This window comes from Mandrillus leucophaeus, unplaced genomic scaffold (genome assembly GCF_000951045.1).
Source record: "Mandrillus leucophaeus isolate KB7577 unplaced genomic scaffold, Mleu.le_1.0 Scaffold188, whole genome shotgun sequence".
NCBI lineage: Eukaryota > Metazoa > Chordata > Mammalia > Primates > Cercopithecidae > Mandrillus > Mandrillus leucophaeus.
The window spans coordinates 2666016-2768874 of record NW_012101898.1 but is presented as its reverse complement, the minus strand read 5'-3'; the positions used below and the strand labels follow the sequence as shown (position 1 = coordinate 2768874).

At 40.4% G+C, this 102859-nt stretch overlaps 2 protein-coding genes and 1 long non-coding RNA gene across 4 annotated transcripts in view; 1 reads left to right on the top strand and 2 right to left on the bottom strand.

Moving 5' to 3' along the window:
- Positions 1-17566, bottom strand: part of ROPN1L (rhophilin associated tail protein 1-like) — a 24191-nt gene extending 6625 nt beyond the window's left edge. Inside the window, exons 1-4 of one of the 2 annotated variants that reach the window (XM_011978056.1) lie at positions 16782-17566; positions 16487-16658; positions 10653-10776; positions 8918-9079 (exon numbers count right to left, since the gene is read on the bottom strand). In XM_011978056.1, the coding sequence (XP_011833446.1) occupies positions 8918-9079; positions 10653-10776; positions 16487-16617 (417 nt within the window). In that variant the 5' untranslated portion in view covers positions 16618-16658; positions 16782-17566. Of the gene's footprint in view, positions 1-8917; positions 9080-10652; positions 10777-16486 lie in introns of both variants that reach the window. The other variant, XM_011978054.1, reaches the window with a different exon arrangement.
- Positions 16934-17786, top strand: LOC105538248. The gene is made up of 2 exons (XR_001005866.1): positions 16934-17085; positions 17390-17786. It is a non-coding gene; the product is annotated as an uncharacterized LOC105538248 (long non-coding RNA).
- Positions 17787-20847: 3061 nt separating this feature from the next.
- On the bottom strand, positions 20848-80779 carry MARCH6 (membrane-associated ring finger (C3HC4) 6, E3 ubiquitin protein ligase). The gene is made up of 26 exons (XM_011978053.1): positions 80669-80779; positions 79738-79811; positions 76962-77105; positions 71831-71903; positions 68390-68558; positions 67164-67353; positions 65069-65130; positions 64454-64486; positions 61899-61950; positions 58310-58368; positions 57009-57089; positions 56698-56766; positions 56543-56617; positions 55604-55738; positions 53434-53553; positions 51900-52000; positions 48064-48201; positions 46808-47012; positions 43878-43947; positions 42739-42920; positions 40996-41130; positions 34588-34677; positions 31919-32051; positions 28566-28701; positions 24421-25031; positions 20848-21911 (listed from the first exon to the last, which is right to left on the bottom strand). The coding sequence occupies exons 3-25, from the start codon at positions 77089-77091 to the stop codon at positions 24941-24943; spliced, it is 2529 nt and encodes an 842-aa protein (XP_011833443.1). The 5' UTR covers positions 77092-77105; positions 79738-79811; positions 80669-80779; the 3' UTR covers positions 20848-21911; positions 24421-24940.
- Positions 80780-102859: the final 22080 nt, after the last annotated feature.

Below are 102859 nucleotides of genomic sequence, written 5' to 3'. Positions count from 1 at the left end.
TGGTGTACATGGGGGATGGTGTACATGGGGGGATGGTGTACATGGGGGGGATGGTGTATACAAGGGAGATGGTGTATACAAGGGGGATAGTGTACATGGGGGGATGGTGTACATGAAGGGGAAGGTGTACATGGGCAGGGTGGTGTACATGGTGGATGGTGTACACGAGGAGGATGGTGTACACAGTGGGATGGTGTACACGGCAGGGGATGGTGTACATGGGGGATGGTGTACACAGGGATGATGGGTGTACATGGGCAGGGTGGTGTACATGGGGGAAGGTGTACACAAGGGGGATGGTGTACATGAGCAGGATGGTGTACACAAGCAGGATGGTATACACGGGGGGCATGGTATACACAGGGGGGTGGCATACACGGGGGGGATGGTGTGTACGAGCAGGATGCTATGTACAGCTGAGCCCCATGAGGTTGCTGAGGTGGGAGGACAGTGCATGGACACACCATACCACCAAGAGCTGGGGAGTGAGGGACCAGCAAGAGGACCTGGAAGGCACGGCCAGGAGGGAGGCTGCTTGTGAGTGAAGAAAAGCGTTTCCTGGTGGAGAGAGCAATCTCCTGTGTCAAAGCACACGGGACAGGCCAGGAAGGACAAAGACTGGTGGGTGGCACAGGATTTCCTCAGAGCCCAGTGCTGTGCTGGAGCCGGCTCATGAGCCAACTGCGAAGTTTCCAGCAGTTGTGTGAGCTGGAGGACTTCACCTTGGCAGCCTGAACTCAGCTGCAGTGGGAGTATTTACATCACATCACTTGGCAAACATGGCTGAGAACCAGGACCTTCCCGAGCAGGCTGGTACCCCGCAGGCTGCTGGGGTGGGGTGTGAGGGCAGACTGAGAGCTCCGGCTTGCAGCAGCCACGGAGGCGGCTGGCATCCCTGGGGAATCGCCTGCAGGGATGAATCCGGGGCTGTGCTTCTGAGGGAAGCGCAAGAAACAAACACAGTAGGGCCAGCGTCCCCACAGGAATGCTGCAGACGCAGGGAAAGGGCTGCCACGAGCCAGGCCAGGCCTGTCTGGCTCCACAGCGGCTGTGTCAGGAATAAACCCCACATCCTCAGGGACAGGAAAGGGCTCTGAGCCCGCTCCAGGCTATGGGACAAAATGAGCTCCCCTACAGAACACCGTGGTCAGAGCAAGGCTGATAACACACACAGCCCGCTGTCCTCCTCTGGCAGTGAAAATAATGACAGTCACCTCATGTGGTTACTGTGAGGAGCAGAGAGACACCTTGGCCAGGCCCAGACGGTCTCAGCAATCACCCAAGTCACCCAGCCAGGACTGGAGCGCAGCTGGTGGGCCTCTGAGCTCATCCCAGTGACTACTCCGTTTTTTTATGTCTAGCAGCTGCCAGGTGGGCTCCAGGAACAAGACCCGGGTCAGAGACGTCGCCTACTTGGGGACCCAGACATTTGGCTGCAGGAGATGGAGCCCTGAACAGAACTGAGCTCCCCGTCCCCAGCGGCCTGATGGAGCAGTTCCTCCCATTTCCACCCGCTTCCCACGCCAGCAGTGCCGGTGGGCTGGCGGCTGCACCTGGTGCTGCTGAGGTGGACGGCACGGTTAGCGGGTGAGTGCAGCCCCCAGGGCAACGTGATGCTCTCTCTAGGAAAAGTGCAGAACCCGTTCTGTGGAGCTGCGGGCACCGCTCCAGGACCGCTGCACACGTGGCTCCCCTAAAAGACTGTCCCCAAGAGAGGACTTGCTCAAAGTAGAGTCGTGTATTTCACAGTCCATGTTGCTTGCTTGAAACTTTCAAAGACATGTTGTTATGACGGGATTTGCTTTTACCCCGACACAAATGGAAGTCCGTCACCACCGTGTGCAGGATTGCGGGGCCTCAGGAAGGATGAGTCGGGAAGGAAGGAGTTGGCGTGGATGGAGCAGGCAGATGAGATCTGTGTAACGCGCTGTTCCAAGGCTTCAGAGGAAGTGGTATTTAAGGAAAAAGACATCAAAACACTCGAGCATCACTGCCTCTGCAAAGGCGTGATGACACTACCCACGTCAACGCTTCTGACAATAAGATCTGCAGCAATCTTTATATCCAGAAGGATTCATAAGGCAACTGGCTTGATCTTGTGCAGAGTTACATTCCTTCAAATTTATTTCTCAATTCCAAAGGCCTGGGGGTGGCACGGTCACTTGTACACCAGCCAAAAGACCCTCTCCTCGGCACGGCTGCCCTATGCTGCCCTCCGCCGTGCTGCTGATTTATTCTCCCGTGTGCGATACGTGCTGGGCAGAGGTGATTGGCAAGCTGCACTTAGTTGCTTTTTTTTTTTTTGAGATGGAGTTTTACTCTTTTCACCCAGGCTAGGGTGCTATGGTGTGATCTCAGCTCACTGCAACCTCCGCCTCCTGGGTTCAAGCGATTCTCCTGCCTCAGCCTCCTGAGTAGGTGGGATTACAGGTGCCCACCACCACGCCCAGCTAATTTTCATATTTTTAGTAGAGACGGGGGTTTCACCATGTTGGTCAGGCTGGTCCTGAACTCCTGACCTCAGGTGATTCACCCGCCTCGGCCTCCCAAAGCGCTGGGATTACAGGCGTGAGCCATTGTGCCCGGCCAAGCACTTAGTTTTTTTTAGTGATCCATAATCTGAAATTCAAATGGAGATGTGTGAAGAACACAGGCACGGGGGCACCCACTATTTTCTGGGCATTTTCGGCATGCCAACTTTGTGAGATTTTTCAGTTTCCAAATTATAGCTGCTCTCATGATGACACGGGGCCCCTCAACAGTCACCTCACACCTCCCCAAGGGCACCTCTCAGCTGGCATGGAAACGAAAATAGGCCCGTTTTACACAGAATCAGAACACAGGAAGTCCCCCCCCTCCCCGAGGCACTGCTGCCTGTGCTGGGGGTAGAGACTGAATTCCAGTGAAGCCGCGCCTCTAACCCAGCACTGCGTTTTTAAAAGCCTCTAACCCAGCACTGCATTTTCAAAAGCTTAAGGGCCTTTTCATCAAATTCTGTTATTCTCTAGAGTTTTCTAATTTAAAACCATTTCTGGGGCTGACAGTAGGTAAGGGTAGGAGGCCCTGAATGGGAAGCAGCAGTTCACCCCGTGGCTAGGGTGTGATACCCTGTCCAGGACAGGGAAGGGGAGGCCACAGCGGCCCACATCAGCGGCCCATGGGAACCTCCAGCGGAAGGGGCAAGGCTGGTCAGTGGAGCGTGGGCCCTGCCTCTTTCCCACAGAGGGAGGGACATGAGCAATCAGGGAAACTGGAGCTGGGGCCAGGGGAGTCAGGAGCCCAAGCAGATCCTTTGTTTCAGGGACAGCTTCCTAAACATGCCTATGGCCTCAGGCTCCCACTGAGCGGTGGGGGCATGGCTGTGTCTTCCCACCAGCTGCAGGGGCTACGAGGAATTCTGTTGGCCTTTCTTGGACATGTCCAAGTGGGCTTTCGAGCCCTAGCTGGGGAAACCTGGAAGGAAATGGCAGCAAGGAGTAAGCCAGGATGCAGCCTCTGTCACTGGCGCAGGTGGCCGTCACATCGGGTCAGCAGGGTACCGTGATAGGTCAGTCACTGAATCTGACATGCTGGAGCACAGCTGGATGGGGCGATGTTCCGAGAGCTCCAGAGTGTATGTTGTCAGAAGGCCGAGGTTGAATGCCTTCCAGGGGATGAATCACTTCAGGACACAAAATGATTTTGATGATTGTCCCGAGGAGTTGTTCTTCTCCAAGACAGGAAATCTCAGGCGAAAACTTGAATAAGGTGGTCCTAACCTGTGGGCTGCACACTCCTTGGGCTATGGAGCCATTAGGAGGAATCCTCTCCTCTCCCAACTTCCAAGTCACCTGTTGTGACTCAGCTTCTCTCTGCCTTGGGGCACCAGCCTGCAAACCTGACGGTGCCTTCCTCAAAGGGCTGTCGGGAGGATTCCAGAGAATACACATGCAGGGCTCTGTGCACTCCCGCACACGGTCAAACCCTAGAAATCATGGCCACTGCGTGCACCGTGTTCAGATGGAAAGCTGCGCTAGACACGTGTGCATCTGTGGTTGTAAACGAAGAGAGATGCTTCTGTGATTAAGAAAGTTCAAATGTGTTTAAAAGCCTGACTATCCAGGCGCAGTGTCTCACACCTGTAATCCCAGCACTTTGGGAGGCTGAGGCGGTGGATCACGAGGTCAGGAGATCAAGACTATCCTGGCTAACACAGTGAAACCCCATCTCTACCAAAAATACAAAAAATTAGCCGGACGTGGTGGTGGGCACCTGTAGTCCCAGCTACTCGGGAGGCTGAGGCAGGAGAATGGCGTGAACCCGGAGGCGGAGGTTGCAGTGAGCCGAGATCGCGCCATTGCACTCCAGCGTGGGCGATAGAGTGAGACTCTGTCTCCAAAAAAAAAAAAGCCTCACTGAAGTCTATGTTATTTGTTCTGATCATAACGGACTGACTCTGTCGGTGTGAGTATGGGGATGAAAGACTTGGTTCACAATTTTCTTATCTTAAAAAAAGATCTCCATGCTTAAAAGACAAAAGAAAACATTTTGATCCACAGCTTTAATGCTCAGGATCATTAATGGCATTGTAGAAATGGAAAAATAAAAGTCAGCCAGGCTCTGTGGCTTGCACCTATAAATCCCAGAACTTTGGGAGGCCAAGACGAGAGGATTGCTTGAGCTCAGGAACTGACACCAGCCTGGTCAACATGGCAAGATACTTGTCTCTACAAAAAATAAACAATTAGCTGGGTGTGGTGCCGCAGGCCTGTAATCCCAGTGACTTGGGAGGCTGAGGTGGGAAGATCGCTTGAGTACAGCTGCAGTGAGCTATGATCATGCCACTGCACTCCAGCCTGGGTGGCAGAACGAGACCCTGTCTCTTACAGAAAAAAGAAAAAAATTTTTAAATAAAAGCCACAACATAGAAATATAGTCATTTCACCATGCAAGCACATCAAAACATTGAAAAGGAGGACAGGAATCTCTTAACATCCAGATGGCAATTTAATGTCCTTGATCACCTGCCTGGGGCAGCTCACAGTGCCCCTTAACCTGAATTGATGGCTTTTGATGTAATAACTAGAGCAGTGTTCAGGGATTCAAGGATGTAACAGGACATCAGCTCCAATAACCTGGTGATGTTTGACCATTTTGTTCACTCCAGAACCTTCAGCACTTAGAACGGGGTCTGGCACAAAATAATGCACAGTAAACATTTGTGGAATGAATGATACGTATGACTCAGAAATTAAAACAGAGGTTTCCAGTCTTTTTGGAGATCTTCAACTCAACGAATTTGACGAGAGTGATTTCTAAGAGAAATAAATGTGACAGCACAGAGAGTACACCTGCCACAAGCCATGCCCCGCCATAGATGCAGGGAGCAGGAATGACATCTGTCCCACTCACGCAGGCAGCGGCTAGCCACCAATGACACAGCACCCTATGTGAATAAACATCCGCAGGCGGTAATCCACTACAAATTCTTCTCATCGCACTTCACTTCTTTATTTCCTCCTTTTTGAAGGTATTTTTTAAAGCATAAAAATGAACACTTATGATGCCAAGCAACATGATGAAACCCCTCCTTGAATTCACAGCTTTGTGTTCTTAGCACACCTCCAAGCCACCCAGGGCCAACAAGGTCAACAACACAAGTGTCCACACCAAGGCCTGGCGGGTCTGAGCCGCTCCTGTCTACCCGGCACACCCTGAAACAGGTGTTTGAGCTCAGCGCTCTGTGGGCCGCGGGAGCCAGGGCAGAGCAGGCATCCCTGGCAGCAGACAAGGACCCCAGACGAGCACACACTCCTCTGAGGGAGGAGAGGTCAGCTCTCACACCTGAACCTGACCCTGAGTCTACAGCCGCACTGGACCAGAGCAGAGGGTGACTGTGGCTTTCTACGCCCAGGAGGGGCCTCCAGCACCTATGGAAGGAGTCAAGGGCAAATCTGGAGTCCTGCTGGCAAAGGTGGCTCCAGTTAGGAGACAGGCAGGAACCCACAGTGACACACAGCATGCTTCCTGGTGTCAATTTATTCTCTGTGGGTCAAGCAGCATACGATAGGAAGAACACAAAGGAATGTGTGCTGCTTGTGATGTCTCTTCCCCGGGAATCAGTTTAGATGGCCAAGCTCTATCCTTAACACAATGTCTCCATCTAGCGTCACACTCGCTTGGAGATTTGGCCTCATTTTCCAAATCACATTCAATTGTGTGTTAAATCCATTGCTCAATTTTCACAATTAGGAAGGCGAAAACTATAGAGATGGATCCAAAAACATGAATTATTCTAGTTTCTCATCATTGTTAAAATCAAAATTTTACAGCTAAGCTTAGAGGCAGAAACCACCAACATTAATTCAGATATTGCATACAATTTTATATTGTTAACATATCGATTTCAGGGCTGGGAGAGGTGGCTCACACCTGTAATCCCAGCACTTTGGGAGGCTGAGGCGGGCAGATCACTTGAGGTCAGGAGTTCAAGACCAGCCAGGCCAACATGGCGAAACTCCGTCTCTACTAAAAATACAAAAAAATTAGCCAGGCATGGTGGTGCGCACCTGTAATCCCAGCTACTTGGGAGACTGAGGCAGGAGAATCACTTGAACCCGGGAGGCGGAGGTTGTAGTGAGCCCAGATCGCACCACTGCACTACAGCCTAGGCGACAGAGCAAGACTCTGAATCAAAAAAAATATATATATGTGTGTGTGTGTGTGTGTGTGTGTGTATATTTATTTATTTAGGCGGGGCACGGTGGCTCACACCTGTAATCTCTAATCCCAGAACTCGAGGCTGGTAGATCACCTGAGGTCAAGAGTTCAAAACCAGCCAGGCCAACACAGTGAAACCGCGTCTCTACTAAAAATACAAGAATTAGCTGAACATGGTGGTGCATGCCTGTAATCCCAGCTACTCGGGAGGCTGAGTCAGGAGAATCGCTTGAACCTGGGAGGTTGCAGTGAGCCAAGATCGCACCATTGCACTCCAGCCTGGGTGACACAGTGAGACTCCATCTCAAAAAATATATAGCTAGATACAGATATAGATAGATAGATCAGATAGACAGATAGATAGATAAGATAGATAGATAGATAGATAGATAGATAGATAGATAGATAGATAGATAGATTTCACAGAGTTCCAGATTAACAAAGTGACATAAAAATGTCTCCAGTAATTAAATGTATTTGCCTTTGTCTATCTTGATAATACCCCTGAGACACTCCCCTGATGCCATCTGCACCTGTCCTTGCTACTGGAGGGTACTGGGCCTGCCAACATCCAGGCCTTGGCACAAGTAGCCCAGGGCTGACAGGAAGCACCTCCATTGCCTTTGAGCAGTTACACAACAAAACTCTTGCTCATTCTACAGCCGCACCACACCCGCCTCCCTGAGCGCACGGAGCTTCCCACTGGGGCCATCCGCCGAGCTGGTGAGCTGTGCTGCACTCAGATGTGACATGGCAGAGGAAGGGAAAGAACAACATGGTCTGTGATATACAGATGAATACATCTAGTCATATAATTTAGAATGAAAATTTCAGAAAATTACTAACAACACAATTGTCTTTTCATCAAGTCAAAACCAACTACAATTCCGCAATGTATCTCTTGGGGGACACACAGAAGTATGCGTTTCACAGGCCAGGGAGCGAGAAGCAGGAGCTTCAGAAACGTCGTTGCTTCAGGCCACCAGGCAGGGGGACAGGACGCGGGAGGAGGACACGGGTGGTTGGAAGTGGGTCCGTTAGCGACCACGTTGGGTAGGTTTGCGGGTGTTTACCACCACCCATTTCAAGGAATTGGTTTTAATGAAAATGGAATGAAAGAGCTCTGGGCATGGACCAAAGCTGAGTGAGGGCTGTGAAGCAAGCACATGGACGTCCAGTTATACATGCTGGGCCACAGACTGAAGGGAGGGGGTAAAATCAAATTGTTAATCTATGTAGTCAAAGGAGCTGGTTCTCCTTGCTCTGCCTCCTTTCTTCGTAAGCTTCACATGGCTGATGCCCGGTTACTCTTCCTTCACCCAACCACCATGTCTCAAAGCAAGACTTTAGCTGAGAAGACTGACTCTGGGTTTGCAAAGGAAGTCCTGCCAACATCATCCCAGCTCCCTTCTCGCCCCGACCTCCCAGGCTCGCCTCATCACCTGGAGGATATGTCTTACTCCTAAGTCGCTTGGCTTATACTCGAACATCAGCAAAGTTGCACTGTATCTATTAGTTATTAATAATCGACTTCTAAGGCCGCCGTGGTGGCTCACACCTGTAATCCTAACACTTTGGGAGGCCGAGGTGGGCAGATCACTTGAGGTCGGGAGTTCGAGACCAGCCTGACCAACATGGAGAAACCCCGTCTCTACTGAAAATATAAAATTAGCCAGGCATGGTGGCATGCGTCTGTACTCCCAGCTATTTGGGAGGCTGAGGCAGGGGAATTGCTTGAACCTGGGAGGCGGAGGTTGTGGTGAGCTGAGATTGTGCCATTGCACTCCAGCCTGGGCAACAAGAGCAAAACTCCATCTCAAAATAATAATAATAATAATAATAATAATAGATTTCTACTAAAGTAGAAAATAATTATATGCCTCTTTCCACAGATGAGGAAAACAGTTATCAGTTTACAAAATGATTTGTAGTTTTAAAAAGTCATTGATACATTTTCTTCTAAAACCTAAATATAGTTTAATAGTATCCATATCTTTTATCTACTGTTAACCTTTAAATTGAGGCATTCATAAGTAATTTCTGTAAATTAAAATAACTATAAGCCCAAAAATATTAATATAATAGGCCTGGAGCAGGGGGAAATGCTTTTCTAAGACAAAGTTACTAAAGTGTTTCCTTTAGTTACTGAAACCGAAAGGATTTTTAAGCTGGGACCATGCCAACACAGAATGACTGACATGCGTTTATAGGTACATACCCCACCAAGCATGCTGCACCCAAGTGCTAAAAAGTTTATCCACTTGATTCTGTTTTCACAAGGATCCAGTTGTAAGAGCGCTTTGAATTTTTCCTTCGGCAGGCACAAGTTCTTCCACTTCTGCTCCAGATCTGTTAATTCCACATACTGCTTGTGGTGACACTGTTTAGAAAACACAGTATGACAATTTACGTACGTTTTAAAACCTGGGAAACACTAGAATGCTGTGAAAATTCAACATACACCGAGTAACCCGCCCCACGCAGGGGACAGATGAACTCCAAATGCATGACAGTGGGTTCTGTCAGCCCTGGGGAGGGGAGGCAGGGAAGCCAGTAAGCGGCAACCTTTTATTTCTTAAATGAAAAAAGGACTGTGAAGCGAATACAGCATCATGTTCTGACTTAATGAAACAGGCATACTGATATTGTGTATATGATACTCCACTCTCTGTCTGAAATGCTTCACAATAAAAAATAAACCTCAGTAAAAAACATTTTAAAAATCCAGCCCCTAAACACATTAACAGTTAGGAGAAATCTTAAAACTGAAAATAAATGTATTCCTTCCACTATATATTTATTTATTTATTTATTTTTGAGATAGTCTCATTCTGTTGCCCAGGCTGGAGTGCAGTAGCACAATCTTGGCTCACTGCAACCTCCACGTCCTAGGGTTAAGTAATTCTCCCGCCTCAGCCTCCCAAGTAGCTGGGATTACAGGTGCACAGCACCACACTCTGTTAAGTTTTGTATTTTTATTGGAGACAAAGTTTCACCTTGTTGGCCAGGCTGTTCTTAAACTCCTGACCTCAAGTGACCTGCCTGCCTCAGCCTCCCAAAGTACTGGGATTAAAGGCATGAGCCACCATGCCCGGCCTTCCTTCTACTATTTTAAACAATCTATCAAAACTGGTAACTTCTGCAATCTGCTAGCAGTATCTTGGATGAAAAGGCTTTGAGCAATTTCAACATGTCTTTTCCCAAGCTACACCATTCAAGAGTTCTTCATTTCCCTTAAGGTAGCCACGGAAAAGTCCTAGTTTCAGAATTCACTGTATCCTGCGCAGAAGTACAGCACTTCACAATGTAGAACGGGGTAAGTCAGTTTGAAAATCAAGGTTATGCCACTGGTGTCTCTTTTAGCAAAAGAACCGAGTCATGAGGAATGCCTAGCCTTGCTCCATTACCCACTTTCTAGTAACTCATGTCTCTAAAAACAGGATGGCGTGTGGGGCGAAGAAGTGCAAGGCAGGAAGGGGGCCCAGGCTCTCCACAGAACTGGACACCAGAGGCTGCTGCCCACCTTGGGCGCCAAAGTCCAGCCCCGCCTTCAGACAGAGAAGGCAGAGGCTTACTCAGGCCCGCACACAGCTTTCACAAATGCACACCTGGAGAACAGACTGGACACCCCCCAGGTTCTGGAATTTTGTATTTTTCGCCCAGCAGAATCTAGTGTCATGTAAATTTTGTATTTAAAAGAAATTATATTTCACTTTTCTAAAATCTACCCCGGATAGTTACTTGAGGCTGTTGAAGCTAGAAAAAGACCTCCCAAACACAACATATTTCTTCCTTGAATCAACCTTGACGATGCGTGGCAGGAAAAGCAGGACTTCAGGGACCTTGGGAGATTTGAAATACATCGCCGGGGTGGGCCTCGCTCTGTCATCAATGCACAGTGAATGGTAAGGAAAGCACAGGCCAGTTGCCTGAGGCCACAGAACCCCCCATACCTGCTTGTGCAAAATTTTCAGGAGTCCTTGAGTCAGGCCTGTGTCTGTTTTCTGGGTTGCCGTGGGCATTTCCATTCTGTCCTTTACAGGAAGTGGATCTCCTCTTGACAAAGCTGAAAAATATCTAATAAATAACAGACATCTCTGAAAGCTCATCAATACACAAAAAGCAGCTATGCGATGCAATTTCTTAAATAACCCCCCAAAACAATGGTGATTAGGAAGGACAGCTCTGAAGACCAACATCCCGGGCTTATGTCCTGGTTCCTTCACTTAGTTCTCTGACTTAACTTTCTCTGCATGCCTTAGTCTCTCTGTCGGCAGAGGGGATAATGAGAGTCCCTGTGGAGGGCCGGGGAGCACTGAGTGAGAAGGGCTTGGCGCAGTGGCTGGCACTCACAAAAGCTCCTTCAACGTGTGTTATTCTTCCCCTCCTCCCTGCCACTTCACAATCAGCTGGAGCTCCATGTATTTTTTTTTTTTTTCTAAATGTTTTGAGACAGGGTCTCACTCTGTCACCCAGGCTGGAGTGCAGTGGCATAATCATAGCTCACCGTAGCCTCGACCTCTCAAGCTCAAGGGATCCTCCCGCCTCAGCCTGCTAAGTAGCTGGGACTACAGGCACACACTACCACACCTGGCTAATCTTTTTGATGATTTCTTGTAGAGATGTGGTCTTGCTCCATTGCCCATGCTGGTCTGGAACTCCTGGCCTCAAGTGATCCTCCCAGCTTGGCCTCCCAAAGTGCTGGGATTATAGCTGTGAGCCACTGTGCCAGGCCACCTTCCCACTTTTGACAGGCGGGTTTGGTCTCGCTGCTTTTTGAGGTGATTGACTCTAAGCATCTGCATATTCAACCCTGAGGCAGCCCAGGAACACACAGGTCACCTGCCACCACACTGGGAATGGCAGGTGCTGGCCTGGCTCCCACCCGCCACCCCCCGCCCCCACTTTTCCTGCCTGGTATTTTTCCCCTTAATTGTTCCTTTCTGGGACACTGATATTGCTGCTTATGTTGGGGGCAAGAGTGGGAAACTGTTGGGGCAATAAGTCAAGAGGGAACCCACATCCAGCCTCTGGCTCGTGGTGGGAGGGGTGCCAGGCAAGACCTTCTGAGAAACTCATGCCCGTTGGTATCTTTGCCAGAGGTGGCGATGCTGAAGCCACATCATTTGGGGCCCTAAACTTTAGCATGATGAAAAGAGATAGCATATCCAGGAAAATGAACATTAAAGCATCCACCAGGGCCACAGATAACAATTTTAAAGCCATGAGTAGTTAGAAACATTGCTACAGATAAACACGGATAAGTAGATATCTGATAGACTAAAATAAACTTCATATCTCACTCTTTCTCTCTCTTTATACCCCTCAAATTTGACTTTGTTTTCTTGCTGTGTAAGACAACTTCAGCTCCGTTTTGTGGCTTTGTGAATGATTTGAAGAAAAGTTAAAATGAAGGCAGCAATGAGTTAGACAAATGTGAACCTTAAGACCTAAAGGGTACAGGTGAAGAATGGGTGCCTCGTTTTGCCACATTCCTACTAATCAACGTTTTCATCTATTTCATGGGGGTAATTCCTCATAACTCAGGCAAGGAATCCTGAGCTAGATACGGCCTCTGGAAGCCGAGTTCTCAGTGGGGGATAATGTTCCTCCTCCTTCCCCCCAGCCAAAAGGCATTTGGCAATTTCTGGAGACTCTTTTTGTTGTTGTTGTTTTTGTGGTTTTTTGTTTTTGTTTTTGTTTTTTGAGGCAGAGTCTCTCTCTGTGGCCCAGGCTGGAGTGCAGTAGCGCCATCTCAGCTCATTGCAACCTCCACCTTCCCGGTTCAAGCAATTCTCCAGCCTCAGCCTCCTGAGTAGTTGGGATTATACATGTGCACCACCAAGCCCAGCTAATTTTTTATATTGTAGTAGAGACGGGGTTTCACCATGTTGCCCCCAGGGTGGTCTCAAACTCCTTAGCTCAGTCAACCCGCCTCGGCCTCCCAAAGTGCTAGGATTACAGGTGTGAGCCACCGCGCCTGGCCTGGAGATATTTTTGATTGTCACAGCAGAGGGTGGATGGTACTCCAGGCATCCGGTGGGTGCAGGCCAGGAGGCTGCTAAGTCCCATCATGCACAGGACGCCCCTTCCTCCTGTGCCTTCCCCAACTGTCAGTAGGGCCGAGGCTGGGAGAGCCTGCTTTTGAGGCGAGACCAACTAATGTTAGCCTCTGCCAGTTCCCTTGAGGCCCACGCCAGCCAAAGCAGCCTCTGTTACTTGACTGATTCTTACGTTCATTGTCCTGTGTAAGGCACAACTGCACGATGGTATCATAAGGAACAGCCGACTCCCTCATGGTGGAGTCCACAGGCTTGGGGGAGGCTGGCTCAGCTTTGCTATCTGCCCACCTGAGAAGCTCCTTTGAAAAGAACCCTAACCTGAGGAAAGAGGAATAGCTACTTGCTTCATCTTTTTTGTTTGTTTTTTCTTTTTTAGACAGGCTCTTGCTCTGTCACCCAGGTTGGAGTAGAGTGTTGTGAACATGGCTCACCGAAGCCTCCAGCTCCTGGGCTCAAGCAATCCTCCTGCCTCAGTGTCCTGAATAGCTGGGACTACAGGCATGCACCACCACAGCCGGCTAATTTTATTTTTAGTACAGACAAGGTCTTCTCACGCTGTGCAGGCTGGTCTTGAGCTTCTGAGCTCAAGTAATCTGCCCATCTCGTCCTCCCAAAATGCAGGGATTACAGGTGTGAGCCACCATGCTCAGCCTGCTTACTTGTTCTATAGCAGTTATGTCCATGGGTATAGTGGTTTCCTGTTTTGGTTTTGATGGGTTTTCTTCTTCCTGTTTCTGCCCCCTTCTTCCTGTGCTGCTTCCTCTTCCTGGAATCCTCTCCTCCCCACCCAAGCCCCAATCTCCCTGCCTAAAAAATCTCTCAAGGACCAAGCCACTTTTTGCTTAACTTTCATGACCCTTCATTTTTGCACTTACCAAGTCCCGCCTTACTTGAGTTACTTTTGAATAGCTCTCCCTAACAGATTATGTCCTGTGACAGCTGAAACACATTTGAGCCTACAATTACATATACACTGCTGAATGAATAATGCCTGGGTTTTCTTCTAAACTCAAAAATTGTTCTTGGTCAGGTGTGGCGGCTCAAGCCTGTAATCCCACCACTATGGGAGGCCAGGAGGTCAGATCACTTGAGGTCAGGGGTTCGAGACCAGCCTGGCCAACATGGTGAAACCCCATCTCTACTAAAAATACAAAAATTAGCTGGGCGTGGTGGCACCCACCTGTAATCCCAGCTACTTGGGAGGCTAAGGCAGGAGAATTGCTTGAACCAGGAGGCAGAGGTTGCAGTGAGCTGAGATGGCAGCAGTGCACTCCAGCCTGGGCCACAGAACAAGACTGTATCTCAAAAATAAGTAAATAAATAAATGGCTCTTGAGAGAAATTAGTAGCATGGTACATTCGGAAAGTTCCTGATTCAGTCTTTATTTATTTATTTATTTATTTATTTATTTATTTATTTATTTTTATGATGGAGTCTTGCTCTATCACCCAGGCTGGAGTGCAGTGGCACGATCTTGGCTCACTGCAACCTCTGCTTCCCAGGTTCAAACAATTCTCCTGCCTCAGCCTCCCATGTAGATGGCATTACAGGTGCGTGCCAAAAGCCAAGCTAATTTTTGTATTTTCAGTAGAGACGGGGTTTCACCATGTTGGTCAGGCTGGTCTTGAACTCCTGACCTCAGGTGATTCATCAGCCTCAGCCTCCCAAACTACTGGGATTATAGGTGTGAGCCACTGTGCCCAGCCTGATTAAACCTTTTAAAGTGAAGTTTAGGCCCGGTGTAGTGGCTTATACCTATAATCCCAGCACTTTGAGAGGCCCAAGTGGGTAGATCACCCGAGGTCAGGAGTTCAAGACCAGCCTGGCCAACATGGTGAAACCCTATCTCTACTAAAAATACAAAAATTAGCTGGGTGTGGTGCCGGGTGCCTGTAATCCCAGTTACTTGGGAGGCTGAGGCAGGAGAATTGCTTGAACCCAGGAGTCAGAGGTTGCTGTGAGCCAAGATCTCACCATTGCACTCCAGCCTGGGCAACAAGAGTGAAACTCCATCTCAAAAATAAATAAACAAAGTGAAGCTTAAAATAACTACCTCTAAGGTATTACTAAATATAATTTAATGTTCCAAGAAAATGTTGCTAAATCTTGGAACTTTTTGTAGGGCACAAACTCTTATAAATCCTTTTATTTAAGCTTGAATAACGGTTAAAACCAGAGGCTATATTTCTTTAGCAAGAACTTTGAAAGAGTCTTTCAGAAACCATTGATAAAAGCGTTTCTCAGAGGGCAAGCACTGGATGGACAAGTAGCTCAGTTGGTGAGTAAAATAACAGCCCCAAAGATATCCAGGTCCAAGTCGCAGGAACCTGGGAATGTTACTTTACATGGTAACAGGGATTTTGTAGACTGATTAAGGATCTCGGGTGGGAAAATCGCCCTGGACTATCTGGATGGCCACTGAATGCAATCACCAGGGTCCTTGGAAGAGAGAGGCAGAGGGAGATTTGAAGATGCTGGCCTTGAAAATGGAGGAAGGGGAGATGAGCCAAGGAGTCTAAGGAATGCAGCTGTAGAAGCCGGAAAAGGAAAGGAAACGAGCTGGGTTTTCCTGAGAGCCACTGGAAAGAGTAAAGCCCTGCCAACACCTTGATTTTAGCCTAGTGGAACTGATTTTGGACTTCTGGCCTCCAGAACTGCAAGAATGTATGTCTGTGTTTTAAGCTGTCAAGTTTTGTGGTGATTTGTTACAGCAGCCAAAGGAAACTAATTCACCTTGGTTATAGAATTTAGAGAAAGCCAGCAAAATTTGGCTTTTTTTTTCTTTTTAAACTATTTTTCTTATAAAAAAATACAGATGGGGTCTTGCTATGTTACCCAGGCTGGTCTCAAACTCCATTGCTCAAGTGATCCTCCCAGCTTGGCCTCCCAAAGTGCTGGGATTACAGGCGTGAGCCACCAAGCCCAGTCAAAATTTGACATGTTGATGACTAAAATATTTAAATTAAATTTACACCTATGCTGACTCTTGTCATCATAAAAGTGAGTTTTTGTTTTACATCTGTTTATTGAAAAGGGGCAAAGAGTTCTCCTGTAAAACCAAGAGGATTTCTTTTAATGCCTCTAAGATCTGTTGACTTGTAACTTTGAGATTATGAATGTCTGTTCCTGGAAAGTGTTGTAATGTTTGTGGCAAAAAAAAAAAAAAAAAACAACAAAAAAAAAACTGTGAAGGTTCATTTGCTGGACAGTTTACCGGGAGCACTCTAGGGATGATGACCTCAGTATGACCACAGTCGTCCCTGTTCTAATAAATTTAACCAGCTCTGGGTACACATAGCTTTGAGAGGATTCTCTGCAGATGAGGAACTTAGCTAAAATATTCCTCTTTGTAAAATCATTTCACAAGTAAAGTGACCGCAACCATGTAAATTTTTTTAACATAATGTAGACAATTTTCTGCCCAATGCAATTGCTTTAAATTTTAGTCTATCTTCATCATAAACACTTTTAAACAACTGAGTTGCCATTACTTTGTAGGTAAGTGAGCATTTTGCAATAATTTCGGGTCTCATGGTCGATAAATCGAAATGGTTCCTAGATAGACACTCAAGTATAGATGTCACCAATGCTAAGGGGAAAGTTTTGCCTGATACTCTTATGGACGCTGAGCGCCGCGTCGGGCCCCTGGTCCGGGAGGAGGGCCCTCTGGGCTCGTCTGGCTTGGGCACGTAGACCGGACCGCTCCCCGGGCCGAGGGTGCTTACCCCGCGGACCACTGCAGCACGTCGGCCGGCTGGGTGCGGATGGCAGCCTTGGTGAACTGCTTCAGGATGTCCGGCAGCTCCGGGGGAATGTGGATCTGCTGAGCGCAGAACATGGTGTCGGGAAGCGGCATCGCTCTCCGCAGAAGGGACCAGGCTGGGGAATCGCGGCGCGCTGCGAGGAAGAAGGGCGGCTGTCGGCTAGGGCGCGGTGGAGCCGCTAGCAGCGCGGGGCTAGCGGCCAGGGTCGCCTCCCATCCCTTTCCCAAGGTTGGGGCCGGCTTCGCGGGGCTCTTACCCGCTCCTCCGCGGGCTTCGGGAGAAATGAGGACCAACTGCCCCTCCAATAACACCCCAGACCCTGCAGTTCGCCAGCGCCGGCGGCCACTACGGACGCTCTCGGTATCCAGGCAACCGAGACGCGAGCAGGCCCCGCCCCTGGCACCGCGCACGCGCAGGCGGCCCGAGCCGCCCCGGGGCGGGACGAGGAGGTGTGGCGCAGTCCGGCTCGCCGCCGCCGCTGCTCCCCAGTGGTTCAGAGCCGCGCGAGCTGAGCGTTTCACCTACAAAAGGGTCTTCGGATCGGTTTCCCACCGCCGAAAGTGAGCGGCGAACTCACGAAGGACTCCCTCTTCCCCTTGCTCTGGCTGCGTGAGGCTGAGGCGAGGGGACTCGGGCCTGCTAGGAGGGAAGCGAGTTAACTGAAGGGGCTGATCGCCTAGGCGGCACGGGCCCCACTGCGGGACGCGCCTGCGCCTGGGGCCGCTTCTCCAAACGTCTCAGGCCTCGAACTTCGCACATGCCCTTGCCTAAGCCGTGCCTTAGTGAACCTGAGTTCTTCATTTAAAAAGCCACTTAGGCAGTGGGCAGTTTCCAGCTAAAACAATATTTGTTTTCTTAAGATAGGGTGGCTGAGCCAATGTGACTGGCTCTAGGAGGAAATAAATCACATCTGTCAAAAGAGCCTTGAGTCGAAGGATAGGAGAATCCTCGAATTTGGTGGGTGCTGACCAAGGCACCATGCAAGGTGTTAACTTTGCTTTAGGGGGTGACCTGGCTGGCTGCTGCAGTTGCCGTTAACAAGCCACCGTATGGATGAGACCCCAGATCCATCTCCTCCTGCGCTCCTCAAAACAGGAAGATGGAGAACTACAGCGAGCTACTTCCAGGAGGCGCCAATGGCAAGTCCTCCCTTCAAGGAAACTGGGAAAGTTGCCCGATTTTGATCGTTTCCGTCCAAACACCCACCAGACAATATACACATACACATTTCTAAATTAACAGCATTGGCAAAAACTGAAAATATTTGTATTTAAAAGTTGATGACAGTATGAAAACACGGAATCGGCCCAGGAGCGGTGGCTCATGCCTGTAACCCCAGCACAAGATCAGGAGTTCGAGACTAGCCTGGCTAACATGGTGAAACCCCCATCTCTACAAAAATTAGCTGGGCGTGGTGGCACATGCCTGTAATCCCAGCTACTTGGGAGGCTGAGGCAGAATAGCTTGGGCCTGGGAGGCAGAGGTTGTCGTGAGCAAAGATGGCACCACTGCACTCCAGCCTGGACGACAGAGTGAGACTCTGCCCCCAATCCCCACCCCCGCCCCCAAAAAAGAAAACAATCTTATATGCTATTGAGAGGGATGTTAATTAGTACCTTTAGGGGCCAATAATTTAACACTAAAATTTTTCGATGATTGTGCAATATTTCTTCTGGGAACTTACCCTACAGAAATACTACAAAAATATAGACAAAAATATTTACCATATAAATTGGGTAACTGTCTTTTGGAAAACAAATCATGGCTTAGCTACACAATGGTATGAAAAGATGCCCGTGTAAAGTGAAAAAAAGCATCTTGTCGAACAGTCTGCATAGTATGACACGTTTATTGAGATAAATGATTCTGTGAAGGTATGTCTGGAAGCATATAACTAAAACTATTAACAGCAGTTACGTCTGGGAAATGAGACAGGGATTTCAGGTTTTATTTTGGCCATAGATACATTATTTTGATTCTAAATTCATCATTTATTTACTAACTTAGCATTACTATTGAGTACCAAATATTTGCCAGGGAATTATTCTGGGAATACAGTAATAATTCAGTTTAAAAAAATAGTATCTTTGGAGCTTACATTCAAGTGGGAAAAAACACACAAATATAAACAAGAAAGGTAAACGATATAGTATGTTTAAAAGTACAAAAGAGGGCAGGGAGTACAAAATACAGCAGGGAGATGAGACAGGAATGCCCCAGTAGCTGCAGCTTTAGATAAGCCTCAGTGAGAATGACACTTCAGGAAAGAAATGAGGAGGCTGAAGAGCCTGAATGAAGAACATTTGGGTAGGGCAAATAGTAAGTGCAAAAGCCCTACGGCCTGACCTGTTTTGGAGGCAGGCAGGACGGCAGGAGCGGGGTGAACACAAAGGAAAGGGATGCTCCATGTTTTGCCCAGCGTTGAAGGCTATTGTGGAATTCTGAGTGCCATGGTAATCTATTGGAGAGTTCTGAGGGTTGGTGTGATCTGACTTGGATCTCAAGGACATTTGGGATTCAATGTTGAAAACAAATGGAAAAAGGAAGAAAGAGCAGGGGCAGAGGCAGCAAGCTCAGGAGAAACAGCAATTAAGTAAACAATGGGTTTACTTGTTCAGTTTTGAGACTTCTTTATGTAATCTAGATGCAAGTCATTTATCAGAAATGTTTTGCAAATATTTTCTACCACTCTACAGCTTGTCTTCTTGTTCTCTTAATGGTACCTTTGAAAGAGAAGTTTTCAATTTTGATAAAGTACAATTTATTGATTTTTCCTTCATGGATTGTGCTTTTGATGTTGGATCTAAGAAATCTTTTTCTAACCCAAGGCTGAACACGTTTTCCTTGTTGTCTTCTAGAAATTATACAGTTTTGGGGAACTATAATCCATTTTGACTTTAATTTTTGCCAGTGTTAAGATATGGATCAATTTTTAATTTTGCATCTGATGCCCAATTATTCCAGCACCATTTTTTTAAGACCTTTGCACCTTTGTTAAAAATCAGTTGTCCACATACATGTTGGGTTATTTCTGGACTCTATTCTGTTCCATCAAACCAATGCACAGGAAGCAGAAGGGACCGATCCCAGAAACATATGAGTGAATGAATGGGAGTACGGGGTATGAAGCTTCTCATCTTTAGGTATGTCCTAAAGAGGAGTTACTGAACCACCAGAGAAGCAGAAAAACTCTGGCACTGTTACATATGTAAAGAAAAGTTTCAAAATGATAACTAAACAATGTAAAATGAGGCAAAAAGGGGCCTCTACGTAGTGTTTACGTATGGTTGGTTTTGGAGAAGTGTGTGACTCTGTAGAACTAGATTGCAGAAGGCTGAAAGAGTAATGGCAGGGGGACCTACACACACCAAACAGTCACTAAGGAAGTGGCTAGGCCATCTCTCCCGGGTGAACCTTTCTCCATGTTCCCCATGGCATTTTATTCACACCTCTGTAATACAATCTTTTGCTCATGTTTCTGTTCCATTCTGAGTTCCTTGAAGGGAGATGTCATACCCCATTCAACTATACTACTAAGTACAGTGCTAGAAACAAAACAGACATCAAAATAAAAACATTCAGGAGGAGGGGAACGTTACCTTCTCAGCCCCTTGATACATCAGTTCTCCTTATCACTGTATGTTTGCAACAAGAGTAGCTAAGAACTGTGGAGTGGAAGGGGGAAATTAGTGGTCAGTTTCTGAACTTCACCATGCAACTTCCTTTACTGAAAAATTTCAACTTCACAGATTAAAGATGTCTATGGTTCAAACAGCATTTCCTCTATCACCTCGGCATTTAAAGTAAAAATGCACTTGTTTGGGGGAAAACAATCATAGGAAAAATTCTGAACCTATAGACAAATAAAAATTAGAAACAGTCTGAAGCAAAAGGATCTCCTCAGGGCACTCAGAAGGAAAAAAACATCACGCAAGTCTTTCCTTTTTCTCTGGGACATATGGTCAAGCATGTACAATGGATTTGACTGGTTTTACTCGAAGCATTCAGCTAACAGAAAACCTATCTTGTAGCAGACATGCAGAAGTGGGCAGTAGCCTGCTATTGCACAAAATGTGGGGCCTTACTCTTCCCAGTGAGGATGGTCTACAATTCAAGTTAGGGAGACAGAAGGGGAGGGATGTATCCGCTGCAACTATGCGTTTAAATTTATACATAAAAGGGAGGGGCCACAGTCACATTTAACTGGAGTTATTTTTCCTTCCTATTATATTAAAACATCTGGATTATCTATACTGGCTAATAATGGATATTTCTGCAATCTTAAAGCAATCTTGCAATAATACAAAAACAAACAAAAAAACTAGACTACAACTAACATTCACTTTATTCAGTTTTGTTCTCTCAACTTAGAAGGCAACAAATGACCACATAAAAAAGGGAGCATTTCAGAATATATATACATAAAAATTGGGCTGGGTACCTAAGGTGTTTGCTTTAATAGAAAACTGACACCCCCAACTAAGTGTTCTATTTAGCTTCTACAATAGTTATTCCTAGACCTTAGTCATTACATTTTTATTTAAGGTACTATGTTACTTCCATGACTACAAAATGAGGCACTCGTACAAAACAGGAATGAAAACATACATATACTGTCTTATCTTTATGTCTTATTAATGCCAAAGATATTGTCAGGGATTATTTTAAAGAAGCCCTTACTCATGATGGCTATTTTTTAAAATGGTACAGGGCAGTAACAGGCTGAAAAGAAAACACCTGGTTGAGGGGACAAATTAAGTAAATACAAGACAGCTTAACCAAGGAAGTCAGCGAATCTCCACAAATGAGGCTTTTAATAATACTTTAGTGGTAACACATTTTAGTTGTTTTTTTTTTCTTTTTTTTTTGATGGCTGAATAATATCCTAAAGGAGTATTTTAAATGTAATCTTTTAATTTTACAATGTAGAAAACTTCTCACAGTAAGTAGAGAGCTTAGAGTACTCAACCCTGAAAATGAAAATAAGTAGCTAACTTGGAAAGTTTTAAAAAGTGCCAGTGTTCTTATGGCACTACATTCTCCTGCACATGTACGTGCGTTCACACACATTTGCAAATGCAATACAATGTAGAAATGTCCAGTGTTACTGTTTTGTTTTAAAAAGTCATCAATTCAACCTAAATTCAAGAATTACACTTTTAATAGTGGCATTTTGCCAATACAGAAATGACGTATCTTGGATCAAATCATTTGAAGGAAAGTTATTCTCTATTACTTGAATAAGGGAAAGAAAATACACAAAACAAGAATCCACAATAACAGTTACATTAAATGTTGAAATAAAAATTACTTTTTGTTTACATCTGGAATTGAAATGGCCCATCTTCATTGTTTCTCCAGAGAACTAAGAGGGGGGAAAAATCACCTAAAAACATGGGAAGTTTTTTAAGGCTAGCTATACACAAACATCACATTGGCATTTTTCTTCAGTTTTCATCTCAACTATTAGTACTAAATAGTTTAAAAATCAAACATAATTTACTAATAACGAACAACTGCACAATTCATACTATGACCATTTGATAACTGGTCATGTAAAACTAACCCCAAATGCTGATTTGTCTTCTATATATAAACAGTAAAAATAAAACGAAAAGGTATTCTTTCCTAGTTAACTTTCTTGAAGGCTGTTTTAACCCAATATAAAATGAAGCAAAATTATAGTATAATTCTTTTAAAAATTTATGTGAAGAAGGGCAGCAATACTAGCATTTTCTGAACTATGGGTTTTAAATATGTAAAAGGCTCTTGGTTAATATTAATGATAAAACCTGAATGCTACCCAAGCAAATATTATGCCGGAAAATGCTTTTTCTATGACAATACTTATCTCATTGAAAACAACAGGATAAAGTACAATAGAAAAACTAGGGGAGAATTCTTAACTAAGACAATATAAATTACCTGCCAGTGAAATGGAGGGCAATGTTTTGGCCATTCACATTGTTTGTTTACAAAACATTTGATAAGAATCATTTAAAATTCTGTAGGATTAAGAATTTTTAACCTTTTGAGGTATCTGCCTAGGATCTCTTTCGGTTAAAACAGGTATGTTCCAATGACTTTATACCAAGATCCACAAATTCTTCGAAAAACTAAAAACCAAAACAAAACAAAACCCAAAATTAATATAATCAAGTTGGCCAGGCGTGGTGGCTCACACCTGTAATCCCAGCACTTTGGGAGCCCAAGAAGGGCAGATCACTTGCAGTCAGGAGTTCCGAGACCAGCCTGGCCAACAAGGTGAAACCCCATCTCTACTAAAATAACTAAAATCAGCCAGGTGTGGTGGCGCGCACCTGTAGTACCAGCTACTTGGAAGGCTGAGGCAGGAGAATCACTTGAACCTGGGAGGCAGAGTTTGCAGTGAGCCAGGATCGTGCCACTTGCACTCCAGCCTGGGCAACAAAGTAAGACTACCTCTTGGGGGCAAAAAAAAAAAAAAAAAAAAGTTAAAAAAAAAAACTACAAATGTATCAAGTTATATGCTCAATTCAATAATAATATTTTTCTCCCAAAGAGAACAATTTAGAAATACACCATGACAGGCAGTATTATATTTTAAAATCCTCCTAATTTCTTATAGTAGGACTACATTTCTGAGTGAAGGTAGGGCTAACAAAGACCTTATTTCAAATGAGAGAACAGGCTACTCCAAAGTGCCAAAGAGTGTAACACTGAATCCTATGTCAAGCATTATTTCTAATACTGATTTTTTTATTTTCCAAATTTTGCCTAGGTAGGCCTTGAACGCACAGCCTCGCCTCCCTGTGTGCTAGGACAACCGGCCAGAGCCACCGCAGCTCCTGATACTGATGTTTTTAAAAATGTGTTTTAAAGTAACTGCTTACCACTTAGGGAAAAAATTGTTGAAGTATAAAACAGCCAGAACACATTGCTCTTTATTTTAGTAGCTTATGTTTGGCTGACTTGCATATGTTAAAAAATTCTCAGATTTTGGTCTCTGGATTTTAATACTATATGAAAATTCTTTTATAGTTCCTGAAGACCTATGCTATACACTTTCTATGAGACCTCCTAAAGTATCATTCAAAAACAAACACTACCCTTACAATATACCTTTAACATTAAACACTTAGATCATGTACCCAACCATTCTATTTTTCTAAACTTCTAATTTGAAGCTTTGGTTATGAGGGAAAACAAAGTTTGTAAGGGTTCAGTTCTCTGAGATTTTTCAGAATGTTTCCAATGAAATACATTCCTATGTTAAAAGGCCAGCTCAGCCAAGCTTCCTTCTGGAAAAATAATGAATTGGTTTTATTTGAAGTTTTATTCTGTAAACAAAAAGCTTTGGAAACTTTGGGATTTCCTGACGAAAAGCTAGGAGAAATGCACACCTAGTCCTCAGCCAATGAGGCGCACCAGCGAGACCAGATGTTCTAACCAGTCTTCTCTAATGCTGTCAATCTAAGACCACAACCACATCTACACTTCACAAGCATCTCAGAAGTCCTAAATCCAGTAAGATGCAGTACAGTTGGTGATGTCATTCTGAAAGATTTATGACCTTGCATGACTTCTGGCCACTGCTACAGAAAAGAAAGGATGTGGGGCAGGGGGGTGGGGGGTGGACTAATGAAAATCTTCATTTGGACTTTTTTTCTCTTTTCTAAGTATAGACATGCCCCTAACAAGAACTGAAACCCAACTCCCAATGCTGATCACATTAGGAATATTAAATTATCAAAATTAAAAATAATTTCCTCACCTAGCACAAGATACTATACAATATTACAAACACAGACACATGAAAAAAATCAGGCAGTAGAAAATGTACAACAGCTTTGGTGTTATACAAAATAACTTCCACAAACAACTAACAGTGAAGCATAAAGTTCATGTTTTCTTACCACAGACACTCCACTGCTGATTTCTACTTGTTTCCTTTAACGTTCTTGGTAAGGTCTGAATAGCCAAGAAAGAATGTACAGTTCCCTTAGTGAGAGCTGCTAGGACATCATGAACTGCGCTCCACAAGGCATCACTGAAAAGTCTTGCCTGTGCACTACTGCTCTGTGGCATGTTTCCTGTCGAGATCACAGCAGGTCCAAAATAAAGTGACAACTAGATTTAATAAATTAATATACATTTTGTTTAAAGATGTACAATGCACATTCTGTTTAATCCAAGGTTTTAGGGTATCAAGGAACTTGTATTTACACATATACAAATCTCAGACAGCAGTAAAGTCAGAAGATCCAGGGAAGAACAGCAGAACCTTACACCGCTGCTCTCTGAATGCTGAGAACACAAGTCAAATACATTTAACTTAAAAACAACGCTGAGAGATCACTGGGAAAAATCTCCAAAGAGAGAAGTCCACAAAAAAGGACATGTAAAGGGGAAGGTCAAGTTGTTGAGACAACTACTTTATTCTTGGGATGACTGTGGAGGTGCTGGAGATGAACCTTGTTTGCCAGATTTCCGCTCGTAGTTCACAAGTCGTTGACCCACAAGATACCTAGGTTGCAAAAACAAGGTGGTTACTCTCTTGTATGAACTTACAGAGTAAAACATTCATATGTCTTTTTAAATCTAACTCCTACTTAAAACCCGTCAATGGTTGGGCTAGTCAAAGGGAGTCCGGAGTGAACATCTGTAAAGGCCAGCACATCTAGCTAGGTACGGGTTTGTAGAGAGCTGCAGAAGCAGCAAAGGCTGGAAGGCCTCCAATGCTGTGCAGTGGAGGACATGCTTCAGTCAGTGGTTTAGGGGGTCTCAGACACTCAGACACGTGGAGGTCAGGAGGGATACAGTAAACTTATGCAGTGGATTTATCTGTTAAGGTTCAGATTTTATAAAACAACTTAGTGCACAAATCTAAGGAGACAGACTAAAAACATGACCATCAGTAAAGCTAGGAAGGGGCTGGGCGCGGTGGCTCACACCTGTAATCCCAGCACGTCGGGAGGCAGAGGTGGGTGGATCACCTGAGGTCAGGAGTTTGAGACCAGCCTGACCACCATGGTGAAACCCCATCTCTACTAAAAATACAAAATTAGCTGGGTATGGTGACACATGCCTGTAGTCCCAGCTACTAGAGAGGCTGAGACAGGAGAACTGCTTAAACCCGGGAGGTAGAGGTTGCAGTGAACTGAGATTGTGCCACTGCACTCCAGTCTGGGTGACAGAGTGTGACTCCATCTCAAAAAAAAAAAAAAAGGTAGGAAAGGACAAAAGTAAAACTAGAAGCTCTAGTTATAGAGAAGAAAGGAGAAATCAAAGGAGAGATTTCAGTGAAGTCAAAGGGAAGACAGCATGGCAGTGAGTGAGTGTAAGTGACAGGAATTGGGAGAACATGGTTCAACAACAGAATGGCAAATGTTCCTAACTTAAGTATGTGACGAAAGGAGAAGGCAATGGCAAAGGCCAACAGGGCTGCAGAAACAAGGCAGATGTCACTGTGGTTGGAGCGACAGGGCTGGAGATCCTACTCAAGGAGACAGACACCTCTAATGCCAGGGAAGGGCGACAGCTGCACTGACGCCTCACTGAAGGCCTGCCTCACTTAACGTGAGCAGATGGCTTGCAGGCTGACCCCAAGAGGACAGCAGCGACAAAGTTGGATGGCAACAAGCTGTAGGTGGCTGGGCACAAGTGTGAAGGGCACCCATTTGGAGGCAGAGATGCAGATCCAGTAAAAGCCCACAGAGTTGAGTTAAGGAGGCTGAGGGAGAGTGAAGCCTGCACATGACAGGCTGCCAGGGAGCTTTCCTTCATCCCTTTCCTCCGTTTATGGAGGAAATGAGACCAACAGTCCCATGCTGCAGCATTGTTTTAAGAAAGGGAAAGTGTATGAAGCCTGGTGACAAAGGCTCAGCATGTTTTAATAAGAGCTCACTGTTGGAACTCTTACTTTTCACCAATACCTTCTCCACCTTGACTTTCATCTATTACTTTTCTGTAAATGCGCACAAGCCTAAGGAAATATTTGGGTAGTTTATGTCCAGTAGCTTAATATGTCACTTTTTAAAAAGTATGCTAATCTTACTTACATCTTTATCCATAATGTCACTGTTTTATTCCTTTTCTTTTGTCTTACCTTCTTTTCTTGAAGTTAGCCCTTCCTTATCCCACCGTTTCCCAAACAACCAGTGTTTTTTAAAACTTTGAGGATTTTGTAAATATTTTAAACAGTGAAGGTTGAGTAATATCTACTAAAATATACATAGCACTACCCGGCACACAGTGATGACCAAATAGCAAGATGCACTAAGAATATGGGCAGCATTATAGCAATGACAAAGTAAGTAAATAAAAAGCATACAGATACCAAGTTAAATTGAACAAGTCCAAAGAGTAACTCAGTGGCAGAGAAAGGAGACTCTGAACCCAACTCCCTCTCTTCCACCACCACTCACTCCCTCATACTCAAGCCCACCACACACACACACACTCTCTCTCACATACACACTCACTCATAGCACCTCCTACAGACCAAACACTGTGCTAAAGAGTACATATACAACAGCTGACAAGACATGCCCTCACTTAAGTCTACAGTTTTCTGCATGAAGGAATAGATGGGAAAAGAGGAAAGAGGACACTGGGTTACAGGAAAAAGCAGAAGAAGATAAAGCATGAGAAATAAGAGGTCAATGGGAATAGACCCCTGGCAAAGGCTGAGAAGGGCAGAGTGCAGAAAGGCAGGCGCCCAGCATACAGAAAGAAGCAGGCAGGAAGTTCCTTCAGGGCATGTCTTGCTTGTCATTCTGTTTGCAGTATTTACTCCTCTGCCAAAAAGTTAAGTGCTAAAAAGTTGATTTTCATCATTGAAAATACCCCTTCCTCTTCTTTCAGTTGACAGTCCTTTGTACTCTGACTGGCTAAGTATACTTGTATTTTTTACTGTCAGTAAATGCTTTGGAGAAGTCTTGAACGCTATAAATTTCATTCTCAAAAATCTTACTCCTCAGAACAAATAAGGTAACTGTATAATTTGTTGTGCAAGGGGGGACAAGCACAACTAAAAGGGAGTAGTGTTAATAATGACACAAAGGCAGCAGGTATAAACTGGGACTCTCTTGGCCGACTGAGATGGATAAACAACAAACTCATTTTCTCTGCTAGAACCCAGTGAAGTAGATGATTCAGCCTACAGTTAGGACATGAAAGGTCAAATATTATCCCAGGAAGGTGTCTTCCTTGGCTTTCCTCAATCTCTCACTGAGATCAAGTGACAGAGTTTTCAATGGTTTCCTCAAAACAGAGAGTCCCACAACATTTTTGCAGTAACCCTCAAGCCTCTCTGTGCAACCTGAGAGTAACCTAGTGGCCCTGCATAAGCAAGAGGAGCTTATGCAGGGCACTGCTGGTTTCTAATGTAGGCTTCTTATTTTTATCTAAAACTATTTAATATACTGTCAGACCAAAACATTTCAAAACAGACTGAAAAACTATTTGGAATGGGTATTAAAAAATCTCTTGGCTGGGTGCAGTGGCTCACGCCTGTAATCCCAACACTTTGGGAGGTCAAGGCAGGTGCATTACGAGGTTAGGAGATCGAGACAATCCTAGCCAACATGGTGAAACCCTGTCTCTACTAAAAATACAAAAATTAGCTGAGCGTGGTGGTGCACACCTGTAATTCCAGCTCCTTGGGAGGCCGAGGCAGGAGAATTGCTTGAACCTGGGAGGCAGAGGTTGCAGTGAGCCAAGATCGCACCACTGCACTCCAGCCTGGCAACAGAGCGAGACTCGGTCTCAGAAAAAAAACCATCACCACCAAAAAAAAACCTCCCTCTCCAAAACAGTTTCTCCCAGTCTTTTCCAGCTCCGTAAGTGACAACTCCATATTCCCTGTTGTTTGGGCCAACTGAGTCCTTGATTCCACTCTCCTTCACATGTCACACTATCTGTCAGCAAACCTTGCTAATCCCACCTCCAAGTATATCCAGAATCTGAGCATGTTTCCCTCCTATGATCTGTCACATCAGACACATAAATTAAGAAGTGAAAACACCTAAACAAGAGGTGAAAAGAACACCAGACTTACTTGTCATTTTTAATATGTTCATAAAGGCGCTTAAACTGGCGGACCTGGAAGGACAAAATTGCCATCAATACCACCACCATCAGTAAAAATGGATAAATCCGCCGATGGACTAAGTTTTGCATTTCCGCAGTAACACCTAGAAAACAAAAAAGAAAAACTTTAAGTGTATGTGAAATAACAGTGACATGAAACATAAACATGTCCTTCCCCTAGGAAGAATGGACTGGGGCAGACAAGCTTTCTAAGCCCCAGGTCTGTTAACTTTCTACAATCTGTGTGGGTCATGAGCCCTTTCTGACCCCCACTTTTCTCATTTGTGAAACAAGGAGGCCAGACATGGTAGCTCACGCCTGTAATTCCAGCACTTTCAGAAGCCAAGGCGGGCGGATTGCTTGAGGTCAGGAGTTCTAGACCAGCCTGGCCAATGTGGTAAAACCCTGTCTCTACCAAAAAACACAAAAATTAGCCAGGTGTGGTGGCGTTGCACCTGTAGTCCCAGCTACTCAGGAGGCTGGGGTGGGAGAATCGCTTGAACCTGGGAGGTGGAGGTTGCAAGGAGCTGAGATCACGCCACTGCACTCCAACCTGGACAACAGAGTGAGAACTGGATGAGATGACTTCTCATGTTCCACAAGCAGTGGTGTTATTTATACATTTCAACTGCGCCACAGTTTAAAGAGGCAAAACCAAAACTGTGCTTATATAATAAAAAATATCCTCGAACTTTTAGAACACACATGTATTTATTTTTCTATATTTAACTCATGAGTTTTAATACTTCCTTAGCAGAGGGGACGGGGGGGGGCTTTAAAATCAGAGCAAGTATTTCCGAGGAAATCAGAAAATTAATACCCTCAGGTGGATTATTCCAAACACAATAGTGTGCTGTGCATAAGACTAACGTATAAGAATTACATAAAGCGTCTAAACAGGGCAAAACAGGTACTAACATTTTTCATTTGCCACTCTTTTTCCCTTCCAAAGTCTTTCCAGAAAAGCTCACAATAAAATTTTTAAAAATGAAAATACGAATGACTGGTTTGGAAATCCAAATTCTTAAGTCTATATACTATTAATGGGCAGAAAATAATATATGATAATTAGAATAAAAAAGAAAATAGGGCATTCCTAGTCTAGACAAAACCAGTAAATAGATTGTTCTAAAGAGTCAAAATAATTTAATTTTAATGACATATTCAACTAATAAGCAATGGGCTGGGCGTGGTGGCTCACGCCTGTAATCCCAGCACTTTGGGAGGCCGAGGCGGGTGGATCATCTGAGGTCAGAAGTTCAAGACCAGCCTGGCCAACATAGTGAAACCCTGTCTCTACCAAAAGACAAAAATTAGCCGGGCATGGTGGTGCATGCCTGTAGTCCCACCTACTCAAGAGACTGAGGCAGGAAAATTGCTTGAACCCAGGAGGTGGAGGTTGCAGCAAGCCGGGATTATATCACTGTACTCCAGCCTGGGCAAAAGAACGAGACTCTGTCTCTCAAAAAAACCAAAACAAACAAAAACTAATAAGCAATCGACTTTGAAATATATTTTGCATGAAATATATATTTGCATTTTAATATGGTATTTATGATACTTGGCATAGTCACAATTCAAACCAAATAAAAGCCTTGACGTTTCTACTTAGAAGGAACCAGGAAACGATGCAGTTTGCACACTGTGGGTCCTCAGCTTAACTGCTCCCTGTTTCCCATGCCACCCTGCAGATTGAGGGATACATTGCTTAGCCTCTCTTTGTATAGACAAACCTGTGTTTAGCAATTTTTTTTTTTTTTTAAGAGACAGGGTCTTGCCCTGTTGCCTGGGCTAGATTGGAGTGTCACAACCTGAGGTTAGCCCTGAACTCCTGGGTTCAAGCAATCCTCCTGCCTCAGCCTCCAGAGCAGCTGAGATTACAGGCGCGTGCCACCACTCCCAGGTAATTTATTTATTTGTTTTTTTAGAGGTTGGGTCTCGCCATGTTGCTCAGGCTGGTTTTGAATTCCTGGCCTCAAGCAACCTCCCACCTCGGCCTCCCAAGCAGCTACTGCACATGGGTAATATCTTTACTGGCTAAGAAGCAATGAGACTATAAGAAGTCAAACCAGTGGCAAAAGGTAAAGAAGGGCACACACACAAAGGGCTTCCAAGGGGCTGGAAAAGTTCTATTTCTTGACCTAGTAAGGTAACATACAAGTATACATGTTACACTGCAAGTTTGGTTGTGTGTTTTTTTAAGCTCTTCTCTCATGGTTAAAGGGAGGAGGGCGGCATTTCTGGCAGATGCATAAGACAAATGATAATGTGGAGACAGCCATGGAGATAAGAGGACATGCTGTGTTTGATAAGAGGCCATTCCATGGTTGTTTAATCAAAACTCAGAGTATATGACATGGAGTAAGGCAAGGAGTGAGGTCAAACTGAAGTCCACATCAAAGCAAAAGGAGGAGCCTTGTAAACTATGCCAAAAGGTTGGACTGTATTAAAGGCCACAGAGGAACCAATGAAAAAATGTTCACCAAAGAGGCACAGTGAGATTCATTCTTTTGAAAGGTCATTGTGCCCAATGTGGAGAAGGAATTAGTGGTGGCAGGTTTAAGGCTGGGAAACCAGATAGGAAGGTGCCAAAGTTAGGGTAGGAGAACGAATGACTCAACAGAAGTCAGAAGCAAAGGCTCCAGAGACGAGACCAGATTCTTCAGGGAAGAATGGGACACTTGGAGACCAGAGGGACATGGAGGACCGAATAAGGTGACATGGATAGCCTTCAAGGTTTCTGACTTATGCAATTTGTTGGATGATAATGTTTGTTGCTGAGAGATGGAATTCTGGAGAAGAAAAAGATTTGGAAAGGAAAAGTCTCTGCTTATAATTTTGAAAATATGCTGGGTTTAAGGAGCTATGAGGATTCTTCAGTACACAATCAATAAGACAGTGTATTTCCAAGTATAAACATGTTGCACATTAGCATCTCCTCTTTGGGTCTCCTTTTATGCCAAAGAGTATTTCTTTAAAAATTAAATATAACAACACTGTTACTTAATTTTACATGATCACAGCACTTCTAGTCAGAAGCAGACAACTTGAAGGAAATCTGATCCTGCCTATTTTGTACAGCACGTAAATTTCAAATTTTATCTTCTGGTAGAGAAACTGTATCAAAGAGCTTTATGGCCCTCTAATCTCACCCAGAGTAGTCAAATCTAAGAAAAGTAGTATTTTGAAATCATTGTTTTAGCTGGATTCATGTTTACAAATAAAGCATATGGAGTGAGCCATCCTTTTTACTAGGGGTGAAAAGAATGTCCAATGTTAGTAAAAGTGCTCCTTCAAAGTTCCACAACCAGCATTACGTACCTAGTAAAGGAACAACACCAGAAGCTATGACATAAGGTACACACAGGGAAAGCAACAGCACAGAGATCACTGGAGCTGCCAGTCTACGAACAATATAGTGAAGGTCAATGTTCCGGATGCCATTTGCATAAACCTGAAACATTATTAAAAAACAATTAGAATAAAGATACAAGACAAATTCCTCCAAGTTAATAGAGCAATCTCCACACAACTGAATCTGCCAACCCAAAAATAGTCAAACTGGTTACTTTTAAGTCAAGGCAAATTCTGGTATACCAACACAAGCACAGTGCCCAAGAGTTTCTGAGGAAATGTATTTACCCACTAACACTCTGCAATTAGCTCTGGTAAGTGATGAAATAAGACACTAATCTAGAATAATTTATACTCTACTTGCACTATACAATACCAGATGACATTCAGTGGTATTCATTCAAGACCACACTACCTGAAGTAACTTCATACACCTTATGTAAGACACATGTAATATGTAATATTGTGTTATTATACAATATTACATTCATTTTATCTGAGTATGATGAGAAAATACTGAAGCAGGAAACATTTCTGAAAAGCTTGCATAAATCAAATTTTAACAAATCAAAAGGTATTTAAAAATTTAGTATGAAAGAATTATATAGTGAATATAAAAAAAGGAAGTCCAAGAATTGCTAGAACATTTCCATCATCTTATCCAGAAAACTCTACAGGAGTATTGCAGAGGAAAGAATGGATGGAAATGGGAAAACCTTGGGAACAGAAAATTTAGATGGCGTGCAGACAGAAACAAGGCAGAAGGCTGTTATTTTCTTCTCCTCTTGCCTCCTCAGCAGCACTTAAACCTCTCTTAGCTGTGACTGAATGTAGCATAACTCAAACCCATCACCTCAGAATTTGAATGGCAAACATGCTTAACCTTTTAAAGGCATGCTTCCATTCCCAAAGACACCTAGTTAACCCAAATGCATTTTAATCAATGAAGCAAAGCATCCCAGTGTTTCTCAACCATTCCCAACCATTTTACTTAAATTTATACAGACACACACACACACGCAAGAGAAAACAATAACAGAACAAATTATTTAGAGGATCAATGATGTTCCACAGCCTCCAGTATGAATAAACCTTATCTCCACACTCCTTTTTCAAGGGCCAGAGTCTAACCTGGCCACTCTAGAGTGTACTGGCCTGCACTCTGATCCTGAAGGGATATGAAGCCAGAAGCCCCCAATCCATCACACTGCTGGTGGACTTCAGAATTAGCCCATACTTTAGACACACACACAAACACACTGCAATTTGCTGGCTCCCCAACCCCCCACTCCTAAGAATCAAAATCTTGAAATATAGGTACTTTTTGAACAGATTTTCTTGAGCATGCTTGGCTAACTACTGTCTATACTTCTCATACATCAAAAAGAGGTGTACTTTACTGTTACAGAACTGTCATGTCTTATTTATGTGGCACTGGCCTAAGGATAAGAGGGGTCCCAACAAGTACATCTGCTAGATAACTAAAGCGTAAAGAAGTAGCAAAATCTGTTATGTTGGCCATTTTGGATAGAAATTTTCCTTAAAAGAAGTACCATACTCCTAGTCTTATTATCGGAGTGCTAAAGCACAGTCTATCTTTTCCAAAGTATTGCCACAACAATCAAATTATCTGGCAGTTCTGTAACACAATAACAGTCTTAGGCACTATGTAGCTAGATCAAGCCAAAACAGCTCTCCTTTTGTAATCTGTTTTTTCCTCTGCCTTTACCACCTCGAGCAATAACCTTTTCCCCACTCCAAAATCTACTATAGGCTTAGATACATTCATATCAAACTTCACCAGAAAAAAAGCACGTATTTTCATTCTGTCTCCACTACGAACAGGGTTCTAGATACTGTAAGCTACTGGTTAACCTTCAGATAAAGGATGTTTCTTAAACGTGGTTGATGAAAATTCATGGGAATATAGAAGACCACAATATGTCACCCTAAAAATATGTCTCTTTGGCATAGGGATTGTTTTGAGCTGAATGCAACTGAGAAAGGTAGATGTAGGAAAACTTTCTGTCCTCCCTCTATTGCCTAGAAGCAGAATATAAACGTATAAAGACAAAAGGTAGCCCACCCTACCTGCCTCCACCAGGGAGGACAAAGATTGCCCACTGAAGAGAGTTTTGGGCCTCTCTGGGCCTCTAGATGGCACCAGAGGAATCTACACTGCCAAGCTTTACTAAGGAGCAGCATCTAGCCACCCCTAGAAAGTCAAAGTTCTTTTCATCTTGTCACTTCTCTAAAAATTTATTATTCTTTGTTGAAGATCAGCTGGAATTCAAAGCCACCTCTTTGAAATTACTCATTCCCTGGGTATCTCCATGTATATATGAAATACGTACTTTAATAAACTTTTGTTTTTCTGTTCTTAGTCTTTTATTAAAGGGTTCCATTTTAACTTAAAAAAAAAAAAAAAGGTTGAGAAAAAAATTATTTTTCCTCCCCTACAGTGGTAAAACTAAACTGCCGTCTTAAAAAAAAAAAAAAAAAAAAAAAAAATTATATATGCCCATCAAACAAAATGTAGAAAACTCATCAAGTAAGAAAGATAAAAGAGTTATAGCCGCCAAACATAAACACAACCAATTCCAGAATGTCTTTCTCTGAAAACTGATCTTGCTTACCTGTTCAATTACAGTTTTCAGCCACCACTGAGGACCCATCAATGTTATAGCTGCAATGATTTTGGCATGCAGGACTCCAAGTGCCCAGTCCTAGGGAATTAAAAACCATTTAACAGATTTCTGTTGTTTTTTAACAATAAACACAGCAGAAAGGCTGTATAATTTTCTTACATTATTTCACATCAAAATAGAAGTTCTACAGGACTGGCAACAGTTTTACAAAAGACTAACATGTACTGAAAACCCAGAGAATTCTTTTTCTTCAACAGCTCAAATTCAGTGTTTCCACCAAAAATCATTCTTCTATCTTTTAAAAATCTATATTGTTTTCCCAAAAGTTAGAAATTCTAAGTCTGGACACTAATGGAGATCTCAAAAGCAAATAAAATAAATGCCAAGATTTTATTTCAAACCATCTTTAGGCTATTTCATTGGTTTCAACTGAGCTTATTTATGTCAAATCAAGACTGTGGAGCCAAGTTTGGCCTAAGAAACCATTTTGAAGGCTCACAGATAGCTTCTAGTTTGAAGCATTTGTGGTTCTACCGGGGAACTGTTACTAGGTTACTCCTCATGGTGCAATGGACTCTTGGCCTGCCTACCCTTCAACTCTCCACCGGCAGTCAGAGTGATGACTACCTCCTCCCTCCCCACAGCCCCCATCACCACCACCACCAAGTATCTCTTTAAATGCAAATCAGATCATGAATGTAACTTCCCTGCTTAACAACCCTAAAGTCCTTAGCAAGACACACAAAACCCTTTACAACCTGGTCTCTATCTAACTTAAATATATATATGTATATCTATCTATATATATATATTTTAAAAGAAACCCCATGTAACATTTAGACTGATTCTTACATAAAACCAAAATCTTTACAGAGAAGACTGGAGTATTCTGTGACCACTACCTTAAATCCTGATCCCTCCCCAGCAATAACTACTATTAGCTTTTGGTACATACCATCCACATTTTTTCCCATGCATTCAGCTGCACCTATACATCTATATCCCATAGAAAATATGTAGTATCATTTTTTATATGGACTTTGCTCAGATTGTTAATTCTCCTCTTCACTATCTACCATCTTGAGGCCAATGTTCCCATTTCTTTACTGGTTTGATTGGTTAGTCTTCTAAGGATCTTCTTCAAATGGGGTGAGAGGTTGATACACACACTGAATTCTTGAATACCCTCAAATATCAATCTTCATCCTGATAGCTGAACAGTTATATTATTTTTTGTCTGGGTAGAGGAAGCTTGGGTTTTGTCCCTTTTATCTCAGTCATCTATAAATTCTCTGATAACTTACGGTTTTCAGTACTATAGAAAAGAAGTCCAATGAAGTACAGTTTTTTTGAAGCTTGTATATGATTTCCCCGTGTCTAACAAGATATACCTAAATATGTGTTTTTATCTTGGATCTCAATCTTACCAAATCTGATGAGCCCTTTCAACCTACAGAATCAGATCTTTCTACAATTCAGTTAAATTTTCTCCTATTTTTGTATCAATGCTGCGTCACATTTCCTCCTTCTGGAACCCCCATTATCACTACACTAAGTCTCCTAGATATTTCCTCCAAAACACTCCTCTTTCTCAATTTCCTCTTCCATTTTGCTCAGTGCTTTGCATTCATCTTCCATGCCTCCAAGCCAAGCCCAGTGGTGACTGTCTGCATCTTTTTTCACTACTAGATTTGTCTGAAATCTATGCCATACAGCTCCACAACAACTGCATTCTGCTTTAGAGCTGCTGTTTGTGTGTGCGTGTGAACATACTGCACTCAGCGTCCTGTGTGTTTGCTCTTCTCTCTGGAAGCTCATGGCTCTGCCAGCAGTTCTCTGTCAAACTGGCATGCGTTCTGACTGCTCTGCCTTAACTGCCTTTCTGTGGCTGCTGAACCTCCTGCATATAAAGCACTTGTTACAATTTCCTTTGCAGCTTCAAGGAGGCTTGGGCCTGGTTCAGAATATCCTAAAGGGCTTCAAAAGGATCTTTTACCTCTTCAGACCTTTGGGATAGCGTCCAACAATCTCCTCCTGAGGAACATGAAGAAAGCCTCCCTGCTTTTTCTCACAGGCAGGGAAGATGCAACAACCCACCAATTCAGCTTTCTGTTGGCCTTTTGGGAGTCCAGCAGACACCCAAATGAGATTAATGTTTACCCGAGGAGGTCCAAGATCACTGTGATTCATGTTCTCTAAAAACCCACTGCTTTGCCGTCCCTTCCTGTCAGACAGGACACGACACACTAGCTGCTCTGCTAGAATTCCAAGTGGCCCACTATCCCACAGGGCTGCAGCCACTTGCTGCAGGAAAGGCAAGTAGCTTAAAGTCATGAATGAAGAAAAAGCAAGCTGTTCCTTCAAAAACTTGGGGGTTTAATGCAAAACATTAAGGATAGCACGCTGCACATTATCTGTCTACAGCTTGTGCTTTCCCCCAACCCAGAAACATGTCTGGGAGCTATCGATGTCAAAACAAGTATCTCCACTTCATTTTTTCAATTGCTGCACTGATAGTCCACATTTTATTTGGGCATTCTCTATTGGTGGACATCTGGATCATTTCTCATTTTTTGCTATAAAAAATGATGTATTTGCAGAAACAGCCTTGCTCACGCCTCCTGTATACATGCAGTAGATTCTGAAAAGCCAAATTGCTGAGTCATAATATATAAGCATTTTTAAACTTTGATAGTACCAAAGAATTCTCTAAGGTGATGATGATTTCACAGGTAATGCTGAGTACCGTAAAGACCACCAAAAATACAAGCATTACTACAACAACTTGCATGTATTACTCATTGCAGCAAGGGAGTAACACAGCATGGAGAACTTGGGGCCCCTCAGTAACAGTGCTAGAAAGGGGTTATTATAGGATTTCAGCTTGTGTTAGCGATTTGGGGGAGGATTTAAGGAAGAAGGAATTTGGTATCGGATGCTATTAGAAAGCAGAGTAATCTGTGAATGGTTATCTTAATAAATCTTATCTAGAAAAAGTGGCAGAAGCTAAAACTGTAATTGGTAATGAAGCAGTAACCAATCATGTTAGCCAGTAAAGGGGAATGTTTGGTCATTTCTGTGGCTTGAATAATGCTCACGTTCTGTCTGTGTTCAGACATGACCGCAGAGGGCCTTGCTTTTGTCTTCCTCTATCTTGATCATAGAGTGATGGTGTATGACGTTGATGTTCTGTCAAATTGTTTATGTCCAACAGGAGAACACCAAGGCCTGGCTAACAATGCCAAGATGGCTCCTTGATGTCACAGGATGCTTTGGCCTTTTTCAGGGCTCATGCCGTGTAACATTAAAAGGCAGATAGTATCTGTTTGTCTCACTTGCAGCAGCACTGTGCTTGATCATTGACTGGGTTAGGGTATTGTCAGCCTGACCCCTCCACTAGTTGTTTCCCTTTGAGCCATCAAGTAATCCATAAGGTGACACTTTGCCACTATGCAAATAACCACTTTCACACTACAATATAACATACCTGCAAATTCTTTTCCCATCATGTGGTAGGGGGTCTATGTCCTCTTCCCTTGAATCTTAGCCAACATTTGTTACTTGTTTATACCCAGTAAAATTTACTGAAAAGTGATGATGTAGACCTTCTGACAGGGGGTCATAAAAGATGATGCAGCTTCTTGTTTGTGGGGACACTCATTTCCCTGAACTACAACATAAGAAGCCCAAATACCTTGAGGTTACATAGCTATGAAGAAGCCCAGGCACATACAGGAGCTCCAGTCAACAGCCCCAGATGGGTAGCAACTAACAACAAGCATCAACTCTCGTATTGTTCAGTGATCACTGACTGGGTTAGGGTATTGTCAACCTGATCCCTCCACTAGTTGTGTTTCCAGCCAAATGATTCCAGCTATAACAGTCAAATCATTCCCGGCCATTGAATCTTCCCAGTTAAGGCTCCAGATAGCACAGAGCAGAGACAAACTGATATGCTCTGTCTTAATATCTGACCCATAAACTCTATGGACAAAATTAAAATGGTTGTTTTAAGCCACAAAGTTGTGGAATAACTTGTTACACAGCAATAGCAATTGAAGACCGATCAACCTTTCATCTGTTGGATTCAACATCCACTAACAATCCTTGCTATTATCAATTATCTTGTTTGGTATTGCAAAATAGTATTTTTCTAATCACGTTAATCTACCTTTATTTGCTGGCATTTTTCTGTTAAAAAAAAAAAAAAAGGTAGCTCTTTCCTTCAATTACAGATACTATTTGACTACTCTGGAATACAGCTCTTACAGAAAGGCATAACATATGCTTAATTAGAGCCTCCTCAACTTACAATGATGTTAGGTCCAGACAAACCCATCTTAAATTGAAAACACCTAAGTCAAAAATGCATTTAATACATCTAACCTACCGAACATCATAGCTTAGCCCAGCCTATCATAATGCGCTCGGAACATTTACATTAGCCTGCATTTGGGCAAAAGCTTCTAACACAAAACCTATTTTATTTTTTGCCTTGTAGTAAAACTGAGGCCTAACAAAGCCTATTTTATAATTATGTAGTGAATATCTCATGCAATTTACTGAATACTGTACTGAAAGTGAAAAACAGGATAGCTGTAGGAGTACTCAAAGTACAGTTTCTACTGAATGTGTATCGCTTTCAACGATCAAAAAGTTAAAAAGTCATAAATCAAAACACAAGTCAATTCTGTACTTCTTTGTATTACTTATTTCTTGTCTATTCTAGTCTATGAGACAGACTAGAAAGGAGGCAGTTCCCCACATATGCATGCTTTGTCTCACACCAGGTCTGCCCAGCATCTCCCTCCTGGAATATACTTCTTCCTTTCTTACCCACTTCTCTGTTCTCTACTAGTCAGGTTGGCTTAGATACTATCTCTTACAGAAAACCATACCTGAAACTCCCAAAGTCAGGTTAAATGCCTCTCCTACACAATGCCACAGTTCCTTGTGCTTTCCCTAATCACACCACACAACACCTGTGTACCTGTCTGGCTTTCCCATCAGAGTGTAAATTCCTCAGGAAAATTCCTGCACTAGCCTCATTTTCACCTGGGTGATACAATCCAGGGTGTAGGTACACATTAAAAGCACTTAAATAAAAATTTTCTGGTAAATGAAGTTTGTGGAGCTTCTCCATCTGGAAAGCAGAGAAAGGGAAATATGGCCCAAATAATTTTCATTTTCTGAAAAATCCATTGCAATACACTAAGAGATAAAAACAAAGCTAAAAAGCCTTTGAATGACTGAAGTCAATACCTAGCTCTCTTCCCCCAATACCTACTAAGAACTTGAGATCTTAATTCAATGATGTTAAAAACCTCAGGCTCTAAATACAATAGAAAAGTTCCATTTCTTTTTCCATGAGCTTTAAGACCTTTGCTGTGACTTACATGGGTTCCCTCAGGATGCTTTTTTTTTTTTTTTAGAGACAGGGTCTCACTCTGTCACCCAGGCTGGAGTGCAGTAGCATGATCTCAGCTCACCGCAACCGTGGCCTCCCAAGCTCAAGCGATCCTCCCACCTCAGCCTCTCGAGTAGCTGGGACCACATGCCCACACCACCACGCTTGGCTAATTTTTTGTATTTTTGGTAAAGATGGGATTTCACCATGTTGTCCAGGCTAGTTTTGAACTCCTGAGCTCAGGTGATCCACCTGCCTTGGCCTCCCAAAGTGCTGGGATTATAGGCATAAGCCACAGCACTCAGCCAGGATACTCTTTTTAATGAATCTGTGACTTTGTGGGAAAACATGCTACAATAATTCAAAAGTATTAAAGCCTCCAAGTCAAAAGGAATAAGACAATTTAACCTATCTCAAAGGTGAACAAAAATCAATGACTATTAGTTTGTATTTTCAAATATTAGAGAAAACTAAATGGTTAGTAACATTTTAACCTATAAGGTAAGCACTTTTAAAGGAGTTATAAGAACTGCACATTCTGAAACAAAAGATCGATTAAAGAGCATTACTTAAACAATTTTATAAGAGTTCTTAGAATTAAATATCATAATTAAATATTTAAAAAATTAAATAATTAAAAAAATTTTGGTTTCCTTTTTTTTTATTTTGAGACGGACGCTCACTCTGTTGCCCAGGCTACAGTGCAGTGGCATGAGCACAGCTCACTTCAGCCTCAACCTCCCAGGCTCAAGCAATCCTCCCACCTTTGCCTCCCAAGAAGCTGGGACAAGACGCATGAGCCAATTTTTTATAGAGACTAGGTCTGGCCATCCTGCCCAGGCTAGTCTCGAACTCCTGGGTGCATGCAGTCCTCCCACCTTGGCCTCCCAAAGTGCTAGGATTACAGGCGTGAGCCACATGCCTGGCTTGGATTATTTTCTGATCCCAAATCCTTAATGAAATAACATGAACAAAAGACATACATTTACCTGCCATGGATAAAAAAGAGGAGTCTGATCCAAGGGAACCCTCAGGGGAGCAACAATGACCAGCTCAAACAGGAGCCCCAGAAGGAGAGGGACAACTCCAGCCAACAGCACCGCAACTATCAAAGTCTTCATGATCTATCAGGAAACAGGAGACCATATCATTGAAGAGGATCTTTCTGACTGAGCCAAACTCTATTTCCATTTTGAGGTTTGAGACTGATGCCTAGCAGAGCAACCACAGTCATCTCTCAGTATCCACAGGGACTGGTTTTAGGACCCAGAAAATCTGCAGGTGCTCAAGTCTCTTACATAGAAAGCACACAGGTGGCTGGGCTGTTTTTTCTCACAATCCAATTCTCAGGACTAGGTTTCCGTTTGCTCAAGAAAAGCCACCGACTGGCCAGGGCCCCTGCTCCAACAGTGGCCCACCCATACACAGGCTGATCTGTGAACCTTGAGGTGGACTGGTATACAGGAAGGGCTCTGCACAATCCTAAGTTAATGAATGAAGCTGATCAAACTGGCTCCCTCAAAGGACAACATGGTCCAGTGGAACTTACCATACTGATAGAAATGTCCTGTATCTGCCAAATATGGTAGCCATTTAGCCACATGACTAATACACCAGACAGTGCAGCTCTAGCAACTGGACTAAATGGCAAAATGAAAACAAAGCTGACACAGACAGGAGACATTACAAAAGAGTAATGATGAAATTTTGACCAAATAAAATGATTTAAAGTGGCCTTGGATCCTGATGACCTCTCTTTTACTTCAGGTGGCCTCAGAAAATACACCTGTTTCAACAAGAGACTAAATATAATGTGTGTGGAAGACAAAGTACTTGTTTCTCTACACGGCACTTTCTAATAATATGGAAGACTATCAAATGAAAACTGGAATTAGTTGGATTCTGTATTTTAAATACGGTTAAGTGTCTAATTATCTTATGGATTAAATAGCAATTAAACCCCTCCATAATATATAATGAATCTCTCACTATAAAAATGGATTTTATATTTTTCTTCAACATTAATATTAAATGGATATTAAACTTCTAATGAAATCAAAATCAAAATATAAATTGATACAAAATTAGAGTTGATTACACAAATGAAAAGGTGTAAGCAGTAACCTAAAGATAATTACCAGCTGCAGCCAACATTACACAGGTACAGACATACATCACCGCACTCAGATAATCATCTTAGTTATTTTTTTTTAATCCTACATTTGTGGCAGTCAAATGTGTTACTGAGAGCAATAATGTTACGAAGTGTCCAGTAAGGCCCTTAAGTAAGTAATATAAGCCTGTGTGGGTGTGTGCATGTCCGAGTATAAAGAAAAACATGCTACTAAGTGATCCAGTAAAAATATGTTATATACATATACTTTTTAAAATATAGATGGGGTCTTGCTTTGTTGCCCAGGCTGGTCTCAAACTCCTGGGCTCAAGCAATCCTCCCGCCTTAGCTTCCCAAAGTACTGGGATTACAGGCACAAGCCACTGTGCCCGGTCTGTTTTTCTTTTAAACCTCAAATACATCTGAATGTAGGACTCTGAACAGGAATGAACCAGAAAGCCACTATCTTAAAAGAATATTCCTTCTAATTCAAAAAATAACTCTCTTGAAACAATATAGTAAGGAAATAAATGTGCCCCCAAAAAAAAAATTTAAGATGACTGGAAAAATATTCACTATTCCTAACAGACAAGATCAGTCTTTTATTACAAACACATACCATGAGAGACCACTCTTTAACCTTCTGGAAGATCACTCTGCGTCCCTGAGGCATCCATGCCACCATCACCGTCACAGCCCTTATGGTTAGCCAGCAAACATAGAGACCACAAGCAGCTGTGTAGAGCTCATGGATTTTGGCAGTCCCCGTCCAAAATGACATTAACCAACGGCCAGCAAATACTGAAAATAGAAAAGCTGATAAATGAGACATGTGGCTAGGTAAAGAGAATTGTAATCTTCATGTTGTTCTGTTAGTATTTTCACATTAGGAAAAAGATATCACATTCGATATATCAATGTCTTCATCAAAAAACAAAAGACAAAAACCACAATGTCTAAAGAATGCACGATTTCATGAAATCACAACCAAAACTAGGTTAAGTTCAATGGAGGTGAGCTCTACTGGGGCACACTCTGCTTTGTCATGCCAATTACTTGTTCTTTTAGGTATAAAAAAGCTTTTGAGGGAATTAATGTTTTCATTGTTTTTATCACCAAATGAAACTGTTACGCAGATAATAGGACAAAAGTGGGGAATTACTTTCAATATTTAGAAACATTACAAATAATTTAGAGTAACTTTCTTCCAATTGGCTCATTCATCAAGACAGAAAACTAAGCTTATTTTAATGAGTGGGCACAATAACATTTTAAAGCACAATAATCAAAGAATACCGTATTAATTTTCTTAGAAAAAGTTAAGACTATCTGAATATACTGGAATATGAAAAATGGATTTGAGAGTAGTCTAAGGGAGCACCTCATACAAAAAGTTGTTCGGAATAAACTCTACAGCGTCCCACAACGATCACTTGGGTAAGATCATTTACATAATTCAGTAACTTACTTTACGTGATTACTTCTCAATAGGCTAGAGAGAACAGCAAGACCCAAATTTCCAGTGTATTTTTTCCTACAGATTGTCTTCCTAATATGGTACTCTAATTTTTGAATTCCTAAATGGAGCTATAGACCTAGCTGAGGCGGAAGGATTGCTTGAGCCCAGTAGTTCAAGGTTGCCATAAGCTATGATCACACTACTACCCTCCAGACTGGGGAACAGAGCAAGACTCTGTCAAATAGCTAAATAAATAACCTTAATGATGCTATTAGCTGAAGGCTAGCACAAGCTCATACCTGGTAAAGTAAGGCAGATGAGGCTGGCAATCAGTAATGTTATACACATAAAGACAATCAACAGAAATATCTGCAAGGTAAAACAAAAAGAGTGCATAAATAGGGAACATGAGTTCAATGTATTTTATCAAAGAATCAACACAATCTTCCCATTAAAAAGAAAATGTCTATATTTGTGTTGCCAGGTTTCCTGCAATTTCACATAAAATTTGTATTTTCAGTAAAATTACCTATGATTTACGCCTAAATGAAAATAAGTATCCATTCTCACATAATCAGATACATCCCACAAGTAAATGGCAAATATATGTTTTAATCAGAGAACATTTTAATTCAGCTTAAATTTTCCCATTATTAAAATAAAACATTACAAATTAAAAACATTCACCTTTTAATCAAATAACAGTGCTATCCAATTAGAACATTCTATGATGACAGAAATGTCTAGATCTGCACTGCTCAATGCAGTAGCCACTAGGCCACATGTGGCTACTGAGCATTTGATATAGTGTAAATGAGTAATGAAATGTTTAACTTTATTTAATTTTAATTAAATCAAAATGTAAATAGCCATATAAACCGGTGCTTCTGTACTGAGAAGTTGATACGGTGTGACTGTGTCCCCACTCAAATCTCACCCTGAACTGTAATAAGGTGTCAAGGGAAGGGCCAGATGGAGATAACGGAATCATGGGGCAGTTTCCCCCATACTGTTCCCATGGTAGTGAATAAGTCTCACCAGATCTGATGGTTTTATAAATGGGAGTCCCACTGCACAAGCTCTCTTGCCTGCTGCCATGTAAGACATGACTTTGCTCATCATTCACCTTCCGCCATGATTGTGAGGCCTCCCCAGCCATGTGAACGCTATGAGTCAATTAAACCTCATTCCTTTATAAATTACCTAGTCTCAGGTATTTATTAGCAGTGTGAAAACAGACTAAGACAGAAGTGCAGATAAAAAGTGATCACACAGAGAGGAGGAAACCAGCTTCCCTGAGCAGAAAGGCAGCAACTGTGGTTTGCCTGCTAGCTTACCAGGTTCATCTCCACAAGACCAGAGGGCAGAGCTCTGATGGGAAGCCTGAAAAGGACAGATGACAAAACCCACGAGACTCCGAGGCTTTGCCTGAAAAGTCATTTATTGATACTGTCTCTGATCTGGCCAGAAAGTAACTGTTGCTCAGAAGGCCTTTTTTTTTTTGTCTCTGGAGAGGCGAGAGAGCTGAGTAAAGACCAAGGGGAAAAAAAAGGGAGCTGACTATGAGGTCTGCTATTAAGAGATAAAGGAAAAGATGACCTTCATGCTTTCCTCAGGGTTATGCAGCAAAGTCCTCTAGAATAAGCCACAGAATCAGGAAGAGATACACCCCTCAAGGGGACAAAGGAGTAGAACAACAATTCAGTGAGTGTGGACTCGTGCAGAGGGTGCTCAAGGTGCTCCATTATCTGGTTCCTCCCACCACTCCTCTTGTCCCTCACCTCTTCCCGACCTTATCCCTCACCATTCCCGTGGCCCCTCATCTCTCCCCTTGTTCCTCACCTTTCCTGGACATACACCTCACCCTCTAAATATATTCAATTAGGCCAGGTGCAGTGGCTTACACCTGTAATACAGCACTTTGGGAGGCCAAGGCAGGCAGACTGCTTTAACTAGGAGTTTGAGAACAGCCTGGGCTACAGAGCAAAACCCTGTTTCAATAAAAAATATAAAAATTAGCCAGGTGTAGTGGCATGTACCTGTGGTCCCAGCTAACTGGACAGTTGAGTAGGTAGGAGGATCACTTGAACCCAGGAGGCTAAGGCTACAGTGAGCTGTGATCGCAACACTGCACCCCAGCCTGGGCAACAGAGCAAGACCCTGTCTCAAAAACAAAACAACACAACTCCCTTATCTGCAATTCCAAGCGCACCATGCCTAATGTGCCCTAGTCCTGACATATTTCTGGAATGTCCTTCCCACTTCCTTTTTTTCACTCTCTGCCAGGTCTCTCAATGTTTAAGACAGTTCAGGCACCACCTATTCTAGGAAGATTCCTTTGGGCCCATATTAAGAACAAGTGGTTCTTGATTGAAGGAGTCACAGCACCCACTGTAAACATCCAGCATGAGAACCCAAATCTGCCACTGCCTTTCTCATCTCTGAGTAGACTGTAAGCTCTTTCTGAGCAAAGACCACGTATGCTCTCTATATCCTCACAGACACTGAAAATATCAATCATAGACACTTAAGACATGTTTGCTGAATGACTGAACACATGACCTACAGTAATATACAAAGGTATAATAATGACTATTTTTAGAAAAAAAGAAATGTGAGGCTGAGAGGTTAAATAACCTGCCCACGTTTTAAAATGATCAGACTCACAAGTCCATCTCATTATTAAAGGGCATTTTAAAATAACAGACTTGATATAAATGAAGGATGACTTCACTGTAATCATAGAGCAGTCATCAGCTTACATTTCTGACAACATTCTGAGTTGCACAAAGATTGATCACTTGCTAGTTTAAAGAACATGGAATAGGCACATTCTTAACCAATACTGCCTTCAGTTTCCTCAGCTATAAACATGAAATTATCGCCTATACTTTACAGTATTTGAGTGGAGATTAAATGAGAGAACATCAAAATGCCCATTCTAGTTCCTGACACATTGTTGAAATGTATCAATAACATTAGTTTCTTAATTACTGTAGAGTCTTTTCCTCTTAAATAGGGAGCAAGAGCCGAGGGAATCCCAACTCTGTGACTCATCTCTGAAATTTGATAAACTTACCTGACCATTTACGTTAGATAATGAGGGTAATAAAATGTGGAACATGTCTATACAGAGGACTGCATGCTAACAGCACCAATTCTCAACAGCAATTTGAAAAACAAAAAAACAAAAAACCTCTATATGTGATTAAGTCTGTACAGTACCTACCCTGAGTGGAAAATTTAAAGGTCGGCGGTAAGGCTGAAAACCAACTGGCCCTCCCTGCTGGAGTATGGCTTGGTGGGCTGCATGAAGGCCTTCCCCCACCACAGGAATAGCATTGTTATTTCGAGCATGCTGATTATTGTTGACTTGTTGATTTGCACTGTTTTCATTTTCTTCCTGGTCTCCCAATAAATAAGAATGAAGATCCCTGTGCAAAAATTACATCAGTAACAAGTCTCACTTCAGGTCACAATAAAATGGCAGACATGACACTCATTTTCTTCATATATACTACTAAGGGCAGAAAATGTACAATACAGAATTTATACACATTATTACCTCATTTTGGTCTAAATGTTCGTACCTGCTTTAAATTAAACCTTTCTAAATTTAATGTTAATTAACTTGTAGAATACCCCATAAGTTCAACCTATTTTATGTTTTCTTCAGCCAGTATCTGAGAAGAAATCAACAACTGAAAGAAAAAAGTACAATGTACAAGATACTTACAAGTACACTTGTAAGTACAAAATGTAAGTACTTACAAGCACAAGGTGTAAGTACATACTTACAATGTACAATATATTGTTAAGGATCTACAGGAGGAAAAGAAAAACTTCTTATCTTCTCTACCGATGACTACTGCAACATGTAGCTACAAGCTATAAATTTGTAAAACCTCCAAGCTATACATCAGCTAAGTCAAAACTGAGACTAGGGGAGGAACCAGTTAGAGAAGGACAGATGTTCAAGCAAATATAACCAGATCTGTACTTCATCTTTAAGATACCTACAAGATGCCAAACTGAAAAATTTTTAAAGATTCAACTTTTAAATAAATATAGAGTATATAAAGCTTGAAAAAAGAAAACAATGCAATATGTTCACTAAAAGATTGAGAAATCAAATCTGAGAAGAACCCATTTACCAGGTTATGAGCACTAAACAAAGGTAAGTTAGTTGGTCTAAATAAAGGTAAACTGGTTTGTTTTTAATGCACTTAAAAAAAAGACATTTACTCCATGAAAGCTGGACCAGCAGCAAACTTCTATAAGAGGGCAAAAATAATGCATATATTCTCCATGAAAAGATGGACAATGATAAAAAAAATTTTTTTTATTTAGAAGTATCATATGCACTTGCAAGTATTACTAAATTGTCTTTTATTAAAACTAATTTTTCTACATACTTTTTCCAGAAAGGTTATTCAATAGTCACAAATGACATGCACGTCCAAGAAGTCAACTGCTCATACTCACAGCAAGTATCCGGCGGTCACAGTCCACGCTCGCACCAGCCCCTTCAGCCACTGCCTCGTGTGTCCCTGTTCAAGTAATGCTGGTAAGACAACCTGAAGCAGAAGCAGCTCGAGGGACAGTTCACTCACTGGAGCATCACTGAAAGAGCCAGGATTGATAATGTGAATTGTATTTTGCATATGACTACTATTTAACGGGATTACAACAAAACTTCTTAAGAGTCTAATAAACTTACTATCTTTATTACCCCTCCTTTCATTCTCTCTCCAACTCAGTGAGGCTTTCCCCACAAATTCCACCAAATTGTTTCTGATAAGGGTCACCAACGACTTTCATTTTGCTAAACTGATAGGTAGGTCTTGGTTCTCTCCTCACTTGCTACATTAGTAGCATGTTACACAAAAGGTCACTCCTTCCTTTTATACCTCACATCCAAACAGCTAGAGAATCCTTTTGACTGTACCTTAACAATAACCTAAAAATTTCTCATGGCCTCCACTGCTACCTCCCCTTCATCTCTGCCACCCTCACCTCTCACCAGGATCACCGTATTATCCTCCCAGCTGGCTTCCTGTTTCTGACCCAGCCACTCCAACCCAGTTTCCTCTCACCACAGCAGTCAGAATGATCCTCTTTAAACTAAGTTAGATCACTCCTTTGCTCAAATCTTTCCAAGAGCTCCTCAATTCACTCAAGTAAAAGCCAAAGTGCTTATGTCCTACAAGACTCTTTCTCCATGACCTCTGACTTCAGGGCCAATTCTTTGCCTTTCTCCTTCTACTGCAGACAAACTTGCCTCCTGCAGGTCCTCAAACAGACCTGGGTGCCACTGCACCTACTTTCTGCAAGAATATTCTGCCTTCAGGGATACACGTGGCTCACTCTCTCAACTCCTTCAGGACTTTCCTCAACTGTCACCCCCTCAGGTCTTTACCAGTCACGCCTCCTAAATTGTCACCCTATCCTGCCCACTCTCTATCCCCTTTCCCAACTTGAATTTTCCCCCATAGCACTTATGACCACTGGCATCACTGTATATTTCATCTATCTTAATGTCTATCTCCACCATTAAAATGTAAGCTCTACTGGAGCAGGATGTTTTCTTGATTCTGTTTTTTTTCACTGTTATGTCCCTAGCACACTGAAAAGTACCCGGCATATAAGGGCTCTCAATTTTGTTTAATGGATGAATGAACTAAACACTGCTATAGCACAAAAACTCTAACCTTCTATGTATAACTGATCACCGCAATGGGTTTATCCCAACAACATATAAAGCTGAACCTGTGTGTGTTTCCTGGTTCTCTTATGACTGGAATCATACATACTATACATGAACTAAAAGGTAAGAAATCCTCCAAATCTATAAAAGTTCTAAGTGTAGAAAAATAAAGTTTTATCACAAAAGAGTAACGATTTTAAAAGTCATAAACTGATGCTGCATTTTAAACTACATACTGGTATTTTTTCTGCCACTTTAAAGAATCAGGATATAAGTATTTTCCAATTCTAATTTAATAAAATACAAATTTGAGATTTTACTCTGTGTACAATAAAGCTTTTATCTTTGAATAATCATGTTCCTATGCAAAGCATTAAGATCCAAATAAGAGGCTAGGCGCAGTGGCTCACACCTATAATCCCAGCACTTTGGGCGACCAAAGTGGAAGGATTGCTTGAGGCCAGGAATTCAAGACCAGCCGGGCAACATAGTCAGACCCTGTCTCCACAAAATATTTTTTTTAATTAAAAAAAAAGAGAGAGAAAAACACCTAAATAAGACATGATTTCAGCCATCTTGGATAAAACAATACGTATTTGTAAAGTAATTTAACAAATGCTATAAAAAGAAATACAACGATGAAGACGATTTTAAAGAATGAAATGATGGCCAGGCACAGTGGCTCATGCCTGTAATCCTAACGCTCTGGGGGGCTGAGGCAGGCAGATGACTTGAGCTCAGGAGTTCAAGACCAGCCCAGGCAACACGGTGAAACCTGGTCTCCACAAAAAATACAAAAATTAGCCAGGTGTGGTGGCTTGCACCTGTACTCTCAGCTACTCAGGACGCGGAAGTGGGAAGATCACCTGAGCCCAGGAGGTTGAGGCTGCAGTAAGCCATGATCATACCACTGCACTCCAGCCTGGATGACACAGCAAGACTCTTTCTCATAAAAAATAAAATTTAAAAACCTTAATCTGGATTTTAAAAAGAAGATCAAATGCTTGCCACTCAAACATGGACAAGAAAATTATTGTAAACACAGAGGAAAAAGACAAACAGCTAAGTAAATCAGGGGAGCCTCAATGGCAGTGTAGCACAATTTAAAAAATTCAAGTCAGTCAATGCTGACACAAGATGTTGAAAAAGCAACATGAGATTATGCCAAACCTTGCATCTCATTCTAAATGGTGTAGATATCACATAGATTACAGAGGAAATGCTGACAACTTTTAAACACAGGGGTAAAATAATCAAAGTTCTAGAGAATCTAGAGGCAGAAGTGTTGCAGATGAATGGAGAGCAAGAGGAAGGCCTAAATTAGTTACTAAATGGCAAATCAAGTTACATTAGTAAGAGATTTTAAGAAATTAGAATTGACAATACTTTAAAGACTTATTAGAAGTAAACTTAAGGAAATAATCCAATTTGCCTGCAATTAGGATAATGACTATGGGGATAATGCAAATCCCTAAAGAAAGAGCATATAGGATGAGTGGTAGAGACTACCGGTAGTGGCAGGTTTCCGGATGGCTTAAGTTTTTTTTTGAGATGGAGTTTCACTCTTGTTGCCCAGGCGGGAGTGCAATAGCATGATCCTCGGCTCACCGCAACCTTTGCCCCCTGGGTTCAAGTGATTCTCCTGCCTTGGCCTCCCAAGTAGGTGAGATTACAGGCATGTGCCACCATGCGCAGCTGATTTTCTTGTATTTTTAGTAGAGACAGGGTTTCTCCATGTTGGTCAGGCTGGTCTCAAACTCCCAATCTCAGGTGATCCGCCCACCTTGGCCTCCTAAAGTGATGGGATTACAGGCATGGACCACCATGCCCAGCCGACCTAAATTTTTTTTTTTTTTTTTTTTAAAGAGACGGAGTCTCACTCTGTCACCCAGGCTGGAGTGCACAATCTTGGCTCACTGCAAGCTCCACCTCCTGGGATCAGGCCGTTCTCCTGCCTCAGCCTCCCAAGTAGCTGGGACTACAGGCGCCCGCCCCCACACCTGGATAATTTTGTTTTTGTATTTTTAGTAGAGATGGGGTTTCACCGTGTTAGCCAGGATGGTCTCCATCTCCTGACCCCGTGATCCACCCGCCTTGGCCTCCCAAAGTGCTGGGATTACAGGCTTGAGCCACTGCGCCCAGCCTTAGCCCACGTAAGATTTTAAAGCAAAAAAGAGTTTCTATCTACAAGCTTTGTACCCTATTTTTAATAATTAAATGTGCAACTCTGGCTTTATTCTTCATAATGTGCTTTTCAAAATAAAGATGATGCTAATACACTCTCCTTGGGTATGGTAAAACATTTCAATGCTGTGTAAATGCATACTTTATGTGCAGAAAAAATAAACATCTTCCTTTAGAAAATGCAACTACTAATGCTTATCTGATCTAGAATAAGGCAAAATTTATGCAAAGTGGAAAAAGTCCAGAAAATTTTTTAAACATTAAGCTTAATTTTAAAAATAATAAAAATAAAGGTAGAATAAGGCAACATTTAGCTGTCAGATGATTTCTAGTTATCTGTAAGAAATGTTTTTAACGTTTAATGTAATCTGAATATCAAATCTCTAACAGAGATAAATTAGTAAAGCTATTCTGAATTTTTAAAACTTACCTGTAGAGCATGACATTGTATGGAAGAAAATGAGGCAGCACACTCTTAATTATACGTATAGGAAGCCAAAGCATCAGGAGGACAATGGAGCCAAAGACAATCTGCAGAACGAAACAGGGTATGACACCACTATAAGAGTCAATCACTCCTGTGCAAGACAGGCAGACTTCTGAACACAGTCAAGCAACATGCAGTCCAGGCCTGTATCTACTCAAAACCCAAGTGGTTCCCACTCTACACATTACCCCTGAGTCATTTTGTATAAAAATGTTTTCCTAAGATGCCTGCCCTTCTTCCTGTAAGGACCTCCCATCTAGGACACAAATGCTAAAACGGAAGCCACAAAAGATAATCACCGCTTGCTACCTAAGAAATGAGATAGAAACTTAAAATGAAGCAGCAGAAATGCCTGCAACTTAATAAATCACTTGTAACCAGCTAAGACTTGACCTCATGTAAATGGCTACAAAAGCTTTCAAAGCACATAATGTTACTTTAAGAATTTTATTTTAGAAAAACTTAGATTTACGGCTGGGTGTAATCCCAGCACTGTGGGAGGCCGAGGCGGGTGAATCACTAGGTCAGGAGTTCGAGACCAGCCTGGCCAACATAGCGAAACCCCGTCTCTACTAAAACTACAAAAAATTAGCTGAGCGTGGTGGTGGGCGCCTGTAATCCCAGCTACTTGGGAGGTGGAGGCATGAGAATCACTTGAAACCGGAGGTGAAGGTTGCAGTGAGCCGAGATCGTACCACACTGCATTCCAGCCTGGGTGACAGACCAAAACTCCATCTCAAAAAAAAAAACGAAAGGAAGAAAGAAAGAAATTAGATTTAACTATGTAATTTCTTCTTCCAGGTGGGGAAACTTTAACATGCTTCTGTTAAGAGTTTAATTTACAAGCCAGTAATAAGTCTCCATTGCTTCAATGCAAATTAAACATAATTCAGACAACCGTAATTCAGCAATCAATCATACCAGTGGTACCCAACCATTTTGGCACCAGGGACCAGTTTCATGGAAGACAGTTTTCCAAGGGGTTTCAGGATGAAACTGTTCTGCTTCAGATCATCAGACATTAGATTCTTATAATGAGCACACAACCTGGATCCCCCACACTCACAGTTCCCAATAGGGTTCATGCTCCCATGAGAATCTAATGCCAAGGCTGATCTGACAGGAGGTGGAGCTCAGGTGGTAATGCTTGCTTGCCCGCTGCCCATCTCCTGCTGTGCAGCCATTTCCTAACAGGACATGGACCAGTACCCAGCCAAAACATGGGGGCTAGGGACCCCTGAATTATACTATGATAGAACAAGAAAGCATCTTCCTTTTAGTAAATATCTTTTTACAAATGCATTTTAACCAAGTAACCAATAAAACAGCTACTGGACAATTGAATACCACAGGCTTAGATGACTATATTATTCAATATACTCTTATCAGCCCGCTTGAGAACTGGAAAAAAAAAAACCTAAACAAAACTATAGGTTAGCATACTTTATTCAGAAAAACAAAGGAAACATCTTCTTACCACTGACAAAATAAATCTTCGGAGATGCCTATATATTGGCAAATGGATCATTTCCTGTACTGGATTGAAATCTGGATCATTCAAATTCCTTAGAAACCATAGGACACCAGGTCGAAGTACCTGCAAATACATTTTAAATACTATAAATATTCACCAGTGTCTTCAAATTCTATATATGAGCTAAAACATTAACAGAAAAATAAGCACTTAAAATTATTCTGGCAACTAAAGTGGGCCCCAGAAAATGTATATGGTATTCCTAGGAAAGTAAGTTCCTAAACCAGAATCTTTATGAAAAGTACCCTGTGTCTGATGATGTCCTTTGACATCAGCATTCACTGGAAACAAAACAAAACAAACAAAACAAAACAAAAAAACTACTCATTGGGTCAAATGTGTCAAGAAATCTAGACCTCTGAGATGAAAAATAAATACAACCATTACTATAGTAAAAGGGTTATGTTGCAATTTATAAATGTCCTAAATAGAAGGTCTGAATTTCAGTCTTACACTTACACAGAGTTATCTTAATTAAGAAACCCTACAGCCTCAGTGTCTTCATTTTACTATCTATGCCTTCCCCCTGTGAATGAAAATCATCACCCAAGAGGCTGTAGGTGATGGGGTAAAGGAGGAGTCTGGGTAATAGTCCTATGTGGTCCAAACTCACTGAGTTACCCTCTGTAATGCATCTAATCTGCCCAAACTTCTATTCTCCATCTCCTAAACAACGGGGTTACAGTGTGTGATTTCTAAGGTTCTATCTAAGTTCCAAATACTAAAATTTTATATCAACAAAAACCACCACACTGATAAAATGAAAAAAATCATTATAAAGCATTTTATTCACTTAATGAAGTAATCTGGAGTTCACATACAATTACATTTTTAAGAAACACATTTCTGTACTTGCTTCAGTTCTCAATCATTTGTTTCAAAGAAAGAATGAAAGCTTTAGTTACCAAGAGAATTTACTGAAATTATACTATATGATTCAGAAGAATGCTTTGGCCCCTGACCCCTCCTCCTCTTCCTGCAATCTTTCAAAGAACAAAGTACACCAAGAGCAGCATTCAGCCTTTGTGCTTTTGTGTTCCATTCCCACTGGAATTGTCAACCTGCTCCTCCACACCCTGCACATCTCCATCACCAGTCTCCGTGTAAGCTGACATTTTCAATGCTGTATTCATTTTCAGGCTATAAAATTGAGGAGAACAGGAATTGTGCCTTTGTTTCTCACTGATACCCCACAATACAGGATAGTGTCTGGCACACAGTGAGCATTCACTATTTGGGGAACGACTGAGCTTAACATGTACACTAATGAAATACTCATCTGCTTTCATCATCTTCAAATCACTTGGAACCAGATTCCAAAAATAATATTAATAAAGGTATCAGGCCAGGCACAGTGAATCACACCTGTAATTCGAGCACTTTGGGAGGCCAAGGTGGGCAGATCATTTGAGGTCAGGAGTTCAAGAACAGCCTGGCCAACATGGTAAAACCCTGTCTCTACTAAAAATACAAAAATTAGCCGGGAATGATCCCAGCTACTTGGGAGGTTCAAGCAGGAGAATCACTTGAACTCAGGAGGCGGAGGTTCCGAGATCATGGCACTACGTTCTAGCATGGGCAACAGAGCAAGACTCAGTATCAAAAAATAAATAAATAAATAAAGGTAACCCATCAGGCCAGTGAACTGGAATCATAAAGGACTCTCATTGTAATTCTATACTTAAGATGCCTAAATCAAAGTGACTTTAAATATCCGATCCTGCAAAACCACATCCTTTTGGTTATTTCCATCATTACAGTTCCTTGAGGTCTGAGATACACTCACATCATACAAAATTCCAACAATCTGTATTAGAGGATGGCTAAAGTATATACAAAGTATGATAAAGTGAGTACTCTTATTTTGTTCCTCAGTTGAATCGTCTTTCAAACTTAGACAGAAATATTAAAACTTGCCAATTATGGAGACAAACAACTGAAAAAGTTAAAAGCAATTAAGTCAAAGTCCCCTATAAATTATTCCCTCTTAGAATAAAATAGTAGAGAATATGATTTAGGTAGGAAATCATCATAGCCGTTGAGACATGACTGGTGGTGAAAGCAAAAGTCCTTTTTACAAATGTATAGCATCAGCATTTCCCTGTGGACTTACCTCTCTCAGTAACAGAATGAAGGAGGCAAAGTAGAAGACATACACCATTCCCACTAGCCAATGCAGAAACATGGTAGTACCTGGAGCCGACTGAAAGCTCAGTTCTCGATCTTTCAGAGTAGCATCAAACATTTCCTGAGCCAAAAGAGGACAGGTAAGAGAGATCTGTGCCCCCTACATTTGCCAAATTAACATTTTCATCTTCTAGGAAATAAATAATCAATACACATGCAAGGAACAATTTCTACAACTGCAGTCCACTTAACGTCATTCCACGGTGACATAGAACTACAAACAAGATTGGCTACTGCTTCAAATATAAAGAATGATAAACCAATTGGTAAAAGCTTTATTAATATTGATTCTATTAAAGAACTATCTTTGATGAATATAAAACCTTCTTTTCTTGGTTATAGGTCTGCATTCTTGAGAAGTTTTAAAAATAAGGTATGGGAGGGTAAATGTTATCTCAGAACCAAAGACACCTTTTCCATACATAAAACATTTTTGAAAAAATCAAAAACTGATTATTACTAACAGCAATTAAAGATTATAATCAAGACTGAGCATCTTAGTTAAATCAAATGATTAGGGTTAAATTTATTACTACAAAGACAGTTTCCTTATCAAATCACTCTATGTATATAATGTCTTGGCATTATCTATAAAAATTTAAGAGAGCAAAATGGGCAATACAATTCTCCACTAGTTAATAGAAAGATTCCATCCAAAATGTCCTGACACAAAAAATTTGCACAAAGCCTCAAAAACTCAGGTACTCAAGAAAAATTAACATTAAGACTCTATACAGATACACTTGCCAAAAGAATAAGCAAATTATCAAATATTTACTTTCCTTTAAAAAGAACCCATGCTGAAAACTTCCTTTTTTGAAGCCTTGAAATTATGCTATCATACAATAATTAATACTCAACTTACCAAGGAACAGATATCCAGCCACCAACCACAAATGAGAGGGAATACTCCAATTTCTACCACCACTAACAAAGAGACCTTAAGTGAAAATAAAGGTCATCAGTATCACCCAAATGTAGGAGAAATCATTTCCAATTTTAAGTTATAACAGGAATTACCTTAACAACAATATAGCAGACTCCCAGTAAGCGACGAGATCTATGAAATTTCACAAGAGTTGCCAAGCCCTACAGCATCAGGTCAAGGAAAAACTGAGTATTTAAAGGTACAATGAAACAGGTAACTACTTAGCCAACATTTAGTATTTTTTGACAGAATTAATTTATTTCACATTTTGTCCACTGACCCTTACTGCAAATACCAACAACTTTTACTAAGGGGACGAGGAGAGACAAGTTTTACCATTAATGAAGAGTTCTTTGGTATGAATAACATTAGTGAACACCCAAGTTGGTTCATTAAAGGATACATGACAAATTATCAATGTTATTGCTAAAAGTATATACCCAACTATGGTTGTGATTAGGCCTTCAAAATGAGATGCTTGGACCTGGAAATAAGAAAAAAGTAAATAAAATTTAATTTTACGACATGTCCTACACCCCAGTTTTCCCATATTGAACAATCAAAATGACTGAAGAGAATTGTCGAGACAATTTATAACCAGAAAACAACTGTAAAATCTCCTTTGGATGACATCTCTGAAAACCAAATTCTCTCACTGACTGTTACAAACTACTAAAAAATGAAGAAAAATTAAATAACACTTTACCCAAGGAGACAAAATAACAGTAGAGTGAATTACATTTTACAAAAACAAGAGCCCTGTAATACAACAGCCTGCCCTCTACTCTCACTGGAAAGCAGATCTGCTAAAAGCTAACCACTGAAAGCAGAACACACTGCCCAAGTCACGCACCAGCCGGGTAATATCCCAGCCACCTCATTTCTTACCACTAGAAGTAACTGTGTTCAAGTTTCCCTTGCTCTGCAAATCTGTACCATTCTCAACTTACAGAAAGAATTTTGAAAGTAACAAACAATGCCTATCAGTATTTTTTGATTTCTGAGTTTCAGATAGCAAGTGGCAATAGTTTGGAAAGTCAAAAATTTTCAAAACACTTATCTGAACCTTTCAAGTTCTTGCATTCAACTAGTGAGAATCAGATGTGTACTAAATATTAGAACACTTCAGAATGTGATCTCTCAGATCTTATATATACAAACTGAGCATATGATCCCAGATAGTCAGCTCTTCCTTAAAAGACTAAATTCTTCTAGGGACCCAACAGAGAAATAATAATCCTTCCAAAATTTATTTAACTCTGGAGAATACTGATAATATGTCAAAACTAAAGCACTCTAGAAAACACTACAACCCATCATTCCAAAATAGTCTATCCTTTTTTAATTGATTGATATATTGTTACTTTTCTAAATTCAGCAGGGGGCACCTGCGGAAAGGGAAAGAAGTGAACATACAAGTTCTTGAGATGGATGGAAAATCAGCCTGTGGGAAACTTTCCCCCAGGATGCCTCAGGCCCACCCAGCTGAATGGATTTCAGAGCACATTTTCATTAGTTGGCAACAAGACCACTAACTCTTGAGCCACTGTTATTTAAAAAAAAAAAAAGAAAGACGGTATTGCCTAACTATTCCCTTGCATAATGCCAATTAAGAAATGATGTAACTCTTTAGAATGCTATTTGATTAATAATCACATTTGGGAGTAATGAATGAAAATAATTTTGTAAAAGTATTATACTCACGTGTTCTTCAAATCCCAAACCAACAAGGGAGAAATGACCAATATGGTAAGGACAAAATGCTAAAAGGGGGGAAAAAACTCAATGAAAACTTCAACATCAAAACAATGTACACTCCCACTACAATCCGCCACTAAAAGGAACCAGGGCTTCTTGGAGAAATGAAAGATTCCAGAACTAGGCTAAAAATACACTGCCTAGGACATTCTCTGTAACTAGAGAACAACCAAGTTATTAAGGTCTAATAAGGCCATGCCAAATCAACAGAGAAACCATTGTGAAAACAGGCCAAAGAGAGAATATGAGCATCAAAAAGAATAATGACCAAAACTGATGGAAAAACACTGAACATATACAAATCCATGAGCTTATGATGCTCAAAAAAGGAAAAGCCCAAAATAATAATCATGAAAAGAGAAAAAGCAACATCAAATAAAACACTTTCATGTTTTGGAAGCAGTTAGCACACCAACTAGAATAGTTAATGTGCCAATTCCTTATTCTGAAAACTAAAATTAATGGGAAAAAAATAAGCATCTGTCCTACTTGTCCTGGACAAACAGGTTCAGGTTGACTGAATAGTCCCAAATTGATAAGAATTTCTTCTTCTTTACAGAAAAGTCAGCCAATAAATGTAAAAAATGACAATTTAAAAATCACCATTTTGCCGCCCCTAACACAGTAAGTGATTATGGCAAGGACCATTAAGAGCTAACAAAAATCATTAAGTGGAAGGTTGATGGAACACTGTAAGACACTAAAATATCACTCCCAACAGATTATCTTCTAATGGTAAAGGGAAAAGTAAAACCTAAGATTAGAGGCCCAGGTTGATATAACCTGAATCCAGTGATAAAAGTGGATAATCCAACATAAGTATCTCAGCTCCTCACATACACTATTAATAGGCACAGAGTGACCAGTGATGGATTTGTCCCAGATGTATTGAACCTGAATCTAATTAAGGTCCTTAGATCTGACTTCTAGTTTAAGAGAAATATGGGAGACAAAGGATAAAGGCAGAGAACATCTGGGAAGCAGATGGACAGATGTAAAACACGACATGCTGCAAGAACAGTTAACCTAATCCCAGCAACAAATCAATGGCCAAATAGGGTGAGTTGGGGGAACCAAAGAGAAGAGTACTCTAGATTAAAAGACTAATAACTTATGACTTAACAACTAAAAGTAATATGTGGACCTTATTTGGATCTTCATTCAAAGAAATCAACTGCAAAATGGTATCCAAGGGACAACCCAGAAAGTTTGAATATGATGGATTATTGGAAAATATTAAATTCTAATAATTTTGTAAGGTGAGATAATGGCATTATAGCTAAGTATGAAAATCTTTTTAAAATCTTTATAGTAAGAATTTTTATAGTCTTCTTTTTCCTCAAGTCTTTCTGGCTAAATTTTACTTCATTCTTAATAATAAAATGCAGTTATCTTTTCTTTATGGTAGAAATAAATTGACAGCACAGATTACCAGGGAAGTGAGAAACTCAATCACAGAAGTCAGAGTGAACCTACTAGGGATCTGGCCTCTAACCCTTTCTCACTATTTCATGGGTAGGAATCTTTTTGAACATGTATTCCCAATATATTTAAATTTATTTATAAATTATATATATATATGTATTAGTTTACTAACATATTGTGTGTAATATAAAGCAGAAGAAATTTTAAAAGGTAAGAAAAAAAGCTGTATGTTGAATTTTGCCTATTTTGCTCTCATATCCCAGTCTGAAGACGACTCAACTAGGCCCCTGGGAAGGGTAAGTTTTAACTCTATTTGCAGAGGTATTAAATAATTATTAACCTTAAACACCAGTTGCGACAACAGTTTTCTATCCCATTACACACAAACTAATGGAAAAAGGACAATTTCTCAGGATTGTCACCTTCTACTGGAAGACCACAGCTTTGTCAAATTATATTTCTGCAAAGCGTATGACCACAAGAGTCAAAACACTGCCTATAGAAAACTTCCAACAGAGCAACCCATGCAGGAAAAAAACAGGAGGGTGTTTAATCCCAATGATTAAAAGAAAAAGTATGTTTCTAATGGAAGAAAACTTGTTTCATTTCCAAAAGATCCTAACTATATAAAAAAACATAAGTTTACGAAGAAAATTCTTTTCGCAGTATAAGCTCAGGTTGGATTAGAAAAAGCTTTACTTAGATTTCTATAATTTCTATTTACTTAGATTTCTATAAATGAGAGTTCTTATTTGTATAATTCATGTTTTAAATGTGACCTGTTTCTACAAACATTAATTTAGCATTAAGCTTTTCTGCAAGAGTAAAGACCTAAATCTATAGATCATTTTTTTCTCTCAAAAACAAATACAGTCAAGATCAAAACAGTTTCAGTCTATATATGAATTATTTCACATAATGAAAAATAAATGCAGAATAACATACAGACACCCCCACATGCAAGGCGAACAAAGAATGAGCTTCCTATTAAATCTGCAATTTTGTGAGTATCTACTAAAAATTAAGAAATCAATGGAAGTATCCGAAATACTGTTAATAAAATACAAGTAAATTTCTCTTCCTCTTTTACACATAATATACAGAAATCAATTTTTGGCCTCATCCTCAGTCCAAATATTCAAAGCCCCTTACACCACATGGCTTCTTATTAAAGACATCTGCTTTACACGTCACAATGTAGTCCCCAACAGAGCAAATAACTTGCAATTTGGTGGAAGAAGCCGGGAAATCGCTACTCATCCTCTTCAGCAGAACTAAGGGGTAAATCCTATGTACTAAGGAAGGAATTTCTCATAGATTATCCCTATATAGGGATATGTTGCCTGAGGTCTCTGAGACACAAACCATAGGACACCTAACAGTAACCCCATTCTATCAGACTCTACCTCCTCAACCCTCAGAGATACAGAAACTGAATTCTAAGGCCTTGGTTTACTCAACGTAGTTTTCCTTACCTCTTCTGGTAAGGAGAAAAACCTCTGTCCACAGTGTCTCCTCAACCTTGCCTTTCTTTCTCTAATTACTCCCAATGGGAAGGACCACCGTGTGTTGTCAAAGAATCCTCACAGCTGCCCCCACAGAAGTGCTTGGAAGTCATTTTGCATGTCCTGGAATCTGGTTCTAAGGGGGGCTCACATTTGGGGAAGGCTTACTGTCTTCCCACAAGCCTACACCCAGCTCTGGTAACAGCTCCCAAGTCAAGATCTCTAGAAGGCAATGGTCAGGATTTTGACAGATGAAAACAAGATCTTCCACCATAGGGAAGAGCACACAGACAATCAGCATAAAAGTAATTCCAGAAGTGGGAAACTGTGTATTCTCAAGTCAGTCTAAAACCAGCTTCTACCAAAAAAAAAAAAAAAAAAAAAAAACAGAAGGAGAGACAAGTAGGTAACTGCAGTCACTGCTGCTTAGGAAAGTATCTGTCTGTCTGGGGCCTATCTATACAGGTATTTGTATCTGAAACTATTTTCATATACCACTTAGTATTTATTCTTATGTTAAAAAAAATAAATCTATAACAAAGCTCCTACAAAACTAAATTCCTACCATAATACTATAAAAAAATAAAAGCACAAACACAACTTACCAAAAACAAGAATGAACAGTGTATTTAAAGATACCACCCAGAAGACATGTTCCTAAAGGAAAAAAGTATCAACAAAGCATATTCAATTCATATTTAATATATGTTTAATTGGACTATTCCACTTATTTAGCTAGAACCAAATACTAAAAACAGCTAAGATTGAAATTTTCCCTCTATTGTTTTGGGATTTCAATCTAGACATAATATGTAACTTTCATTTTTCATTAGCTAGCTCATACAACTAAGCCTAATACAACTCAAAAATGTTACATGTAGAAAAAACAAATTCATTTATAAATACTTCCTTTTTAGAAATAATCTAACACAAATTACATAGATTTTCATAAATACCAGATTTCATTTAAATCAAATGACACCAAAAATTTCAAATGGAGAAAAATTTGAAAGCCAAATTAATTGTAAACATCACGTTAATGTCAACTGCAGTGTTTCTTTCAACATCTACTCTGCTTTCTTGACACCTACAAGGCCACTACTGCCTGGCTACCTCTCCTTTGGAAAACTCTAGCTTGATCTCCCTCTGGTCCCCCCACTCCCTGTGGTGCACTAATTTTCTTTGTCCTGTCTCACCTGACCATCTGGTCACCTCCCACAGTTACATACTGTCGCCTCTAAGGTGACAGCTGTCTACCTATTCCTTCAGCCGTGTTGCACACACTTTAGCTATGCCCCATGCTGACACTGACCAGACTGCCCAAGTCCATTCATTTATGCCCACGACCTTCCCTAACCATCAGGTTAAATGATCCTTCGAAAGATCTTTTGTCTAAAAAAAGGATTTCTCTGTTCAGGTCCCCTAATCTTCCACAAATCCAACCAGCAAGAAGGGTAATTAGTTTGTAAATGACTACTACATTTCTTCTCACCATGCTGGCTCAATTTTTTCAACCTCTCTGCCTTAAGGGCTCCTAAATTTTCCCTATCCCCAACATATTTTATGCTTCAACCTCTAAGTTATCTTCACTGAAAATCTCCTGCTGACAAACTCCATTCCACTAAGACAGACCTAATCAAACTCCCTTTTGTGCCCCTTGTGTCCTGTGCACACTTTTTGTCACTGAGTCTCCAAAACGTTCCTTGTTTACATGTGCATTTCTCTCTACCTCAATATAGTGCATCTTTGAGAATAGGGACCCTGTCTCATTCATCACTGAACTCCCCAGTGCCTATCACAATAGCTGGCACACATCTTCACATTAAATATTTTTTACTAAAATAATGAATTCATCCTGTCAAAAGTTTTTTCAATAATTCAAATGGGTTTCAGTCAACACCACTACCTTAACGACTTCTGTCCGTCATTTATGAGGAACTGGCAGGGTAATAAATATAAATCAGTATGTGGCCAAATAATGCTTTCTATACTGACTGTGATCAAACCATGACTAGAAGCTCATTAATACCACATTCCCACTAAACTGTGGAATTATACCAGATATGTTCCTAAAAATCTACACACTGCTAAATTCAACATCCTCTTCTGGTTAACATCTGGAGCCAGCCTGAGGAGAAGGCCAACACTGAGGACAGCAAAGGAGATAGATGGAGATATCTGGGTCTCTGAGGACATTGTTGGGCTTACGGATCAAGCAACCTGAAGCTCATTCTTCCTCCGGACTTCCTGTTTTATTAATGTTCCAACCAGTAGGGTTCTGCTACCTGCAGCCAAAGTCATCTTAAGCTATTTAAAAATCTCAAATGGCAAATAACTTCATATTACAGGACCTGAAAACAGCATCATTTCTTCTTTAAAGAACAACTTCTTTAAAGAATTGCTCTCACCTTAGAGTTGCAACCTTTACTAATAAGGCAGAGTTCCTAGGTAAAGATAGGTGGGGTTCAGCAAACAGGAAAACCTAACATCAGCCTGGGGTGTCTAACTGTGTAAATATGCAAAACCACTTTGCTTCCACCAGTAGAGGCAATAAACACTGCAAGATGGAACTTTAAAAGAAGACCAAGTTCTTTTTACCTACCATTAACTTTGAAGTTTATTTTCTTTACTAAAAATCAAATATTTAATAATTTTTTAAAAATAGTTATTACCTTTATGCTTTTTTAATATTTTCAGCACACTAAACATACAATCTTCAACATATAAAGTAATCAAAAGCCAAAAGGCATCTTGACCTTTACTACATACTATAAATGTGAAGTTTCTGAATCACTAAGACAACTCCAATTCTGTTATTAAAAAGAATTCGCTTTCGCTTAGGCGGGGTGCGGTGGCTCACGCCTGTAATCCCAGCACTCTGGGAAACCGAGGTGGGTGGATCACGAGGTCAGGAGATTGAGACCATCCTGACTAATACGGTGAAACTTCATCTCTACTGAAAATACAAAAAATTAGCTGGGCGTGGTGGCCGGCTCCTATAGTCCCAGCTACTCGAGAGGCTAAAGCAGGAGAATGGTGTGAACCCAGGAAGCAGAGGATACAGTGAGCCGAGATCTCGCCACTGCACTCCAGCCTGAGTGACAGAGCGAGACTCCATTATAAAAATACATACATAAATAAATAAATTAGTTTCACTTACCAGAAAAACTAGTGATCCATCAAGTCCTAGCATCTAAAAATAAAAACGATAAGCATTAAGATTCAACAGAACTTTCTATCCTAATTTATGAAAAGCCTCATTTTCTTTTCAATATCTTTAAATATAGTCCTCCATCCACAACTTTCCATTACTTCCTATCATTTTCAGAAAATAAAAAAATTTCTGTTTCTGAATGACAGTTTTATATTTTGAGTCTCCTTTTACTCAAAATTACATGATTTATAAAGTCTAAAAAAATTCCATCTTGGATTCGTTACTGAAGATATAGAGCTAATTAAGACTACTTCATAATACAACTGTATTATTTTGTCAACTGAAGCATGAAAATACTATTTAAATTTAAATTGTTATTTTGTTTTTCAAAAGTCCACAATTTCAGGTAAAACATTTCCTAAATGGAACAAGGTTTCGTAAGAGAGAAAAAAAAGCCACCAACATCACAATATTTTCACCACAGTGTATCACTTAACTTTCACTAGGAATGAAAATTCCAGTAACTTTTCATCAACTGTAACCATAACATCTAAATATAACAAAGTTTAAAATATATTTTAGGATTAAAACACCAGGATACTTGACAGAAAAAGGTCTTACTCTTTCCCATGTAAGCTCTTCAGCAGCTCGGTCCCATTCTAAAGCATTCCAATTCATGTCATCTGAAAATATAATTGCAATTTAAAGATTACTAATGGAATTTGAACTAAAAATAATAAATAATAATAAAATGCACTAAAAATAGTAAAACTTAGTACTTTGTAAGCTGTTGTTGAGAAGCTAAGCCACATTTCCATACCGAGTATCTGCTTGTCAGGGAACAAATAAGAATAAAAACATACATATAAATAAATACTACATATAAAGTAATGTAATCCTAGATTGAGATAAATGCCAGAAAGGGAACAAACAGGGTTATGTGAAAGAGAGGAATTCAATAGCTCTAAGCCAGGAAAGAATCTGGCAGATTTGAGAAAAGGAAACCAGGGGACTAGGACATTCTGAGTAATGATATGGGTAGTAGAAGACAGAAATCAGATCATACAAGAGAAATGTGGAGTCTGGATTTTATTCTTTAGTAATGGAAAAACTACTAAAAGATTTAAAGGCAGCAGAGTAATATGAATTATGTGGAGCAAGAATGGAAGGAGAAAGAATAGTTAGGAGCTATTGTATTAGATCAAGGGAGAGAAATAATAGCCAGACCCAAAGGTAGCAGCAAGCTGTATTCTCAGAGCCTCTGACCTCTCCCTGCAAAGGTTCCCTATTACCATTACACAAGCCACTTTTCATCATCCTTCAGAGGTCTCAGCTCAAATACCAGGTACTCTGAGCTACCTGGGAAACCTTATTTAGGACAGGTCTCGGCTGGGCAAAATGGCTCATGCCTGTAATCTTAGCACTTTGGGAGGCTGAGGCAGGAGGATCACTTGCGCCCAGGAGTTCAAGACCAGCCAGGACAACAGGGAGAACCCATCTTTACCAAGGAAAACAAAAACAAAAACAAAATTAGCTGGGCATGGTGGCACACACCTGTGGTCCCAGCTACTTGGGGAGTTCAGGTAGGAGGATCACTTGAGCCCAAAAGGTCAAGGCTGCAGTGAGCTGTGTTCCTGCCACTATACTCCAGCCCGGGTGACAGGGCAAAACCTTGTCTCAAAAAAAAGTAAATTAATTAAATAGGTCTCTCCCCAACAGCATCCTCAGAGCAACCTGCACAACACTTATCACACGACACGTCTTTCCTACTTTTTCACTAAACCAGAAACTCCAGGAATGCAGCAGTCTAATGTTTTGGTCGCAGTTACATGCTCAGTGTCTAACAGAGTGCCTGACACAAAGAGACAATCAAGTATCAGGCATGCCAAGTAGACCTAGAGACAGTGCAAAGCTTGACAGAAAAACTGTGGTGGGAGGGAGGACGGGAAGTGAGTGACCGACAGCTGACTGGCAGACTCTGTCTTGGATCTTTTTTTTTTTTTGAGACGGAATCTTGCTCTGTCACCCAGGCTGGAGTGCAGTGACATGATCTCAGCTCCCTGCAACCTCTGCCTCCTGGGTTCAAGTGATTCTCCTATCTCAGCCTCCCAAGTAGCTGGGATTACAGGTGTGCGCCACCACGCCCAGCTAATTTTTGTATTTTTAGTAGAGATGGGGTTTCACCATGTTGGCCAAGCTGGTCTCAAACTCCTGACGACCTCAAGTGATCTACCCACCTCCTGTCTTGGATCTTATTTTATATGCTAGAGTTTACACTGCTAGAAAATGAGATATTGATTTATTTGGATGGCACCTTGTCTACAGTATACACTTCAAGATTCTTTTTCAATTTTAAAAATTGCACTGACTCAAGGGACATGGAAAGACAGAAGCAAATGAATGTGGTAAATCTGTACCAAAGTCCTTTATTTTAAAAAAAGTAGTACCTAATCCAACTTAAAAAATAATTTCTTCCTATCTATCCTATAAAAAAAGTCCCTGTGTAAAAAGGATTTTAAAACATAAAACATGCTGTTTCATAGAAAAAAACGTATTTATGTACATCCATAAATGCCAGTTTGCCAAAATAAAGTAAAAATAAGTTAGAAATAGAACTTCACAACATTAAAATTTGAAAATGCCAGCCCTTTTCCTCAATGCAAGTTGAGAACAGATTTGCAGTGCTGAAGACTGAGGACACACAAGCAGCCATTACCCTGGGCTCCGTTATTAGCATCTGCCGCATCTTCCACACCAGCGTCATCTTCCTCCTCGTTGTCCTCCTCCTCCTCCTCTGCCTGGTCATCCTGGGCATCAGGGTTTTCCCCCACCACTGCATTCTCAGCTGGTGGGTTAGCAGGCTGATCAGCAGCAACATTTTCTGCACCATTTCCTCCTGCTGGAGCCTAAACTCACAGAAAAGCCCAGAAATTTAGATCCACTTGTCTGTTTTGCTCTGTTTCCAAATCACATTATTCTTGCTAAAACAAACAAACAAACTAGGCCAGGTGTAGTGGCTCATGCCTGTAATCCTAGCACTTTGGGAGGCGAAGGCAGGCAGATTGCTTGAGCCCAAGAGTTCAAGACCAGCCTGGCCAGCACAGCAAGACCCTGTCTCTACATAAAATTAAGAAGTTAGCCAGGCATGGTGGTTTGCGCCTGTAGTCCCAGCTACTCAGGAGGCTGAGGTAGGAGGATCTCTTGAGCCCGGAGGTTGTAAGGCTGCAGTTAGGTGGGATCATGCCACTGCACGCCAGCCTGAGTGACAGAGCAAGACCCAATCTCAAACAAAACAAAACAAACAAAAAACTAGAAAACAAATATAAACTCTACCAAACTCTTTTTAAAAAGAAAACCTTTCAAAGACATCTTTTTTAAATGTATCCGATGTGGGATCAATTTTAGTATATAGGAACATAACCTCACTTCATAGTGCACATATTCGTTCAGTATAATTTAGCGGATTAACAGTTCACAAACCATTACAGAAAATGGTTAACAAACCTGACTCTCTTAAAAACATCATTCTGTAGTTCTCCTTATAGGACAGCCTTTTTTTTTATTGACAGCATCAGAGATGAAAATACATTTTTTTTAAAATGCACATACATATATACATATACGCAACTTAATTCTGTTAACAAACACTTGAGGAAATGTTTTCAAATTTCTGCTCAGTGGGTAAGATTGTGCACACAGACCTTAGTATACCTCCAATGCTGTCCCTACTCTAGCTAGAAAATTAAGAGGCAAAGTTATAACAACATTTTCTTGATTTTTCACATCTCTCTTCATCTTCACCCAAACCTTTCCACTGCCCTCCTTTGTAATAACAAAAGAACATTTATGAGGGACATGGAAGTCAAGAGTTTGAGTCTTAGAGAGAGACAATAATTCTCATGACCTACCTAAGTAAAATCAATTTTGGAGAAGGGGAGTTACCTCATTTTGGTGATGTCCCGCAGCATTGAAGGGTGGGGCAGCGTGCTCCAACCAAATTGGTGCTCCCCCGTGGACTATCTGCTCTCTCAACCACACCAGGCTGATGAATGCACACAGTGTGCATGTCACCACAAAACAACCCTGCAAACAATCTGCCAACAAATTTTCCCTATTAAAAAAAAAAAAAGTACATATAATTACTCCAAAGAACACTTAAAATTAGGAAAATAAAGGTAAAATGTTTTATTTTACACTAAGTCTCAGGAAAAAAACAGCCAGAAAAATAAACAATAATTTTTTGGATGAAAATCTCAAGTTTCTCCAACAGAACTATTTGTGATTATGGTGAAATTCTATTTATAAGAGAACCTATACATATTTATATACTTGTATTATATATCTTATTTAGGCATCAAATACCATCAAAACTATATGGAAATTACCTATCCATAGCCTATCTTTTGAAAATGGCCTAGAAACAGAAAGGCAGAAAGCAAAAAAGACAAAAGCAGTCTAATACTTGACAAAGGCCATGCATTAAACTTATGTAATTTACCAAAGGTTAAAAACTCTGTCCAACTCTAAGAATTTCTGTATCCTTATTTTACACACGTTTAAAAATGTGATTAGCTGACACCTGAACTCACACAAATTAATAGAATCATCGAATCAGAAAAGAGGAGAAGCTCCTCCAGACAAGTCTAATGACAACATAAAGAAATGAAGGTTAAGAGATATTCAGGATGCCATATGTAAGACAAAGAGGTCTATTACAAATTTTATAGAAGTTTGTCACTTGGCCAGGCGTGGTAGCTCATGCCTGTAATCCCAGCACTTTGGGAGGCCAAGGCAGGCGGATCACTTGAGGTCAGGAGTTTGAGACCAGCCTGGCCAACACGGTGAAACCCCATCTGTACTAAAAATACAAAAATTAGCCAGGCATGATGGTGTGCGCCTATAATTCCAGCTACTCGGGAGGCTGAAGTAGGAGAATGGCTTGAACCCAGGAGGTGGGGGTTGCAGTGAGCCGAGATTGAGCCACCGCACTCCAGCATGGGTACAGAGTGAGACTCTATCTCAAAAAAAAAAGTTCTTCATTCAGAAAGCAAATCAAGTTTTGATGCTAACTGCAAATATGCCAAAAGTGTATTCGTTTCTCAACAAATCCAGAAAGGTGAAGTATGGTTCCTTTAGTAATCATACAAGAAAATGCATCAAATGTTGTGATACCAAGGACCATTTTCTCCTTTTCCTCTCTTAAGAGGCTTATCTTTCCTTCCCTAGTCCATGTTTATGATTTCAGAATTATTCACAGATAACTCAAACACCTCTGAACTCTTAGCCACTGGAAAATCCATTATTTTAATGGAATCACTTTTTTCCTCCATAGAAAACTTGAGAAGGGTCAATCTGGTAGACCTTGACCCAGCAGCGCCAAACTTAAACTAAACTGGCATGGCCCCTAGAAAATATAGTCTGCAGTATGTCCTGAATCAAAAGAGGAATCCTAACTACCACCTTACTAAGGAACTCTCCAGGCTATTACATTCTGAAAGGTTTGGACCAAAATATCCCCTTTATATCTTCCTTGCCATCAGCAATAATCCTAACTGTTTGTTACAGATATTAAACATTTGGTGACAAACTCTAGTCCTTTTCGCTTATTCCTTTAATCTGGGCTGGTTTTGTGAATCCTGGAGAGAGGTGATGCTGCCTAAGTTCCAGAGCCCAGAGGAGGGCTTGCAAGCTTCCTCTCTTGCCCTTTTAGAATGCTGCCCTGAGACTACCATGTAAAGAAGCACCACTAGCATTCCAGAAGATAAGAGGCCATAAGGAGGAGAACCAAGGCATCTCAGATAAACCATCTTAGATCATTAAGTCTCAGTAAAACAGCTGAGTGACCTAAGCAAGCCCAATAGTTGACAAGTTCAGCTGAGCCCAGCCCAAACTGCTGACCCCAGAATTATAAGCAAATAAAATGGTAGTTGTTTTAAACCACTAAGGTTTGGGACAGTTTGTTTTGCAGCAATAGATAACTGATACAGTGCACCTAGAGATGACCTCAATTACTGAGCTACAGAATATATAGAAACTGATAAGACATCAAGGAAATTTAAAGTAAAATTTCACAGAAAAAAAAAATTCTATAGAGTACAAAATATTACTCAAAAAAAAAAGTAGCATGGCCACAACTGCTATCAGAAAAACTGGCTCAATTTTTCAAACTGTAAAAGGCAGCTTAGGACTATAAAACCAAGCCATGTTTGTAATTTAGTTTGACTAGCCCCACTAGGCTTCCAGTGGTCCTCTGTAGTCAATGAATAGTCTATTGAAAGCAATTCAGGTGACCCTCAAACCAATCAGGTCAGAGGAAAAAAGAAGTCTGCCAATATAAGGCAAGCAACAATGCTTAATGTCAAGATATAGTAAAGTAACTACAGGCAAGTTTTTAGCATTTATATTCTAATAATCATGGAAAACATTTAAAAAATAAATCTGAGTTCAAATGTGCATGTTAAAAACATATTAAAATGAACTCTTGGCCAAGCACAGTGACTCATGCCTGTAATCTCAGCACTTTGAGACACTGAGGTGGGCAGATTACTTGAGGTTAGGAGTTTGAGACGAGCCTGGCTATCATGGTGAAACTCCATCTTTACTAAAAATTTTTTAAAAATTAGCCTGGCTTGGGACCACACGCCTGTAATCCCAGCTACTCAGGAAGCTGAAGCAGGAGAATCATTTGAACCCACGAGGAAGAAGCTGCAGTGAGCAGAGATCACACCACTGCACGCTACCATAGGTAACAGAGTGAGGCTCCATTTAAAAAAAAAAAAAAACTCTTATGAACATAAGACAGTAGCATATATCTCAAACTGCATGACAGCCTATTTAGAAAGTCATCCCAGCTGTGCGTGGTGGCTCATGCCCGTAATCCACGTATTTTGGGAGCCCGAAGCGGGTGGATCACCTGAGGTCAGGAGTTTGAGACCAGTGTGGCCAACATGGTGAAACCCTGTCTCTACTAAAAATACAAAAATTAGCCAGGCATGGTGGCGGGCGCCTGTAATCCCAGCTACCAGGGAGGCTGAGGCAGAAGAATCACTTGAACCCAGGAGGCAGAGGTTGCAGTGAGCCGAGATAGCAACACTGCACTCCAGCCTGGACAACAGAACAAGACTCCATCTCAAAAAAAAAAAAAAGAAAGAAAAGTCATCCCATCATTACAAAACAGTCCCATGAAACAGGTATGTTTTAAAAGAAATGTCATTTACATTTATCAGCTACTTCTACTGCAGCTAAAACTGTTAGCGTAATAGACATAAATTATTTTTTCTCAAAACAGAAGAATTTACAAATTATAATAAAAACAAATATGCAAGGAAAAAAGCAAGCATCATCTACATCATGCAACATTCATCACACAGGTTCAATACTCACGTCGACAGCATATCTAATGGCAGTGTCAGTAGTGAGCTCACAGAGCCAGTAAACAAGCACTTGTAGATGCGGCCTACCAAAAAAGAGCATGATGGCATACAGTCACAACTCGCATCATGAACTCATATAGCTGCTCAAGAAAGCAGAAGTAAAGTGGAACACCACAAATGCCACTGAAATAAACATTTAGTCTTTACAAACCTAAGTCTCAAAATATTAAATTTTTAAAAACATGATCAGGCACAAATAGAGTGACAATCAAGAGTAAATGTTACACAATCATGTTTAGTGCTTAGATTCTCTCTAGGTTTACTTTTTTTTTTTAATTGAATGAGCTTAGATATTTGAAAAGCAAAATCTAAAGTAAAGATCTCCAAAATTATAATATAAAGAATTTTTTAAATTCTAGAATTCCAAAATTCATTAAGTCTGCTCATGACAATAAAATGTTTCAGTTTTGGAAATATAAGTCTTTGAAATTAAGAGAATTTTTCAGTACAGTATGTACTGCAATGCCATAAATGGCAACCTGACAATCAGTATTCTAAAAGCACAGATTCAGAGGTTCTCTAAAATACAGAATATATTACTCTAAATTCTGGCCATTTAGAGAAAGACAAAGTTTGGGTGAATGTACTGCTATCAAGGCAGAAAGTCTTTTAGTTAGGAAGGCAGAATTCTAGACAGAATGAGATAACAGACCACAGATTTGAAAATGGGGCACAAGAATAAAAACCTGAGGCTTTCTTTCAAACCAGTATTTGTGTATTAGCTTAAGCATTCCCTATATAGCCTTGTATCAGAGACTTCAGTTCAGATTTTCAGTGACTTCAATGGCTGTTTTCAAAACCAAGTCAAAATGGAAAGGTAGGAAAAGAATTTCTGTAATAGAAATTACTTACATGTGTTTATAAAATACTCACGCAAGTATGCTTGTAACAATGTAAAACTGACAAACCAAATGTTTAGACAGGTAAATGAATTCATATGCAATAGGCCTTCTTACTACAGAGTGCTGTGCACCGTTTAAAAAAAAAAAAAAAGGCAGCAGAACACTCACTTACATGGAAAGACCACCAGAATACGATGCTAAGCTAAAGAGAAAAGTTACAGAATATGTATCGTGTGATGTAATTTAAATTGTGCATATCTGTATACAAACAAGTCAGAACAGAAAACAAGCTTGTGATTAATAACTGTTAAATCTTATAAGTCCTTACTTTTGCCTATTTCATCTACTGATTTCAGAGAGGCATGTAAGTCTTCCACTATGACTGTGACTGTTTTTATGTATTTCAAGGCCCAGTTTTCTGGTGTATAAATGTTCTTTAATTCTATTTTCTTAGTGGATTATGCCTTTTATTGATAGGAAATATAATGCTTTGTCCCATTTAGTGCATTTGAATGATATCTGGCTGATTAATATTGCTCTGGCTTTTTGTTAGCCATTTGCTAACAAAACTATTTTTGTATCTCTTTAGCATTAACCTGTGCTGCTTTGTATTTATCTCTTGTAGTAATGCAAGTTTTATACCTACACATCTATGAAGCTCTCTCGTAACAGAGAAATCTAATCCCTGATGATTACAGACGTATTTAATTTTATTTCCCTACTTACTTCCTCCGCCTTCCCTTCCTTTCCTGCCTTTGTTTGAAATTTCCAAATTTTATTTGCTGTTTCCTACTCATCCTATTTCTAGTCTTCTAGCTGTTGCCCTTGAGTTTTGTTATGTCTTTATTAAAGTACATTTTACATAAATCTTAAGCGTACAGATGGGTGAATTCTTAAAATATACATGTCTTGGGTAATCACCACCCAAACCAAGATGTTCAACACTTCCAGCTCCCCAGAAGGCTCCTTCAAGCTTCTTCCGAGGCAAAAGCCCCTGCAAAAGGTAACCATTATTCAGATCTCTATCACTATAGATGAATTTAACCTGTTTTAAAATTTCACACACATGCAATCACACAATTTTGTGCCTGGCTTGTTTTTTGTCAAAGAAGTAAAATTCATCCATGTTATTCCATGTCACAATAGTCAGCTCTTTTTCCCTGCTATGTAGTATTCCATTGCATGAATAAACCACAACGTATCCATTCTACTATTAACAGGCATTTGACTGATTTCAGTTTTTAAGTACTATTAATAAAAATGCTGTGGTCATTCTTATACATATGTTCTTTAGTGAACAGAAACTTCTCGTTCTGTTAGTTAATTCCCAAGAATGGAACTGCTAGATCATAAGGTATTTGTATACAATATTTAGCATCAGCAGATACTGCCAGTTTTCCAAAGTGGTTATAACATATGCACTCCTCCTCGATCACTGTACACGTGTTCTAGATGCTCTACATCCTAAGCAACATTTGGCACTGTCTACTCTTTTTATTTTTAGTCACCCTCCTTCTGCATTTCTCTAATGATGCTGAACACTTTTTCATGTGTTTATTGGCTACTGTCATCCTTTGGTATCTATGGGGAATGGGTTTCAGGAATCTCCTCAATAATAAACAGATGCTCAAATTCCACAGTTAGCATTGCAGAACCCACAGACATGGAGAGCTTAGTATATTTAGCTGTTTTTCCAGAAATACCTGTTTAGACCTTCTGTCCACTGCTTAACTGAGATGTGTTTGCCTTTCTGTTATTGATTTATATACTCTAGATACAAGTCCTTTGTTGGATATGTGTACTGCAAATATCTTCGCTCATTCTATGGCTTGGTTTGCCTTTCAATTTTTTATTTTTTATTTTTATTTTTATTTTTTTTTGCATGCCAGAATTAAATTGCCTTTTATTCTTAAAAGTGTCTAAGGATGAACATAAGTTCTTAACTTTAATTATGTTCAACTTACTAATATTTTCTTTTATGCTTATTCTCCTATATTTTACTTTAGAAGTTTCTTTTTAACTTTCACATTCAGGCTTTTATCTCAAATTAATTTCTGGGTTAGGTTGAGGTAATGGTATGATTCATTTTTTTCTGTATGGCCATCTGGTTGTTGCAATACCATTTACCGAAAAAACCATCTTTTTTCCACTGATCTGTGGTGGCACTTTTGTCATTAATAATGAAACAATGTAGTTGTGAGTCTAATTCTGGGTAGTTGTGAGTCTAGTCTACATTTTTAATGCACAGTTATGCTCTATTTTTCTACCTACATCTAGAACATCTATAATCTCCCCACAAATGAGATAAGCAATTTTGAAAGCTTGAATTTCTATGTTCCTGTCACAATTTCTCCCACATTAAGATCATCTGGAATTTCAGTTCCAGGCTGTTACCCAAAAACTATTAATTATTGTAGATTAACAATCGAGACTTAGCTATATGAAACACTTCTTTGAATCTCACATCTTTCTCTCTTTGATTCCTTGCTCATTTAGTAGAGTATATCCTCAGTTTTTTCAAAAAGGTTTAAGGTGGTAAATTTTCCAATCTCTCACATCTATTGAAACATCTGTAGTTTGTCCTTCCATCTGAGAGTAATTTGCAGGAAGGGAATTTTACGTTCAAAAACATGAAATTTTGAGTTTCCACTGTCTTCGAGCATTCAACATTGCTAATTTTAAGTCTGATGCCACTTTGATTTTCTTTACTTTGTAGGATAATCTGGAAGCACACAATCTCTATACCTCTATCACCATCGCCACATTACCCAGCTCTGGAAAACTTGAGACTATGTCTAGGTTCATGAGACTTTTCCTTTACCATGGTCAGCTTTCTCTTTCAATCTAAAAGACACCAATTGTTTCCTCATCTCCACATCTCCACAGATACTGAAACAACTAGATTAGCCTCCATTTCTCTATATTTATTTCTCATAACTACTTTGTCCCTCTGAGTTTCATCCTGGGAGAATTCCTTCATACAATTTTCTAGCTAACTCACTCTTCAACAGTACCTATATTCTGCTAGTTGGTGTATCTTCCAAGAATTTCATTTCCATAGGTAATCAACATTATTTTACCATATTTTAAGGAGACATGAAGATATTAATTATGCTAATTTAAAATTTTGTTTAATGAATCTTATCTATATACTCTGCCACCCATATACTACATACTTCTCTCCATGTCTATAAGAACAACAAAGAATCCAAGAGGATTCTTTGGATTGATTAGGGGGGTTGATTAGCATATCAACCTCCCAAAGAGCCTCCTATATCTGAAAGATAAGCCTCCCAATTATTTAGGACCATTACATGTATGAGTATTTTTTAATTTTATTTTAATTTTATTTGTATTTTATTGAGGTGACATCTCACTCTGTTGCCCAAGCTGGAGTGCAGTAGCGTGATCTCAGCTCACTGAAACCTCTGCCTCCCGGGTTCAAGTGATTCTCCTGTCTTAGCCTCCCGAGTAGCTGGGATTATAGGCGCACACTACCACACCCGGCTAATTTTTGTATTTTTAGTAGAGCCGGGGTTTCACCATGTTGGTCAGGCTGGACTCGAACTCCTGACCTCAAGTGAGCCTCCCACCTCGGCCTCCCAAAGTGCTGGGATTACAGACGTGAGCAACCACACCCGGCCATGTGAGTATTTTTTTAAAGGAGGGTTGTGGAATCCCAAAAGAATTCATTTTTTGCAGTCCTTTTTTTCCCCCCCCCCTCCGAGACAGAGTCTTGCTCTGTTGCCCAAGCTGGAGTGCAGTGGTGCTATCTCAGTTCACTGCAACCTCCGCCTCCTGGGTTCAAGCAATTCTCCTGCCTCAGCCTCCATGTTGGCCAGGCTAGTCTCAAACTCCTGACCTCGTGATCTGCCTACCTCGGCCTCCCAAAGTGCTGAGATTACAGGAATGAGCCACCATGCCCGGCCATCTTTTGCAGTCCTTGAAAGCTCCAGTATACTTCAAATCCAGTTATGATTTGATTTTTTCAATGCATTCATGAACTTTCATGGTTAGCCATTCTGTATGCTGTGTCCTTTCCCATATTCATTCAAGAAACTGACCTGTTAAACTCATTCTTAGTTCAGATGAACATCTTCTAAATAAGGCTTTCCTAATACGTGACATTCTGACATCAAATAACTAAACATCAAATAATAATATGATGCAATATTGCTTTATAATATCAAGTAGTTATGCAATGTTTAAATAACTCCAATAAGAGGCATGAATACTCACATGCTGTAAGAGGAACAACTCCCAACCATGCAAAGGCCACAAGTGTATAATGAAACCAATATCGTATTGCAGTACCAATACTTGTAACCAGTCCAGCAAATATGTCTTGAATTGGAAGCCGTGAAGGCATATCTGGAGAATAAACTATAAGCAGAAAAAAGGTACTTAAAATTTCATGAAGATTTGAAAATAGCTTAATTCATAAATATAAAATACATTAATTAAACTTTCAATATTTGCCTTGTGCTTAATTTTTTTCTTATTAAAAGAAATAAAACAAATAGTTACAATATCACATTTACCCAAGAAGTCATTTATGAGGTAAATCACGTGTGAAACGTGGAAATCAACAAAGGCCTCTGAGCAGGAAAAAAAATTCAACAGATGTTCACATCCCTTGCAAATAGCCATAAACTTCATACAAGGCCCATTTACACATATTTTAACATTCAACCAATATAATCATCTGGTTTCCCAAATTATAAGAGATATGATAAAGCAAACAGGAGCAAAAGATGAAACTGAAAACATGCCATCAACACTCCCCCAAATATAAGCATTAAATAGCACTCAAAAAGCACAACAGTCTGCGGCAGATCATTTCACGTGGGAGCAAACATCCCACTGACATTTGTTAGCCACTTTCCCAATGTTAGCATAATACTTAAAATTTCAAACGATAAATTCAGATCTTCCCACTACTCTGCGAAATGTGGCTCAACACATTCAGAAAAAGAAAGGTTCTGCCACATTTTAGGATTCCCTTTTAAAATGGCTCCAATAAAAAAACCACTGCTTATTATTAAAAAGCTCTACCACAGGTAGCTAGGAAAGAACATAAAGGAAAAACACACACTTCTTTCTCCACTAAGGCCAAAACAAGAACTTATGATATATCAGGGTTTAAAAGCAATGACCTAAAATTTTTAAGAGCACTATCACAAAACGGTTCACACCCATAAACATTGAGAAATAAACAATTAACAAATAGCAACTTTTTTTTTTTTTTTGAGACAGAGTCTCACTCTGTTGCCCAGGCTGGAGTGTGGTGGCATAATCTTGGCTCACTGCAAACTCCGCCTCCCAGGTTCAAGTGATTCTCCTGCCTCAGGCTCCCAAGTAGCTGGGATTACAGGCGCCTGCCACCACACCTGGCTGATTTTTGCATTTTTAGTAGAGACAGGGTTTCCACCACGTTGGCCAGGCTAGCCTCAAACTTCTGACCTCAGGTGATCTGCCTGCCTCAGCCTTTCAAAGTGCTGGAATTACAGGCGTGAGCCACAGCGCCTGGCCACAAATAGCAACTTTTAATGACACATGCCCACAGATCATAGACTTCCATAGGATATCTGGCATACAAGAGTAAGTCATTAAAACCAGTAATAATAGAGGTTTTTTTGGAAAACATAAAAGAAATAGAGAATATAACTACCAAATGAAAATTAAAATGTACAAAAAAAGCTGCTTCTGGCCTCAAAGTAAAAGGCCACGTATTTCCTATCAACTGAATTTCATGAAGATACTTAACTATTTAGTCTTAGTTTCCTATGAATCTTGACAAGCTGTACAGCTTTTATGTACTACAGAAAATTAATTACTACAAAATAACAGAATTGAGTTTTTTAGATGAATATACAGCTCCAAAAGTGAAAGTGTAATAACTTTAATCATTTATACTCATCAAATAAAAACAAAGTAAAACACTAATTTACAGCATTTATATTGAGAAGCTCAAGATGCTTTAAAGGAAACCACACACACACAACTAAAACACAAAAATCCTTTGTAAGGGAAGGCAATGTAGGGCATCCCAGAATGAAAAATTATGCTTCAAATACTTAATAATCTGCCAGCACAGTCCTCTACTTATTTAAGATGAAGCATATTAAGTATTAATAGGCACAGGAATTATAGTTAAAACCTTAAAGGTTGCAAAATATTTTATAAAGGCTTATGAAATACTGACCTTAAAAGTTAGTCTCATGAAAAAAACGGTAATTTAAAACTTTATTTGGCCAGGCAATGTGGCTCAAGCCTGTAATCCCAACACTTTGGGAGGCTGTGGCAGGAGAACTGCTTGAGGCCAGGAGTTCAAGACCAACCTGGGCAATATAGTGAGACCCCCCCCCCAACTCTATTTATTTATTTTTTTTAAGTTTTATGGCTATTATTCTAACCTACACAACTTTAACTCAAAATATAGTCCAAATTTGAAGAGTAGTGAGTATCTGATGAAATCAAGGCATCATTAATTTTTCTAGGTGGATAACGATATTATAGTTACGTTTTTGAAAAAGAACCCTTACCTTTTAGAGATACATACTGAAATATGTACAGATGAAATTATAAATGGTAGAATTATTTTTTAAATAATGGAGAAAAAATAAAAGGATAAAGAGGCAGGCAACAAGAGCATGTGTAAAACAAGACTGGCTATGAGTTGAAACTAAGTGATGGGTACACGTGGACTTGTTAGATTTCTGCATGTGTTTGAACTTTTCTATAATTAAAAGTAAAAAAATGTTTAAAGACAAAAAAAAACCCCACAAATTAAATCTCAAACATGTGTGTGATAAAAGAGAGCATACAGTTTTTAAAAATATTTTCCTAAATAAAATATCAATACTTCCTATCACTATCAAAGACAATCAAGCTGAAAACAGTTGTTTTAAAGTACTTAAACACTTTTTCCCTCTTCCTCTGTCAACTGATCTAAACACCTTTATGCCATGAGTGATAACCAAACAAATGCAGTGAAAAGGTCTAAAGAACTTACTTGGTGTAAAAGCAAATCTGTGCTTGCATAATTCACAGTATTCTTTTCGACTGTGTTTCAGCCACTGAACTAAGCTGTAATTATAAACAGATTCATAAGTACAGAGTTTACAACAAAGAAACCTACAGTTTTGTTGAAAACATTGTTTTTATTAAAAATGTACATATCACAGAGCTTTTAGTTTCAAAATTTTCAAATTTAAAATACTCAACTTTTTGTAACCGCCTTCTAAAAATAAAAAACTACAACAGCTAGACATAAAAACAACACATTTTTCTACCATTAAAAAAGGTTTAATTAATCAAAATTGTGATTTCCTCAAAGCAAAATGAATATGAAAGAATCTCCAAGCATCAACATCAGTTTTAATCCTGGTCTGATAATACTGGTACCTGGTAGCTAGGTCTGCATTCTGGTTCTGCCACTAACTGGCTGGCTATGTGGCCTAGGACAAGTTATCTAACCTTCCTATGCTTCAGTTTCCTCATCTGCATAATAATAACACTCTACCTCATCACAGTTTTCTTATAAGAATTAAGTGAGTTGAGATGTACAAAACACTAAGAATAGTTCTTGGCAAAAAGTTATTCATAAATGTAAGCTACTATTATGCCAAGCAAAACTAGAAAATCGTAACACTTTCGGAGAACAAAATAAGCTCTCCATGGTAGAAATAACAATGGGTAATCACGTGTACCTGGAAGGGGATACACCAAAATAACAGCCATGGTATTAAGAATTAATGGAAAATTTCTTTTCCAAATTTTTGAAATTTTACAATAAAAGGGCTTTTTTAGTTTCCTGTGCTCGGGACAATACAATAAAATTTTAAAAATAATTACAGAGAAAGTACATTGAAATGATCCTTGTTACTGTATACATGACAAAACTGAAGCTCCGACTTACACAACTTTCTAAAAGTATGACTTACCATTCCTGATGGATAAACTTAATACTGCCAGTACATACACAAGGATGATAAAGTGGTTTCTCAGGTGTTCCTTCCGACCGACACACTCTACATATGTCTGTCAATGAAAAAGGAAAATTGAATTTCCTTTGCTTATTAACTTTTTTAAAAAAACAAGAGACAAGCATAAACCAAAATATTGGACATTAAAGCAAGAATCTATCACTTGACAAAACATTAATAGCATGGAGAACTGAAACTTGCGATTAAGTTGCGATTCAAGTGTATATTTAAAACGAAAAAACTTCCTAAATAATGTATTAAAAGTTGTTCCTTTGTATAACAGCTTTTAAATAAACCAAAGTTGAAAATAACAGGAACAGATGATTTTATTTAAAACTGCACTCTCCACAACAGATAATAGAAATATGTAAAATCAGGTCACCATTGGCATCCTAACAGTTTTAAACTCCAGTCCTTTTTTTTTTTTTTTTGAGACAGAGTCTCGCTGTCACCCAGGCTGGAGCGCAATGGCACGATCTCAATGGAGTGCAATGGAGCTCAGTGCAAGCTCCACCTCCCGGGTTCACGCCATTCTCCTGCCTCGGAGTAGCTGGGATTATAGGCGCTCACGATTGCACCCAGCTAGTTTTTTGTATTTTTTAGTAGAGACGGGGTTTCGTCGTGTTAGCCAGGATGGTCTCGATCTCCTGACCTCATGATCCACCCGCCTCGGCCTCCCAAAGTGCTGGGATTACAGGCGTGAGCCACGGCGCGTGGCCTCCAGTCTTAACAATTTAATGGTTTAAAGTCCTAACAGCCTAAACTCCACAAAACACATCTGAGGACTCACCACAGTAACAGCAGTTAGAAGACATGCTTTTCATGTCGTCCCACCCCACAAGAGTGTGAAGTAGACAGACACAGAAACACACACACACACTTCAAGGACTGGTTGGGGGAGGGGATACCCCAAAGCCACAAAGGCACCAGGCCACAGAGAGATGAGCCGGAAGCCACCTTAAGCAGAAGGGACAGGAGTCCAGTGCTAAGGGGTCCTTGGACCGCAGCCCACCCCTCATGCCCAGCATTACGAGGCTCTAGGGGCACATTTGCCTGTCCTCCTGCCTGGAGTGGACCCGAAGCAGCACGACGGTGGAGGAACCACTACTGATCCTTCGCACTCTCGCTTTAAAGCTCCTACCTGGGTCCACTTAGGGAACCCTGGCTATAACTTTTATTTTCGACCGTTCTCAGCTATGCGTCAGGGCCAAGAGCCAATCCCTAGTGGCCTATCGAGGGAGAATCAGCAGAAACTTAATGCATACTTTCGGCCTGCTCTCTCACGGGGAATTCTTCCTTAACAAGGAATTACTACAATCCCGATCCGCATCACTAATGGATTTAATGGGTCTCTGGCACCCATCGGATTCAAATAAGCACATGCTGAGAGCAGTGTGGTGCGTGGTTCCAGGCATTTAAGAGCATCACAGACCTGTGGCTACTCTTCTGTGGGTGGGGGTGCATGCCTTTTCTAGGCTGGTGGAGAGATCCGTCTGGTGACTAGATAACCAAGGAGACTAGTGTGCTAACCAGTTGGGCGATCCAGAGTTTAATTGCTCAATCTCAGATGGCTGAATGTCATTTGTCTGAATTGGGGGATGCTGAATGCTCGCCTAACTGGTTAGCATGCTAGTCTTCCTGGTTATCGATTAACTACCAGTCAAATCTCTTCATCGAGTAGAAAAGCCATGCACCCCCATCCACAGAACAACTATCAATGGGACAATCCTGTCTGTGCTGGAAGCAGGTAAGGTTGCTCATGTTGAGTAGAATTATGCCATCCCTACTGCTGCTGCCTTTCAGATTCAGCTTTGAACACAGACCTTCCTCCTACCACAACCCAAAGGGTTTCCTGGAAGCTGCTAGTGGGTCATGGGCATTAATGCAGTGGTCAACATCACATTTATGTTCGTAACTACACAGGACCTGAACTTCTTTAAACTTCCTACTTTCACCTTCATCCTTGGTTAATGAAAACATCCTTGGCAAAAGCTTTCACTCTGATCAGTCTTACTACCGGCCCAGAATTTGAGTCCTAGCGGTGCAATACTAATGCCCCAACTGCCCTGCTTAATCAGCTTCCTCAAAGTTTTGACACAAACAAAATAGAACCACACTCCCATTCCATGATTCCCACCAGCAGTATCCAGGCAGCCCACACTACTTTGAACACTAATTTTCTTCAAGTGCACACTTCAGCTCCAGGGAAACTCAGGGAAGAGCCCGGAAGGTACCAAAAGGCAAGAGGCATGGACTTTCTTGCAATGGACCCCGGCAGCACCTAAGATCCAAGAACAAGCATTTTAATGGCCACAAATTCAGCACACCACACTGAAAGTGGGATTACCGTGGCTGCCAGCACCACGCTTGCCCTGCAATAGATTCTCTTTAAAGGATTTAAAGTGGACTCTTTCCAACTACAGGGCCTTGAAAGAGTTCCATGTTGTTTTAATCATTATCTTCCAGGGTTGGGAGTGGGTAATTTGTGCGCCTGCTGCGTTCCTTAGATAGGATATTAATTTATCAGGCTCTCTCTGCAAAACCAAATTGAGATTCCCTATTACTAAGATTCTTGGTCACAGTGGTCGCCTCAGCAGGCACTATAACAGCCACCTAAGAGTGACAGGGCCATGGCAGGGGTGGGGGGAAAATGTGATTGATCTAGGTTACCTAGAATCACCAGAGTCACAGCAGCTGCAGGTGTAGATCAGTTCTACAATAACCAGTTATCTATGTAGAAGCTGAACCCACATTCAGCCATTCACACCCCCACTGTGGATTAACCTTTGAGACTGGCATGTGCTACTCCTGTAGGATCTACCAGGGAGGGTGGGTGCAAGTGTGGATATACAGGTCCCAGGCATAGGATCTGGGCTCCCTAGCCCACACTCGGATGGCTGTGCAAGTAGGAAGTAGGGTATAGCAGCCACAGCATGGCAAAGGGTGTCCCACCCATGGGATGCTGCCCTCCAGGAACATCGTGACTGGTAGGCCATTGACTACGGCCTGGGGTATGGTAAAGATAGTCCTGTTGGCACGCTGCTGCCTGTGAGATGCAAGGACAACAGGTGGAGTGATATCCACATGGGTACAGTACTGGTCACATGGTGAGCTCATTTCATGATACAAAACACTGCCACCTAGGCAACTTAGCCCTGCGTGGCCTGAGAAAGCTGTGGTCGGGACCAAAGCAATGGCAAACTCCAGGGTACACTCACCCACAGGAAGCACTGCTCACTCCAAGTGGATGGCCAGCTAGCAAATTGTGGAACAGGACAGGTGGAGTAGGGAGAGAGACACGGATCTCCACTCAGAAGTATGCAGACATACACATGAATTAGAGCACTGATTTTTCAGAAGACCCCTGTCCTTCTGAATGACAAACCAAGAAACAACATACTAAGCAAACCCAACAACTCTAAAATCAAGCCCCAGGGCTCCGCTTGGCCTAGAGGAGAGAACTGGGATCCCAAGTTTCTCACTCAGAGAATGCAAAGACACAACTACTATCCTAGTAACACTTAAGTTTTTTTTTTTTAAGAGACAGGGTCTTGCTGTGTCACCCAGGCTGGAGTGCAGTGACACCACCATAGCTCACTGTAACCTCCAACTCCTGGCCTCAAGCAATCCTCCCATCTCAGCTCCCAAAGCACTAGGATTGCAGGCATGAGCCACCATGCCCAGCTCCTAAGACTTCTTTTTCACTTACTGTCTTGCCAGTTTGCAGTGGTATTTTCTAGAGGCTATATGAGACAACAGAATGAATGCACTAGAGATGAAAAGACCCAGCTGCTTCTCATTAAACTAGGTATTAAAGAGATTGGCAAATATAAAACAAATCCACTTTCCTCATCAATTTTGGGGGTCTGGAATAGTTATTTTCATGAAAAATAGTATTTATATTAACACATAATGAGTGCTGTTATTTTAAAGCAAATTAATAAATACTTCCAAAATTGTTCTTCAAGGAGTTTGTCAAGAAGAAGAACAAGTGCATTAATCCATGTGTTACTTTAATTTGATTATATGAAAACAATGACAGGTTAGGTCTCAAGTAGGGAAAAAAAATCCTGAAGGGAATTCTAACATATCATTATTTCCAAGCAGTATTAATAACTCTTTAAAATCTCCCGAGTATCTATTTTCGCATAGAGTCAATTGTATAATGAAGTACAAAAAATTCTAATGAATGGATTAACGATCACTATTGCTACATGCTTTTAAGTCAAAACATATTTTACAAAACTACTGACATGATCACATTTCATAAAGCATTATATCCACTAACAATAGTACACAGACATGATAAAAGAATAAAGATCTTTAAGATGCTGTGGGTTTTCTCCCCCCTCAATTGGGTCTTAGGAGAAAAAGGAATATAAGGAAAAGGAAAATTAACTTTCTGCTCCATTATGGAACAGAAAACATCAAAATCCAAAATGATGTTTTCATATTCTCAAAATTAATTTTAAGTAATTAACTGGCATTTGATCTTCCATGTCTCTATGTCTCTCTCTTTTTTTTTTTTTTTGGCCTACTCACATTGGCAGCAATAAAAATTGCTATTTTAAAATCTCTGTGGGGAGTGGACATTACGGGAGCACACCACCACATTTGGCTAATTTTTTTAGGAGATGGAGTCTCACTATGTTGCCCAGGATGGTCTCAAACTCCTGGCCTAAAGTAATCATCTTGTCTCAGCCTCCTGAATAGCTGTGACTATAGATGCCAGCCAGCAGCTACTTGCATGTCTTTTAACTTCTATTTGGTATAATGTACTAGAAACTTTAATGAAGGCGTTTTAAAAGACTAACCACTGCCTCGAAAAAAAAAAAGTATAAAAAAGCACAACATTCATTTGTTACTTTGACATCAGTTAGGAACTACCCTTTATTTCATTACCTACCGATATGGTTTGGCTGTGTCCCCACTCAAATCTCATCTTGAATTCCCACGTGTTGTAGGAGAGACCTGGTGGGAGGTAATTGAATCATGGGGGCAAGTCTTTGCAGTGCTGTTCTCGTGATAGTGAGTAAGTCTCACGAGATCTGATGGTTTGAAAACCAGGAGTTCCCCCGCACAAGTTCTCTCTCTCTTTTTGCCAGCTACCATCCCTATTAAGTGACTTGCTCCTCCTTGCCTTCCACCATGATTGTGAAGCTTCCCCAGCCATATGGAACTGTAGGTACATTATAAATCTGTTTCTTTTGTAAATTGCCCAGTCCCAGGTATGTCTTTATCAGCAGCATGAAAACAGACTAATACACCTACCATCTCTACACACAGTTCTAAGTGCTCTGAATGTATTCCATCATTTACTCCTCACAATACCAATCCCAGTTTGGGAAACTGAGGTTGAAAGGGGCAGGGTAATATAACACACCTAAGGCCACACAAGACTAAGGAGAAGGCAGTATGCAAGAGATCTAGGATATTACTGCATTGTCACACTTCCAGAAAACTGGCTGGAAATCTAAGAATAGCTAATTCTATTTCGGTTACTGAGAACCAAGTAATTATCAAGCAAGCACCAAATGAGGATTAAAAACTAGCTCCCAATTCCAAAAGTACTCTCCTTTTGACCGTATCATGCTTCTTCCCAACTACTTTCATCAAGCAATCAGGTTATCTTGAATGTTTTTTTCTCATAATGTCAATACTCTATTTATCTGCTCCTCCAACTTTATCATATTCTCCCACTCGCACAGTAGACTGCTCCCTCCAGTAAAACATATATTACTGAATTATAAAGATAAAACATAAACGGTAGTACACCTAATTAAAAAGTAGTTTTATTACTGCCAACCTGAACATTTCCACAGTTTACCAAGTTCTCTCTCCGTGAATTATCTGTTCAAGTTCTTTGTTCAGTTTGCTAATCAAGGTCTCAACAATAAGAAAACTAAAAAAAAAAAAAAAAAAAATCATCTTCGTGCTGGGCTAGGTAAAAAAGAAAGAAAGAAAATGGTTTAAAAAAAAAAATCAGCAAAAGATCTGAACACACTCACCAAAAGAGGAATAAAAAATTTTTAATGTTAAAGTCATTCAAGAAATGCAAATTTAAATCACAAGAAGATGGTGATGGCTGCACAACAAGGTGTATTTAATGCCACTGAAGTATATATTCAAAAGTAGTTAAAATAGTATATTTTATTACATATACTTTACCACAATCAAATTTTTAAATAAAAATCACAGTAATGCCAGGTATGGTAGCTCACGCTTGTAATCCCAGCACTTTGGGAGGCTGAGGCAAGAGGATCATCTGAGCCCAGGAGTTCAAGACCAGCCTGGGAAACATAGGGTGACCCAGATATCTACAATAAAATTTTAAAATTAGCAGGGTATGATGGCGCCTGCTTGTAGTCCTAGCTACTCAGGAGGCTAAGGCAGGAGCTGGAGGCTGTAGTGAGCTATGACTGCACCACTGCACTCCAGCCTGGGTGATAAGCAAGATCCTGTCTCAAAAAAAAAAAAAAAAAAAAAAAAATTCACAGTAAGATACCCCCATACCTATTGAAAGGGCAAAGAAATGAAAATAAAAATACCCTTACCATACAATCCAGAAATCCTACTTACACTTAACCTGACAAAATGAAAACTTATGTTCACACAAAAACCTATGTGAGTATGTATAATGGTTTCATCCTTAATTGCCCAAAACTAGAAACAATCAACTCAAGAATTCCACAACTGGGTAACAGATAAACTGTGGTACATCCCTACAGTAAAACATTAAGCAATACAAAGAAATGAACTAGTGATACAAGCAACAATGTTGTGGATAACCCTCAAACATTATATTAAGTTAAAGAAATCGGACTCAAAAGACTATGTACTATATGGTTCTATTTATGACATTCTGGAAAAGGCAAAACAATAGGGACAGAAACAGACCAGTAGTTGCCAGGGGCTGGAAATGGGGACAAATTTGACCATAAAAGGGTAAAGGATATTTGCGAGGAGGGGGGTAATGGAACTATTCTGTATCTTGACTGTGCTGGCTATATGACTGCATGTATTTGTCAAAATAGGTATTAAATAAGGTAAATTTTACTGTAAATTATACTTTAACTTGAAAAATGAAACAGAAAGGCCTTCTACAGTAGTGTCCACACAAACATGTGGGAAGAAAGAACAAATAAGAAAGAATGATGACATAAAAAAAATACTTGTTCCCTCTCTAAAATGTCATCTAATGAAACTGTAGATTGAAGTGTATACCCAATAAGCACGTTTTTCATCCAACCGGGCAAAAACTGATGTTGTTAGGGACTGGAAATCATCAGCATTGGTCACCAAATATTTCTCACTTTCCACTTTCTGGGCATATGCTGGAACTGCACTTCCCTGCCACCTCTGAAATTAGACATGGACATGTAACTTAATTTGGTCAATGAAATATGAGGTACAATGACAAGTATCCCTTCTTGGTAGAAGTGTTTGAGAGCCAATAAACACAATTCATCACGCTGCATTTTCCCTGCCTCAACGGGCATGGAAGCATGCAGTAAGGGATGGAGCTTCCATCAAGCTGGGTTCCTCAGTGACTACAGTTAGCAAAAGCACTTCCCCCTCCACCCACACTGGAAAATTAATCTTTTTTTTTCTTTTTAATTAAGAAACAGAGACTTGCTTTGTCATCCAGGCCATTCAGGCTGGAGTGCAATGGCACAACCATAGTTCACTGCAGCCTCAAACTCCTGGCTGGGCACGGTGGCTCACACCTGTAATCCCAACACTTTGGGAGGCCATAGTGGGCAGATTGCTTGTGATCAGGGGCTTGACATTAGTCTGGCCAACATGGTGAAACCCCATCTCTGCTAAAGAACATGGTGGTGCACACCTGTAGTACCAGCTACTCGCAAGGCAGAGGCAGGAAAATCGCTTGAACCTGGGAGGCGGAGGTTGCAGCAAACCGAGATGACACCACTGCACTCAAGACTGGCCAATGGAGCAAGACTCCATCTCGAAAAGAAACAAACAAAAAGCACTCCTGGGTTCAAGTGATCCTCCTGCCTCAGCCTCCCAGCTGGGACTGCACACGCACACCACCACGCCCAGCTAAATTTTTCTTTATTTTTTGTAGAGACAGGGTCTCACTATCACTACGTTGCCCAGGCTGGTCTTGAACTCCAGGGCTCAAGCAATCCTCTGGCTTTGGCCTCCCAAACTGCCAGTATTATAGGTGTGAGCCAATGTGCCTGGCCAAGAAGTGATTAACCTTTTGATGCTTTAAGCTCCTGAGGTTTAGGGTAGTTTGTGACTACGACGTAACTTAGCTGATCCTATTTTATACAGAATCCTAGCAGCTTTGCAAAAACATGAAGCAAGTACGACTATTAGAAACATACAAAGTCAAAAAAAGAACAGCCTGTTTTGTATACTAGTTCCAATCCCACCACCCAAAATATCAACAGAGCAACAAGGTCAAGGCTACAAAAAGAGAGTGAAGTCTACACAGGGCTCAGCTTAAAGTCCTTTACTAAAACTTAAACCACGAAGTAGGTTCTGTGGCAGACTGAGGCTCCCTCTCATCAGACTCATATGCAGTAAAATTATGAATCTTGCTCATGCCAAAGTAAAATCAATGCATCTTGCTTGTTATGAATGCAAACCAACTTAGAAACAAAATGGAAAAGCTCTTCCTGGTTTTGAAAGGGATATTTCTATTTAATCCTGTAGCAATTTTTGTTGCTGTGTTTGATACCTAATGTCTTTACACACATACCTTTTAAAGATTCCACCATAGAGCTTGGCTCAATAAACAAGTGTTTTTTTTTTTTTTTTTTAATTAAAAAAAACTTCAAATCCTTAGTAATCTTTCAAATTCTTATGGAGATTGCCCAGGAGATGAGAAAGAAAGAAAGAAAGAAAACAATAACCAATGAGAGGAGGTTATCAAATTGGAGCCTACTGTGGAAGTCAGCCCATTCCATCGAAGTTTTTCTAGCCAACAGTACAGTTCAATAATTTATCCTAAGTGCCTAGTACGAAGAAAAAAAATAAATTAAGTTTTGGGGTACATGTTATAACTCTTAAGCAATTATCTATCTTGAAAATTCTTTGATGTAAGACTTCAAAATCTCTCCACTTCCCTTCTGGTGATAAATTAGTGATAATTTAATATACAAAGGATTATTTTTTATTACTAGTAGACTTCACTTTTTAGAACAGTCTTAGATTTACAGAAAATATGAACAGAGTACAGAGTTCCCATATACCCAGCACACAATACCCATACTATTAAGGTCTTAGTAGTAGGATTTGTTACACTTCTGTTACACTTAACCAATACTGATACATTGTCATTAACTCAAATCCACGGTTTATTCTGATTTCCTTAGTCTTTACCTAATGTCCCTTTTCTGTTCTAGGATCCACATATATTTAGTTGTCATGTCTCCCTGGGCTCCTCTGGACTCAGGCAGTCTCTCAGATTTTCCTTGTTTCTGATGACCTTGACAATTTTAAGGAGTACTGGTCAGGTATACTGTAGAATGTCCCTTTATTGGAAATTGCATGATTCATGAATAGACTAGGGGCTATGGGTTTTGGGAAGGAAAAATCACATAAAGTGGCATTTTTATCATATCGTATCATATCATATCATATCATACCAAGGGATAAGCCATCAACATGATTTATAACTGTTGGAGGCCAAAACATTGAGGGTGGTGATCAACTCAGTATACCACCGGAGGCTGTAAGAGTAAACAGCAAACTGTTCTCATAAACGCAGAATGTTGGCAAACTGACAAACTGCCTATGCCACCCAGAAGGAATGCTGAGGGCAGTCACGCCCCAAGCGCAGTGTTGCTTGTGATTAGGTACATCTGAAGCCTGTTAGTAATAAAATGAACCTGTGATCAATTAAGCGGCTGACCAATTGTTACCACCTCCCCCCTGCTCTTTCTACCCAATAAATACAAAGGGCTGTGGAAGGTAGGCTGCTGCCTTTGCTCACTAGAAGCAGGGAGCCCTCTTTTTCTTCCCCTGGACCCTTCCTTTACGAGTTTCTTTTGTCTTAAGTTTTCATTTCCACATTCATCTCTCTTCACTCAGTCTCATAATGTTACTCTAAGTAGTAACAGTAGTAACTGTCGTAATGACAGTCTCAATAACAGCAGTAACTGTCCTAGTGACGGTCTCAAGTAATAAGCATGGCAGTATGCCACATATAACGGTTAATGTTGACCTTGTTCATCGGCCTGAAGTAAACAAGGAATTTTTAATATGTAATTATCAATAAAATTTTTACAATTGGTAGCTACAATTATAGTAGACAATTTTGAAAATATATTAAAAATATTACTCAAAATGTCTGCAGATAACCTATATATCCCAAAATAGGGAAGCAGCTATATAAATGGTGCACATTCACTATATGAAATGTATACAGTCCCTTAAAAATAGCAAATATAAGGCCGGGTGCAGTGGCTCATGCCTGTAATCCCAGCACTTTGGCAGGATGGATCACTTGAGTCCAGGAGTTCAAAATCAGCCTGGCCAACATGGCAAAACCCCTGTCTCTACTAAAAATACAAAAACTAGCCAGGCATGGCAGCATGCATCTTTAATCCCAGCTACTCAGGAGGCTGAGACACAAGAATCATTTGAACCCAGGAGGCAGAGCTTGCAGTGAACCGAAATTGCGCGACTGCATTCCAGCCTGGGAAACGGAGCAAAACTCCATCTCAAAAAAAAAAAAAAAAAAAAATACACACACACACTTTGCTAATATACAAAGAGATATAACATTTTTAAATGACCACACTTCCTTACTTCCAACTAGGTAAAAACACCATAGCCTAAAGGAGAAAATGTAAAAAATGATAGGCACTGTAATTGGTTAGATGAGAACATGTGTAATTTTTCCTCCTTTCCTGTCCCCAAGTATCTAGTGTTTCATTGCTATTTTTACAATTACAGGCAGAAAAAAATGTTTAACTGCTCAAATTTTACAAAAAATATTTCCTTTTTGACGGTCAGAGTATACCCATAAACGAAATATGTAGGTTTGGGAATTAGGTCTTGCAAACACAGTTTAAAAATTCCAATTCTCTATGTACCCCAAAGTTTACTTATTTTAGCTCACCAGATTACTATCGTTACTAAATTAAAAATTCACCTGTACTGTTGGTCCTGGAAGCCTGAAAACTGCACTTTCTGGCCTCCTTGCCAACTAGGCTTAAGTTAAGAGTCTGTCAATGACAAGCACTTCTGTGAGATCAGAAGAAGCAGGGAGGCTGGGTGCAGTGGCTCACACCTGTAATCTCACAATTTGGGAGGCCAAGGCAGGTGGATCACCTGAGGTCAGGAGTTCGAGACCAGCCTGGCCAACATGGTGAAACCCCGTCTCTACTAAAAATACAAAATTAGCCTGGCGTGGTGGCATGCGCCTCTAATCCCAGCTACTCAGGAGGCTGAGGCAGGAGAATCGCTTGAACCTGGGAGGCAAAAGTTGCAGTGAGCCAAGATTGCACCATTGTACTCCAGCCTGGGCAACAAGAGCGAAACTCCATCTCAAAAATAAAAATAAAAAAGAAGCAGGGAAGCAGTGAAACCATTTTCTACTTCTGTTTCTAAAAACCAGCAGTTGCAGCAAATGGCAGGTACTACAGACTCCTGCTAACAGATGCATAAGTCATGGTGGAGATTCTGCCAGTAGCAGTGGGCAACATCAAGCTTCAGCAGCACAGGCGATGATTCCAACAATTTCAGCAGTAATGAGCTAGTTATCTATGTATTCCCTTCTCAACTCCAAATTCTCCCTTTCAGTCCCTGTTCAGTGATAGGTATACTAAGCTTGTTTTTTGGGGTTTTTTTGTTTTTGTTTTTGTTTTTGCGAGGGGCAGTTAAACTCTGCCAGTGGAGGGTGCTGGAGGGATATCAAAGAAGAAAGGGGTGTTTTCTAGCTCCTGCCACACCATCAGTAGTTTTGTTTCAGTGACCACCTTCATATAGCCCTGCTGATGAGGACCCAACACACTCCCGGACTTGTACAGGTACACACAGGGATATCTCAACTCCCTTTGCATACCTGCCCATCAACTTTGGCTTACCTGTACCCTGGAAGGTTGTTTTCTGCTCCCCAGAAGAAGTGGTGTACCACTTTACATTCCCACCAGCAGTATATGAAAATTCCAACTGCTCTACATCCTTACAAACACTTGGTATGGTCAATCATTTCTATTATCATCTTAGCTACCCTAATAGGTATGTAATGGTATCTCACAGTAGTTTCAATTAACAATTTTATTGAGATATAACTTATGTCATAAAGTTCACCAACTTAAAGAGTTCAATTGTTTTAAGTATATTTACAGAGTTACGCAACCATCACCATAATCTTTTAGAACATCATCATCATCCCAAAAGGAAACCCTGTAACTATTAGTGGATACTTCCTACTCCATCTGCTCTCCCCAATTCCAAGCAACCACTAATCTCTCTACGTATAGATTTGCCTATTCTGGACATTTCACACAAATAGAATCATAGAAAATATGTTCTTTTCTGACTGACTTATCTCACTTAGTCTAATGTTTATGAGATTCATCCAAGTTGTACCATGCATCAGTACTTCATTCCTTTGTATTGCTGGGTAATATTCCATTTTACAAATGGACCACATTTATCCACTCACCAGTTGATGGACATTGGGTTGTTTCTATTTGGCTATTATAAATAATATTGCTATGAACACTCATATACAGGTTTTTGTGTGAATATATTTTTTGAATTCTCTTGGGTATACACTGAGAAATGAAATTTCTGGGTCATATGGTTATTCAGTTTATCTTTTTGAGGAATTACCAAAATCAGTCACACTATCTTACAATCCTACCAGTAACAAATGAAGGTTCCAATTTTTCTACAATGCTCACCAACACTTACCTGTTCTTTCTGATTATAGCCATCCTAGTAGGTGTGAAGTCCTATCTCATTATAGTTTTGACTAATGATGCTTAGCATCTTTTCATATGCTGAATAGTCACGTACATATATATTTTAGTGAAGTGTCTATACAAATCTTTGGACCATTTTTAAAACTGAGTTATTTGTTTTCCTATTACTGAGTTCTGAGAGTTTTTTAATATACTCCAAGCCCCTTATAAGATACATTTTCTGTATCCTGTCTTCATTCTGTTAACAATGTCTTTTTAATTTTGAAAGAAATTCTGAATTTTGATGCCATCGGATTTATCCACTTCTTTTATGGATCGTGCTTTTGGAGTCATACCTAAGAAATCTTGGTCTAACCCAAGATTACAAAGAATTTCTCCTATATTTTCTCCTAGAAGTTTCATAGTTTTAGGTTTTTCACTGAGGTCTAACATCCCTTTGAGTTAATTTTGGTATATGGCACAAGCTATAGCTCAAAGTTCTTCTTTTTTTTTTTTTTTTTTTTTTGCCTACAGCTATTCAACTATTCCAGCGCCATTTGTTGAAAAACTATACTTTATCCTTTATATTTTATGTAATTGCTTTAGCACTTCTGTCCAAAAATCAACTGTCCATGTATGTGTGGATCTATTTCTAAACTCTCTATCCTACACTATCAGACCAATGGATTTTAACAGTTAATTTAATTTTTTAAGGTGATTGACATGTTTTCAGATACGACATTAAGAAACTACCACTTGTCAAGTTTTGACATAATATCAAAGAACATACAAATATCTGAAAATATTCATCCCTTTTCAAGCTATATATCTGTGTGATGCCAAATTTTTATATACACTAACCAAAACATTTAACAAAGTTACTGCAAAGGCAGAGATGAGAATCCAATTGTCTTATAATAATCCAGAGAAAGTTATTTTTATCAGCATATATTGTTCATCGTTACTTTTAAATATTCTAAATAATTTGTGTTCATTTTTCATTTCTAATATGGTAAATATCTATCTTTATATATATAACCCACATAAACAAAAGTCTTTTGGGTCCTCAATTTTAAGAGTGTAAAGGGGTCCTGGGACAAAGCTTTGAAAACTACACTACATCAATGGTCTTCAAACTGTTCCATTCAATAGAAATGCCTCTTGGCACTTTTCAAGACTTGGAATGAAAAAATGAAACATGCAGAAAACATTGTTGCACAGGTCCTAGATACACAGTAGACATGTACCTGATATTTGGTAAATGGGGAAGTAATCAAAAAAGACACAGAATCTCCAATATTCTATTTCAAAAGTGTTAGAACAGAACTGCACTCTACACAGTGTAAATTTGTGTGTAAATTACACTTTATTAACCTGACTCCATCTTTACAGAATACATTAAGAGGTGACAGAAGGGAAGAAGAGAGACAGGAAAGTAAAAAGGATATTATAGCTAGGTACGATGGCTCACACCTGTAATCCAGCATTTTGGGAGGCCGAGGCGGGTGGATCACATGAGGTCAGGAGTTCAAGACCAGTCTGACCAACATGGAGAAACCCTGTCTCTACTAAAAATACAAAATTAGCCAGCTGTGGTGGTGCGTGCCTGTAATCCCAGCTACTCAGGAGGCTGAGGCGGGAGAATCGCTTTAACCCAGGAGGCAGAGGTTGCCATCAGCCAAGATCGCGCCACTGCACTCCAGCCTGGGCAACAAGAGCTAAACTCCGTCTCAAAAAAAAAAAAAAAGGTATTATAATGAAGTTAGGTTATAAAAAATAAGTGTACAGGGAATGCTTCAGTCTTCCAAGCCTTCAAGAATTCATGTCTATCATGGGCTGAATTGCATTCCCCCTCCCCCGCCGTAATTCATGTGTTGAAGCCCTATCCTACAGCATACATAATGTGACTGTATTCGGAGACAGGATCTTCAAAGAGGTAATTAAGTTAAAATGAGGTCCTCAGAGTGGGCCCTAATCCAGTATGACTAGCGTCCTTAAAAGAGCAGCCTAGGACATTGAGGGAAAACTACATGAAGACACACAGAGAAGACCACAAGAAGACACAGAAGACAATCATCTAAAAGCCAAGGAGAGAGGCCTCGGAAGAAACCAGGCCTGCCAACACCTTTATCTCAAACTTCCAGCCTCCAGACATTGAGAAAATAAATTTCTCTTAAGCACCCAGTCTGCAGTACTCTGTTACAGCAGCCCCTGCAAACTAAAACAATGTCTAAAACTGAATTACTCATCTCGTTCCACTCCCATTTGAAAAAAATCTAAAAATCAATCATTTTTAACTCCTCCTCCTTATACTACCTCTTCAATTGCTATGTTCTATTAATTCTATCTTGGTCTATTTCTTCTTTTCCATTCTTTCCATTCCCTCTACCTTAATGTAAACTTGTATATCTCATCTAGCCTACTGCAACAGCATTCTAAAATACAGTCTGAATTATTAAGTTTTCCCTTAGGGGGGGTCTTACTTCTTATTCACTTTTTAAGAACTCTTCCTTTTCTACCTGTATTATACTAAAAATAAGTGATCTTCATATCCTTACGGGAGAAAAGTAAAATCCACTAAAGTAAGCCTGGCCTGGAAGAAATGGGAAGTAGGTGTCTGGAAGAGGATAACCCAGCAATAATCACTCACAGGACTTCAGTCTAAAAAGTATTCTAATTGAGCAATGTAGCAAATCTCTTTTGAACTGTCTTACCAGCTCAAGAATGGACACAGTCAGTCATGATTCTTATTCTTACATTACCTTTCCCACCACCACCCAGCTACCTGGATCAAAAGGATAGGCAACCGACCCAAGATAAGCCAGTGAGATTCTAGCTTCCAGACATTTGAGTTTAAGACAAACAGAAACTTGTCTTTAACAACCAGGAAAGAGACAGACCCAGTAACCCTGGGGGATTGGTTTCAGGAACTCCACAGGTACCAAAATCCACAGATGCTCAAGTCCCTTATGTAAAACAGCATAATATTTCCAAGTAACCTATGCACATCCTTCCATATACAGGAGTCTCCTGAACAAGGGTTAGGGGCACCAACCTCCTGCACAATAAAAAATTCACATACAACTGGGTGCGGTGGCTCATGCCTATAATCCCAGCACTTTGGGAGGCTAAGGCAGACGGATCACCTGAGGTCAGGAGTTCAAGCCAACATGATGAAACCCCATCTCTACTAAAAATACAAAATTAGCCAGGCATGGTGGTATATGCCTGTAATTCCAGCTACTCAGGAGGCTGAGGCAGGAGAATCGCTTGAACCTGGGAGGCTGAGGTTGCAATGAGCTGAGATCGTGCCACTGTACTATAGCCTGGGCAACAAGAGCAAAACTCCATCCCCCCCCTCAAAAAAAAAAACCACCACACATACAACTTTTGACTCTCCAAAAACTACTAATGGCCTACTGGTGACCAGAAGCCTTACCAAAACATAATACAACATAAACAGTCAATTAATACATATTTTGTATTACATTTTTTAAATTTTTTTATTTTTTTGAGATGGAGTCTTGCTCTGTTGCCCAGGCTAGAATGCAATGGTGTGATCTGGGCTCACTGCAAGCTCCGCCTCCCAGGTTCACACCATTCTCCTGTCTCAGCCTCCCAAGTAGCTGGGATTACAGGAACCCACCACCACACCTAGTTATTTTTTTGTATTTTCAGTAAAGACAGGGTTTCGCCATGTTGTCCAGGCTGGTCTTGGACTCCTGACCTCAGGTGATCTGCCTGCCTAGGCCTCCCAAAGTGCTGGGATTACAGGCGCGAGCCACCGTGCCCGGCCTCTGTATTACATTATACCAGGTATTATGAGTACTCTAGAGATGAGTTAGAGTACAGATCTGTGAACACCACGGTTTGAACTGCATGCATCCACTTACACATGGATTTTTTTCTTCAATAAATATATTGGAAATTTTTTTGGAAATTTGGAACAATTTAAAAAAAAAAAACAGATGAACTGTGTAGGAGCAAAAAAAATAAAATTATGCCATGAATGCATAAACTGTATTATATGTATTGCATTATATGCTGTATTCTTACAATATGTATTGTAATATGTATTATATACTGTATTCAATATTATATACTTTATTCTTACAATAAAGCTAGAGAAAAAAATTAAGAAAATAGGAAGGAAGAGAAAATACATTTACAGCACTGTACCATATATTTATTGATACCTGTCTATTTACAAGATAAATCATTCCGAAATGGCCAGCAACCACAGCTACAAACCTCAATTTATGGCACATATGAAACAATTCGACTTTTTCCTCATAATGTCATGCCTTTTTTCAGCTTCCTGGAGCTCTTCCAGCATCACTTAGTGGCACCTCATATGGATCCCATCATGTTAGTCAAAGTTTAAGGTACTGCACTAAATGCAATGAAAAATACAAGAGAATCCAGAGAATCCATACTTTTTACCATATACAATTTACTGGAGAGATGAATGGCTCATGCAGAGGTGATTAGCCTCACAAGGTGTTTTAAGCAGATAGGATACTGGCAACACTTGAGCTCACCACAACAGCAACAGAAGGTGGCTATGAAATTATTACAGTAGCACAGTATGCACTAAGGTTAATTTCATGCAGTTATGATTTAATATTGTATCTAAGTTTCTTTACATCTCCCAACTGTGAACAGTGCCATGTGCAGTCTCCATTACATGTTTGTATGTGTAAGTTTTGATAAATTTTAACATTTCATGACAGATTTGTATATACTTTGATACTGAGTAAAACAGACTAGTATCTACATATATTTTATGCATTAATGACATAACTTTATAACTTTCTCACTATTTCTAGACCACACAGTTCATCTACAAGTTTTTTCAAATTGTTGCAAATCTCCAAAATTTTTTCCAATATATTAAAGAAAAAAATCCATGTGTAAGTGGACCCATGTAGTTCAGACCCATGTTGTTCAAGAGTCAACTGTACTTTAAATTATCTCTAGATTACTTAGAATAATTATAACATAAATGTTATGTAGTCATCATATTGTATTGTTTAGGGAATAATGACAAGGAAAAAAGTCTGTACATGTTCACTACAGATGCAATCATCTATTTTTTTCCAAGTATTTTCCATCTGACATTGGATGAATCCATGGATGCAAAACCCAGATACAGAAGGCTGGCTGCATATCAAGACAATTTATGTCTCACCTCAGCTCAAAACTCATAGGTCCCTATCTCACTAAAGTAAAAGTCAGTGAAGTCCTACATGCTCACTCCCCATTGGCTCCACGATCCCTCTGACCTCATATTATACTTACTCTTCTCCCAACTCTTACTCCATTACAGCAACACTGCTCTCCTGGTTATTTTTTGAACACTCTAGGCATGCTCCCATCTTAGAGACTTCACACAGGCTATATTCCCTCTGCCTGGAACGCTCTGCCCAGAGTATCTGCAGGGCTAACTCCTTCTCCTTTGCTCCTTCTCAGTGAGGCCTTCCTTTACTGCTATATTTAAAACTGCAACACCTAGTGAGCCAAGATCACGACACTGCACTCCAGCCTGGGTGACAGAGCAAGACTCCGTCTCAAAAAAAAAAAAAAAAAAAAAACAAAACCAACAGCAACCCTTGCCCTCATATCCTGGCACTTCTTATTCCCTCCCAATTCACTGTTCTCCACAGCATTTATAACCTTCTAGTTATGCCATATAATTTATTACATGTTTATTTTGTCTTAAGCTAATAACTATAATGTAAGCTCTATGAAAGAAAGGATTTTCTCTATATTGTTCCTTGCCTAGCCCAAATGCATCAAATAGTGCCTGGCTCATAACAGGTCCTCAATAAGCATTTAACAAATAAATGCATGTACACTTGGTCACAAACATGCCAAAACAGTGAAAGGTGATGTATGGTAAGAAACATGCAGCAGACATCTCTGGAAACAAAGAAGACCATGTGGTTCTAGAAAGAGAGTAACTAGCTGTCTGATTCTGACAACTTTCTATCCTTTTAACTCATTTCTTCCAAATTTAAGTTACCTCAAACCATAATACTCTTTAGCTTCACACTTTTCGAATGAATATGTTCCATAGAGCATAAAGAACAACTGCTTTGGTATTCCATAAAAAAATTACTAAGACTTTGTATTATGTTCTGCTAATACAAACGGTAATTTAGCAAAATAGAAAAAAAAAAAAAAGTCAGCTTTATATCACTGAGCCGAAATGTGGGCATTCTATGACAAAATAATATTATCTTTGAGAACTTCACATCAACACTTGCAACATCTATTCCAATATTGTACTGCTTTTCCTTTAAAAAAAAAAAAAAAAAAGTATATCCTTGAGCAAAGGATAGATTTTTCTGTGAAACTGAGAAATCTCAAGTGCATTGCAGGATCAGACTCCTAACCCATAAAATGAGGAGGGCAAATGTCTAAGGTCTCCTACAGCTCTGAAGTTTAAAAATGTGCGGATGGATAGCAATTGACATAACACATCTGCACTCATACAAATAACATATACACAGTTCATCCATCCCTGTATCATGAGAATGGATTATGAACCTGTTGATTTTACAAAAATTTAATACTGAAGACACTTAAGAGATCTTTAAAATCTAGCAAACAATTAGTATGAAAGGGCCACGTCAGAACTGAGTATTACTACAAATGCATAACATTCTGAGCATTAGACTATCATATATGGTACCATCAGAGGCAAGCAACATGCTATTTTTAAAAGGGAAGAGCTACACACTATATGCGCATGGTTGGTGTTTTTGTAACATTATTCTTCATCTCTTTGCGCGTAATATTAAAATATATTTTTAAAGGGCAGAGAACCGGCCAGGAACGGTGGCTTATGCCCATAATTCCAGCATTTTGGGAGGCTGAGGCAGGCAGATCACCTGAGGTCAGGAGTTCGAGATCAGTCTGGCCAACATGGCAAAACCCCATCTCTACTAAAAATACAAAAATTAGCAGGGAGAGGTGGCACGCTCCTGTAATCCCAGTTACTCAGGAGTCTGAGACAGAAGAATTGCTTGAACCCAGGAAGTGGAGGTTGCAGTGAGCTGACATCACACCACTGCACTCCAGCCTGGGCGACAGAGCAAGACTCCGTCTCAGAAAAAAAAAATAATAATAAAAAACAGAACCACAACAGCATTAGTGTTTTCAAAAGTAGGTGATACTGATTTTTTTTCAATTTAGTTTTATGTTTGGCCATATTTTGAATATCTCCTACCAAAAAATACCAGATTTTAAAAACCTAAGTTGCATTTTTTAAAGAAATAATCTATAATGACTGATTTCGCAAATAGAACATTTATTAGTTTTTTGGCATCTTCACTCTATTATTTTTAATCCTCTATAACCCTCCCTTTTCCTTTAAGTGTTATCTCAACTTAAATTTTATTGTAAAAATGTCAGAAGACTTCCAAATTGGAATTCTGCAAAAGCAGGCATGAGAATACAGCACTAAAATTCACTTGCATTTCATGACTAATAATTTCATAAAATAAAGCAAAATAAAATTTTCGCCAAATTATAAAAATGATCCATCCTCTAGAGGGAGTGACAAAAATAAATTCCAACATTGGACATTTAGTATCCGCTTATAAATAAATATCTAATTTAAGTGCAGAGTCTGACAGACACGAGCTTGAATCGTGCCTCTGCCATTTACTACCTGTATAATCTTGGACAAGTTAATCACACTAACCATCAGTTCCCTCATCTGTAAAATGAAAATGCCGCCTACTTAACGATGTTGACAGAATTAAATGAAATGTATATAAAGTGTTTAGTAAAGCATATTCTACCCGTTGAGTCTTCAGCACATGTTATTTTAACAGGGAACAGTGTTCAACAAATAAATGTCATGTATACCTTATCCTGATTATAATTTTACAAGAGAAAAAATATATTTAAGCACTAGAAGTACAATGAAAATATTTCATGATTCCATATGTGCTTCGAGCGCAATTCCTGAATTACCATAGGTTACTGTCACACCATAAAAGTATGCAAGTAGCAATGCCCAGGCCAAAAGAATGAGAATTGAATATAATACGTCCGTACTTATCCTGTGATAAATGCATGCCTTAGTAGATTTATTCATTAAAACTTGAATCTGAAAGGATGTGAAACCTACATAGATGGAAATTTTACACGCAAGGACCACCTGTCAAAAAGAAATAGTTCCCAACCTTCAGCAGTTTCGCTTTACTATTTTTTCCAAAGGCGTCTCCAGTGGCGATTAGCTACAATCAGTGTATATAATAAACATACTGTGGCATAATGAAAGGGAAATTATTTGCAATCAGAATGCCTACATTCAAATCTGTCTCTTACTACCTGTGAAAAGCTTCGACAAGCTATTAAAACAACGAAGCCTACATTTCAACATCTATAAAAGATAATACCTACCTATTCCACAGGCCTTTTACGAAGATCAAACGCGAATGTACAGCAAGTGCCACATGTTATAGTTGAGGTTTTTATTAAAGGCAAGACTTCTTTTAAAAAAATAAGTCGTTATCAACTCATTACAGAGATATTACAAACTTTTTTCACTCATTACTGCACCCCATGACGGCGTCTGATAATTCATTTTCATTTAAAATTGCCAAAATCACAACCTATAAGGTTGAAAGACGCTTATACCCCCATAAATATACCTAAAATAGAAAAGCATTTGCACCGATAACCGGAACATCAAAAAAGGCAGAATAATTTAGTAATTTCCTCTATAAACTCACCACTCATTTAAAAACACAGCTGGTTAAAAATAATTTACTACCTTCAGTGGGTAAGAAAATGCGCTTGAAGAGACATAAGGTGTGGACGTTTACATCTTAGGTATTCATTGTAGAAGGGTCAGTTTGTTCAAAGTAACCGTATCCAACACGCAATCGCAAAACAAAACCAAGAGAACCCTGCTTATAGGTGTCAAGGATTTAAAACCAAATGGATCGCAACAAAAGAGCCCCCCCTCCGTTTAGTAAACAGATTCTCGAGCTGCAGGCTAGCCGAGGACCGGGCTTTTCAATAGGGGTCAGCTCACTCCACTCGGCAGTCACCTGGCGGGGTATTTTTCGCGAAGTTTCAAAGTCAACAAAGAAGTTCTGTGGCGAGGGGGTAGGGCCTGGCGAGCAATAGGCAGAAGGACGTAAAGAAAGACAAAACCCAGTGGGGGAAGGGTGCGGAAAACGCCCCCGGACGGCAGCGGCAGCGACAGCGGCCCCCTCTTCTGGGCCAGCGCGCGACG

Excerpts from the sequence above, each read along its gene's own strand:
- MARCH6 (XM_011978053.1), bottom strand. The coding sequence starts at position 77,091 with ATGCCTTCACGGCTTCCAATTCAAGACATATTTGCTGGACTGGTTACA. Across the intron at positions 48,202-51,899 it reads TACAATGTCATGCTCTACAG|TGATGCTCCAGTGAGTGAAC; the intron begins GTAAGTTTTAAA and ends TGGCTCTTTCAG. Across the intron at positions 32,052-34,587 it reads TGAAAACTGTAATTGAACAG|GTTTATGCAAATGGCATCCG; the intron begins GTAAGCAAGATC and ends ATAATGTTTCAG.